Source organism: Zonotrichia leucophrys, chromosome 1A (assembly GCF_028769735.1).
Source record: "Zonotrichia leucophrys gambelii isolate GWCS_2022_RI chromosome 1A, RI_Zleu_2.0, whole genome shotgun sequence".
NCBI lineage: Eukaryota > Metazoa > Chordata > Aves > Passeriformes > Passerellidae > Zonotrichia > Zonotrichia leucophrys.
The window spans coordinates 25694782-25821206 of record NC_088170.1 but is presented as its reverse complement, the minus strand read 5'-3'; the positions used below and the strand labels follow the sequence as shown (position 1 = coordinate 25821206).

General features: G+C 39.0%; 1 protein-coding gene across 9 annotated transcripts; it reads left to right on the top strand.

Annotated features, from left to right (window-relative positions):
- Positions 1-16884: 16884 nt before the first annotated feature.
- On the top strand, positions 16885-118110 carry KCNC2 (potassium voltage-gated channel subfamily C member 2). 9 transcript variants are annotated; one of them, XM_064701957.1, is made up of 6 exons: positions 16887-17214; positions 17886-18643; positions 107705-108635; positions 111033-111200; positions 115862-115956; positions 116982-118110. In XM_064701957.1, exons 2-5 carry the CDS (start codon positions 18011-18013, stop codon positions 115921-115923), a joined length of 1794 nt encoding a protein of 597 aa, XP_064558027.1. In that variant the 5' UTR covers positions 16887-17214; positions 17886-18010; the 3' UTR covers positions 115924-115956; positions 116982-118110. The 9 variants fall into 9 exon arrangements, with proteins under 9 accessions (XP_064558028.1, XP_064558024.1, XP_064558022.1 ...); XM_064701954.1 differs by having other exon boundaries at positions 16886-17214; positions 17890-18643; positions 115037-118110; XM_064701952.1 differs by having other exon boundaries at positions 16886-17214; positions 115037-118110.
- Positions 118111-126425: the final 8315 nt, after the last annotated feature.

The following is a 126425-nucleotide window of genomic DNA, read 5'->3' as shown; positions in this document are numbered from 1 at the left end:
AAGATTTAGTACTTCCTTGTTCTAATAACTTGTGTGTTTTTATGTCTGGATTGTTTGACCATGGCCTCAAATGTAACAATTATTGGAGGTTCTATTCTAAATCCTCAAATGAGGGATCTTGGGTGGGTTCTTTTGGGGCTGCAAAAGTCTGTACATATTTTTTTTACAGAGAAAAGCAGATTTTGTCAATGCATATTCTGAGCAAGAATTCTGACTCATTATTATTTTTTTGTTCCCCATTCTTGCTGGAATTTCTCTCACTGGAAAGGTTTTGTTAATTAGTATTCTTGGAACTGGTGATTCTGAGAAGGGCAGGTAATTCTGAGAAGGGAAACTAGCTGGTTGTAGAGGGATCTGCTTGTTAATGAGTCCATTCAAATTTCTGAAAAAAATGCCAAGTCACATTTTTGTTAGTTTTTTAAAGAATCATGCTTTATTTAGACTTTTTCACTTAGAAGAATTGTACCAACAGATAAAACTGTAGCTCAATTTAATGAATGAAAGTGATTGTGAAATGAGGTACTGACATATTTCTTTATGCAATGTTTAATTTTATTGTGAAGCTTTTAGGAAAATTGTTCAACATTTTCCTATGGAATGGAAAAATTCAAGACAAATAGATGTATGCTAAGTGGGCCTGCTTGTCAGAAGAAGCTGTATAAGTCATATCTACCACAAATTTATTTTGTTGTTATCACGGAAATGAGGTGCTGTTATAAGGACATAGCTTTTATAGTCCTGTGGGGTTTTTTTTTATTTGAAGAAAGATCCCTAACAGGATAATCTAAGATAGATACTAAAGGCCAGAATTTTCCTGAAAATGAAAGCATTACTTTGGTAATTATGTGAAACCTGCTAGCTATGTAATTTCTATTAACTACAAGGTCATTTACACAGGTCCTGCTTGATCAACTTGCTCTCCTTTTATGATCAAGTGACCTGCCTAGTGGATGAGGGAAGGGCTTTGGGAGTTGTCTACCTGGACTTGAGTAAAGTCTTTGATGCCATTTCCCACACCATTCTCCTGGAGAGGCTGGATGCTCATGGCTTGGACAGCTGCACTCTTTGCTGGGTAAGAAACTGGCTGGATGGCTGGGTCCAAGAGGGTGGAGGTGAATGGAGCCACATCCAGCTGTTGAACAGTCACTGGTGGTTTTCCCTGGGCTCGGTAGTGGGGATAGTCCTGTTTAATACCTTTATTGATGATCCGTATGAGAGAATCAAGTGGCCCCTGAGTAAGTTTGCAGACTGTGTGGGAGTATTGGTCTGCTGGAGGGGAGGAAGGCTCTGCAGAGGGATCTGAGCTGGATCAATAGGCTTTGGCCAATTGTGTGGGGTCCTATGCTTGGGCAACAGGGCCAAATGCCAGGTCCTAAATTTGGGTCACAACAACTCCATGCAGCACTACAGGCTGGGGACAGAGTGGCTGGAAAGTGGCCTGCTGGAAAAGGGCCTGGGGGTGCTGGTTGGCAGCAACCAAACATGAACCATGTGTACCCAGGTGGCCAAGAAGGTCAGTGGCATCCTGGCCTGCGTCAGCAATAGTGTGGCCAGCAAAGCAGAGCAGTGACTGTCCCCTGTACTGGGTGCCAGTGAGGCCACACCTCACCAGTTCTGGGCCCCTCACTACAAGAAGGAGCTGGAGCATGTCCAGAGATGGGCAACAGTGCTGGTGAAGGGTCTAAAGAATAAGTCACATGAGGGGCAGCTGAGGGAGCTGGGGTTGTTTAGCCTGGAGAAAAGGAGGCTTAGAAGAGACCTTATTGCTCCCTACACCCACCTGAAAGGAGGCTGTAGCCAGGTGGGGTTGGCCTCTTCTACTGGGTAACCAGCAACAGCACAAGAAGAAATGGCCTCAAGCTGCAGTGAGGGGAGGCGAAGATTGGACATCAGGGAAAAAAATTCCACTGAAAGGGTGATCAAGCATTTGAACAGAGAGGATGGAGTAACCATCCCTCTAAGTGTGCAAGAAATGACTTAGCACATGGTGTTTAGTCAGAGGTTGGACTCTGAGATTTTTACTGTCTTTTCCAACCTTACTGATTCTGTGATCAGTTGTTGCCTCATCAGACGTGATCTCTATGACAAATTTTTAATCGCATTTACAAAAATGAATCTTATTCTGCCCACAGTTTCTCATTGTCTAAGCTTCAGATGGTGGCAAAGAATTCAAACCAAATTCTTCCCAAGATTTGCCCACCATGCTTACCGTGAGTAGAAAACCACAGAAACTATTCAAAATACCTGGTCTGTGGTATCTGATTTTTTATTAAGAGTTGTCTCAATGGCTTGAATAATTGTGTTCTGACTTGCTCTTACGTACTTGTGAACATTTAATGAACTGAATTATTTCTTTTAATCAATGCTTTGTAGCTTTAAAACCATCTGGGTTTATGGGTTTAAAAACTACTGGGTTTACTGCCTTTAAATGCATTTCAAATAAAGCTTTCTACATTTGCTATCTTTTTAAGAATTGCCCATGTTTTCTAAATTAGAGTGTGTTCTTACTTAAAGTGGGGTTCTCAAAGAAGATTCTTCACTGAAATTCACTGCTTAATAAACTAGTTGTCTTCATGCCACCATGATTTACACTTCTGCTAAAAAGTTATAGCAATTTGCTGTAGTTGAGAACATCAGAAGTGCATTATGGTGTGAATGTATTTTGTCGTATTAGATGTGCAGGCTCCCAGAAGACAAGCAGAAATTAGTTAAGTGATTTAACTCCTTATTCTTAAGGTCTGTAACTACTTCATTAAGTGAATATGCACTGACACTGTAAGCTGGAATGTTTAAGAGCACTTTGAAAAATCGAAGCACAGGCACACAAAGAGCAAACCTGCAGTAGCTTCACTGCTAGTGGAAATACAGCATCCTCACCAGGTTTAGCTTTGTTGCTGTGAGAAAGTTTTTTTACTGATTCACACTCAAAAACTCATTTCTCTTCCATAGGTTACTGCCAGGTGATTAAATTGTGTGCATCTTTGTGGCCAGAACAACAAAAAGATTAAAAACATGTCTAGCACTGTGTGTTTGTATGGACGTGCTGCTCACTTTTGGAGTTTGGGTTTTTGTTTTTATGTGCATTGGTTATTTGGTTTGTTGGTTGTGATTTTTTGTTTATGCATTTTTTTTTTTTATTGTGTGAGAGTGTTTTTTGTTTTTGTGGTTTTATTTTTGGTTTGGTTTTAAGAATGCTATCTCTGCATAGTAAAAAAGCCTAGAACTGATTTCTGATATGTTGAAGAAAACATTAAAGTTTCTGTGTCAGAAAAAAGGAAGGTAAAAAAAAATCACAGGCTTTTTTTCTTCTTGATATTACTCTAATAGTTTATCATTCTTCTTTATACTTAACAATTCAGAGAGCGAGTTAGTTCAGTACTTGCTTTTCATGTTGTTAACCATCTTGTCTTTGACAAGTTGAGTCAGAACTACTCAGTTGTAACCATCAGATATCTCCACTGATGCAAGAGGTCTATTTAGGCTATTTGTTTCACAGGGGACATTTCATAATATTAACCAGATTGGATGATACTTAGGAAAGAAATTTGCTAAGACATTATTTGCATGATGACCCAATGAAATATCTTTATTTTGTGACTGCTGTACTTTTGTGGTGTCCCTTTTTGACTGTGAGGAACTTGGGGCCTGAAGTTGATAAAAAATACCTTTGAGCAAAAAAACCCCCAAAACAAATAGATGCTTATCATAGGTTTCTTAATGTTTATTAGAGCATCTGTTGTGTTTATCTGGAATTTGTAGTGTCTGACTACCTCTTTCCTGGATATTTTTTTCCTCCTGTCTCATGTGTTATATATTGGGTGGAATTAATTGGGTATGTGCACAGAAACTTCAGTATCAGCATTTGCTGCCAATGTCAGAACTTAGTGTGTCCAGTCTCCCCAGAGAAGCAGCTCTGAGTTACGGAAAGTAATAGTAATTTCTTTGTGGTTTGATTTTTTGCTCCATTCTCATGAAAGATGTTTAATATTTTAACAGCTTTTGCTGGCGTGTGTATGCTTTTTCTAACTCCTGTCTTCTGACCTTTTACTGTAATTTCCGCTCCCAGTTTTTAGGAGAAAAAAGGAACCTGAGAAATTCTGAAAAATGAAGGAAAAATGGTTTTTAAGAAGGTATGCTGGGTATTTAATTAATGAGAATTTAATTTAGGTATTTAATTAATGAGAATTCTCCCTCTAGACACTCAGCATGGCTTTCAAACTGCCCTTTTGAGTCATCTCAAAGGATCTCTTTGCTGGACTCCTTCCCAGTGCACAAACACCTGCGAGGTTGTCCCCTGGGACAGCTGAGGCCAGAAGGCACAAGCCCTGGTGAGAAGGGCTGCCCTGGTGGGGGCAGAGGCAGAGCTGCCTGCCTGTCTTTGGGCTTACATCTTCTCCCTCAGCCTTGTTCACTTCTGCCTAGACCTGAGATAATAGTGTCACCTTTATCTTACCCCAATTTCCCTAAGCTTGCTCACACTCCAAAGTTCAGTGGTCAGAGCTTCTTTATACAGTTTTGCCAGAATGGGCAAGAAGTGCTTCATAACAATGTTGAAGCCATCAGCCATAACATTTCAGTGTCTCACACCTTGGCCAGGGACACTTTCCACCAGACCAGGCTGCTCAAAGCCCGATCCAGCCTGGCTTGAACACTTCAGCCTCTGCTTTTCCACATATTTCTGTTTTACGCCATGTCTTATATAAATCTCTCCATTGAGGAAGACTCCATAGCCTCTCTGGCACTCTGTTCCAGTGCAGCCAACCATAGTCAACCCTAATCATAGTGGCAGCTTGGGGTTGAGCCTGAGGACCCCAGGAAAGTGGGAGGCCCAAATTGGAAAGGTGTGAAAGGAGCAATGCTGATGCTAAGCCGTGCTGCCCTTGGCATGCCTTTTCCAGCCCGGGTATCCCTGGAGCTGTAGGCTCTGTAACTCTCTAAACCCTAGCACTAACCCTAATGGTGGCTGGGGGCTGAGGTGACATCCTCAGCACCCTGGGGGGTGAGGGGACAAACATGCTTTGGGATGAGCATGCCTTGAATGATAACTGCTTTACACTGCTGTATACTTCACACGGGGAAACCCCATTCTGCTATAGTAAAGCACAGGTTAATATCAGTGAAACCTAAAATAACAGCTTTGGAGATGTATCTTAAAGCAATATTTCTTTTTTTCTTACAACTTGTGTTGAGTAAGTGAACACTTAATCACTCCTGTGTCTAATTCTGGGATCCTATGATTTGACTTGGCATGAATTAAATCCTGCACTCACAGTGGTAAAATTATTCCCCTGAAGTAATTTCTTTTGACAATAGCATTTGCCTTGCAGATGCAGTGATTAACTGCAGGCTTCAGTTGTGAATACTGCAGTTGTTTTCATCCTCTACACATTCTTGAATTCTTCTCTGTTCTCAATGTTTCATGACCAAAGGAAATAGCAACAAAAGTTAAACCGGTGCTTTTATTTTTCCCTTAGAACAATCATTTACAAGTGCCTGATGTAGCAACACAATTTAAACCAAGATATTCTGCTTTTTATGGGCTTAATATGCTTTTGAGAGGTATCTGTTCTAGATATTATTGTTGCATAGATCAAAGTAACCACAGGAAATAGGCACTCTAAAAGTTCAGTTATTTATTTATTAAAACCAGTGCAGTTGGAAGGGAATCAGTTGTCAGTGCCAGATAATTAACTTTCCATATTCTTCATGTTTATTTTTTTATACTTTTCCCCTTGTTTGAGACTATGTGATTTCTAAGTTCTCTTTCCAGTTTTATCTTGGTATGCCTCCAAACTTTTCTTTTGGGAGCATCCTTCTTGGAAATGAGCTTCTTCAGTAACACCCATAATGCTACAATATGTTCAGAAATAATTCAAAATATGAGCTAACATCCAGGAAGAAAAGTCCCTGGGGAAAAGGATAGGAGACAGGGCAGATAAAAGCAAATAGTAGCTGCAATGGCATTCCAAGTCTTTAATATTTTTTGTTCATTCATATCTTTTGACTTTCCTCTTCCTTCTGAACACCAGTCATAAAGAAAAGCCTACCCTGTAGTATTGGTCCATGTAAATACTCTTCCTTCACATTAAGTCAGAAGAGATCTGCCTGGAAGAGATTTTACAAGGCTGTCTACTCCATTCTTCTGTATTATCTGAAAAAAACCCCCACTTGTGCTGCTTTCTCACTTGTGATGGAGACTCCACCACATTCCCAGGTAATCTGTTCTGTTGCTGGTACAAGTTGCCTGCTGATTGACCTGAATATTTCTTGTTATGGTTTAAGCTGATTACAGCTACTGCTAGCCATCCTTCCCTTATGTAACAGCTTTGAAAACTATTATTACATCCCCTTTGATCTGAAGTCTGCTAAATATGGCTGTTTAGGAAAATTGCATTAACAGGACAGATTGAAGACCATTCTCATTTTCCCCCCATAAGTGCCAATGGTTACTTTCCTTGTGTTGAATTCAATGTTCTACACGAGGTGCAGTGCTCTGATTAAGGTCCTGCCACTGAGGTACTTGCATTATGTAGCTTACTTTTATATCTATATGTCTTTCCTCCCTCTCTCTTTCCTTTCACAACCTGGTTTTATTAAGTCTTGCTGACATTGTGGCTTTAACTCACAAATTTTCTTCTCAAGAACTGCTTTCTTCTAGCATTATTTCAGTTGAAGTGAAAGGGTGAATGCTACCATGCTTTGAGATATGGGGAGATGTTCTTGCTGGAAAATCTGGTGTGTCTCAGTTTTGTGGGAGCTTTGTGCTTATGCTTCTTTTCAGGCTCCTAACAGGTTTGCATCAGCTTTACCTGACTAGAAGTATTATTTCTCCTTCCCAGTTTAGCTTCATAGCATACCTGTTAGTGAAATCCACAGCATAAACACGGAATCTTTAATGGAAAATAAAGAAGAACTGAACAGTTTTATTTTTTTTAATCCTTACTCTTTTAAGAGCAGGGCTAAGGGTAAAAGGAAGCCAAACCAAAATGTAAGGTGTTTAATAGCAGCTTTTGTCAGGTGCTGTATGTAAAAAGTCTCTTATGCATTTAATAAATGTAATATCATTATGTGTGCAGGTATTTATTAGAATAGGTTTTACCATTGCTTATTTTTGATTCGATATGGACATGGAATCTATGGAAAATACTTTGTTTCAGCTGAAAATATCTTTATTAGACTTTGAGATGTGTAGTAATTCCTGTTGCAGTCTGATGCATAGAAATGCAGGTAAGACAAGCCAAAGCCTGCTTCTCTACAACCATGTTTAAGATGTGGGATGTCTATTTCCTGCTCCTCTCCTTTCTTCTTTTACCTAAGTTAGGCTGCCTCTAACTTGGTGAAGTGAAAGGTTTTATTCATTGAACATAGTGGAGGACTGCTGTTTCCAGGTGAGATTTTTCTTCAGCCCCCTTGTCAACTTGCTACTGTATTAATGTCTGCAGTGCCTTCCTCCTCCTCCTCCCTGTGAAGTTACTACCATAAATAATACATAAAATTGTGAACTGCCTTTCACCCTGAAGGAGCAGTCCACAAGGTTGCTTTAGACACTAGTCAGGATTATGTCAAGATTACTAACATTTTAGCCTTCTTTTTGGCTCAATTGCATTTTTCTCTCACTAAAATAAAAGGAGTACTAAAAACTGCAGCTGTATTAGTTCCAAATAACATGGATTACAAACAGTTCCTTTGCATTTCTACTTCAAAGGGTCTACTTCAGTCTTTTTGATAATTTGTTAGATTGAATTGTACTCTTGGGCTGTAGAAACTATTTGATAGCAGCATGAATGTAGGTTGTGAATTCTTAACATATCTATGAGCAATTTAAAGGTGGAAAAAGATGTTTTTTAAAAAATCAACACAGAATGAGGACAACATCAGTTTAGACTGAGTTTTAATTGCTGGTTTCTAATATCTGTCTTGATAAAAAGTGTTCAGAAGCATCAAACAGGAATTGGTATGATAGGTGTTAGTTTAGGGATCAAATAAAATGTAAATGGAGGCTGGTGTCGTGTCTGTGCTTCTGGAAATGCCTTATGTCCTCTCTATAGCAGGAAGCTGATTTTCCTGTCACCAAAACAGGATGTGGACATGCTTTTCCCTCTAGAAGAGATGATGAACCAGACGACTTCTTGCCCATCTTGAATTCATTTTGCCTATGGGAAGGGCTGAGTGGCTATAGGGTGGGAGCTGGCACATGGAACTTCCCCAAGAAATTTTCAAAATTAGTATTAAAAGCCTAAGCCAAGGAGTTATTAAAACATGTAAATGAACCTGATAAGCAGTGCTCCTTTTCCCCTCCCCCAGGATTTGCATAATATTCACATTAATTATGATACTGCTAGATTTTAAATTAGAGCTTCCTTTTATGGAGGAGGAGTACAAATCTTTTAGTCACAGTAGTGGGAGAAATTTAAAGGTATATTTAAGTCAGCAGCTCTGCTCTCAGAGCATCTTTTTGCATGTTTTCTTCTACTCTGCCTCCCCTTTTGCTGCTGAATCTCTTTGAGCTGGGACATCAGCAACTGTTTCATTAATGTGCTTTCTAGTTTTAAAGAGCCTAAAAGATGTGTCACAGCCTGAGCAAGACACAATGCACACCACTACATTGGGATATAATCCTTGCCTCAGAAAATGTAAAATGTGAGTTGGAAAAAAATATGAGACCTGGAAGACATGAGGATGGGAGACAGGGATACTATGTTAATGATACAAACAGCCCACTTTTAATGTAATAGCAAGCATCTCAAATTGCATCTTGCTTAACAAGTACCTATGGCAGCAATTTATAGTGTGAAAAGATTACTGAAGAGTCAGAGCAAATCTTCAACTCTGCATAGTCTAGCAGAAACACTAAGATAGGTCCCTAGATAGGTAGGGATTAAAAATATTACAAGGATTTTCTTTGTTTAGGTAATTTGCAAACAGATTTTTAGAAGTCATTATTTTTTAGAGAGGGCCTTTGAATCTCCCATATGATATTTCCTGGCTGCATAAAGTTTTATAAAAAAACAATTATTACATGATATGAGAATACTTCTTCCATTTTGACAGTGACATTTGTAAAAAAATGTAATAGGGAAGATTTTTCTGGCTTTGTGTGTGTGCTGTTATGAACCTTGATCTTGAGAAAAAGCAGATGAGGACCTGAGTGGAACACAATGACAGCAAGGGGCTTCCCTGTGCAAGCAGCTGTCTTGCACATTTAAGTGGAGTTCGCAACTACAGCTGATTGACCTCTCTCTCTCTGCCAGTCCTCTTAAAGGCCAAATTGCAAGCTAAGTATAAGGGTGCAAGTTACAAAACTGGCACCTTGAATTCCCACCAGAAGCTGGTAGAAAGTTTGTACCCATGCTGCTGCATATGAGCTGGGATCTTGAAGTGAAAATGTCTTCTTAAAAAGGGATATTAAACTTTCAGGACATTTTAGCCTGCGTGCTTTCAAGCTGGAGGGAAATGGAGGTTTAACAGCAATCCATTCTCAAGAAATGGTGTCATGAGAGTTGTGGCAGAGTCTCAGTTAGTCCCTGGCAGGAATGTGCTGATTTAGGCAGCTGTTTTAGAGTACCTCTGTTGTCACACTCTTTAGGCTGCCTGCTTATTCCAAAGAAAAAGCAGAGCCTTCCAGAACTTTAAGGCACGTATTGTTCTCTTTCTGAATATGTAAAAGTTTATGGAAATCACCACAGCTATAGTGACCAGCAAAAGTGAAGTGGATATTTACTCTTTCTATCTGACACAGATGTTAGAGGTTGATCCCCATTTCCCTGTTTCTATGGCTGAACGGATCAGATCAGTCTAGGACCTGTGTCCTACTGCAGGAGGTGTGCAGGGTCTCAGATAAGACTGTTTATGTCCTGATGGCCCCATTCCTTCAGTCCAGGCAGATCCCTCCACATCTCCACTTACACCCAGGACAGGTAGGTGGCTGTGGCTGGTGTTTTGTTGGTTGTGTTGTACCTCCTGTCCCCAGGAGGTGTGCTCAACAGTATTTGCTGCAACAGCAGCCCCTCAGCCTGCACCTACTCCACCTTGGTATAAACCAGCTCTTTTTTTTTTTTATTTTAAGGAAGGAATACTTCTTCTAGAGCACTGCAGTTCAAAACAAATTGGGAAAAGATCTCAAGGGTATCAAATGCTGCTGAAATGTTTACAGGATCAGCATGGACATGGCATGTCCTCTGACAGCTAAGTGTAACAGTCAGTGTGACCAATGTGGTTTTACTCTGTGACTAACTATATAACCTGACTTGTTCAAAGACATAGAGAAACCTGCAGTTTTACAACCTTGTATTATTTTCCTACTACTAAGAAGGGCTACTCACTCACAGTTAGTTAGGCTGTTTCTGGCAAGACTTCCCAGCTCAGCATGACTTTGCGCAGCTGTTGAAGGCTCACTGGCACCTTGTCTCTGAGAAGGAAATGCTGATGATGCTGTCTGCAGTGGATCTGGTGATTCCTATCTGGCTCTCCCCTGTCTGGTAGGGTAATGGTTACAGTTTATGGGTCATAGCAGAAATCTGTAGCAGCACCTCTAACTTTGGCAGTCAAGACCTAAGCACAAGCAGAGGAGATGCTGTGTTTATCTCTTGAGAATGCTGTTCTGTTTCCATGGCAGTAGACAGCTCAGTCCAGATTTGGGCAATCTTGTCTGCAAAGTAGCACAAAAAAAATTGGAGAGGAAAAACTTGACTGCAGCTGAATGGAGGCAGTCAAAATTAATCAAGCTTGCATGCACTGAGATTGGGTCTGCCATGAGAGACTGCAGAAACTAAGAAGAAACCTCTTTGCTTCCCATACTGCTTAGGCATCTGATTTCAAATCTGCCTGCCTCGGTCAGTGATGCTCTGTGGGAGACTTCTGTGCCTCGAACTCTTGGAGTTGCCTTTCTAACAGCTAAACTATAGCTATTCACAGTGGGAAGACAAAAGTGTTGCAAAACAGAATTATTAAACTTTGAATCAATAATAGAAAATTATTATTACAAAGTATCCTCTGTACACTGATAATCAATTAAATCACTGCTGCTCCAGGGTTGCCTCAATGATCATCAGTGCAAACATCTTCAGAAGATGATGTATTAAAGCATATGCCTGCATTCTTGAGGCATTTGTATTATGGTCTCTTCCTAAAAATTAACAAAAAGAATGGAGATTGCTAGTCATGGGAAGGAGGAAGACGACAGATGAGGTTTCCAGCTGAACTTTGGTGAAACACAGAAACTAGGTGTAACAACGCGAGTCACCTGAAAAGCTCTGTAGTCCTTATAGTGTGTTTCCATTGCTTTTGGTAACATGTGAGGGAGGGTGTGCTGCCTTCCTCAAATAAATCACTGTCATATGTAGATTAAGTCTCAGATTTGAAGTGATTTTAGAAGATTAGTAAAAGTTAGAATGAACTGAACCATAAGACTCCTTCCAGAATATTTTATTGAATGGACCTAATCTTTTAAAAACACATACTAGCTATTCAATAACTGCTTGAATATCAATTAGGTAGTAGATAGAGTGTATGCTGGACGATAGATAATTTAATTTACCAAAATAGAAGTGCAAAGGTCTCTTTTCCATTTTTTTCCCTACAAAATACAGAATACATCCAAGTCAGTTCAATCACTTCAAAGACTTAGAAACTAAATATCACTTTAAATTTCTTTGCAAGGTTGTTTAGTGGTACATACACAGTCCTCTATAAACTGGGTGTTTCTTGATACAGTCTTTGCTAGTGAAATGAAACTGACAGATGTTTCAGAGCAAAGTGTGTTACAGATGTTCTTGTATTGTTTAGGGTTGTTGGGGTTGGTTTGGGATTTTTTGTCTCTGTTCTGATGAGACTTCTAAAAGTAGATAATAAGGCACTTCTGTTTAGACAAGTTTAGTTCTTTCTGAGCACGCTCTTCTGTAGCTGAAGAAACCTAATTGTCCTGCAATCTCGGTGATTGTTCATTATTTATATTATTTGAATGCTTAAGACTTGCAACCAGATGAGGACCTCATTATAATGACACGAAGTTTTATTATTTATGTTTTGCCCAAAAACTTCAGTTAAAATTAATGAGAGGGATAAAAAATGGAAAATCACAGAAATTTTAGAAGCAGAATTCCCCAAAATTTTCACGAGACTGACAGTAAACCGAAACTCCTCCAAGTGGGTGGAGGCTACCTTGGGTCTGCTGGCCATGCTATAAGACAAGATACACGGCTTTGGCATTTTCCCATTTTCCATCTCTCTGCACTTTCCAGATAGAAACAGAAAGCTTTATTCCTTTTGAATGAGGAAAGCTTGTACCTGAGAGCTGTTGGAGGTACTGCATTCATTTTCCCGTCTCTTGGGTCTCTGTATGCTTGATGAGGACATTCCAAGACCTGTTTCTTTCAGTCTCCTTAAGTACTAAGAGCACCTGGAAGAAGCTTAGTCCATGTATTTACACTTGAACTAAGGAGTAAATGGCTGTGGAGGAGCTCAGTACTGCTCTCACTGCCTAATGAGTCTTTACAAAGACACTGTCTTGCTGAGAGGTGCCAGACCCTTAGAAGTGGCTTCATGTGCTGGATAGTTACAAATGAGAAAAACACATCACTGACCTTTCCCTGAAATCGAAGGAAATATTCAGGATAGATAAAAAATTAATTTCAACCATTTTAGCACTGGACACTAAAAAATGTAAGTGTGGACAGAGCCCGAGGCAATATCTCCTTTTATAAGCAGAATGTAATATCCTAAAGCTCTTGAGAAAATCTGCATCCCACAAACATGAATCAGCACTGACGAAGACACTTGAATCACAGCAGAAGCAGGTGAGTAATCTTGCCTTCCACCATCTTGCATTGCTAATGCCTCTGGCATTGGAACTGGGCGGGAAAGGACACCCCAGGGTCATGAAGGAAAAAGGCAGTGACTTGAAGATTCTGGTGAGGATGACATTGGGCAAAGGCCATGTGCTATTTACCCCTGATCTAAAGGAACAGTGGAACAGTGACAGTTTCTAAGGAAGAGTTTCACCAGGTGAGAGCAGGTACCTGTGAGAACAGGCACCTTGGATCTGAACTTTATGAGCCTGGAGGAGGTGATCTATTGGAAAGGCTGCACTTGTCCATGTCTGTTCATGTAGCATCCCAGGAAAAACAATCCTGAGGTGGGGGATTTCCACCCTTGGACACCAACCTCTGCCTTTCTTTTGAAGAGAGAAACCCAAAGCCAGTTTAAATGTACACACACTTTAGAATTCCATCCCCACCACTAGGGGGGGGGATTATTAGGCAATGCAATTAGTGCTCATCTGTACTTTTTTCTACTGCGTCATCTCTTCTCAGAGAACCCCAGTCTTGTGTTCACTATTTTTAATTTCCTTGATAAGTGTAATATACAAGAACTTTTTCCAGGTTTTCATTTTTTAATGAGAGATACCACATTCCCCAGAATTTCACAGGGAGGTGAAATGTAAGAGAAAGCATATAAAGCACACCTGTCTGTATAAAGCCACTCATATGGAGGGCTCTTGTGTGCTAGTGTGGGACTAAGAGTAGGCTGACTTCATCCCAGCTTTCACATTTTGTATGTCTGTCTTGTCCAATCTTACTTTTTTTCATATTTCTCTACAATAAGACATTTTTCAATAATTATGTGTTATTGATCAAACCAAGCTTATATCTCAACTGCCTTAAAAAATGCAATCCTATACTGGAATTTAAAAACAATAATAATGATCTTTCTGCTAGTTTTGTTTTGAGCTTCATCCAATTTAACTACACCATGGCTCCTTACAGTTTTATTTCAGAGATGTTTGCTTAATCAATTAATTCAGGGCTTTTGCAGTTTCAGAGTAAGATTCTGACTGATCATCAGTGTACTTCAGTATAATGTGGCTGCCATGTTCTGCAAGATGTATAATGAATAGTACATGTAATTGTAAAGAGTAGAGATGATTATAAATAATAAGGGAAAATAACAAAATACATGAAAGAAACAAGTAGAGGCTTAATAAAATAATGACAGTGGATACTTAAAATGATTTACTTAATGATTTATATAAATTGATATAAATAGATATTTTATCTTTTCACTGTTTTCAGTTATAATTTTTGATTGTAAAATTGATTATTTTTTGTTTCCCAATTCAACATCATATGAATAATACAAAATAGTGATCTGCACTAGAAAAACTTGGTGGCTTCAACCCCTCATGTCCTCCTCAGGATGGCAGATGTTATCTGGCCAGGTTATGCTTCCCAGTGACCCACTAGTTAACAGGGACAGATCTCCTTCAGAAGGTGATTCAGAGCATGACTTTAGCTGAGGTGAACTGTGTTTGTCCTCAAATTTGCTTTTCTTTTGTGCAAATCCCTACTTCCATCTACTCTTGTTGTTAGACAGCTGGTAACCCAGTGAGTTTGCATTACAGTACTCAAGCTTGCACAAAGAATGATTGCTCCTAGTAAATAAAATGCTCATTTGCCTGGGTTTTCTCACAGTGATCATTGCATCTAATTTTATTGCTTTGCTGGTGAAAACCATAACATAGGACCTTTCCCTTTGTAAATGAATTATTAGCCAGCAGGAAAAATCAGTTGTGCACTGCTCAGTATCACTCAGTTCCTCAAATAAAGCCCCAAATTCTGAGCTACAGAAATGTTTCTACTTATATTTTAAATGAATATGTTTGAGCATGTGTGTGAATAGTTTTTGTGTTTGTTGGGTTTTTTTTTCCTTTTGCAGACATATTTCATGGTAAGGCTCACTCCACAGACACATTTCTCTCTCTTACATATGTCTCATGCTTTCACTCTTACTGGAAGCACTGAGGAGTGCAAAAATTCAGGTCAAACTCTTGTAAGGAGGAAATTAATTCATAAATGTCACTATGTCTATGTAGGATATTGTGATTCAAGAAAATTTCAGCTCTGGAAAGTCAACATCTAACATAATTTCATCCTTCATTGAGAAGTTTGCCACATGATGAAACTACAAGGAAGAATGACACACAGAGAAATTAACAGCATTATATTTAGTAACAGAAAAGTTATAGAATGTGAAATTTTTTATATGACTGAAGGACTATTATATTCTGGAAGAGACCATTCCTTTTCTTACCAACTAGAAAAATTCTTTCTGTTGCTTATTCCTACCATGCAATAAAACCCCGTGCATGCTTCATAAGTCTGAAGTGTCAACCAGTTGCTCATAAAAAAATGCCTTTTTCATGGCAATGGCATTACAGGTATGACTGTAAAGATATTGTTTATGAGATGCCATCCTTGTTAGTCTCAGGTTTCTTAGGATTTTGGGTGGGTTGTGAGGGTTTTTTTTGGGAGGTGGTTAGTGGGGCTGGGTTTGGCGTGGGGTTGTTGATTTTGGTATTGTTGGGGCTTTTGATTTGTTTTTCATTTTGTGTGGTTTTTTTCTGGAGGGCTCAGCTTCTTAACTTGGGCACAGATGTGGGACCTGAGCAGATGGTGACAGTTGAGAAGGAAGTCCTGGTATTCTGCGATGATAGAGTTTGTGTAGTGTTTTGGCAGCTACTGCCACCCTATGGTTTTCCATAATGGATGAATGCTGCAGAGCTTTAATGTGTTGCATTTCTCCAGAAACCTCTTATAGGTCAGAGAGAAGACAAAGGATATTCCTTTTGTCTTACTCACTCCTTCTCTATGTCCCCTTTACAGAAAAATCCCATCTGCAAAGAAAATCAAGTACAGCATGAGAGGCCATAGGTGGCATTAGGATGGTAGAATCTTTTCTACTGCATTTACAACTATGTAATTGAATATTAATTTTGGTTCCAAGGGTTTTCACTAACTGATTATATCTGCTTTGGCAGGATAGATTTTACTCTTTTTTTTTAGGAACTTCAAAATGTACATCTGGAGAAAGCTTCCAAAACCCATTTCTTAAAGTTACTGCTGCTTTGGGAGCCTGTGTTTACATCATGGATGCCACATATAGACAGATCTGGGTTAAAGCAATCTGGTCTAAGCAGTGTGTCCTCAGAGCATAGCTTCCAGCAGAGCCCTGCCCTCCAGACACCAGCAAGTGCCCAGCCACAGGCTCTGATGCGGAAGGAGGACGTTTCAGACACCATTATTCCACTCATTGCCCTCCTTCAGGCCAGGGAATACCCTCTGCGTGGAGGAAGACTTTTTTATTCTTTTGAGGAAGCGGAAAGAGGGATCACCTCTCATGTTGTATATCGTCTCTTTGGGACTGGAAGCTTCTTTCCCTTTTACCAACCCGGCTGAAACCAGGCAGCAGTGTAGGCTGTAGAAAATAACTCAGCTGGCTTGGAGGCAGGGATATGGGACTCTCTCATATATTGTAAGTGCACAGGCATTGGTTTCCCTCATATATTATTGGGGACTCTCAAGTTCCATCCCCTCTGCCACACCCAACCTCACACCTATGCAGAGCACGAACTCTGAAGTGCACCCACTGCTCTTTATCGTTCTTAGCCGACATGGGAACTGGATGTCCTCTCCTTAAGCCGTATCCCCAAGCCCGCTGCCGGCCGGCTCAAGAGCCGGCTCTGGGGCTCCCCGAAATCGGGGCACTCGCTCCCCTCCGCAGCCGCAGTGCCGGCAGCCCGCGGCATCCCTGCCGGCCCGCCGGGCTCTGCGGGCGCTCCGCGACACTCCTGGGGCCGGGCAGCTCTCCAAAGCCACCTGTAGCTACGGCTCTTTTCCCCGCATTTCTCCGAAAAAGAGCTCTTCTCAGCCCCGCTCCCTTCCCGCGTGCTTTACTTGAGTGAACCAAATGTCCATGTATCAGGAGCGGAGGTGGTGCCTTTTGGGAAAGATACAAAACTGGTGTTCGCTGTCGCCTCTGTGCGCCCCCCCGGCGGGCAGTGCGGGACCGGAGGGGTGTGTAGGGCCGGCTCGGCCGTCCTGCCCCCGCCCCGGGGCGGAGCTGCCGCCCCAAATGAGGTGCGATTTCACCTTTGGGCTCGTTTTCCCGGAGCGCCACTGGAATTACGGCCGTCCCGGTCCCCGCTCATGGCTCTGCGCTCCGCCGGTGGTCCCCGCTCCCAGCCCCGACGTGGAACGGCCGCATTCCCCCTGTAAAATGCGGGCAGCGGGATCTCCGCGCGGGCGGCGGGAGCCCCTGTTACGCCTGTCGGAGTTGAGCACGGAGGGAGGTGAAACAGCCACCTGAACGCGGAGAAACACCCGAACCCACAACAAGTAGTCTCGCCTGGCAGAAGCCGCTGTCGCTGCTCCGGCAAAGGTAGCGGCGGGGCGGCGGGAGGAGCGCGGGGCTGGCGGGGAGCGGGAGGCTGATCCCACCTGCCCTTCCCCGAGATGCGCGCTCGCCTTCGTGATTTGTCTGAGAAAGTAGCGAGCCGAGCTCCACACAGACAGCTTTTCCTAGAGTATGCCTGCTGCCTGCGCTGGTGGGGTGCTCTGTATTTCTTCCCAAAAAGCAACCCTTTCCTCCTTCCCACGGTGGGGGTGGGGAGGAAGAGAAAAATATCTAAGCCTTCTTTTTTCCCCCTGGTTAAGCTGTTAGGACAATAAAAGATAGATGCCCATTAAATAATTAACCGTACACTTTCTGTTCCATCAGCTCGGTTCACACAGCCCCGCGAGGGAGAAGGGGGTGGGGACGGTGGCGGATCCATAGGCGGTCGAAGCAGCAGCAGTGCCATTTCGGTAGCCTGCTTGCAGGGGAAGCGGGAGGCAGCCCGGAGCGGGCAGGCGGCACAGCCCTTCGCGGTGGAGCGAGCGGAGCTGGCCGGCGGTGGGTGTCGGGCCGGGCCGGGCCGGGAGGGCTCTTTCGGAGTGCGGGTCCGCGGGAGATCTTGGGAGGGGTCTGGGACAGGCCGTGACCGCGGGGAACGGTCCTCCTACGGTGGTGCTTGTGGGGCTTCTCCTCGATTTCTTCTGTTTGCGTTTAAGGCAGAGGCTCGTTCCCCACGGACCTGCCGGCGACCGGCTGCCCCCCGCCCAGCGACCGGCGCGCCCCCCTCCCGATCCGCGCCGCCGCCTCCCGCGCTCTCCCCAGTCATGTCCCACCCGGAGCGATGGGGAAGCTCGAGGACAACGAGAGGGTGATCCTCAACGTGGGAGGCACGCGGCACGAGACCTACCGCAGCACCCTGAAGACCCTGCCGGGGACCCGCCTGGCCCTGCTCGCCTGCGAGTCCCAGAGCGAGTCCCCGGGCGGCGAGGAGCCGCCGCCGCCCCCCAATCCGCCGCTGCCTCCGGCGGGCGGCTGCCCGGAGCCCGGCAGCGGCTGCAGCCCCCGGGGCAGCGGCGGCGCCAGCGAGTTTTTCTTCGACCGGCACCCGGGGGTCTTCGCTTATGTGCTCAACTACTACCGCACCGGCAAGCTGCACTGCCCCGCCGACGTCTGCGGGCCGCTCTTCGAGGAGGAGCTGGCCTTCTGGGGCATCGACGAGACCGACGTGGAGCCCTGCTGCTGGATGACCTACCGCCAGCACCGCGACGCCGAGGAGGCCCTCGACATCTTCGAGGCACCCGACCTGCTGACAGGCGAGCCGCCCCTCGACGGCGACGACGACGACTTGGCCGCCAAGAGATTGGGCATCGAGGACGTGGGGGCGGCCGCCGAGGGCAAGGGCGGGCGCTGGCGGCGGCTGCAGCCCCGCGTGTGGGCGCTCTTCGAGGACCCCTACTCGTCCCGCGCCGCCAGGGTAAGCGCCGCCGGCCGGAGCTCCCAGCGGGCGCTGGGGAGGCCGCGGGGCTGCTGGGGCCCCCGAGCGGGAGCCGGCATGGCGGGGATGCTGCCCCGCTCCGGGTGTGCCTGCAGAAGGGATGCTTTGGTGGGCTGCTGCAAGGGAGACATCGGCCCGCGTGGGGTGGTGATGCTTGAACCCGGTACAACTGCAGGCAGTGTCAGGCAGCACGGGGGTCCCGCTGTGCCAGCATCCCTCCCATGGAGTGTGCGGGGCTGAGGTGGGAGCTGTGCCCCGAGAAGCCTCCAAGGGAGCCCAGAGTCACCCCCTGGCCTGTGTGGGGTGTGGAGGGGGTGACTCACTCACTGGGGGAGCTGTTTGTGTGTGGGTGTGAGCAGGAGCAGCCCCAAGGCACCCTCATCCTCCCTGAGCGCTTGCGTGAACGTGCCTTTGGGGCCGGGGCAGGTGGCCTGAGGTCTCGGGTTTGGGGTCAGGTGGTGACAGTGACACCGGAGAGCGACCTCAGTCCGTTCTGAGCTTTGCTCTGTCTGCACTGGTAGGTGATCCTGGTTCAACAAAGTAAATGTGACAGGGGGTCACCCTGGCTCTTCCTCCATTGATTTCTCAGGGTGACCCTGGCTGGCTCAGTGACTGAGGAACTAGGGACAGGAGAGTAAGTGATCATACTGACTTTCTTTTACTTAGATAGGGGTTTTAGGTTTTTATGCTCACTACTTCATACTCTGATGAGTTGGATTTTAGTTCTATCTTTTCATTGCAGTTGTCAGGGGTGATGAGGGTTTGCTTTCTAACTCGGGGCTTTGGAGCAAACAAATGGTTGTAATTCCTTTGAGAGAAATATGCAGTGGTGTCTCTAATTTAACCAGAACAGCAACCACCAGCAAATCTTCCCTCCAATACAAGACAAAGGACTTGTAACAGGAAATGCTTGATTATAAAATGGCAATAAGTATTTTGTGGCGTATTTATCAGGATTTCCATGAAGTATTCAGAGCTAAACCTCATTTTGCAGAAAGTGCAGTTATGGTGGGTGTAATCTCTTAATCAGCTCCACTTATTCTGCTGGCAGTCTCATAGATGTGCACTTAAGTTTGTGGTTTAGTGACTTCTGGAATTGTACCCCATGGCATGATGCAGTTTCTGCCTGCTCACCCTGTGAGCTTATTGAGGTAAGTTAAACTGAAAGTAAACTTATTACTGTCACTTACTGAGTGCCAACGTTGTTTATATTTTTGACGGTTGCCTACCAGTTTGTTCTCCCTCAACAGCTGGCTCCAGTTGATTCTTAAAGTATGTTTTTAATAAAGAATGGGTTCTGAAGAAAAGTTACCAGAAGTGTCTATCTTCGCTCCTAAATGCATACCCACATCTCACATCTCAGCTGTCGGAATCTTAAAGAAAATGTGGCTGTCAGTTACCTGACAGACTGTAGTGTGAGCAGTGATTGCCCTGCAGGTTTTCTTTCACCTGCTGTCCTGTGGAAAGTTGCTGACAGTGTCAAAACTGCAGCTTTTGTGACAGAGAATCTTCCTGCTCAACTTTTCTGGAGAACTGAGGAGTACGGAGTAAGTGTTAAATGGAAGATACCAGGAGAAGTAGGAAGGTAGGCATGCCGTTGCGCCTTGGAGTTGTAGTTGGCTTTTCAGTCCAGTCTTTGACAGAAGCTGTAAGCACTTGCTTTCCACATTTTCCATCTGTACTAGGTCATCCTGAACCATTAGTGGCTTGGGTGAAGATATTTCAAGTTTGCAAAATGAATACTATAATTAACACTATAGTAGGAAATTGCAGCACTGCAGTATTAATCTCTTAGAAGACAAGAGTATTTACCTTTTTATAACTTAACTGGTTTTAAAGATTTTATTGTGATTTCAAACCCAGGCAGCCAGAATAAGGCAGTGTCAGAGCCCTAACAACAGCGTCTAAATCTGTAATTTCATTTTCTGAAGATCTGTACTTGATCTTTCAGGTAGGAAGACAATTTCGAGAATTTCTGGTGAGTTTTAAAGCATTAAAGTGAATTTGTATTTAAGGACTTGCATGCACTTAGTAAGCACTCTTGAACACAGTAATTTAAGGTGATGGTAACCTTAGTTTGGAATGAGACATTATGTTTTTCCACACCTGAAATGAGAGCCCTTATTTTCCCAGTATTCTGGCAAATACACTCATGTTTTATGTCAGCTGAGATGATGACTAACTCTGAAAACATTTGAGTGAAATCCTGGGCTTTCTGAAATCAAGACAAAACTCTGTGAACATCAGTCTTTGCCTCACAGTGTTAGTTACTGACTCATACACCACTGAGATTATGGTGGGGCTGCTTAGTGGTAAACTTTCCTAAGAACTGTGATAATTATTTTCTTTTAGCATTACGGATTTAGATTCACTAGTGTCTTTTTTTTTGGAATTATGATGCTGATAAAAATAGCGTATTTTCTGTTAATGAAATGGTACTTAATATTTGTGATTTTCTTTATTTGAAACTGTGATCTCTAAAAATAGAAATTTATAGAAATTCAAATATAAGTTGCCATGGTAACCTCTTTGGGGATAGTGCACGCACAAGATTATTCTAGCAAGACCATCCAGTGATGTTATATAAATAGTGGAACTAGTTTGTTGACAAGAAGGTTTAGTTTAGTCGAGATTCTAAAAAAATTCAACTTTTAGTGCGTGCAGTTTGGTAGTCAGATAGCGACATCTACTAAACATGGGGTTTGTAAATATGAAATACAATCCATGTATATATGATTGCTTTGAAACCTGCAACGCTTCCCTTTGTTTCCCAAGTTTAGGAGTTAGGTCTGAATGTTATTTCTGTCTTCATATTATCGTTTTGGATTTCACAGACCGTGAAATGAAATTAGAGTGCAGCCGTACTCCTTTCACTCCACGCGTAATGGAACGATCATTCACAAAAGGCTGTTTGACACAATGCTGTTAATGTAGATGTGGAAATCTAGTGGCATAAGGTGCTCTCACAGGAGGAGGAGTGCTGGGTGACTGAATCTTTGTGTGTTGGTTTAAACCTGTCTGAAACAGACACCTTATCTGATTAAAACCTGTGCACTGTTTTGTTGGTTAATATCTGTAAGTGATTTTGGTGTCCAGTGGCTCCTAAGTGCCAGGCACTTGTTTGCTTTAGTAAAGTGCAAAGAAGCATCTAAGTAGTTTGTAAGAAAGCACAAGAGGCAATATTAAGTGCTGAGTTCAAAAAGTGTCTGCAGGTGTCCAGCGGGGACTGGAATGCCAGTGCTCATCTCAGATACCATATTTCAAAGTAATTACCTCTAAAGCCTTTTTACTTTTGAATAATAGTTGTAAAATGATGCTGTTTAAAGATGTAATTAGTATTTGTCATTGATTTTTCCTAAGAATTATGGATTACTCCTGTACTGGGTGTAGGAATGCAAAAATGGCCTTGAAATTCACCAGGTCCATAGCTATATATCCTTAATGTTTTGGGGAGACAGTGAATCCCTTTGTGGATAAGGGGCCAGTGCGGTGGTTAACCAGTGCGGGAGTCAGCATGGCCCAGGGCACTTGAGCTGTTTGCAGCAGCTGAAGGCAGCTTACATAGCCCCTTTGATATGGTTTTTATCTCTAGGAAAGATCATCATTACTTGGTTTACAAGGAAGTACAAATCCTAATTAGCAAGTATTTGTCAAGTTTGCTGTAAGTAAATATTCACTGCAATGCAAATAAACCCACAATAGCCTTGCAGTCTAGGCATCAAGATATATCTTGAAAGTGTTCTTAAAGATACTGATGCTGCTTCATAGTGACATGGGGAGCTGTATTTGAGCAGGGGGTGGTATTTTTGGAGGGAAAAAATACCACCCCCCTCTACTGCTTTATATGATATTTAGTTGTCAGAGATTCCTTTCAGTGACCCATTGCATCTACACCAGCTTTGGACATTGGGTGAGGTGAAGAATCAGCTGAAAGGAGTGGAGTGGGAGAGGGGAAAAATATGGTTTTATAGATTCCCTCGAGGCTAAAGATACAGAAATTATGTTGGAGAACATTCTTAACAAAGATAACTTAGATCATTGTGTGGTGGCTTGCTTATGTTTTTTCCAGGTACCTAGATACCTGTTTTGATACCTGTCAAGAAAGCCTTGATTTAGGAAGCCTGTCATGTACTATGGTGAATTATTGAAGTGAGTTATATTTTTAGGGTTTTGCCTGTTCTGATGAAAGACAGGTTTTATTTTTGGTGGAAATAATACTGCTGCATCAGTCTAAAATACTGTGAATGGAGTGGTGGAGGTACATTGATCTCAGAATATATGTTTGTAGATTAATAGTGAATAGCAAAGGTTAGCTATCTTAACTGATAGGAAGCCCTTTAATACATAAATGGAAATCTTTACTTTGTCTTTTATTCAATGAGGAAAGCAGGTATATTTTAGATTTTACCATTCAATTATTAGTTAGGCAGACATCTGTCTAATAATGGCTCAAGAGAAATAGTTAAGGTTGACACCTCAAAGAGTGTATTCTTTTTGTTGGTAATGAAAACACTGGATTTATTTACATGTGAGAAAATATTCAATTACATTAAATTAGTGAGAAGCAGTCATTCTGCTTGAAGCATTTATGCTATGGGAGCTGTCTTTTTTAAAGACACATCTAGATATGTTCCTAATGACAAAAATCATACTGCATTAGTGTTACAGATTTTCATACACTCTGTAGCTTCACACATACATGGGCTGCTCAAATCACATTGTAAGTAATTTTTATTCATTTACTTCTGGCATACTGGCCTTTAAAATTTTGACTGGAAATTTTAGCTTAATACATGATGTATAATCAACTAGCTTGATCTGCCGTAAGTGTAAATGGTTTCTGATGGTACTGACATCAGAGAGGTAAAATCAGCAAGATTTCTGCCTTCCTAACTTCTGCCTCTTCCTCTACAGCTGTTCTGCCTGATGCTGCTAGTGTTTCCATGGAAACAAGCCAGCTCTTCGCTTCCTCTTCCCATTGAAAACAGCCTTCTCACTGTCACTTATTCATCTGGGAAAAGGATTTTGTCATGGCTCTGACATAAATGACACAGAGATGATCTGTCCTATCATTTCAGAAATAGATGCTATTAGATATGTGCATACAGCCGGATTGTCCTTCAGTGACTCTAAAATAATTTGATTAATGGACTCAGGTTGAATTTGCTTTGGTGTAACTGGAAGTGGAAATCTGCTAATTAGACATAGCTGAATATAGTAGCAGTGTGAGAAATATTTTAAATTGAGAAATCTGGCAGACAATGTTCTCTTTTTTTATGTAGTTATTATACATAGTAGTATTTGTCATGTTTGTTTACAGTGATAAAATTCTCAAATGCTTTACTTTGAGGATGAAAATTTATTCTCAAACTGATTAAGATGGTGGTGGGAGGAATAGCTCACAACTTGGGATGAATATTGTATAGGTTTCAGTGCTACTGTCAAATGAGGAATCAGTTATCATGCACATCATGTGATGCAGTCAGAATATGAAATAAGTGATGCAAGAAAACTGGTATCTTCAAGGTCCTTTTAAGGTGTTTGGTACTTAGTCCAAAGTAAATATACCAATCAATACCCTGTGAAGAAAACAGCATTTTTGCTTGATTTGGAGAATTTGTGTTAAGTCATAATTGAAAAAGTTCAGAACTGAGACAACTTCCATATCCTTGATTAATATCCTTCACTGTAGGGACTTTAATATACTATAAGAGAAGTATGTGTAAAATTTGCCTATCCTTCACTCCCTCAGTGATCATTGGCAGAATATTATTCTCTTCCTATGAAGGTGCCTTGCAACTGGGATAGAAGAATAAGAGAAGAGGAAAGGCTCCCTCTGTAAATTTTTAATGTTTTAGTAATCTCTTATAAAAGTGGTGTCCAGTAGTTTTAAGATGGAAGAAACAAGTTCTTCTCATGATCAAGTGCTGTTTCAGCACTGTTCATTTCTCCAGAGATGGTTCCTGCTTGTCCTGTGATTCAGATTCGTGGCTCGTCTTAGGGAAGGAAAGTTTCCTTCAGCCATGACTGGAAAGAGAGGGTTTATGCTCTTTATATTAAGCATCCAATGGAGGTAGTGTGTTCCCTTTTAATTTTAAACTTTTCTTTAGACCTCACTTCTGTCAGCATGGTTTACGTAAACTTACTGATTCAGTGTAAAAATTTGTGGGGATTTCTGCAGAGTTTCAGTGGTGGATTTTTTTTTTTAATTGTAAGTTAGTTAGGCAAATTAAATATGGATATAGTAATTTAGAATATCAAGCTAACCACTGTCAGTCTACTTAGTGTATTTCTTATAGTTATACAGTTCCTTTACATACTCTCGTTCTTTCCCAAGTGCACACTTTTCCAGTAAAAATCACTAATTACACAGGAATAAAAATTTTATTTTAAAGAAATGTTAAGCAACACTATTCAATGATTTTATGTGGAGAGGAAATAGAGGAACTATGTCCACTCTTACGTGTGCTCTTGCTTCCAAAGAGCCTTCTCCCTGATGTGAGGGCTGAAACACGAGGATATTTCACACGTCAGAAATAATTTATTCTGGCGAACAAAATATTCAGTTGGGGTAATGTGCAAGGACATAGTAGTATAAATTTAGCTTGGTGATATTTATCAACGTGATCAAAGGGATTCAAGTTGTACTGATGACCTGGTACATTTTTTCCCTGTAGTGGTATACGTGTGTATATGTTGATATAACTAAATGGTAATTTTGTCAGATGCTATAGAAATAGCTGTAGAGAATGAGCATGAATCACACGTTTTTGTTTTTTTTTTGTTTTGTTTTATTAATTTGTTTAATTAACATCTTTGTTGGTACTTTATGATGACTAAAGCAGTTTGGAAAGAAAAACTCCACTTCCATCTGTTAATCGGAAGTGTTAAAAATAGAATGCCATCTAATCACATGGAATACAATGTCTTGTGATTTGTCATTTGCTTTACAGATTTCCTGGCTGAAGTGGTGGCTTGAAGCTTAAAAATCAAATAATCTAATTATGTATTATAGTACTGTGTTGTTATTCCCCCTGCTGCTTTTAAGTTGAAAATTCTGAGGTGTTGCTGTGGTTTTGGTCTTTTTACCAGTAGGTTAATTATTACAGTAATGTGATAATTCAGTTCTTTCTTGTTACAGACAGTCTTTTGTAGTTTCTTAATGTTTCTAGGTGAAACTTAGATATTGGTTATTTAATATATTCCAGCAAAAGGCTGTAAACAGGGAAAAATCTCTTAGCCCAATGCAGAATAGTGTGGTAGAGTTCATTAATATGCATGAAGTATGACACTCGATATGATCTAAGCTTGTTTCTGAAAAAACAGAAACAAGCTTAGATCATATTGAGTGTAGTTTTAAGTAAGTATAGTTTAAAGTGTTTACATTTTCATTAGTGTATAGTATAGAGAATTACATTTTTCCACTCTGCCTAGTCTTTATAAAAGGGTAAATATCACTTGAAGGTTGTGCATTTGGCTTGGATAATTTTTAGAGTACTAAAGATACAGTAGATATATAGCAGTAAACTTCTTTTTAACTGTTTAATTCTTACCCTAAGAGAAATAATTCTTCCTTGACAATGACTTTCACCCTGCTGAAATGCTTGTTTTGATAAAAGCACAAGGCTATTCCAATATTAGGGATCTGGTAGTACCTGGGATTTTAGAGCAACAGAAATCAAATGGTGAAACTCAGTTAATGGCAGAGAAAATTGCATTGGAGAAGATGAAATGTAGTGGAGTTGAAAGAGGGGGCTGTGGAACAGTGCTGTGAAGTGCTGGGTACATGTTGTTGCCATAGTGCAGAGCACAGGCTGAGCCCCTGAGAGGTTTGCAAGGGGAATGTGTTGGTGCCTGCTGCAGCCCTGGGCGAGAGTTTCACCATCCCCAGCAGCACCCTGCTGCTGCTGCTGCTGGGCACTCTTGAGGGGTGTCACATTCCTGTTGTCCTAAGGAATTTCTCAGATTGTGGATAGTCACAGAATATATTAGGCTTTTGTATGCTGTGAACTAAAAGATTGAGGATAATCAAGTATGTAGTAGTTAATATTTTATATGAAGCCTGTGCAGTAGCAAAACTGTAATGTACAGGAAAATGTAAAAATGTTTTTGAAGTATACAAATGCCTGCATATAAATTTTCTTTAGTTCTTAGGCAATATCAAAGGAGATGTCCTCAGTAGTCTTTATTTTTGCATAGGTATTTAAGAATTCTCTGAACTTTTCAAGTGAGCAATACTCTTTATTGGCAGTTGGTAATCCTACTAATATGAATGGCAATTATGTTTAATAATTGGTTTCAGGAGTATCTTCATTTTCACAGGATTAACTGCTAAAAGCTGAAAGAGATAATTTTGATATTTTTTGGTAGTAGCACCAAAAGTGTTACACAGGTCTTTTTTGTGACAGGAATTTTTCAGTATTCTAAGTTTAATCCAAATATGGTTTGGAGAAGAATCCTATTTGTCTTCCTGGTTTCTGATTTCATTTGGAAAATAAGTTTTCTTGCATTTGCAGTTCTAGATCTGACACCTACCGTCAGATTTTCATTTGAATTTTAGGATGTAATTGTTGCACAAGCACATCTGAATTTTACCTTGAACATTCTTCCCTTGGTCTGAAAAATTATTTTAAAAAATGGTAAATAACTCAGATGGGATGGAGTTATGCCTTTCTATAGCTTTCTGAGAAGGGAAAATGGAGAAGGAGGTGCTAATCTCCTGATATTCAGTAACAGGTCGTTGGAATGATTCAAAGCTGTGTCAGAAGTTCTGGCTGGACACTAGGAACCATTTCTTTACTGAGATGGTAGTCACACACACTGGAAAGGGCTTCCTATAGAGGTGGTCAATGTCCCAAGCCTGTCAGCATTACAGAGGAATTTGGGCAGTGCCCTTAAAACCATGCTTTAACTGTGGATTCAGCTGTGAAATGGTCAAGCAGTTGGTTAAGATGTTTGTTGTAGGACCCTTCCAACTGAAAGAATCTATCCTATTTCAAAGAAGTAAGTTCTGGTTTTCCAACCTTACCTTCTTTCCCTTACAATGGAAAATCAAGTCCTTTTATCTAGTAACGATATTGTTTCATATTTCCATAGTTTAAAAACAAAAATGTATATAGTAAAAGACATATCATAAATGACATCAACTTTTTTTTAGGGTAAAAATCAAACAGGGTAGGATTTCAGTGTAGGTATTGAACATCAGCTTTGCTGTATAACTCATTATCTCTTCATTATATGGTAATACTGTATGTTAAATTGATTTAAATTCTTAAGGCATCTTAATCCTTTGCCCAGTGAATTTTATTGCTGGTTGTATTAGAGATGGTTTGAATATAGTTCAAATTTGACAATTGAGACTCTTGCCGGCAAGACAGAGTTATTTTCCTGATTGCCTAGGTGATGTACCTGTGCAGCTTGGAGAAGAAATGGCTGTTTTGTCTCCAAAACAGGCATGTGAAACTAATAGTGCAGTGACCTGTGAATGGTCAATGAAACTGGTTTGATGCATTGCAGCTACAAGATCTCCTTGGTTAGTCATTGCATTTTTAAATTTGGTGCTTTGATAGCAGAAAAAATGAAATGGGAGGAATTAAAAATGAAAATAAATATTTAATAACAGGGAAAATTGTGTCTTGGGAAAAAAAGAGCTGCTACGGACTGAAACAAAGTGTTTTCATTGTCTTGGTTTGTCAAATATAGCCAGCCAAACCTTAAAACTGGCAAAGATATTTCAGGTTGCATGTGTGTTTCTTTTGACTGTGTTGAATGATTTCTTTTGACTATGTTCACTGTTTTAAGGATGGAAGATGCAGAGTTTTTGTGAACTGCAGGTTTATCTACTTAAACTTCTTGCTTCAATTGCCATTTCTCTAATGGCAATGGTGAGATGGGAGCTTTGATCTTTCTGTCTTTTGTGAGATGGGAGCTTTGATCTTTCTGTCTTTTCAAAATTACTTTCCTAATGACTCGATTATGACATTTTTAAAACAGCTATGGTAAGTAGGTACAGTCTGCACCTTCATCCAGGAGCTGTGACAGCAGTGTGTCTCTTAGAGCTATCATTGAAGGCTCTCAGAATTGGTTCTTACTTGCTTCTTCACTCTTCAGCTGCACTGCATTGCATTCAGCATCTTGCATTGTCACCAAGCCAATGACTAGCTATTCTAGCACTTCTGAATCAGTGTCCTTTCCAATGCTTTTATATTAAAATTTACCATTTTGCTATGGCTTGAAGTGCAATGATAGCTGTAGATACCTATCAACTTTAGTAGCTGTGTTAGCAGTTTTTCTTTGAAAGTGTGATAGCTTGTCTCACTTACTGAAATGAAAACTCTGCAAAATTCCAATGACTTTGTATTCTCAACAATTGAAAGACATTTAAATGTAGTGTTTGGTAGCAGAAATGTACCCATTAGCTTCTAGAGAAGTGAAGATGTACTTTATGTTGGGTTTGTATTTCATTAGAGCAACCTCTCTTGCAATGCAGTCCTGACAGATTTGTGAGATGAAGGCATTACTCTTTGAAAAGGTATCTGCTTTCTTCAGATATCAAGAGCTAATTTTCAAAAAAGTGAAGAAATATTAAAATCCGATTTTGGACTGCTGCTGTTTGTATGCTCCTTGAAAATAAGAATCAGGAGGTGCCTGTTAGTAATTATAATGAACAAACTTTGCAAATCTTATTTTGTTTGTTTACTGGCAAAGCAATTTTAAAATAACAAGGTAATTGTTACAGTTTCCTAATCACAAAATATGAGTAATATGTTGCCTCCAGAAACCCAGGCCTTGTCTGTGGTTGGGAAAGTCTTCGAAAAAGTGGAGGCTAAAGGAAAGTGTGTAACCTAAATTTTTCATTGCAATTCTACTGTTCAGACAAGTAGTGTGACAATTGTGTGCACTGAAGAAATGTGAAAATGTGATGAAATGCAAGTGTGAGACAGGAGGGAGAATGTTTGGGATCCTAGTGCCTTCACACTTCAGGTGATCTTATCCATATATATACAGATGTGGATGCAAGTATTTTCTGTGTGTGTATAGATGTATGTACATGCACAGGCACACACATGCATTTATAAACAAACTAATACATAGGTGTTTCTCACCTGTAATTATGATAGTCAGTAAGATTTTCTTTTCTTTTTTTTTTTTTTTTATTTCCCAATATGTCCTTGAAGATTTTAATGAAGAAGGCTGCATCCTCTGTTTCATTATTAATTCAATGTTCTTGCTTTTACATGTTTAATTCAGTTCCTGGCTGTAAGTCTGAGTAGAGTTTTGTGGACTGTATGAGTATCTTACTTTTTTAGGCTATGATGAGTCAATCTTACTAGATATGCATCTGTATTACAATATTGGCATACAGTCATTAATCATGTTTGATAACAGGAGTAGTGTTCCATTTGTTATAAATATTATCTCACTGAATGTGGGGAAACCTGAAGGAGTTACATAACTTAAGACATCTTATTTTCTGTGAACTGCTCTCTCATTGGTGTCTCTCAGGGCTCAATAAAGTTATTCTTGTTTGTTAAAACATACGTTCATTATGATATTTTATAAGACATTTTAAGAAAGTCATGTCTCCCAGGGATGCAGCTTTCCCTCCTTCACCTTTAGTAGGGGGATATATTAAATAAAATCAGATTTGGCAGTCATTTACATCAGGTCATGTTGATAACAACACAGTGATTTTTCATCTTTGAAGTATTACAGCTGGTTTTATTATTGATCTGTCTTTTTTTCCACTTAGTTCTTTTTTTTGAAAGGAATAGAGGATCAGTTCAAGTTAAGTTCATACATCTCTGCTTCTTGTGAGGATTATTGACTAATGAGAAGCATAAAACTACAAAACTGACATTTAAGTAGAAGATGCAGAATGTCATAATACAGTGAAAGCTGGGAATGCTGTAGGGATTATGTGACAATGAGCTCATTTGGTCTGGCTTGGAGGGACATTTTGATTGAAGAGGGATCGGGAACTAAAGTGCTAGCAGGGAGTTTTGGAAATCCAGGTTTATGTCTTCTGTGTTTCACCCTTGACTGGAAACTGAGAAGATACAACCACTCTCTTACCTTACAAAAAAAAAAAAAAAAATTAAAAAAAAACCAATTAGTGCTCAAATAACAGTTTCTAAAAAGGAAGGATTTGAATTTTTGTTTGTGACTGTAAAATATAGTGCAATGAGAGCTAAGGTAATTTTCAAAGAAGGTTGGGGTTGTTCGCTGGTTTCTGTGCCTGAAAATGTAAGTGTACGTAATCATTTAACAGTCCCTTTTTTCCTTCTTTCTTTCTGTTTTTTTTTTTTTTTCATTCAGTGGCTCTGTGGTAAAAGCAAAGTGTGACTGTGTAGCAATTTGAATGTAATGTAATTTGCAGTAATGAGTATGGGAGGAAATCCTCAATGTATTGATAATAGTGTTTGCCGAGGAGAGTTGGAGGAGTGTACTCAGAGAAGAAGGCTTATATCTTACACCTGAGGGATACAGAAAAAACCCCAACTGTCTGACTTCCATAAGAAAACAGTGACAATTTTCAGGCAAAGTCTACATGGAAAAAAACTCTTCAGTCATGTTAGTAATAGTTGCTTTGTTGGATGTAAACACAAGGAGATTGAATTAAAAGCACAGAACAGCAGAAAAGACCTTTAAAATCATGAGTTAAGGAGGAGGTTGGCACATACTAGTCTGCCATGATTTTTCTTCCACAATTTTAGTAAGTAAAAAGTTTGCAGAATTTGATGCTGTTCACTGAATGTCTGCAAAGACCTTTGGTATTCAGCCCATGCAGTTAAATTCTAGCACAACAGAATGTAAAGTCTCAAAGTGAAAAATGTTGTTTAATCTAAAGTTGGCTCTGCTGTCAATTTGATCTGCAGTATATTAGAATGATGAATATGTTGAATGAGCTCATGTTGATTGTTGATTGTGTTCTGTAGCTGCTTTCTAGGGGATGCATTTCATCGGGCTTTAAAAAAAAAAAGAGGGTGAGATTCCAAGGGCATGGTCAGTGTTATCACTACTTACAGTAGTACCTTATTTTGTATTTCAGAAGCATTTGTATTAGTTACTGAAAGCTAGTTGCTATTCTTTGCTGCATTTTAATAGGTTAATAGTTTGTACTTAATTATATAGATCAGCATTGGCTAAGCTTACAGCACTGTTGTAATTGAGTTACTGTAAATTTTAGTATAAGAGTTTTTCAACAGAAGTTAATCCTTAATTCTGAAATAAGACCTATCTTTGTGTCCTGCTTTTCATGTATAAGAGCTGTAGCTGTAAGTTTTCTCCATAGAGATGGATGAATTTTGTCCTATATATGGTGAATGCATTTTCATGAGCAAGATGTGTAATATGTTGCTTAACAGTTTATTGTGAAACAATGCCAAACATTTTGCTTATTGATCAGAAATGTGAACCGTTATCTAATGTGAAAACCATGAAGAGGAAGAGCATTGCCATCAAAATTGAAGTGGTGTTTTGAAGATTCCTGGGGGCACTTATACTTTGATATTTTTTTTCTCTTTCCCCTCACAAGGGGAAACTGTACTGAGTTACTATATCAGGAAATACATTTTAAGGAAGCTCTACTGAGTTATTACAGGAAATTCATTAATGGTTTAACTGTGGTGTTTTCTGTGAGGAGCAACGAAGCAAAACAAAACTAACATTGAGTTACGTCTGGCCAAGATTTGAGGATGTGCTGAAAGCATGTGACAGTATTGGCTGAATGAATTCCAGGAGACGGCAGTTGGCAAGCCCTGAGTCTGCTGTGATCGTGGACAGGCAAGCAATTTCTTCATTCAGTTAATTGCTTTGGAACAAACAAAATGCAGGATAAACAAGTGGGCCCAGTGTTTTGTTCTACCTGAAATGATGGCTGCCTATACTTTTGACAGAGAATGGCTGTATTGTGGGGGTTTCTTCTGGGGCTTTTGAGGTTTGAAAACTCTTTTCTAGTGTGTTGTTAATAGCTGTGTAATACAGGGCTGGATTTCAGCATTAATGCCCAATACAGAGTAATGCCAAAACTTAAACCAACATACAACATTTTACACTTAGAAACCAGTGCACATTCCCAGTCAGTAAACCAGCTGTAAAGTATTTGTCAAGAGAAAATTTATGGTGCTATAACTTCATGTGTGTCACATGCACTTTCTATTTTGTTCATATACTGTGCTGATGTTGTGTGTTGTTCTGAATTTGGCAAAGCTGGTTCTGAACCAGGAGTTTAAGGACAGATCTGGTTTCATGTTCATTGTGTATCTTAAAAATCCCCAAACCTTCCATAACAGGAATTTAATATGAAAAAATAATTCTGTGTATTTCTAGTTGTCGTTGCAAATTTCTGGCATGAGTGACTTGTTTGACCCTGAAAAAGCTACAAGCTGGTAGCCACGATAAGAATTTGTAGTGCGTTTTAAACTGAGTTTGCCACTAGTTGTTAAGAAGGCTCTCCTTCACTCCTCTGATACTTACTAGAGTGAAAACCCTAATGGATGGATCTTCAAGGCTTAGCTAGGTAAATACTCACCTTGCTCTTTGTGAAGAGTGGAGTTCATAGTGCTGTTCTGTTGAGTCAAGGCTTTTTGTGCTTAAAAGAAGTACACTGCTTCCTGCATTAGTCTGGCAATCTCTGAGTCAGGAAAGGATTTCCCAAAATGTGCAGGGAATACTGGACAAAGTGAGCATTGTCCAATTGGTAAATTAAACATGCTAGAGGATGGAAGTGTGCCTATAAATAGGAAACCAATCTGCAAAAAATACATAAAGATCTTGAGGAGAGATAATCTTAGAGGAGAAATCTAATTGGGGAATACTGAAGAAAAGTGATGCATTTGAAATGGCAGTTAAATAAAAAGAAAGGTCAAGAGTGAGAAAAGGAAAGGCCTGTTGGAGAGTGCTGTTTTGTTTGAAGACTATAAATTAAGTATAACTCCAGAAACTAGGAACTGGGGATGCCCTGAAATGTAGGTTGTGTTGGTTATAGTTGCTTCTGGATTTGTTTTATTCTGCTGCCTAGGGAAGAAATAATACACATTACCAGTTTTGTAGGGTGAAATATTTGCATTTATCACAGTCCTTGGGAATTCTTCAGCTGATTAAAGTATTGGCAGGGGAAGAGAAAGGAGGAGGGCAGGGAGAAGCCTCAGTGTCCATTTGTACAAAGCTACAGTCTTAGGTTTTATTAAACAGTTGTTTTTTTACTTTTGAAAAGCAATATATTAAATCTTTGCATTTACCATATATCTCTCTGAAGATTTATCTGAATGGCAAAACTTCTGTGCACCTCTGTAATGGGATCCTGTACATGCATTTGCTTTTTATTTTCTGGAGAGTCCATAGCTCACAATCCTGATGCTGTGCTTAATAGCTCTCTATTAAACATGGTGCCTGTTGTGTAGTATCTGTCACCTTTTAGATAAGACATTTTGAAGTTAAATATATAACATATGTAGCATTGAGGTTTGACTATGTTAGATAATCTATCTAAGTGTGTACTTGTATGTAGCCATATTAAGAATACTGTTTAAGTGGTGAATTTCAAGAAATTGGAACATTGAGTTGTTTTTTATTTCAGTTCACAGGAAAGTAAAAAATAGGTCACGTAGGAAGAAGAGAGGCTAATAACATAAATGTTTAATATTTGAAATTCAGGAAAACCACTAAGTGGCATAGAGTTTTATTTTTAATTTCAAACTCATTAGTTTTTACAAAATGGCCTTGAATAAAATTATCTTAAAGGGACTGTCTTATACATTGTGAGCTGATATACTCAAATGAAGGCTTTTTCTACATCTCACAACCTATTTTAGGGCTCTTGTTGAAAGAACATTGATACTAAGAATGATGATTCCACTTTTTGTGGCACTAATCCATAGCAGAAGCAGTTCACTCTGAAATTCCCCTTGAAAATAAAGTAAGACTCCCAGAGGCAAGCAAAGGACTTCCAGCTCCAGATCACTAACAAGCATGACTTCTTTACACAATATCAGAATTAGAGGGGCATGCCAAGTGAACAGTGAAGCAAACTGCCTCTTCTGTGTTGCTCTAAGTATAAAAAGACATTAAAAATCATAAACACTGTATAGAAAAAAATTCTTACTGCCACATTTTAAGTTTACTAAAAAAAAAAAAAAGAACTCTCTAGGATACATTTTAATCATTTTTATTATTTGTTTTAGGAGACTTTTGTGCCCATTCAATTAAGATGAAGAGCAGTAAAAATCAAAAATGAAGCTTGGAGATTTGTAATACCCCTTTTCCTCAATTATAAGTGATGGCGATTAAAGTGTCAGGCAGTCTTGGTAATCTGCTTTGTCTGTGTTCATAATCAGACTACTTCATGAAAATTTGAATTATTTTGGAACAAACAGGAAGAAGGGGAACAACCAAATGTTTGAAAACTGGTATGTATGAGTGATGATTTTGTGACACCTTTCATCAGAGGTTCACTTTAGAATGCCTTACTGATAATTCTGTGGAAATGAAAATTCTGCCCAGATGTGCAGAGTCAGAGACAGTTCTACTTCTCCACAAAATTTAGATTTTTCTTAATTTTTTTAAAATTAATACATATGAATCATCATCATTATATTTCATGAATTTGTTACATTTTGGAACAAACTAATTTTCTTCAAGCTATTTTCTACTTTTTCTAATTCACTTATTTTTCTGCTTGGTTTTTTCAGTTTTTTCCCCTCCCTATTATTTGAGGACTCTCTAAATTTAGGTAACCTTTTGCTCCTCTGGAGGAAGATTCATCAGCAAGGCTTCTTCCTGTAAGTGTGGGTTTTATATCTGTAGAGCAGTGGTGTATCTCATAAGTTCAGATATCTGATCCTGTAATACAGAATAAATGGGCAAAGTCCATACCCCCTTCTTTTTCCATTTTATTGAGTATTGTTAAAAAAAGCCATAAATCTCTACAGATAGGCTCACTGTTAAGTATAATGAACAATATTATTTTCTTTTCAAACACAGACTTAACAATCTTAAAACTGCAGAGAGAACTGCATCTAGTTTTTAATTCTCTCTGCAGATCCTTTATGTCCCTCTTACAGAATCCTGTACACAAAGTCTGCCTGAAAAGCTCTCAGATGCTGTGGTATATAATTTCTCAGTTGCATGGCCTGGGGGTGTAATTCAGTGCATCTAATATTAGGAATCTAAGTTCCCCATTTTTGTGATAGTTTGAGGTACAGGCCTAGATGATTGAAAATAGCTGAGAGAGATGCATTCATTTGGACACAGTAAACTCTTTTGAGTGTTTTAAATATAATCCTGCTATATGTGTGACTGAAATGGGCAGTTGTGCTCTCTACTTCACTGGACTGCATTTGTTTTCCCATAGGCTCTACTAGTGTGAACTAAACAATGTGCAAAGTGAAAATTGTATTTCTGGCCTAAATGTAGAATTGTCACTGATCTAACTAAATTGTTAGCTAAAGCTGATTTGCCTAAATCCATGTAGCAAGCTTCTATGACTATGCTTCAATCAGTTACAGTGCCCAGTACTCATTCAACTTAGTTTGGCTTCCAAACCCATTTTCCCACACTTACCAGAATGTACTGCAGGCTGTCTCTGATGTAAATAAGTTACTTTGCAAATCAGCTTAGCTAAACTGGAGAAATTTCTCAGTGATTTCTGTAAAGGTCACTTGCAATATTAAAGTGTTCTCACCCTTCTAAGAAATTCTAGGAAGCCACTGTTGCCTGCCTTGAACTGCCCTGAAATACAGACATGTAACCAGAAATGGTTTTCTTGAAGTTGTATCTGAGTGAAATCAGGTTGAACTGACTCTTAGCTACTTCTGAGATACTTACTGCTTGTGTTTTGTACTTTTATTTTTCCAGTCCTTGCCATAGCCTCTTCCAGCTGTAGATTCCATGTATGTGCAGACTGATGTTGCCATATGTCTGCACATATTTGGCTTGTGTGTGTTTTGGATTGCACAGCATGAGCCCTGGTAGGGAGAGTAATGAGTTCAGAATGCAATTCACTGTCAAGTTTGTGACCTCATCTAAGTCTAGCATATTTTAGAGAGCTTGAATGTTCTTTTTTCATCAAGTCAGTAAAATCATCTTTATTCCATTCTTGCATATCTTTTTAATGTGGAGGAACTCTGACAGCTGCCAGCATGCTTTATTGCAGTTTATAACATCACATAACCACCAATTGATTTTTTTTTTCACTCTTTGCATTCGTGCTGAATTCTGTCCTTGTTTGCCATGCCCTCCAAATGCCCAATAGAGCCATTGAATTATCTTGGGATGTGCTTTGCCTGCATGGCCCCTATTGGGGCAGACCTCTTAATCTACTACTTCAATATTAGTGATTTCCATTCCCCTTGGCACACCCAACATTCTGCATTTCCAAGCCAGGGAGCAGAGGCTGGATGGCTGCATCATATGGGAGGATTTATATGAGGCTGGGATTTGTTCAGAATCAGCAAAGAAATTCCTGTAGTAAGTAGCAGGCTTGTGTTTTTGTGGTGGCTGGCAGCCAGGAGGATCACAGGGTGAGGGTCTGTTTTCCTGTGATGTGTGGGGCAGTGAGAGCAGTACTGAGAGGGCTGCCATGGACAGCTGCCAGGGTAGGCCTGTGGAAGTCCATGTCTTTGTTTTTCAGGCCTTTTTTGGTGACAGAGTAAGAGACAGACCAAAACACCAGCAACCATAAAAACTGTTTTTCTGCATGAAGGAATGGCAGTCACAGTCAAAATGGACGACAGAATCACGTTTTGATTCTAAAGGGTATGTAAATAGTCTCTGTTCAAAGGGAAAGTAAAGCAGGGGCTCAGCAGGAAGCCTGAGAAGAGGCTGCAGTAGGCTCAGCAGTGCTGAAGTGATGTTCAAGTGGAAGGCACAATGTGCTTATGCAGCATCATGGTAGCTCAGTTTAGTTTCTTTTTGTCTTATGAAGCTGGAATAATTCCCTAAGTGTAAATTCCAGTTCTGCTGTTTCAGTTTTTGGTACAAGAAACTATTGGGTAACTTTTTGATAGAATAAACTATATTTTTGCCTATTGCCCTCTTCTTCATTAACTGTCTCCTTTGCAATGCTGTGTATTCCTGTTCATTTTGAGGAAATAAATGTGGCCCTCTGTGTTGAGTGGACTAGTAGGTTATACAATTGCAGCTTTTATATAATTTTCTATGTCCTTCTCCCTGGGAAGCAGAAACACCAAGATCTTCAGATCTTTTTGTTGTTGTAGGTAATGGACATGTACTTGTGGCTCTTGTGTATACTCAAAATATATAACCTTTAAATGTAGAAATTGCAGTAAAAGACACTGTTAGCACCCTGAATTAGGGAATGCTGAAATTCTGTGTTTAGCAGTAACACCATCCTATGTGTGTATTTAAGACACAAGATTGTAGTGCTGGGGGTACTGCTCACTTAGACTATGAGGGCTGTTGCTGCCTCTACAGTTTGTTCACTGTACTCCATTGCCTGATAAAGACATATTGATAGGTAGTTACTAGTTTTTCATGTCCTTATATTTCCTCTAAAACTTTGCAATGGATTCAGTATCTGGTGTGAAAAGCAATGATCCCAATGTGGATGGGACTTGCTTTCATTTGGGAATACTGTGTGTTGTTTTGTGCTAAAAGGGTTTCCCTTTCATTAGATTATAATACTGTGTGTTGTTTTGTGCTAAAAGGGTTTCCGTTTCATTAGATTATATCTATTCTTTTTTTGTGGGAAGTGAAAATATTCTTGTAACTTTCAAAGTCATTGAGTAGATGAAAGGAGCAGATTCAGTGATTAAATGAAGAATAACAAGGTGGTGCTGTAAAGATGACCTTGGTTTTCTCATTACACATATTAAGCTGCCTTCTCAACACTGCTGTGGGCATCAGAATGATTTGTATCCATCCCAGCTGACTTTTTACTGGGGTTTACTAATGTGCACACTGGTCTGCATGGACAGTTTGCTGTGCAGTGTTCAGCAGTGTCAGAGTAGAGTACAAATGCAGACTTTCTGCCAAAGACAGAGAACTGCCCTCCAAATACTGCCAGAATAAATAAACAAACTCTCATGGAAGTACTGCTTCTGAACAGCTCCTTATTGCACCTTTGTTTTTCCAGAAGCTGGAAGCCAACACATTTTCTTAACTGCAGTTAATGACTTCACCCATTTCAGAGAAGACTGTCTCCTAGTTTTCTAGAAAAAGAGATTGCTTGTCTACATGTCATTGTAAATGCCAGAAATATGAAAAAGACCCCCTTGATTTAAATTTTAAAGCAGCAGTTCTTGCCAGTGGGACCCTAACCTGGTTGTGCAATGTGTAGCTGCTCATCATCACTTCAACATCTTTTGTTTGCTATTTATATTATAGTTTCCAGCAAATGAGATGAGTTGTGAGGACCAGGTTTGCTGCTTTACTGGATGGTGGATGCTTATGTGGTACATTAACCTCATACTGATGTATTTCTTCAATTAAGTTTGTTCCCAAGTAAAGTAAGAATTATTACATTTTTAAATGTTTATGCTTACTGTAAGATCTGACTTAGAGAAATTTCTGTTTCATGATTTTGACCTGAGGACATACAAACTTCTGAGGTTTGGCTGTTGCGGAGCTTATGTTTAAGTCTGGGTCCAAAGTAATATTTTATTTCAGGAGTCAGGCAAAGTAAACATTAATGTCAAGAGGCATGAACTATCTCATTTGCTTCAGTGGATGCTGAAGCCCTGATTTGACCAAATAAGCATCAACATAATTAAACCTTTAACTGATTAACACATTAAAAGAAAAAATAAAATCTTATTTTTCTAGTTATGTAGTCTTACAAAAATGTAAGTGCATTAACTTCAAAAGATTGTAACTTAAGGACTTAGATTAAAACTAAATACTCAGATAGAATGATATAATAAAGAATAATGCTTTCATTAATTAAATTGTGAAATTCTAGTATTATGAAGACAACACTATGGAACCTATGTGGCTTTTGTGTTGTGCTTTACAAAGTTTTGTTGTTTTTCTGTAAAATAGAATTGTCTTAGTATGCACAAAAACTGTATCTTGAATTGAACAGCTGTATAAATATTTCCTGATGACTCCCTTTCAACAGTAGCTGACAGACAAAAAAAAAAAAAACCCAAACAACAAATGGAGAGAAGAATAAAAAATACCTGTTTATATTGCCCTGAGCTGTAAAAACACCACAGTATTCCTCTCTCCTGAGATTACACAAATCTCTGTCCCTTGAGCTTTGCCAGTGCATTAGTGCCCTCCTCCTTCTGGTGAACCCCTTCTGACCTCACAAGGACTTGGTGGCTGTCATCCAGGAACAGGAGTAGTTTGGTGATGCTGCTTTTCTTCCCAGGGCATTTGTGTCATTGGGTGGGCCAGGCTTGTTGCATCTTCTGCATAAATCATTTGATCATTGCCTAAATTCCTGTTGAATATCTTTTCATCATAGCTTTTTCAGTGCCCATACCAAGGAGAGCAAAATTGGATTTAACTGGAGCTGGAAAGGTTTAGTATAGGTTTAGTTTAATTTTAGTTCAGTGCTTTAGTTTAGGCAGAACAGATTCTAATGATACTGAGCTGAAGCCATAAGTATGAAACACCAAGACTTTGCTCCTGTCTCCTTGCATCTTTCCACATTCTGTGGAGTTACCAACACACTTTAGGATTTAAAGTTCAAATTGCAGTTCTGTTGCCAGACAGTTATAGAATAAATAATTGTTTTGGATAAGAAAATCCATATTTCGTTCCCTTCCACGCTTCTTTCATGCTTTGTTCTTAATTGCAAGAGTATTTTGTCAGAGTTTAAAAAATGGTAGAAACTGTTAATAATTAGGTGATTATATATTTCTAGTCACAGAAATCTGAGAAATGTGCATATGCATGGTATATGGAATAAGAGAGTGGTCTCAAATTATAGGTTAGGGTTTTGTGTTGTCTTGATTAATTTTTTTAAAAGCATTCTTGTTGATCTGTATAGCTGCTAAAACCACAAAGTGACAAAAACAGCTCCCTATGACTCCTGTGAGAGAAATGTTGTGAGCTAAAAGAATTATGGAGTCAGAATGGAGACTGAGGTTTTTTGTGTTCATATTTAAATAACTGTGTAAAAATAGTGGTGTTGAAGAGAGCAATAGCTCACCAGGACGAGTTGGATGGGAGGTTGGAACAGTTTTGCTCTGCAGTCTCTATGGGCAGTCATGAATTCCTGCTCCTGGGCTTCTAGTCACAAAGCAAGCTTTAGGCTTTTTTTATGAGTCTGAAAGGTGACTAAGGAGGTGCAGCATCCTATTGTTTTGGCCACATCAAATTCAGAATCATCATTTATGATTTCTGTCACACAAATAAAGATTTATAAGCCTGTTCGGCAAAAGAGATGCCAGCCAATTTGTACCTCTGTGTCTAGAATCCATATGAAAGACTTGCACTAGTTTATAAATAATCCAGTGAGGGATCTAAATAAGCACAGGGAAAATAGAAACATTTATAGTCTGTGCCTGTGCCAAAAATACTTCATCTTAATTGAGAGATCTGTCGTCTTACGGAAAATGGTAGCAAGATTTTTTACCTGAAATAAGATGTGAAAATAGATTCTGAAAGACTTGAAAATAATAACAGACACCTTCTGAAATACCCTCCAAAAACTTGACATCAACCAGACGTTATCTCCCATATAATTTATATTTGTTCAATTGTTTCTTCTTCTGAATTTGTCATGCCTTCTTGTGTTGTGCCTTTTGTTGTTAGTCCTTATGCAGGAAAATGCCTTTTTTATGCTCTTAAATACTTTTCTAATCAGGGCTGTAATGTTACCAATACTTTTATAGCTGGAAGTACATTCAAATGCATGAAAGGCAGCTGAAATGCTGGGTAATTATTATTACTTGGCTATTAATAAGTTTGTCCAAACGGCAGCTTAGAGGAGATGGAATGTATTCATAAATTTTGTGTTGTTATTGTTGGATAATTAAATCTGGGGAAGGAGAAATAATGGGAAGGGGCAGCATTTAAATTTTTTTTGAATCAGCTAATAATTCTGAAATGTCATATTCAGTAGAAATCCCACTAAAAATCAGAAAAAATATAAGATAGGCTTTAATATTTTGATATTGAGAGAAAAAAAAACCACCAAAAAACTCGACCCCAAATAAAACCAGAAAAATGTCCATTACGGACTGATCTCTTTTAATGTTTAGTTTTTCTGTGTGTTCCTCAAACTGAGAAGCTCATTATTTTTGTTGTTGAAGTAACTGTCTCTAGCTAAGCGTTTGAGGCTTTATGGGGAACAAAAAAGAAAGCAGGCAGAATTTAGAGCTCTCTGGAGGACTTTTACAGTAGCAGCATTAAAAGGCAAACCACGCTTGGATGTCAAACACCCAAAGCAAAACCAACAGATTGCTCAGGTCAGAGAAGCTGGTGGTGTGGGTCCAGGCTGCCTGAAACATGTACCAGGACGTCTGCCCCATGTGCGTTTCAGACAACTTCTGTGTGGCTGTCAGGAGAAGGTTCATTAATTTCAGAATAATAGTTGTCCTGGGAAAGGAGAAGTGGAAATCTGTGCTAAGAATTTCAGTACAAGTAATAGATGTGAAAAGCATTTAAAAAAGAACCCAAAGCCTGGTGTGGTTGGTGGTCTTAATGAGTTCATTAAATCTCAAGCTCAAGTAGAGGCAAATTTTAGAAAAATATAGATGAGATTTCTTTTATAAACATGAATATATTTCATTAAAAGCCTGTGTAGATAGATGTAGTGAGACTTTATGAACATCTGTTGACTTTTCCTTAGAGTTCATTATGCAGAAATATGCCTCTTCTGCTCATTTTGAAGTTTGGACATGAAACTTAATTGATTCATAAGAAGGCGACATGGATAATAGACTGCTATTAATGTGCATAACTTACTAAGGTGAGCTTTGTTCTGCTGAATGAATAAGTGAATTTTAGAAAAAATAGCCCAGTTGCCAACAGAAAGGGAATGGAATTACTTTGTATAAATAAGATATAAACAAACTTTATCAATTCAGATTTTTCTCAGTGGAGGAGAATGACAGAAGTTTCAATATGAGAAATCACAACAGTTAATGTTGCTGTTACAGCAGCTGTTCTGAATTAATGGAGTATGACTGCACACAGGCAAGGGAAGGGCTTTTCCTCTTAAAGAAGTGAGTATTATCCTTACAGACACCCCTGGGGAAAAAACCCACTGCAAACCAAAAAAAAAAAACCAGCTTTAGAGGGCATCTCTGCTATTTGGAATGCCTACATAAATTTTATTTTCATATACTCCTGTAATTTGTGCCATGATGGATATTCTTTACACCGAGAAGTTTGCATTAGTGCTGTTGTCCAGGTGTCACTGAGCTGCTGTACAGGTGTGCAGGCTTGTCCCTGCCCTGTCAATGGCAGCTGTCCCGCAGGGGCTGGGTTACCTGGTGCCACTGGTGTGAGATTCCGCAGCCAAGTCCCACCTGGCTGGTGTGTTGGCAGCTTGCAGACCCATGTGAGTCTTTCTCTTCTTGAAAACTTTGTAGACCTACAGTGAGGGATTTTCCTTTCCCTTTCACGAGAAAACTAGGAACTCCAGCCTATGTGCTCTCTCTTTACATATGTTATGAAGTCTTTTACACAGCACTCCGTTTTGACTTGGCTTCTTTGGTGAAGCTCATCAGTCTCAGTTTTGTTTCCAAAGGTTGAATGACTGTATCACTTTAAAACTCAAAGCAGGAGAAATACTGTTTCAAGTAAATGGTGGTTTCACCAAGGTGAAAAAGTTCTGATTGAGTCAGAAATTTAGACCAGGACTGTTCTTTGCAAGAGTAGTTACTGGTTGCAGGTAAATAAGCTTTTGAGGAGAAAGGGTTTGTATAGCTTGCTGGCAGTTTCATACAAGAGTAATGCACTGCTATGTGTTCCCTGTGCAAGGAGCCTTTCACAAAAGTATGACATAAAAGCTGTGTTGCGTGAAGGAATAACTACTAAAAAAATCCTAATCCTTAGGTACTTTAATTTTTTTATTTTTATTAACAAAATTTTTCCCAGTCCTTACGTTTGCTATATTGAGTGCTGTTTCTCAGTCACTGTAGTATGAGTTAAAATATGAGTTAACTCAGTTCAGTGATCTGTTTGACGGAGTAATGAAGATGGACAGAGTCTGAGGTGAAGGCCTCCTGTACCGGAACATCAGCAGGCACATATGCCCACCATGTAGGCTCATTTTGTTACTAATACTTTAGCTTACAGCGCTGTCAAGGTTAACTGTCTTCAGCAGATGTTTTACCAGGAGTGCTACATTCCTGTGTTACTGAAAGGTTTTCGTTGGAGAGATACAACAGCATGTTTCCCTGGTACTCATAGTGTTGTAGAAAAATTCCTTTCAGAGCAATTCTGCTAAATGGAGAAAGAAATGCTAAAGTGGAAGCATGTATGTGTCTTGAATATTTAAGGTTAACAATGTCTTTGAATGATAAAAGCTGCAAATAATTCAATCCAAAGGGAAGGGGGAGGAAAGAAGAACTGAAAATATCAAGTGGCCCCTGATACCTGTATGACCAAATATGTCATACTGATATATCTGTATGGGATAGATACCCCAGATGGCTTTCTCAAATGAGCCCAGAGTTTGAGCAGCGCCAGGATTATATTGACAGGTATGCAGAAATGGGCAGTGTGATAATTCAGCTTGTGGTCTTTCTGCTTGGGAGTTTGAAACATGACCTTTATGTCCTGTTTCACTGGCTGATTTGGCTGCCTTACAAATTAATAATTGGCAAGATAAATCTGGATATTGAATACAATTGAACCAACAGTAGAGAGGGGGGTGAGCAGTGACCCACATAAGGATCTTTTTGAACTGACTCTCCAGAATATACATTGTGGGGGGATTTTTGGAGCAAATTGACCCTCATGGTTGTTTTCTGTATTAAGGAGACTTCCTCAGAGAAGAAAAAGCTGTGGTGAGGAAAGAGCACAAAGGCTAGTTGGAAATGTGTGTGGTTGAAGGGGCCAAATGCAGTATCTCTGCTCTTCCTTCTGGCCGTCCCAGGAGTAGAAAGCCAGGCCAATTTTCTAGAGTGCTAGACAGAATCTGCTTCATAGCATTTCTAGTATGATTATAAACTGGCACTCTTTTTGGAAGAATGTTCTCTTGCACCAGTGAATTGCACTGGCTGCAATCAATAGCTTTTTTTACAATAGAATTGTATTAATTTTCTTAGTAGAAATGGGTGTTTTGCTCTCTGGTTAGTTTCAGGATATATCCAAGGCAGTCATTCTTTTGATCATGAGTTTCTGGCATTTAAAGAGTACCAAGCAGTCTAATGAGCAAGTGGGGAAAGCACTAGAGAGCTCTTTCAATCCCAAGGAAACCAGGTTAATCATGGTAAATGATTTATTTGAAGAAGTCTGCCAAGGTAAAGGCACTTCTGGCTTATCTACTACTCATAGTAAATAGAACTTGAAAAAGCAGAGTTTTTATGTCCATCTATTCTATACGGAAACTACTTGTCATAAAATAATGGAAACCAGAATAAATGTTTAATTTTTCTTTTTTTGGAACAGAATAAGGTGAGAAGAACAAAAAGAGATAAAAAATGCATTTTTCTTAAATTCTCTCTGTTTATGTCTCTCTGGGGTTTTATCAATAAAGTGTGTTAGCGTGAATAACAATTTACTAAGCCATATTTTTAGTGACTTCAAGACAAGTTGGCTACTACGGATGGGAATAGAGGCTGGCAGATGACTACCCCATCTCCACAGTAACATTGGTTAAATCCGTCTTTTCTTGCTGTGTTAAATAGAGCTAGTAATCTGAATATATTTTCTCTTCAATGAAGAGTCATAACTACTATAATTATTAATGCAATGCCAGTCACTTAAACATGTGGTATTTAGTATGAGTAATAGTCTTTTAAAACAATTTTTACTCCCACGGTCATAATTTCATTACTTACTTCATGTCATGTTGTTATTAAATGGAGTATACCTAAATGGTCTTCAAAAAAGATATTGCTGGCATTTCCAAATTAGTCTAGGTCTAATTAAACTTCCACCATAACAGATCAGGTATTTGGGGTTTTCCAAATTATCTTTTTTTTTGTTTTTAATAGCAGATGAAGTGCCAAGGAAACAGAGAGTGAGAGAGAGAGAAAAGCCAGTTGCTGTGACATGCTTTATTTGGTCAACCATGCCAGAGTCCTTTTCCCATGTGGTGGAAATATTAAATGCAAAGTGCCAAGTGTGTCAGGACACAACAGAAAATTAAAACTGTTACATTTGAATGTCACTTGGGATGCCACAGAGCTTTATTAGGCAAAGTAAGTACATCTGATGTGTTGAAGCTGATGGGATTACTGGAATTGGTAAAAGTCTTGGAGAAGCCCGTTTTGTAAGTTAATGTTATTAATCACTATCTTCAAACCTAGAGCCTGTTAGGTTTTCATTAGCAGACAAATAGTGAGGTTAGGTCCAAACATAAGAGTCCTGAATGTTCTCTTTTGATATACAAGAGGCAAATGATCTGGTCCTCCCAATATCACAGTGGTAGAATGGTTTGTGTTGGAAGAGATCTTAAAGATAATCTGGTACCAATGCTCCTACCATGGACCAGGTTGCTCAGAGCTTCATCCAGCTGAAACACTTGCACGGCTGGGGCATTCACAGCTTTTCTGGGCAGCTTGTTCTGGGCCCTCACCACTCTTACAGTCCAGAATTTTTATGTGATTTCCAGCCTGAACATCTCTTCCTGTTTAAAACCATTGCACCTTGTCCTGTCACTCCTTGCTGTTGTAAATAATCTCACTCCATCTTTCATGTGGGCTCCCTTCAGGTACTGGACGGCTGCATTTAGGTCACCTGGAATTCTTTGCTTTCCAGGCTGAACAAACCCAATTCTCTCAGCCTTTCTTAATAGGAAAGGTGCTCTATCCCAAGTGCATCATCTAGAACTTGGTTTTGTTGTACTGCATGAGATTCCTCTTGGCCCATTTTAAAAATTAGTTCTAGGCCTGTGAAACACGTCAAAAGAGTACTACCTCCAGTGAAATTGCAGGAGGGATTATTTACATGTTTTATTTGCTTGTGTCCTGATCGCAGCATGAGTTTCTGATTTGTGGTAGTTGTATTTTTTTTGGTCTGGATCAGATGCAAATATTTGGAATAGGTTTGAATTTTTCAGCACTAAAATGTTTGAGAATGAAACATTTGAGAAGGGAAATCATGGATCTATTGCATCCACATTTCTGGAGTTAAGAGAAGCGTCACCTGATTGTCTTTATCTTGCATGCAACGAATAAAACTGCTGTCACATGTGACTTTTATTCCAAAGGAAGAATTAAATGATATTCTGGCTTCTTTTTGCTGATGTTCTCCAAGGCTCAGAGTTGTAGTTTTCAAAGGAGAAAACCTAGAATTTGTGCCAAATTGTATTGAATGCCAATAATGTTTCAGCTTATTAAACTGCTCTGTCATTTCTGCTTGACAGAGGTCAATAGTCATTTATCACTTGTCTTATAAATTGCTGTAAACTGGGTGTAATGGATAGTTGTTAGTTTAGTGGAGAAACTCTTTGTTTACACCATAATAGAACCTGTCTTTTTTATTTACTGAATGCATCAGAAAGCTCTTATTACTTCAATTTATTTCAGGATTTTTTGCCCTCAGTATCATTATCCTTTATTAAGTAGGAAAAAAGTCTCAGTTTTGTATGCAAGAATTCCAAGGCTAAACTTTTGATAGAAATTCATGTTCTTAGGTTTTTGCTTATGGATCAGATGTTGAAAAATATTTATTCTTTTGACTATTCCGTGCAAAATTGGCTTGGGAGAATATATTTAGTTTTGTCAATTTTAGGGGTCATGAAATGATTATTTTATATTAGTCCAAGTGCATGAGAGGCAGTTGCATAAGAGTTTGGCAAGGGGTTCTGCTGTGTATATCTGCAAACCTTTAAAATTAAGTTAGTGTGGGATGGAAACCAAAATATGGTGCTATTTATGAGACTCTGAACAATTCTAGATGTAGTATCAACTTCTTGTTAAATATCACTGTTACAACCGATGGAGGTATTTCCTAGATCTGGTTAGGATTTTGATTGCATGCTCTTACTTGTTGATAGTTACTTGCATAATTTGATGATACAATAAGTTTTTTTGCAATACTGATTATGTATTTATTTTCCTCTAACACTGGTAGGAGTCGGAGCCACATTTTTTTTTGTTTTCCTCATGTAGCACAGCCGCGTTTGCAGTTCTGGCCCAGTTAAGATCATGAAGGTGCTTTTAAGTCAGAGTTGAGCCTGTAGGTTTGCTTATTGACTTCACTGTTCAGGCTAGCAGGAGGGCTGAGTCATGGCACACGTACTACAGTAATCAATGATCCAAATGAATTCCAGTGAAATCACAGAATGCTTGAGGTTGGAAGGGACTTCTGGAGATTGTCTAGTCCAAACCCATGCCTAAAGCAGGGCAGCCTGGAACTGGTTGCTCAGTAATGTACCCTGTTTGAGGATATCAAAGGATGGGGACTCCACAACCTCTCTAGGCAACATGTGCCAGTGCCTGACCATTCTTACAGTAAAACACATTTTTCTTGCACTAAACATAGTTTCCTATATTCCAGTTTGTGCCAGCTTCTTTTGTGCTGTCTCTGGGCAGATATGAGAAGAGTCAGGCTTTTGTCATCATTCATTTTCACTGATGCATGACTGAGCTGGGACAGCCCTAAACTTGTCTTGAATCATTGCAATTACCTGCATCAAGTTTTTTGTATGGAGAGGCTGAAAGCATTAAGATGAAGATCTAGTTTTTTTCTAAGGCCATATGGGAAATCAGTATTCTTAATGTTCCATTTGGTGTGATTTACTAGTGTTGCATTTTGATGACTTTTCAGTGTTTAAAATAAATTATCACTCGTTTGAATAAAAATAAACACTGGGTATATTGGAAGAAAGGTAAATTTCTATTTCAGAGGAAGCAGCACCTTCTTATTGCACAAGCAGCTGGTTATAGTTTTCAGCTTGTGGAATATTGGGGCATTTTACTTTCAGCAAGGAAGAAATACAGCATGGAAAAGAAAAAGTCCAGATGTTTACTTCACAACATGGGGAAGAACTTTACTAATCTTGCCTGCCATACCAAAGGGTGAGAACATTTTTCTCTGTTAAAGCTTGTGTAGCCTTCATGAGTTTATAATTCCCTTCTCTGAGCAATGCATGTGCAACCTCCTGTTTTACAGCGGAAAACATTTTAATAAATCCACTTGAAGCATGAGCACAGCACACTAGCAATAAAAACTCATCTTGGATTAATAAAAAATGTTTTTGTTTATAGTTTCTGCAGTGCTGAGCCATTTCCCTATTATGTAGAAAGCTTAAACAATTTGAAGCAGAATGGACTCAGAAACTGCAACTGCCTGTTCCCAAAGCTCAGGCCTTTTGATCTCTTGTATTTGGGGTCATCTGTGATCATCAGAAAAAAATCATATTGTCTGGACAACTTTTTTTGGGTGACATTAATAACTCTACCACTACTCTCTACCCTTGTTCCTAAGGTACTACAACAGTTCTTCAAAGCTTATTTAGCAATCACATTGCTACTTCTGTCCTCAAACAATTAAGGATATGTCTGTGCTTCTCTTTTAAGTCATGGTTTTCAGGATGTCACAATGTTCTTTCTGCTCAGAAATATCATGGACAAGGTATATTAATAACAAGATTCGGTTTTAATTGATTTGTTCTGATGGAAAGCTCTTGATGACTTTGGCTTGGGTTCAAAGCTTGTGTGAACCCTGTGGGTTGCTGTGTTGCCTCACCCCAACATGCAGCCCCAGCCTTCCATACATTGTCTTTCCTCTGGGAGGCTTTGCCTTAATGGTGAAATGATAAAAGGCTGCTGTGAGGGCTTTTCTCCTCTAAGTGCTTAGGTTAAGAGAAACAGCCACAGTTTCATTCCAGCTAAATATTGAGGCCAGTTTAATGGAAAACAAACAGTTCTGTTATTAAGACATTCAAATGCATGGTTTGCTGATTTAACTAGTTCATGTTCTCTGCTAAAATAAAAATATTTGTCTGTGGAATTGTTCTGCATCTCCAACAGCATTACAAATAAAATTTGTGTACTTGCTTGTCAGATAAGTAGAAAACATGGCTTGATAATTACTTAAAGAGAAAATAGCAGAATTAGGTAGAAATATCATGGTCTGCTTGTTTTAAGCCTGCAGATTTGTATAGGGGCATGAGCCTTCATATAAATAATTTTTTGGTGCTCTAATATACACACACACACACACTCAGACTGTCCAAAAGTTAAAGCAATAGGACATTGCAGCTGTTGTACTGTAAGAAGTCTGCAGGCTCTGTGAAGGATAATTGCAGTTCTTTTGGGAAATAAAAATCCCTTCTCTTCAGAAGCTGCAGAATATATGATTAAATATCATGAAGCATTGCCTTGGATTATAACCAGTCTGATTGGTGAGCCTGAAAATCTGGTCCTTTAAACTGCCTGCTGTTTGATTATAACTTTGTGTCAGGATTTGGGATTACAGCAAATGACTCCAAAGAGCAGAGTACCAGAAGTAGATAGAAAACAGCCCGTACACTTCAACATACTCCCTTGTGGCTGGTCAGGAGTGTACATGCATGTGTGTAAATGCTGAGAGGAGAGTGAGAACTTTCTGTTTTGAGCAAGACTAGGCATTCCTTGACTATCTGCTCATCTGGGGGTAGTTGCGGATCTTTCAGGAAGAGGACAGCCATGGGTGGCAGTGCTTAAAAGGGAGAAATGCTCAGATGCCAGGAGAAACTACATATATTTGTCTTCCTTGTTTTGGTCACTGTTTTTATGCATTATGGCTTTTTTTATGGACTCCAGTGGCAAAATCAGTGTTGGTTTAGGGTAGCTTAGGCTTTGCTGAACCTAGAACTCATTCTGTCCAACAACAAAGAAAAAAATTATTTAAGGTAGAACTTGGTAAATTTATGGATGGACTTGGGTGATAAGATTGCTGGAAATTGAAGCAGCTAGTCTGAGTTCATGGGTGTCCAGCTTGATAACCCCAAAGGAGATATGACTGGTATTGACAGTGTTTATATCTATCCTTTGTGTATGAGTCATTGCCCACAGCTTACTGGAATTGTCCCTGGGCCTTCTGGTGTATTTCCTGTCTTCTCAGGAATTTTCTCTTTTTTCCCTTTTTCTTTTTTTTCTTTTTTTCTTTTTTCTTTTATTTTTTTCCTTTTTCTTTTTTTCTTTTTTGCTTTTTTTTTCCTTTTTTTTCTTTTTTCCCTTTCTTTTCTTTTTTCTTTTTTTTTCTTCTTTTTTCCATTTCCTTTTTACAGGGTTTTTCTTTTTTGCTTTGTTTTTTTTTCTTCTCTTTTCTCTTTTCTTTTTCCTTTTTTTTCTTTTTATTTTTCTTTTTTCTCTTTTTTCTTCTTCCTATTTCCAGGGATTTTCTTTTTTGTTTGTGTTTTTTTGGTTCCTTTTCCTTTTTTACTTTTTTTAAGCATACAGGAGTGTCTGCAAGTAGGTAGATAGGAAAAACTGGTGGTATGTGTTGATGCTATGAGAAGTACGAGTATGTCATTGATCCCTGAACAGTTTGTCACGTTCACATGCTCAGACATGTCAGCACTGTTAAAGGTAGGGGAGTATTGTCACCCAGGTTTGAAAGTCAAGAGTGGGTTGGTCGGTTGGTTGATTGGTTGGTGTGTTATCATCTTAATTCCATTGTAGAATGGGGTCTGGGCCACTTCCTTTATTTTTAGGTCTCTTCTAGGACAGAAGTGTGAGGTTTTTGGTTTGGAAAGGGGTTTTTTTCTTTTAAATCATATGGTAAAATGTTTGTTAGCAGCAGCATGGGGTCACATCTTAAAAAACATTAAATATCTGTTGTTTACTTGCCTGCAATACTAACACTTGCCTACTTGACCTCTGGGCTTAGGATTGATGGTGGCGGTAACATGTTCTGTTCCTGTGAATGGAGCTGGAGAAAGTGAGTCTGGCATTTCTGTCTTCTGAGTATTTGATTTTTATGATCTCATTAATATTGTTAATGCCTTTTTTTGTGAGTGGAGAATATAATGCAGAACATTGCTTTGTGCAAAACGTTATTATTGGAAAAATACAAATAGAAAAATATCTCATTCTTTTCAGTTCTAAAAAACTACAACTTTCATGTGTATGAAATACTTACAAAGGTCATTCAACATACTTTTTCCATCAGTTTGGAGTATTTGGTTTTTAAATGGCTTAATATTCAGTCCCTTTAAGCATTTGCTAATTTACTTTGTGTTGACATAGTCCACAAATATTGTACCTTTTCATTCAGGAGGTGTTTTATTCAAACATATTAACAGATTCCCATGTTTAATGAGTTATTTTAAACTTCTCTTGCCATTATGTAGGCTGCAGCTGTTAAGAATTAAGTAATGATTACTCTTTTATGTGCATCAGTGAAGGAATTGTTTACCTAAATGGTATTGATCACCTGTCTGTGAGCTGTGGGAGTGCTTATTATAGAAATTTTCTTTTGTCAAGAGAAGTAAAAAACTGCTTCCAAACCTTCTGAATGGAGCACTGGTCCAGGCTGTGTTTGGAAATAAAGCTGCTGCCTTCAGAAGCTTTGCAATATGCCACCATGCCATCTAACTATAAAAGCTGTGGTCCTGGAAGCTGTCACCTCTCGCTCTGTTTGGGGCGTGGGAGGCAGCATCACAGGAGCTCCTGGGCTGAAAGAGAGGTGTGCTGTGAGCTGATGTGAACCTGCAGGGGTTGTGAAGGCCTCCACCCCAAGAGACATTACGAATTCAAGCAACATGGCTACTGACTGCTTTAACTCACTACAGAGCAGGCACAACCAACGTGGAATCAATAGAGGATTTTTTCCACTTTCTTGAGCCTCACATTGGGCACCACTAGATGTGTTTGTTCTGGTTCAGGGCAAATTTTGGAGAGACCCCCTAAAGGGGCTCCTGTAGGAAAGCAGATTCAATTGGCCCCTCCCCAACCGATCAGAAAAATACCTCCTTGAAGAGAAGTGGAAAAAACCCTGTTTATTAAACAATGAAACCTAAAAAAATATTAATCAGTAAAACCCCTTGGTGCTCCAAAACAGATGACAAACTGAGAAAGTCCCCTCCCTGGGTTGCGGCTCAGCTCACTCAGTCTCTGATCAGTCCCTCTGGTGCTGGAAATGCCGCGGCCCAGGCCCGGCCCGGTGGGCCACAGGTGCAGCTGCCGGTGTTCTGCTGGGTGTTGAGTCCAGAGCAGGTTTGAACAGGTCCAAAGAAAAGGGAAAAAGAAAAAAAACCCCACAGTCCAGGGAACTTCTTTGTCTCAGCTAGCTGAAACTAGAGAGCTCTGTCCTGCTGTCTGTCCATCCGCAGACGACACAGTCAGGAGCAGGAATATGCAGGAGTGAGTGCAGTGTCTGAAGACAAACCGCGTGCTTCTTCTCTCCCCCCTTCACTCTCTGGAACAAGTCTTAAAGGTGCAAAACTTATTATTCAGCAGAACAGACGATTGGGGATAAAATCATCATATAGTCAACATAGGACAACATGCAGATGTCCTGAGAAGGGTCCCAAGGCTGGTCCTTCATTGGGGTCACAGGTGGGGCCAGGTCTTCTTGGGGCCTTCGTTGGGGCCAGAAGTCAGTCTGGACATTGATAGGATAACCAGTTTAGAGTACTTATCATGGACGTCGTGTATGGCTAGATAATGGATAGTAATGGGAGAAGTGCAGATTTCTCCTGTATTCCTTATATGATTGAAATTCACATCAGAATTAGGATGAAGATACTTAATTCTGTAAGTTTTTCAAACTAAAGGTGTGCTAAAATTTTCTTCTCAGCTTACATTTCCTCATGTAGTTTTTATTTTTTACTTTACAATACTTATTTTCCTCTAAATAAATGCTTCCCTTGGTTGCATTTTGCCCTTCTGTCTTACATAAATTCTGATGCTTTTAGCAGTGTTTCTGCTTGAGTTGGAAAGACAGAGGAAATTCATCAGCCTTCTTTGTCTCTTTTCCATGTGATATAATGCCTTTTGTGACAGGCATTGGCGAAGAACCAAGGTGCAGAAAACTGTGAAATACATGAAAATCCTAAAGCCATCATATAAAAAATTGAATATCTAAGTGTATGAAGCTCACACAGCATATCATCCTGCTACATATTTAACAGTTTTTCCTGAGCTGTAGGCAGCTAGCTTTGGAAAGTCCATGAATATTTAATTCTGTGAGATGCAAAGTAACTATGTAGCAAACATATAAGACTTTTTGTTGTTTGTGGTTGTTGTTTATTGCTTTTATTTGTGTGTGCTTTGTTTTCATATGGATGAATCAGCATTTATCTCCCAAAACACTTCTAAAATTATTCCCATCAAGTTAGTAGTACTCACTGCTGAGGCAGACCTCATCAACTGGAGCTTCCCTTTGTGAAGATGAGAGCTAAGATGCAGAAGCATGACTGTTTCCTTAGTCTTGGGGCAGTTTGTAACAAATAAAAACAAAGGGAGTTCTGAAACTATAATGCTGAATTTCAGTATTAAAAAACAGTTTGAACCCTTCCTGCTGCTGCAGACTGTAATCTTCTGTAACCTTCTGAACTGAGGGGAGAAGCAGAAACCTGGGATGTTGGCAAATGGTTTTTTTGACAGCAACTAGCTGGAGAGAAGTGAGCTGCCCTATATAAGCTGTTTGTCCTAGTTCTGGTGTTCAGGCTGTTGTAGTTCTGCTAGAATACAGATGGAAGAGAAACATGATTTACAGGTAGAAATAAATATTTTGTGAGATCAGAAGGCACAGAGGGAAGAAATAAGAAAGGCTTTGGCTGTGTAAGCCCTTGTCAGATGAGGAACAGTAACAACAGAGATAGTAGCTTGATAACAATTGCTATGAATTTAATTATGTAGATCATCTAGACAAGTCAGAGAAAAGAATTCTTCCTACCTGTGGTGCAGAGTGCTGCTATGATGGATCATATTGTTTGATCTGGAGGAGGAGAGCCTTAGGCTAGTAAAATTTGCTGACATGCAGATTTTCCTTCAAGTCTGTAGGTATGTTGGGGGAATACATACTCATTTTTGTCTGGGAAATTACTTTGTCACTATGCTAGAATTTATTTTGCTGCTTGTTGACAGAAATCTGATCAAATTATTGTAATGCAGTTTTAAAATACTGTTTTATGTCTTTTTTTTTTCTTCCCAAGGACTATTGATTCTGTTGCACTCTGCCCTCATTTTTTTAAAAAAAAAGTTTTCTTTCTTCCCTCTGTCTCCCTCCCTCCCCCCACCCATCAGTCTGCTTAGCTTACATCTCACTCTCATTTCTCTTTGGTAATCAGAGTTCTCTTTTCTGTGGCAAGATACCAGGGAAGGTAGCTGAACATGCCAGTACAAGTTCCCCTGATGTCAAGTCACGTGCATGGTATCTAGAATGGAATGATTGCTCAGAAAAAATAGACATTATCTGTATGTAGTGTTGTTGGAGGCAGAGAAAAGGAAACCTTTCAGCAGCTGCCAACATTTATTTAGTACAGGTGCTGAAACGAGGCAATCAGTCTGCAGCTGTAGTTCTGAGGTGGCCAGGAGATCTCCTGTAAGGGGCCACCAACTTACTAACTGTCTTTTAAAAAGAATGGAAGAGCTAGTAACTGTTATTGAATTTCAAAGTTGTCTCTTGGAGCAGAACATGTGGGTAGGACAGCCAAGAGCACCTGCACAATTCATGGCTGTTGAATGGGGCAGAAATCAGTGGAAAAGACAGTTTATACCAGCTGGAGAGTTGCCATCATTTGGTATTTTCCTTCTGTAAATCCTAAAATGTGCAGTAGTATTCTAAGTGTGTTATCCCTTAAAAGGAGTAAGCCAAAACACGCAGAAAATACGTACGATATCCATAGCTCCTCGTTTGAAACTGAGGATTTGGAACACTGGTTAGTGTATGCTTGAGAACACTTCAGGATATTTTGTGCCTGTGCCTTGTGTGTAATAAAATGTGTTTGTTTACAGAGAGAGCAGTTGGAGGTGAGAAGAGGAGGTTTTGTGACAGCCTATTGAACAGGTAGTGTATTGAACTGTGTTTGGCACAGGAAACTCCGTGAACCTGCTGCCTTTCTTCCACTTTGTACAGTCTAAAGACGGCTGCACAAATGGGCCTGCACCTGCCTCCCTTGAAGGGACCTTTGCTTTGCAGATCTATCAGGAAAGATGAGAATTGCAATTAGAAATACACAAAGTGACTGCATTTTCCCATTTGCACTCTTGATTTTTCTTTGTTTTTTTCCCTTCTGTGTGTGTGCCTACCTTTCATGCAAGGGTGGTCATGAGGATTAAATGTTCTGTCATGGTATTGCAAGCTGGGCAGGAACTCCTTGAGTTCTCCTGCAGTTTTTCAAGTCCTGATTGCTTTTCTTTTTGCACATAAGCTTGAAACTTTGCAGCTCTTCAAAGCCTTTAGGCTTTTTCCTCAGCATATGTTTATACCAGCAGAGTACCACTGAGTATTACTTCATTACATTCATGCCCCCTAATCAACACTGTCTCTGAAGGTAAGACAGATGGAATTTGTTTGCTGATGAATTACGCAAAATTATAGTTTATCAAGTTCCTGCATTTTAACGGACAAATGAGCCAATGTCTTTCATGGGTGAGCTGGGTACCACACAGTGTGTAGATGGACTACAATTGTTTCAATTTGCCAACTGTGCTTTCAAGTACACCTGTTGTGCATTGTGGCTTTCAGCTGGAAAATCTAGAATCAGATGAGGTTTGGAATGAAAACAAACAAAAAAAACCAAACCCCCAAACCAAAACAGAATGGCCATCAGTTTAGGTCCAAAAACTTTTTTCTCAGCTGAAAGAAAGCACTTTTTCGTGGAACTTGCTAACAGAAACAACTGTTTGTTGAGAAATAGAAGTATAATTAGAAAGCAGAGTTTCATATTGCATGCTAATGGGTGATGAAAGAAGAAAATGAGAGAAATATGTGAAGTGTATTGGCACCACTTTAAATTTTGCAGTCTGTATTGAGTCAGAACCCATTATGGCTTGAAGTGGCAGTTTGTGGAAATTCCATTTTTTTAGTGTTCTGAGAGACAGAATATGAAGCTCTGATGCCTTTTTTATTTAAAGGGAATGAACTGGAAAAGATAGGATGACAGGTGTGTTATTTGGCTGTTGCCTAACTTTATTTACTTTGCATACAGACAGGACATGGGCATCTTTTTGTAGCTGGACAAAGTTTGATGCGAGATTCTTTTAAAAATCATCATCAGTTTTGGTTTTGAAGGACACTGCACCAACCCAGTTTCAAAGTAGTAACCCTAAAGGCAGGAGGAATTGTATTACAGAGTCTCCAGTAGTGTAGTAAAAGGCAGAATTACGATGGCAGAATGAATCTTAAATTACTGTGAGTTTTCTTGTAAACATGAAGAGTTAACAGCCGTGTAAACTTAATGAAAAGAACCAGTACGTAAAGAGAAACAGGAAAAGTAGGTATTAGCAAATTAATGTTTAGTTAGTTTTATAGATCCTCTTCTTCATGGTGCAGGAGAGTCAGAAACTGAAAAGATGAGCTAAGGTAAGCTTTTATATACACTAGTGTCAGTTCATTGACCTTGGTGTGATTGCAAAGCTGTAGCAAATGCTGAAATGTGGCTCTTAGGAGGGAGCCTGAATGAAAAACCATTTCCTGCACTGCTGAGGGCAAAGGCAGGTGCCCTTTCCTGCAGGCATTAAAGACAATGTTAACAGTTACCTGTGTATTACCACCAGGACAGAGGTTATTATGACTGAAGAATAATAGTTGCAAGGAAGAATAATTTATCTGTTTGTCATCCACATGTTATAAAATGCTTTAGGAAGGTATTTAGAGCTAAGATGAAAAGCTTTGCTTTGAAATGAATGAAATGAAGATACTTAGAGGTTTTTTTTTTTTCCTATGGGACTGATAAGCCATAGGAGAGGACAAGTAGTCCCAAAATAGTCAAGGATATCTTCTTCCTGGTTCTCCAGTCACTAGTTTTTGGTGATTACTATTTCCTGTTGCTATTTTTATGCCAGAGAGAGTGATTTTAGGTGTTGATTTTTGGGGATTTGAAATATTTTCCCCCCTTCAGAAGGGGAGTATTTTACTGCTGATACTGCAGGATGCATAAATGATGAGCACTGATGACAGCTGCTCACTCACATTTGTCATCATTATGTAAACTGCCATCTGCCAGAAATGGGCACTGTCCGAATAAAAAGCAGAGGAGCTCAGCTGAATATCAACCACTAGGCTGGGCTGAGCTTCAGCAGAGCTTGATCATAAAGATCATCTGGTCATAGATGCAGCTTCTCCTTCCTGTGGCTGGCTTTCAGACAGAGTTGGTGCACCTTTTTTGGGCATTTTGCATGCCTTGCTTCTGGTGCTGTGCTCCCAAATGAACATTCAGCAGCGAAGAACAAAGCTGATGATCTAAATTGTTTCCAACATTGCCACTGACCATGGTGGCCTTTATACCATGTTCACTGTGTACGTCAATGCTATATTTGGGAGAAACGTTGGATGACCTGGTTATTGCTTTTTGCAACAATAAAGCTCTGAAATCCTGCAAATAAATAATGAAAGCATTCTGTGGCCAGAAGAGAAGGAAAAGTAATGACTGATCTGAAACAGGACAATAGAACTGTTTTTTACTTTGCAAAATGGTGTAGCTTGGAAACAAGATAGATCCATTTTTGTCCAGTTAGTAAGAGATTACACATGAGAAAATTCCAGTCAAATACATTTTTAAAAATCCCAATGACAGTTACAAATTTTTGTAGGATCAGCACAAGTTCACAGCTGTGATGCCCATCTACAAGGAGGGCTGGAAGGATGATCTGAGGAATGACAAGCCTGTCAGCTTGACCTCAGTGCCAGGGAAGATCATGGAGAAGATTGTCTTGAGTGCCATCATACAGCATGTGCGGGGCAAACAGGGTCAGGCCCAGCCAGCATGGGTGAATGAAAGGTAAGGTCCTGCTTAGCCAACCCTATTTCCTTCCATGACAAAGTGACCCACTGAATGGATGAGGAAAAGGTTGTGGATGTTGTCAACTTGGACTTTAGTAAAGCCTTTGACAGGATTTCCCACAGCATCCTTCTGGAGAAAGGGATTGCTCGTGGCTTGGACAGGTGCTCTGTTTACTGGATAAAAAACTGGCTGGATGGCCAAGCTCAGGGAGTGGTGGTGAATGGAGATACATCCAGCTGGTAACCCATCACTAGTGGAGCTGTCCAGGGCTCAGTGTTGGGGTCAGATCTGATTAATATTTTTACTGATAGTCTGGGTGAGGGGATGGATCAAGTGCACCCTGAGTTACTTTGCAGATGATACCAGGTTGGGTGGGAGTGTTGATCTGCTGCAGTGTAGGGTCTGCAGATAGGGCAAGGCCAGTTGCATGAGGCTTGAGCAGGGGAAGTAGCAAGTCTTGCTCTTGGGTCACAACAACTGCATGCAGCAAACAGGCCTGGGCAAAGTGGCTGGAAACCTTTTCCAGTGGAAAAGGACTTGGGGGTGTTGGTGAACAGTAGCTGAACATGAACCAGTGTGTGCCCAGGTAACCAAGAAGCCCAGTGGTATTGGGGCTTGTGTTAGAAATGGTGTGGCCAGCAGGGCCATGGCAGTGATTTTTCCTTTGTGCTTGGCACTGTTGAAGCCACACCTTGAGTCTGTGTCCAGTTTTGGGGATGCTTTTGTAAGAAAGACACTGAGGTGTTGGAGTGAGTCCAGAGAAGGGCAGCAGAACTGGGGAAGAGTCTGGAACACAAGTCTGATGAGGAGCAAGGGAGAAAGCTGGGGCTGTTTAACCTGGAGAAAAGGATATTCAGGAGAGATCTTACTGCTCTCTGCAACTACCTGAGAGGACGTTGTAGCCAGGTAGGAGGTGGTTTCTCCTCTAGGCAACCAAGGATGGAATGAGAGGAAATGGCCTCAAGTTATTCCAGGGGAACCTTAGATTGGATGTTAGGAAAAATTTCTTCACCAGAAGGGTTGTTAAGCATTGGAAACAGCTGCCTGAGGAAGTGGTTGAGTCACCATCCCTGGAGGCATGTAAAACAGGTGTAGATGTGGCATTTAGGGACACGGTTTAGTGGTGAACTCCAGTGTTAGGCTAATGATTACATTCAGTGATCTAAGAGATCTTTTCCAGCCTAAATGATTCTATGATTCTAACCTCTGTGCTGTTTAAGTGCTCTTTTGCAAGTTTATCTCCTTATTTTTAACTTGTAGCTACGTTAGCAGTAATCTAAACCCAGCAGGGTAATATTCCACATTGGCCATTATACAGTAATACTGCAGTGATCAACAGCTGAGACATTTTCTTCAGCAAGAGGATTTTGTTTTGTTCACGAGCATTAGGTTGCTGTAATGTTGAAAATTTTCAGTCAAAATTACTGATTGACTGTGAGTCTTGATTAAAAAATATTGAAACTTTGATTTTTCTCACATCCTGTGGATGAGAGTCATCAGAGAGTAATGATGTCTGCCTCAACAATGTTGCAGCACAGTGCTTAAAACAGGGCAGGAGATGAACAAGGGCTGAATTTTGTGTACTTGAGAGGTTTACTGCTCTGTGTTGACAGTGGCACAATATGGTAAATCCTTCTCTTCATAACAGGCCATTTAAAATGTGATTAGTGCATTTAGTCAAAACCTAAATATAAATAGAAAATAACCATGCATATAAAAATGTTTGTTGTGTGTAGATTTTTCCCAGGAGCAACAAATTAGCCAGTAAGAGGTTTTGTGCAGTTTTTGTGATGTTTATTAGTTACTGTGCCACATTGTACTTTAGGAAAAAAACACCTCTATTCAATTTGATGAAGTGGTAGAAGAACTTGTATTTGAACAGTTTGTGACTACATGTCCCAGATGATTGGTGCAGGGAACAGTAAATTTAATTTTTAGTTTAACTTTGCTTCATCAAATGCTTAATGCGTTAGAAATAAAATAGATACTTTAGAAATAAAAATGGTTTTTGTTGCAGTTTACACGTGGTCTCCCTTATCTGAGGAGCAGATTTTATACTAAGGACTTTGGAAATGACAGGGACACCAGTTCAGGGTGCGTGGAGTTGGCCCTCTGGAGCAGAGCTATGGACCACACAGTCAGGTAGCACCAGTATCAACATCCAGTATGTCCAGTCTGTAGACTATAAACAGTTCTGTACACACACCCGCAAACAGCTGCAGATTTTCCCCTAAGCCTAGACTCCTCCTTAACCTCCTCTCTGTTTCCAGCAGTGACACGAAATCTTCCTTGCTCACGCTTGCATTATTTATGTTTTGCTGCCAAGCCTTTCTCCTGGTTCTTCTTAATCCACCTTGAAAAATCTAGTTTTTTCCCCTCCTCTTTTGGCTTTGCTAGGAGGCAGAAAGCTACAAGTCAGCTATGTTTTCTTTTTCTGTATATAATGCAAATCTCTTTTACTGCTTTCCAAACTCATTTAGTCAGCTTCAGGCATCAAGACTCACCTGTATTCTTCTGCTGGTGACTTGACTTTAATACTAAGTGTATCCACACCATCTTACTGGGTGTGATACATTTTTCAGTAGTCTGCGGCAGTCCATACTGTAATGTCTAAGCTTTGAAGTCTCTTTTGTCGTGTTAGCTTGGGGCTTAAGTTCATGCTCAGCCTCAAATTCTGTATTGTCTTTTTTTTTATTTGGTTTGTTTCAAGGGATGTAGCCCTCTAATTGTGACGTGTGAAAAGAGCCAAACTTCTGGTGGTTTTCCCTGGTTGGTACTGGTTGAAGGAGGACCTTCAACCAAAACATAGGCTTGGTGATTCAGACTTAAATCTTCCTAAAGTGAGCAGAGTATTTCAAAGCCTTTTTCACTTGCTATTTGCAAGGGATTTAGGATCAAAAGATGCATGAAACATCTGATATAGACATGTGAACCATTCTGCTAATGTAGTTAGCTGTCCTTGGGTGCCAGATACAGAAGTACCTTAATTCCAGGTGATTTTGCAACATTTATATTAGGAAAAATTTATATTTGCAGTACTTTTAGAGCATTGAAAATAAACCTGTTCTCCTCCAACAGTTACAGTGGAACAGCTTCTTCTTTTGTGTTGAGTTTAGTTGTTTTCTTCTTATTCTTTTCTCTTTTAATTTTCACCTGAGAAATGATTAATAGGATTTGTTAAATCTTTCTGTAACATGAAACATTTGTTCTGATTCTAAGAAACTTTTAATTGTGCATTTGCTGTTGAGATAAAATAAGCAAGGGGAAAAATGGAAAACTGCTTTGCGGAAATGAACCTTATTACAGCTTTGAGGAAATGACACTGTAATTAAAGCTGAGACAGATATTCAAATCCCTTCTCTTCAGCTGTGCATAGCATGTTGAAAATAATGCTGTGATAATTTATCGTGTTGATGCTCTTTAATGGACAGTTTGTGGAGACAATTTGTACTTAATTCTGAGAGAGAAAATAGAGTATTTCTGTATATATTTAGACTTGAGTGGATGTTTGCAGAAAGTAAATTGGAAGCTGGCTTTAACTTCCTGTTTTGTCCCAAACTCTATGTATATTCTTTCCATGAATGTTCCTGTAGAGTGGAATTCTGTCTTCTCTCAAGAGCCATAAAATCTGAGTTTGGGTTATAACATCAGTATATATGATATTTTCTAATGATGAATGATTACTTTGCCAGAGCAAAAGTGGAAAGGGAGCAAACAAAGAAAAAACCCACCCAAAACAGATACAGTAGACTAGTTCTTGTGTTGCACACCTTACTGTACCATGATGAAACTTTCCATTTGGGATTTTGGGGGAAAAATAATTTAAAAAAAAGGATATGAGTAGTTACTAGCGTACTTGCTCTCATTTGCTCCTATCTCAGCCATGTTTACTATTAGCTGAAAAAGCCATGAGATCAGACTTTTTTTTACTTGGAAAGGAGAGTTGCGCTTTTCTGTCTTTCTTTTCCAATTCAGTTCCAGTAAGTGAATTAGATGTCAGTTCTCATTTTCACAGCCTTTCCATCCCTTTTTTAAAACCAGCAATATAATGCTGGTAATAATTTTTCCATTTAAGGAAAAAAAAAATTAGAATAGACAGACAAAATATTGCAGAATTTATAACTTACTCAGACATGTTAGATAATTAGCTGTTCCCCTTGTTCTGGTTTACAATGCCTCATTTTCTCTTTTCAGTATTTTCTTATTGCAGCCTTTTTTAATGCCTTCTTTTCATTTACCAACAAACACTATAGTTTTTCAGAGCACAAAGAATCATTTCAGGTTCTTTGAACACAATGAGAACCAAAACAACTCATAGTTGTAGCCTGCAGTTAGATTGTCTGTTATTTTTTCATTGCAATTCCAGTTTTTTTTTTAGTTGCTTATATCTTTGTCAAAAACACTCCATACTGATAAGTACTAAACTAATTTGCACTGCAGAGAATGCAAATTTTATCAAGCACATTAATTTCCCTGGCAAAGGAGGGCTGTGCTTTAAAAGCTTTGTGCTTACATGAGGAACCCAGGTTATATACATGAAATATAACATATTTCATATATACACACAAAAATATACAGTAGTTGCAAAGATGGAAATATAAATATTTGAGGAATCTAGACTTTTTTAAAAAGAAGTGTGAGTTTTGTGATAGTAAGTGAGAGGTTTCTGTTTTTAGACAGCAAGAGTAACAAATATTTTCAGTTTTCTTTGCTGGTGTAGGGTCAGGGTTTCCAGCTATGAAAAACATATAAGGCCTTCAAAGTGTCTTTTAAAAACTGCTTAAGTAGATAAGTGGTGTCTCATATTAAGTTTGAGAACCTTTGATAGCAGGTGTGCAGGCTAAACTAAAATCCTTTCAGGTGAGGGGAAGGGTGACTTTCTGGCCTGTGCTCTGAATTCATATAGAAAGTTTAACTACTAGCTTCTGACTGTGAAAATTCATGGTATATTGTCAGATGTAGAGGTAAAGTAGAGAAGCAACGTTATTTTCTTTCTATTGCAAGCTTATATTTAAAAAAAAAGTTATTTTTCTTAGCAACAGGAAAAATGAAAAAACAACTATCATTAAATACTACATGGCTTAAGATCTTGACTGTGAAGAACACTTACCTAAAAAAAAAAAACTACTCCTGCTTCAGCTTTAGTTATCTTTTGTGAGAATATTTTCACAGGTGCCTTTTGGGGAGAGCCTCCCCAGTACAGGTGCTGAGCTGGAGGGGAAGACCTGACCAGCCACTCTTAACAAGATCAGATTAGTAAAAGGGTAAGCTCCTGTCATCTTGATCTGTAAGATGAAATTTTTAAAGTTGTTCTAATAAAGTCTGTGTGTAGCACAGATAACTTATTTTCAGTTGTCAGTTTTGAAGTCATACTGAGATATGTAAGATTGTTCAGAAATAATTATCAATAGTGCCAGGCACCAGAAAGGTCTGTGATGCTTCAAAGGGATGCACAAGCCCTGGAGGGATGCTCAGAGTTACTGCTGTGTGTGATTGCAGAAGAAAGTCATGAGGCTTGCACACTTCAAAAGTCAGGGCATGCAAAGTTCAAGCAGCCCAAGCAAATTCTCCTCCTCCCTTCTGCTTGCTCATTATAGTGCATATAATTGCTCAATCAGTTTCATTTCTTTGGAGCATCTCCTTTAGCAATTAAGAGATTTGATGGTCTAAGTATGAATGGAGTTCTTAAATTATATTTTTTGGTATTGAGATTTTTGGCTAAGTAGAAATGCAGACTTTTTGTTTCGTTACTGCTGCTTTGCCTTTACAATAAATTTTTTTACTGTGATCTGGTCTATTAAAGATCTCTCCTGTGTATCAAAGGAAGAGGCTGTTCTCAAATGTCTATATGGTGCATAATTTACTGGGATTTTTTGGTCTAGGGGTAGCATTTTTATATGCTCCTATATCTGAAAGAAAAATTACACACGAACAGTACCCTGTTTGCCAATATTTAATCTCCTTATGGAAAAGATTTTATTTCCATACAGAAAAGAAACATATTTCTTTGAAAAACATGAGACTGATTTATAGGGCTGGAATCTTAACTTCATGTGTCCAGAAAAATGACCCTAACAAGATGCAGACAGATAAAGGCTTAAGCCTGGCGTAGTTTAAGCCCCCTCTCGAGTGTATAAAGGAAGGTGAAAATATGCTGATCTGTGTTAAAGCTTTATAGTGTAAATAACAGTAAAAACAACAGCAAAAATGATAATAACGATGATGATACAACTGCTACTACTATTGCTTTTTTGTTTTCAGTGAGAACACCCAGCTTTCTTTATTAGACAGACCAGTCTTTGCCTTTGGTTTCAGTGGTGTCAGGCCACATGTAGAAGTGTTCTGGATCTGGTCTTGTCTCTAGCAAAATAAAATCAATCCATTCTTAAATGTGACCTCAACAAAAACCCATGACTGCACTGCACTGTCTTCATCCCTGTAGAATCAAGTAGTTTCAATGTAATGACTTCAAATAAGTGCTTTTTGACATTTCCATTTCTTGAAGAGCACTTTCCATAAAGATAAAGGCAATAAATGGATTACAAAGATTACTGTGAAGGATTTTCATGGTGAGGCAAAATAGTCTATATAAATTTTTATTGACTGATTATACTTTAGACATAAGTGGTAGATGAAGTTTGATAGATTTGACATGTACTAATGACTCTAGATCTAGCTGTTGCTGACTTACTAGTTAGTAAAGATATACAGTAATGTCAAATCTGCAAATACAAGCTATATTAAAGTATTTATGTTCATAAAATATTCTATTCCCCTGCACACTGAGACAATTTACTTCCAATCACTGAATTGTGAGGTTTTGATGAGGCTGCTGCACTTAAGGCTCATATTTAAAAATCAAATAGTTGTGTTGGTTTTTACTCCCGTCTCCGTAAACAGAGAAATGCTAAAACTGTGGTGAACTGGGATGTTAACAGTGAAAGAGAAGCAAGGCAGAACATTTTGAAAAAGCTGGTATTTATATTCATAAAAAATTATTTTAGAAGGAAAAGGAAATTGCTTATAACAAAAACAGAGAAATAAGAATCAGGAATGATCTTTATTTGCAGTGCTAGCAGAAGATTTAAGAAGTTACTTGATATTTTTGCATGTTTTTGTTTCCATGTCTGTAAAATGGCATGAATAAGGTGTATGAGTAAGCTTAGCTAACTCAAGGCTGCAGAGATTTAGAGACCAGTGGATGTGTCAGATGAAAACGACTGCAATATCTTTCAGCCTGAGAATTTACCTTATTTAAATTGAATTGATTACCATGCTATTTACTTTTTTATCTAGAGCATAAAGCTATTGAGTGGCTCAATTTTGTAAGTCATAACTTTTATAAGTCATAAAAAATAGGGGAAAAAACTAGAAATTAATGTAATTTTCATATCACATAAGAGAGACCAATTGGAAAGTCTATATTGAGTTCATTCCAACACTGAAATAATGTGGAATTCCTATCAGAAATGTGTAACAGCAATAATTTTCAGCCATTATCTAAAAATATAAAGTATTTTAGATTTTCAAAGAAAGTATAACTTAGAAATGCTGATAGCTTGAACTCAAAAAGCTCTTTTGGAAACCCTTGAATTAACTAACTTTCACAGATTTTTAATGGATGATCTATCCTTCCTGGCTATCCTACCTATTTGATTTTAGAAATGCTTTCAGGGTTCTCCAGACATCATTTGTTTGGGTTGATAGGGAGCTGAAGTTCTTTGGAAGTACTTTGGTTAAGATGATTGAAAAAAAGTGTTTGGCTTTGAAATTTGGATCTGGTTTAATTTCACATTAGAGCAGATGGTGAAAAGTAAATATCCTTCAATACAATTGTCTTCAATTAGTCTTATTTTTCTGCTGAAAGAAACGTTATATTTTATAAAATAACTATCCCATTAGGACTGAACGTACCATTGGTTTTTATTTATTCTGGATTAGAACATTTATTGTCCCATGGTAAAATATTTAAGAGCCAGTCTGTGCAAATGAAACAAACAGCTAAAAATAAGTGAATAATGAATTAATCAGATGCATGTTACTTACTAAAGTGTCGCTAAGGATTTATTGCCTTAGTAAAAGGAAAATTAAATACCGTGTGTATTTTTCTGGTGGAAAATCATTCATCAGGAGATGCTGTCTTTGCAATGAGTAACCTCTCTGGGAACAAATACCAACGAAAAAAAATCTGAAACCAAATTAGTTCTTCATCCAGGAAAAAATACTGAAAGTACCAGGATCAACCTCCTTTTAATTAAATGATACACTTTTACCAAGGTAGACAAGTACTTTATGTTTGAAAATTTTATCCCTAGCATATTATTGTAGTTACTAATTTTGCTGTGCCAAGAAATATGGATTCATAAAACAAGTGAAAGGAGGAGGTTATTTGAGATCCAGAAAGGAATACTCTTTTAGTGTTTTCAAGTTTGCAAGAAGAACTCAAGGGACTTGTTTGCAGGGTGTTATATAAGAGAGAGGAATGAGCAACCTTTCAAAGCGCACGCCTTCCTAACACAAAATCAGTGTAGATTTCAAAACCAAGTAGTAACCAAATTCATTCCACCTTTTCCTCCTATACTCAGCACTGGTGAGGCTGCATCTTGAGTCCTGTGCTCAGTTTTGGGCCCCTCTGCACAAGAAAGTCATTGAGGTGCTGGAGCAGGTCCAGAGAAGGGCAGCAGAGCTGGTGAAGGGTCTGGAGCACAAGTCTGATGAGGAGTGGCTCAGAGAGCTGGAGCTGTTTAGCCTGGAGAAAAGGAGGATCAGGGGAGACCTTATAGCTCTCTGCAGCTACTCGAAAGGAGGTTGTAGCCAAGTGGGAGCTGGTCTCTTTTGCAGCCAAGCAATGATGGAACAAGAGGAAATGGCCCCAAGTTGTGCCAAAGGAGGTTGAGATGGATGTTAGGAAAAATTTTTTCAATGAATGGATTGTCAAGCTCTGGGACAGGTGGCCCAGTGAGGTGATTGTCACCGTCCCTGGAGGCTTTTAAAAGAGGTGTGGATGTGGCACTTGAGGATGTGGTTTATTTGTCGACTTGGGCTGTACTGGGTTAATGGTTTCACTCAATGATCTTAGAGGTCTTTTCTGACCTAACTGGTTCTAAGATTCTATATTGTACCTTTATGCCAAAAAGGATACCTTCCTCATTCCTGGCTGCAACTTTGAATGAGTTTTAGGTTATGCAGTCCACATCTCTTACAATGTATAGAATAAGAATGATTGGAATGAATCAGTCCAGTGAATCGACCCAGCCTCATGGTGGTAATCAAAGTGAATGTGCCAATCTTTTTTTTTTTTAATTTATTTTTTAATTTGAGGAAAGAAGCTGTGATTTTGATTGTTGACACGCTAATCTCAGTCCTTCACAAGGCATCCCTACACATCTGTAGTTTTGTATTTTTCCACATTGTCAACTCTTAAAGAAAAAATTGATCAAGTGTGTCTGAGGATTTTCCCTAGCTACTGTCTTAACTGCTTTACTTGCTAGTTCTTACACTTTTTGCATGGCAACTTCAAAAGCGATTCCACAGTCCTGCCCAGATAAAAGTGGTTGTTTCATGGATGCAAAAAGCTGTCTTATCAGAGCTAAGTTGCTCACTGCAACTAAATCAGAATCAAGTATAAGAATTACATTGTAGGTAATAGGCTAAAGATGGTGTTATGAAGCTCTTTGACTTAATAAATTACAATATTTAATTGTCTCTGTTCCTTCCACTCTTAGAACTGTGGACATTTGTTTCATTTATGTAAAAATTAGTTGAAATAAATTATTTACTTTATTCTTACTTAAATCTAACCATGCAGAAGACAGAAATGTCTTAAAAGTTGAGATAAGAAAAAAATAAATCCCGCAAACTTTGGCTTTAAAAATTTTTATTTCTGTCCTGTTTATTAGTGAGTTTGGAAAAGAACTGAGCAAGTGAGCTTCAAGTTGGCTTTTCAAAATGGGAAAGCTATTGTTCCTGAAAAAAAAAATATTATTTGCACATAAGCATCTTTGTCTTCACATAAAGGTCTGACTAGAGCAGTTTTTATTAGCTAGTCATATGTGGTTTCTTATATGAATTTTCTTTTGAAAGCAATGACTTACATTGAAAATCATGCAAATTAGAATGCTTTCTAGAGACCCTGTCCATAAAAATGGTAGTTATGAAGTGTAGGTTAAACCATACTGATCTTATACTGTGTTACATGAAACTTTAGAAGGCTGTCCAGGCAGAAAGATTTGAAACACCATATGCATCATCTAGTGTGAATATGCATGGAAAATTAACTGAATGATAATCTAATCTCATGGGCAATTGCCTGTAGTTATGTTTTTTGATGTATCTCTAGAGAAACGCAGAAGAAATTCATCAGGGGAAGATTTTCAGTTTTCTCATAAAGTTCTTTTTCTCCCCATTATTTAAATGCAAAAATTAGGAAGCAGATATCTGGGTGACAGCTATTGGAAATAGAAAACGAGAACTTTTTATGAATGGGAGTAGGATTATTCTTGGCAATTTATGTCAGGCTTGTAAAACATCTTTCGCCTACTCTTTCAGAATTACAGTAGCAGATTCACACTGAGCTTGAAAGACATCTGGGCTTTCAATAATCTTTCTTCCTTTTTATTCCTAATGGATTGAACAGCATTTGCTGCTGTTTTAGGGTTGTTACCTATGCTGGAGAGCCAGTGATTTCACCATGTTTCTGTTAACCTCATGGGGAAAAAGGATGTGTCTGGTTTTATTGAAGTTCCAGCAGCTTGGCTTCTGAAGGGAGTTACCAAGTCTCCTGGATTCTCCAGAGTGAAGATTAGGAAACAAATGGAATTGTTTATAGTATCTATGAAATCTATGAAACCTTTCAGAAAAAAAAAATAGTACTGACTTTTGTCCTTTAGACCTTCTGATAGTTCATGTTCTACCCTCATTACAACTTGCAGGAGCTATTCCTGAAGCTCAACACTCATTTATTTGGCAGAGGCAGGTATATTCATTGGAATTTCACATGCATAAACCTCTTGTAAATCTCTGTGGGGTAGTGGTGATGATGATGATGTCATGATGATGCACATAGACACAGGTTAAAAATAGAACTAAGTGGAAATTGCTCTTGTAGATATTTAATTCCTAATTTCTCATATTACACGGCTTGTGGCTGGAGTCCATGCACAACTTTTTCCTGCAGTGGTGTAAGTTGTCCAGTGATGTGCATGTGGGTCACTGACATGTGTTACTCTTCATACTGGTGGTAGAAATGGTCAATGAGCAAACCATGCTCTTTGCCTGGTGTAATCAATCTAAGCATTGTTTGTCTGTATTCCATTAGTGTCTGCACTCTCACCACAGTCCATGGAAAGAGTTTCCAAAGGATAAGAATCTCCTTCCTGAAATGCTGCCCCTCTCCAAAGACTGTGAAAGAGTAATTCTGCTCTTGGTTCCTCATCCAACACTCCCCATCCAGCATTTCACTTTCCTGAAGGCATCCCTAGTTCAGAGTGATGTTTGACAAAAGTATTTGTGTTTCTCCTAATGTACTGATTTTTTTTTCCTCATATTATATGCAACCAAATTTATATTCAAACAGCCAAGGGTATATATTAGCCCTACCTGGATTTATACTATGAAAAATGCAACCCTTAGTATCTACTTTCTTCCTCCTGATTTGAACTTGGCTGTTGTGGTACTTCAGGTTCTTTGACCCGAATCCATCCTGTTCCTTAGTACAATCCTACCTGCAAACCTATCCAGGCTAGAAGGTCAGTCACTTGGGTATGGGCATGACTCCTTGGCTGGAAGTATTTGACATGTTTTACACTTGAGGTTTAGACTGTTCTTTCAAAACGAAGCCTATTTGCAGCAGTTGGGCTTTCCCCCCTGGCTTCTCAGGAGCCTTTTGCATGTTAGTGATTCCAGCTGCTGGTAACCCTCTCTGCAGTCACTCCCCTTCTTTGTTTCACACTGGCTTTCTTTCTTGAGGAAACCTTATGGAGGAGGAAAAAGGGAGAACCATTTTGTGTCTGGAAATGACAGTTTCAGGAAAAGTTGAAGCAAATTCCTGGACCCATTTTCAGAAAAATTCCCAGCTCCACCTTCAGCCACATGGTGTGAAGGAACCTTATATGCAGATGGGAAAGACTCCTTGAAAACACTGTTAAGCCTATGAACCAAACTGGATGATTTTTTTCTTTTGAAAAAAGTTTTAGTTAGGATTGTCTTTTATGAAGCTTTCCTGAGGGCTGATATTTAGTTGAACTGTTGTCTACTGCAAAAGGGGACAACTGAGTGCTCTCTTGAAGTCCCTTAAGCAAATATTAATTGTCTACACTACATAAGGACAGTAAGTGCTGGAGGAAAGATGCTGCCTGCAACCTTGTGGTAAATAATCAAAGATTGACTGGAACGCAAGGAAGGTAACCCTTGGCTAAAGTTAGACTCAAAGTGAGATGTTGCCTGTGAAAATCTGAGCTTAAAGCAAAAACACATGATGGTTGGGGATTTCTGCTAGTTAGAAAATCTTTCTAATAAGAAAACAAGGACAGGCAGGGTAGTGCTACTTTTAGCAGAAATTCTGCTCCAAGGCTCAGGCTTGGACTATACATGGAAGCTGTGACTTTCTGTCTCTTCTGTAAATTTTATTTAATGAGCTGTAAATGTTATGTGCGAATAACCATCTTAATATTTCTGAGGCTGTCTGACACACCAAATACTTAGCTCACCCTCAGATTAGCCTATAGACTATGCGTATTCCATGACAGATTTCACATCTAAATATCTAAACATTGAAACTGAATTGAAAAGATCTGTAAAAGATGTATGAGTGTAGACTTCATAATTTTCATTTCAGCTGCTTTTATTCCTAAGAAAACACTTAAAAAACAAATTTCTAGGAATTATTTCAATGAGTATTTATTAGCATATGTGTCCATCTCTCTGCAGGCTGATACAGTCTCAAGGATTTTGAAAAATTAGCCGTGTTTTGGAGTGCAGTGCTAGTGCAAAACCAAGTATCAGTCAGACACCCTAAAGAGATGTAGGATTTAATGCAGCAAAAATATATACAATCAGTGTGGAGAAATGGTTCAATGATAATTTTTTCATAGCCCATGAAAATGTCTGTTTTGACTCTGCTGATATTTTTGGTAAGAATCATTAGGAACATGAGTTTGTAGGGGTCCAACTATTTCACTGTCCAGGGAGAAAAACACTAAGAAAATACACATAATCTGAGTAATCTTAGTTGAGCTTAGTGACTCTGTAGGAAAAATACTACAGGTGTTAAGAAATCATTTCCTCTCCTTGCCAAAGTGTTGTGGAAAAAAATGGGAGTGTGAGCCCTTCCCTGTTTAACAAGTGTTTTCTGTTTCTTTTTGAAACAGCCATGTGGTGTATCCAATCAGAAAGTTAATTGAATTGCTGAACTTCCATGTGTACTTTCCCTCTTCTTAATGGCCTAAGAAAACTATAACTGACCTCCAGTCATTTGTTTGCAGACTAAAATAAATCAGTGTGGGAACCATTCCATGGTTACCTACTGATTTTGAGCATTTCATTTTGAATCGTAATGCACAATGTCTGCCTACATTGGTCACGCTAAACTAATAAACGTAAAACTTTCAGTAAATTAACTCTTAAGACTAGTGATTTATTAAAATGTCTATTCTTTTTTTCTTTCAACTCACATCAAGCAGAGAAGCTTCCAGATGAAAGCTGGTTAGCTCAGTGGCTTGTGAGAAGTTCAAGGCCAGCACTGAAGTGTACGGCATGAGTCCCATGGCAAATGAGAACTCACAGTATTCACAAAAAAAATTAAAGAACAGAAGTTGTAATCTTGGTGTACAAATTGCACAAGAGCATCTCTTAGCAACACAGCTCATATAAATAAGGAAGCTAATGTTTATATCAGCACCCAAAGTGCCTGTCATTCAGATGTTGTGGCTGCATAGGGTAGTTCTGAGGCAGGATGAAAAGGCAAAATAGTTCCTGGCTTCATTACTCAGCGGGAGGAGTGTTATGGAATCTCCTTCCTTATTCAGCTCATCTGGTCCTGTCTGGAACACAATAAGGCCCAAAAGGTCAATCTACTAAGAAATGGAGGGAAATGCTAATGGATCCAATTACTTTATCATCCATAATCCTCAATTCCTTCTAGCTGGTACATTGCCTGGTGGTTGCTGGTATTTGTATTGCATTTTCCTTTGAGGAGACAGGGAAGAACTTCTGCAGCTGCTGAAGTTAAACCACCCTGGACTTAGATTGTGTTTTGCCCTTTGTGGTGTTTCTATGGGTGTAAAATTTCTCCTGGAACTGCTTTAGATTGTTCCTTCATGTCAGCTTCTCCTTGCACTTGTCTTTGTGTACCTTTCACATAGAGAGAACAGACATCTCCAGCAAAGCCTCCCACTTCTCCCAGTTTTTCTCTGTAGAGCTCAACTTAGATGTTCTGGGACACTTCTGCAATGGCAGAAAAAAGTCTTTGAGATACTGCGTCTTCCATGAATGCTTATTTCTCTCCACTGGCTATAATGACAACCTAGATCTAGATATCTACAGATCAGGCATCTAAAATTAATCATTAATGCCTGCCGTATGCTGTGTGTGCTAATTGTCCTCTCTTTGGATTACACATACAGTTAGTTATAAGAATAAAGGAGAGAATAATCCTTCCAGATTTACTCTTCTACTATCATTTCAGTGATGAGGTCTAAGGATGAAAAGGAAGAAACTGGTTGGCAGGCACAAATGCTGTGTTAGAGCACTGTCAAAGCCTTGCTTTATCTGACTGCAGAGAAAGCCTACTTTTAATAAACTGGGAGGAAGGCAAGTTTCCATAGTGCCAACCTTCATGTGAACACGTTCTAGGAATATGTTTTCAGAATGGGCATGGAGAACCCACATTCTTGTTTTTGAATATGTTAGCTCATTGAAAGTGCAAGGAATGTTGTCTTTATCAATGAGTTAGTGGTTGTGTGTATATAAATTCTATGTAATGCATATATTTATTTTATAAAACATATTTATTTATGACTCACAAATTATATATGTAATTTTGGTGTATAAGAATTAACTACTGTGTAGCTGTTTTAATTTCACATAATCCATGCAATCTCCTTCCATTCTGCTTGAGTAATAGATATGGTGTACATTTTAAGCATAAAGCTACAGGGCTTAACAGATTAATTGCTGTAATGTAAAATGACTCCAGTGTCCCTGCAGATCACAGTCTGTGAAAATTGCAACTAATTAAGGCTTGTTGGCTATCCAACTTGATGCAAGTAGAAATAACTATACACAAAGCTCTATTTTTATAATGAATTAACTAAATAACATTTTCTCTAAGCTTTTTCAGAAATTTGTAACATGCTCCCATCAAATGGATATATTAAACTAAAATTTTGAAGCAATTAAGCCGTTACTGTTTTCTTGGATTTGAATTATGCTAAAAACTCTTGGGGCAGAAACTTGTCACTTCAGAGTTTGTGAAATTCTGCTGTCATTGCAGTGAAAGCTCAGTACTACCACAAATGTTTTAATAGCAGAAGGTAGGAATCCTTGAATTTCATCGGTTTAGGATGTGTATTAAGTAATTTATTGAGGTTTTTACTTTGCTTTTTCTGAATAAGGCAAATTTTACAAGGACTTTCTTAAAAATTGGCCATTTCATATTTTTATTTTCACAAGTACTTTACAAAAATGATATATTAATTTGCATCTTCCTATGTAGTAGAAGTCATAAAATTGTGAGATTTGTGCATTGTGAGATTTGTGCATTTGCATTTGAGATTTCTCTGAAGAAATGTCTCTTTGTACAGGCTTGTTTTCTTCCTTATGTAAAATATTTCATATTTATCAGGGAAATAAAAAGCCCTTTAAAGTGCAAGGACAGCATAAATTAAAAAACAGAGAAACTGAATGTAAAGCCTAAAAACCATTTATGTAATGATCTGGGTGTGCACATCTTAACTTTTGAATGAGTCCTGGTAGTTACAGAGATAAGAATTTAGCAGTAGTTGAATTGCAGGTTCTGAACCCTTCTGTGCTGAATTGGTGGCAGTTCATGAAAATATTTAGAGAAACTGTTAACTGCAGTATTTGAGTATTTACAAATCCTTAATGTCTGCTTAGTAGCAGTCAGATAAAAAGATTATTAGATATGTGTCCCAAGCTTCTTAAAAAGGGCTTAAGAAGAGTAGGTTATGACTTATTAAGCATAACTAATGCTGCACACATTACCTCTCTCTTCATCATATATTCAAATTTGCATGGTGTGGTGACATTTCAGTCATGAATAAAGCAAACCTGTGCCTGATTGCATCCTGACTGTGGTACATTTATAGTGCTAACCCTCGGCATAATCTCTGTGATGTTTGCATGTTTAGGAGAGCTGCATGCATCTATTTTGTTTTCCAGCTTTCAGCTAACATTTTCAGGTTATTTGGGCATATGGAAAGGAGGCAAAACATACCCCAGCCTGGTTGTTGTGAGGCTGCAGAGCATCAGGAACCTGGCAGAAATAAATTGCTGCTGCTTTCAGCATCTCACACATTGTTAAGGGGCTTGGGGTAGGTTTTCTCACTATCTTCAGCTCACCCTCTGCAGTCCAAGAAGCAAGGTGACTTTTGGGGACTCTCTCCTGACACCTATCCCAGTCATTATCTGCAGCTGAGTGACTTTTCCTAGCTGCTGATTCAGGCAGGTGATTAAAAAGCATTAGCTCAGAACATATAGTTTGTTCTAGAGGTTTATCTAGAGTAATTTGTACAATGCATAGTCATCCCTGTCTCATTTATCTAGTATGGGTGGAAAATAATTCAGATTATGAAATTTGCAAGGAAATCTTGTGGCCACAACATTTTGAAAATAAAATACATTATTATTGTTTATGCTTTTGTTGTTCTTTATGCAAATTAGCTGATGAAAAATGAATGCAGTATATTTTTTTCTGTAGGCAAACTGAAATCCTTTACCCTTCATAACTCTAGCTTATCAGTAAACCTGAATGACTGTTTATATATTTGATTTCTTTTCTGTGGTGTAGCATGGAGAATAGCAATGATAGTTACTGCTTTAATGAATATGTCACTACCTAATCACACTGCATCATATATGTTGAAGTAAAGTTAGAAGTACTTTGGATGTGGGTGCTCATGCAAAGATTCCCATTTCTACCTTTCAATACATTTCACATCCGGGGAGCAATCTCCTGCACTGCCTCTCTGAGTAATGCCATCATGGTGTCCTCTTCTCTTTGCTGTCCTTCTTCTGCCTTTAGATTTTCTGGTAAATCACATCTCCCTTGCTGAACAAGCCTTTAAATTCTGATCTAGGAATCAGGAAACTCTGCAGCTCCCCCATGGATGAGCTATGCTCAGTGCTGCAGCACATACCCTGTGTGCTCACTGCATGCACTTGGATTGTAATTCCTTGTCTGATTACCTGGCTCACTTCACAGAGGAGCACTGGGCTCCTTCCCTTGGACTCAGACACACGTGAATCTCACCTCATCAAATTTTCTCTTTCCTATTGACCACAAACTCCTTTGCTGACAATTTTGGTGCTGTCAAGGAAACCACAGCAATAGTTTGCTTGTGTCTGTACAATGTAGGCAGATCATCAATGAGAATACCAAGTGCAGTCTGTTTAAAAATGATGTGTGGTATTAAGAATTGAACATGTCTGTTTATTATATTGACTAGATCAATATGTGATCAATATTATGTCATTTTATGAGTATAATTTCTGTCCTCATTTCCACAAAAGTAACAAAAAAATGAGTGAAAACAAAGCTGTTCAATGATTTGTCATCTATTCCATTTAATGCTACCAATAGATGTGTATCTTACAGGCCATCTTTTGAATGTGTTAAGATTGACTTTGTCATCTTGCAGGCTGTTCTGTTTCACCATAATGATGTATCATCTCATTGCTTTCACGCAGTAAGTGGTCATATTTCATAATGCTTTTGTTAATTTTTCTCAAACTTTGCCAGGCCAAAGTTAAAGCTCATTGATCTTCAAAAGTCAGCTGGAAATGTGATGAGGACTGTGTTTTTCAAAATTTCAGTAAGTCTAGAAATTAGATGCAGGATTGTGCTTTTAAGGGCTTTGGTGGCTGGTAGGAAGATGTGGTGGTGGCTCTCAGGAAGATGTCATGGGAACACTTAGGACCCTTTTCAGAAGAAATGCCTTTGCCTTTGGAGGAATTCTGACAATTTCAAGTGTTAATGCTACTGGGCATTTGAAAACACAATATTCTCTCATTTGTCAGATGACTGAATGAGGTGCCTTTATTTCATAAGCACCTTGCTCCTGTGCATTGGATAAAATTCATACTGCAGATAGTGTTGCTAAATCTTTGTCAAAGTTCTGACTAACTACCCACTTCCAGAAGGAATTATTACAGGGAAAGCCAGGTGTTACCACTCCTCATGTTGTCTATTTTTCAATTCCTTGTCCAGTAGATTCTGGTTCCTTTAAACTTTTCAGGGAAGTTGCAATGGAGGATGAGGAAAACAAAGAAGTAAAAGAAGATAGTAAGGAGACAGTAGTCTTATGAGAAGATATTAACTTTTAAACTATTATGCATGGATATATTACTCATACATCTGATTGGTTTGAAATAATATAATAGCTATAATAATAGATATTATATATATTTTATATATATATATATATATTAGATATAATATATAGAAGCAAAGCAATCACATTGCAAAAGCTGGAAAATATTGAGACAAAAAGTCACATGAGATAGCAACTACAGGAGAGAAAGGAAATTCCTCCATCAATTTCTGAATTAGCAATGTGTTTTTCAAATAAAAATACTGGTATTTTTGGTAGAATCGTAACATCTTATTGTATTACATGTGCCAATGTAAGTTAGAAACAAAGTAGTTTAAACACCTCCTTCTGATTTTTCAGCTGCTGAGGAAGATCCCATATTTCTCTTAAAGGACTATTTAAATGATTTTAAAATTATAAGGGGAAGAAACTATAGCTATTTTCTACCAAGGTTTGGCGATTGTGCTGAAGAAATCAGGCAGTGACACATGGAAAGAAAGCCCTGTATACAAATAAATCATTCTTGACATATCCCTTAGGCAGTTGGCTTTCTTATGCTCTGCAGTGCACTGGGATGTACTATTATTATTTCCCATGTGATTATATGTGTGCATATGCTGTCACTTTCTATTGCTGGAATAAGCTGTTTGAGCTGGATTTTTTAAATATTCCCTCTTTATTCATCAATGAAAAGTCAGTTTGATGCAAATGAAGGCTTTACTGAATTTCATTAGCAAGGGAAAAGGTCTTTCTCTCCTCTGTCCCATCTCCAGTTGTACTGCTAAGGCAAGTCAACAATCTTTAAGGTGTTGCCTTAGATGCTGGAAGCAGTGTGAAGTAAAATTAAAAAGATGCAGCTTTAGCTATCCATCTCCCATTTGAAGGCCTCCAGTTTGAGTGTGTTGAGTGTTAACAGCTAGCACTGAAACCCAAAGGAGCTGTGTGAGTTTTCATTATCTCCCCATGTTTAGACCTAAGGAAAAATACCTTTCATGAAGCAGTGGGAAAGATAATTGTCTTTTGTAAATCGCTGCATGATGCCCTGTGCAGTTTTCAGGGTGATTTTGTTTGTGGCTTTCTGTCCTTCCAGCTCTTCTGCTTAGAGCCTGGTAAGATAACAATGTTTTCACTGCATTAAATCAGGACTAAGACCTCTGTGACTCCTGGTCACAATCATCTCTTTATCCTGGAGGGAAGAAGAGTCTGGTTACGTTTGTTTGTTTATGAATGCTGTTTTGTCATATTCCTTTTGATGATTATAATTTCTCACTGGCTTTAAGTGCTTGTTGTAGAGGGCAGCCCTGTTTAGCATCCTTGTCAATACATGGAATATAACATGCTCAGTATTTTGCAAAATTAGTATGGATCATTTTGTGCCAGATTAATTATTCTGGTAAGTATTGCTGAAGGTTTTATTGCTGAAAATGGATCATTTTTTGTTGATCACTGGGTGTTTCAGGATGTGTGTTGCTGTGGAAAGGCGCAGGCTGGCTACAGTGAGACAGGAGCAGCTTCTTAATGCAGCAACTCTTGTTTGCACTTAGGTTGCTCTTATTTTCCACCTCTAATCACAAAGTTGTGGGGGAAGAGAGGAGATTTCATCACCCAAATTCAGGCATTTCAATAACCAGCCCCAGCCAAGGGTTTATCAGACAAAGCCATATGTGATACTGGCCTGTGGCACTGCTGCTTTGTCATGGACCCATCATTTTCCCTCCGCCTTTGCTCCCTTTGCAGTTTTGCCACAAAGCTTTGTGCAGCTGTGCTATGAATTGGTTTTGGAAATGAATGACTTAAGAAGTGCATGAGCTGGGAAAATTTAAGTCAGAAAAGCAGTGTTTCTGATGAAAACACTGGCAAATTCAAAGGATCATCTGAGGAACCTTATGTTGTATGTGAAGAGAATCAGTGATTCCTTTATAATTCTCTTTTCTGTACAGAGGGAAGTGGCTGAAAGTTAAATGGTGTCCACACGTTTTATAAAACAGCAGAGGAGCTGTAAGTATGAAAGCCCTGCTTTGTGGCTGTCATTATGGATTTTTTTTTTAACAAGCCCTCCTTTGCTGAAAAACCATGTAGGATCATGTATCTTGTGCAAACCAAGTTGCTACCAATGACCTGAGCACAAATGGGATGTTTTTCTTGCATTTATTCATTTTACCTTCAGTGGTTCAGTGGTATCTGCTCTCTCTATGCTTTTTGAGAGGAAATACTGTAACCTAAAGCTATTTTGTGTTTCTACTTTAGCAACTCCTCATGTTGGAGACTTCTGAGGTTTTTCTCGTCCCCTGGCTGTTGTGATGGCTTTTACTGTTTGCAATTAATAGTCACTGTGCTTTGCTGCAGCTGCTTCAGAGCCTGCTTACTGAGCCGGTGCTTTGGGCAGAGGAGAGGTGAGAAGATGCAGCCTGAGGGGTTTGCCTTCAAAATGCACCTAGCACTTGGCTGGTGACTTCAATCAAGTTTATTTCAAAGTGTCTCCGACTAGCTGCGCGGGCCGTGTGAGTTATCGTGCCGTCAGATGTGCATGCTGGATCCGGCTCAGACCTCAGAAGGTTATTTCAGCCTTCTATTATTAAAGTGTTTAAAAATAAACTGTGGCTTTCAGCCGCTGTCCAAGGTGAGGGGATGGTCAATGCGCCCTTCCTTGCTGGAAGCACAGCTGAGAGCGAGGAGATTCAGCTCTTCCCAAATAGTCAGGAGGAGGTGAAGAAGACTGCAGCTCCCTGTCTCTTCCCCATATTCAATATCAGACTTCTTTGCATATTAGGATATCTCTTGCTAGGAAGGGAGACTGCTTTTGACTCTATGGGTCACAGAGAGGTACATAGGAACTACTTGATACATGAAATTATGGGTCCATCCGGGTTAATATTTTTTGATAACTCAGATCAGCCAGCAGCATTTCTTCCTTCTGTGCTTTCTCCTTTTTTAACTGTGGGATCGGTCTTAATACAGTAGAGGCATAGAGAGAAAATTGTTTCATATAGAAAGGGATACTGTTTTAGGATTGCAAATATTGTATTGGAACATACAGAAGAAGCTTATTTGGAAGTGAGAAATATGCCTTTATGCATGCCTATACACAGATGGTAATTTGAAACAATTTAGTTTGAGATTGTATACATACTGTCACTTCAAATGCATGTTCTATATTTTTACACAGAGAGGGTATGAGGAAAGTATGGTATATGGTATATGGAAAGTATAACTTTCTAATCCTTGTGGTTGTGTGTATGTCAAATAAATAATGCAGAAGAAAGTATTCAAGGCCAAGGCCTTCTAAACAGAAAGGTGATTTTATGGCTAGCCCCAAGCACGTGTCCTAAGAGATCATTGCAGAAATGAGTGTTTTCTATAACTCATTATTTCATGGTTTATTTCATAATGAGTATCATAGTGAGTCAACTGGAGTATGAAATTATGTAAAGCAACCATTTCAATACCAAAAAGAAAATGCAATCAAAGCAAGTATTTGAATATCTTCCTTTGTTTCTTGTTTAATGACAAATGGAACTATAGTTAAATGATATATCCACAATAGAGTCCAGTGAAATTGAAATTGTGCAAAAACCATCTGTTGTCTTTTGAAACTCTTTCTTAATGGTATCTTATATGTAACCTTCCTAGTCAATGGCAAAAAACATTTCCCTGCATCCTTTTAATTTTTTCTTTCACTTCTTTTGCCCATCTAACATCTTCAGTTTCAGCCCCTTAGTCAATTGGATGTCCTCAGAGTGGCAACATCCAGACTTGCGTGGTCACTTGTGTAAGGCATTCCAGTTGGTGTCATGCCCATGTTCCTGCGCTGTGAAGGACCTACTGTAAAGTGTAAACCTTACTGCTAAGCCATCTTACTCACCCATGGTAATGTACTCTGAGGGCCAGATGCTGACACATCATGGGCAATCATGTAGGTGTTCTGTGGGCTGAAGTGTGCCTCACCTCCTGTGTGCTTGTCTCATGGGACGTGCTTTCCACTACTCAAGCTGCTGACTGCTCATAGCATGAACTTTCAAAATGACAGTCCTGGACTTGTACTGGTAGTTACACCATCTGACTCCGTGACAGTGCCCCTTTTGCTGCGTTTTTCCTTCTTACTGGCTTCTCTGACCTTTTTACTCTTCACAGCTCCTTGACTATCAACAATCCCAATGTTGCATTGAGAAGATGTGCAAGGAAAATATAGTTCTGGAGAGGACTGTATAAAAAACAAGATTTTGTTGAATGTTAGGAAAAATTTATTGTTTCCATCTCTTCTACTCTCCCCTGCCTCCATATTTTAAGAGGCAGATGCCTGAAGGTGAGGAGAAATTACCTGTGAAGCAACAAATAAATTTGCCCTTTTAACTTGCAAAGGTAGAAAATACTGAGAAGGTTCAGGGAGGGCTTTGTCACTATTGTCTTCTGAGCTTTGAACAGTGAAATATAGAGACTTCTCAGCCCTCTAACTGACGGGTGGCAGATGAAACAAGGGAGGAATTCTGTTTTACATTATATGATAACATGCTTGATGGAATTCTTCCTTTCCATTGGCTTCCTGCTGGTTTTGGTGGTGAGTCAGAAATGCCACCTTCAACCCCACAAACCCTGGGAAAGGTAATAATAAGTAAGCCAATGAAGCATGCTGCAAATATCATAGCTCTTCATGTGTAATGTGAGCTGAACATTCTGATCTTTGTTCATTCAGCATGCTTGAAGAGCCTCTTTGATGTATAGCATCTCAAAGGCAAGCACAATTTGATTGTTTTTTGATCTGCAAAAGGAAGACACCTGGTTTTATGTCTAATTAATTACTATTAAATATTTGTGAGCAGGGGGACACAGTCCATACAAGGGAGATAAAGTTAAGTCTTGTTGGAGAGAGAAAAAAAAAATCATGGAATTATAAATGTATGGGAACTTTACAGTTAAAATGAAAATGCCACTGAAGAAATTTTCATTATCAGGAAGCAAATTTAAAAGTCAAACCAAACAATGTTGTGCCACCATTTACTTCCCTAAATTGAAGTTGCTTCTAGGTCTCTACAGTGTATTGATAATTAATCGCTGTTTGGCATGTGAATAGCAAAAAATGAAAGCTGTAGCAGTTCAACTCACATGTAAACGTATCTGTTAGGACTCAGGCATTAACATTATGTGATGTCTAGGGATGAAGGACAAGGAGAGTAAGGCAACTAAATGCTTTAAGAATTCTGAGAACTCCCAAGGCGTTAGTTCATGAGTCAGACATCCTTTCCCCTTGGGAGGCGTACTGGTGGAATCAAATGAGAACAGAATGCTTGCTTTCTTTTGCACTATTGCTTCTGAAGCAATAGGGAAAGGAGTTAATCAGGTACTGAATTTTTGCTTTGATTTTCCTGTTAAACCAAGGAGGATTAGATTTTTGTTTTGCTTGCATTCATAATTCCGTAGGAAGATGCAGTCTTTATATGTGTAGGCTAAGGAAGTAAAAATAAAAAGGAAAGTATCACAGATACTTTTTAATTATATGAAAACCATATTTATTTGTTAGAGAATGAAGAAATAATGCCTTCAAAGGCTGTCAAAATTTTTTTAGTTTTACTTAAATTTCATTAATTTAAATGCTTCTAATTCCTAATTGCTAATAATTTCTAAGCTTTGAAGATTTAAAGAGCGCATTTTTGCTTCTTTTGAACTTTCATTATTACTAATTTTTTTTCATATGTTCCAGAGCAAAAAAGAGAGCATAGAGGCTAAAGGTGCATCTGCCAGGCAAAAAATCAAAGTTTTCTCTTCGTAGGCTGAAAACCTAGGAATAGAAATAGATGCATTTATCAGCAATTCTAAAGATTCGCAATGTGAAAACTTAAGTTTTCAATGCAGAGGGACATTATTTCAGTTAATGCTTGCACTCAGTGCTTATAAATCTGCTTATGTTAGTTTATAACTGTTGCTATTTCTTACACAGGAAAAGTTCACCAAGCAACAAAATAATCATCCACCTGTTGTGGGTATATTGAAGTGGTTACTCTTTTCTATTCATCTGTTTATTTTTGCTGTAGTTGCATGTATATAAAATCCTGAAACAAGAAATACTAACTATACTACAGTAAAATATTTCTAATTTAGGAAAATGATAACACATCTAGGAAACAGCACATTGGTTGTGAATATTATTGACTCATTTTTTAGATATTTTGAACGAGGCCGTTAATATTGGCCTCTGTGTATCCTGGCTGTGTATATATGTGTATATATGTATGTTGTGAAACAAGTTCATAAAACCATTCAAGAGGGCATTTTTTATAGAGCTAGAGTATTGTGGTATATGGTTTTATTCTAAAATAGTTTTTCTATGATACCGTAATAGCTTATTTTTAGATACAATAATTGTAATAGCAGCTATGTAGCATTGCAAATCTTCAAAACATTGATACAATGGAGAAAACATGAAGAATCTTTTTGAAAAATAAAGTGGTTTTTTTTTTGTTTTTTCTCATCAAAGAAGTTGTTTGGTCTGTAATCACTTTTCTCATCTTTGAATTCAGTGGCATTCTACCTTGGGAACATGAGGGAGAATTAGGCTTTGTTAGTAGTTCTGTAGTCAGAGTGGGAAGTAGCCAGGTTTGGGTAAACCAGAAAATATGTTGGGAGTTTTAGTGAGTTAGAGACATTCTTCTGAAAACTGATATAAGTGACTAGTGAGAGTACTACACCTGGCTGCATGGGATGGGAGGGAAACTCGGTCCAACCTCCTGTTTGTAAACTCATTTCACTTTATTGAGTGTCAGTTTCTTAATTTTTAAAACAAAGATGCAAAGGAGGTGTGCTGTGATGGTTTTCGAATGTTTGTGGAAAAAGTTTGCTGTACTGCTCTTGCTCTCAGCAGCTCTCAGTGCCTCTGAAGAGCCCATGCTCAGCCCTGAAGTCTTCTGAAAGGTTTCTTTCACGTGTGTGTGTTAAGACACCTTTGAATTTCCAATGATTTCCAATCTCTGAAAATCCAGTCTTGTTGGTGGTCTCTGGGGAGCCCTTCAGAACTCATGTTCTTTTAGTCATGATGTCTAGCTTGAGCAGTAGCCAGGAAATCTCTGGCTTAATGAGTTTGCCCCTGTTAAATAGAATTTTGCTAGTGTAACAGGAAATGTCACTGGTCCCTGGGGTTATAAGCAGTCCTTAAATCATACTGTACCAAAGATACTTTTCTCTTAAACTTTCCTGTGTGCTGTTTCTCTAGAGCAAAATATTTCTCAATTTGTATTTAAAATAAGAATGTTTGTTCATTACAGTGCATTGTTGCCCTAAGATAGAAGCTCATTTGTAGACTTATTAATAACTGATTGTTTCTCTACCCTGGGTTGTATAACTGAAGGAATTTTTAAACAGAAAGAATTGGCCAGTCATTCAACCAAATAGACTGTATCTCAAGATCAAATTAAGGTGTCACACTTTGTTTCCTGATGAAATTGTAATGTCATTCTCTTGCTAAAAATTTCTTCTGATCTGGCTTTAGCACTACATTGGGAAAAAGTATTTGAAAACCTGCTCTTATATTACAGTTTCTTTTAATTCCTAAGTTAGCAGAAATTTCTTGGGACATAATTTTATAGCTACTGTATAACTATAGTCTGAGATACAACAAGCAGAAATTATTCTGTTGTGTTTCAGGATCTGAGGCAAACATTTAGATTTGAAATTAAAAAAAGTAATTAATGGACTTTCAGAGATATCTGAAGAATTGATGCTGTCTGGTCATAATGAAATTATTTCAGAGGTAAAATAATCTCACTGATTTTTTTTGAATGAAAGTCTGTAAACATTTGGAATCTTCTCTCCATTATAAAATCTCGTATTCAGTGTTTCCGATTCTCCTCATGTTATGTAAACTTTACGTCTGTACTCTCCCTCTCCTCAAAGCTAGGCTGACTGAAGCCTAAGAGCTCTAAGTACAGTTGCTGTCACTATCAGTCTTTTGTCTTAAGAAATCTGCTCTCTGAAGTATCCTCAGGTTGTTTCAATGGTATTTGTATCCCACATGCATTAGAAGATGCATTTTCTCAAATGTTGGTGTGCACACAGTTGTTCAGACTGACTTACCTCCATAATCCACAGTCAAATGTCCACTCCTGTGCCTTGGGTTCTGTTCTGAAGGAGACCTCATTGTGGGCCAGATGAATGCTAACTCAGAATTGCCCCACTCTCTCTGTTGACTATCAGGAGAGGCTAGAAGGTAGGAATTCTGTGCAGACTTATTGTAAATGTCAGAGAATATCTACTTTCTGGAGCCCCAGTGAGCTTAAAGAGAACATAGACCTTAAAATTGCCCAAGTGGAGCAGCTCTAAATAAAGAGACCCTCTATGTTTCCTAGAAAATTATGAAGACACAATAAGGAGTCAGCTGGTAATTTTGTGCACCTCCAAGCTCAGAGGACCGATAGGAAGATTCTTTTATATCATAGCTTTGGTAATTTTCAAGACTGTAAGTCACATGGTCACATGTGACTATTACCTCTGAATTTGGCCTTATTAACCTAGGAACCTGAAAAAGGTAGAGGTTTTTAGCTTGGAAGGAATTGCACAGAGGTGCCAATTGAGAAAAATAGGCAAGTGCTAGATTTTCAATGCAAGCCTATTTTCCACTAACTTTGATGAGATTTATTATTTCAACAATAGCAGGAACTTACAAGATGTTAGAAAACATCCTTTAAAAACACCCCTGTGAGATAACTTCCAGCCTGGTTAAGGATTTTTTAACATTTGCCACTCAAAGATGGTTTGTGCATGGACATTTTAGATACAGTAATTGTAATAGCAGCTATGTAGCACTTCATATTTTGAAAGAATTTCAAAGCACATTTTCATAGTATTATATGTGGTTTCAACTGCCCTATTCCAGCACTTAAGAAACATACATCAAAGAGTTTTAAATCCCACCAATCCTACAAGCTCTGGTTCCCCCTTTCTACATAATTAAGTTAATCTTTCAAGGCAAGTTGACACATGTAGTCAATTGGTTACAGGGATTTTTAAGATCATATTTTGTATTCTTCTAACAGACTAGTAACTATGGTGAAATCTAACTTGGGAAATTTTCAGCTTGCACTGACAGTTCTTCATTATTAAATTCAAAGGGCATATATGCTGATTGATTTCTGATTAAATCCGTGTCTTCTGGAATGCTGCATGTAGTTTATCTAGACAGTTTCTTTTACAGTCAAATATTAAGAGGGAATAATTCACTGTGTTATGTGCAATTATTTGAAATAATAGTGTTTTGAACAGTAATATTTCCAGAATTCCAGACATTGGCAATGTAAGCTGCAATATAATGTTCATTATGGTTCATATTGTTATAATTTTCCTCCTATTTAGTTGCTTTCATGCATTATTAGTTGCTGTGAAATTTATAGGCAGCTAGAGAAGCAAACAGCTACCTAGTGTGAAGTATGAAACCTGCATTTAGTGACTGCTGGCATCTTGACTGATGTGCTATTATGCTGAAAACAGGGTATATAAACAGTTTTCTGATGAAGGAAGAATCTTTAATTGGGAGTTTGACCAAGGTCAACTAGATATTAAGGAGAAGGTCATGGGCAGAAAATTGTTTTACCAATAAATGGCCTGATAATCTGCAGAATGAAATCAGGTACTTTCCATGACTGATAGCCAAAAGGAAGAATGTAGTAGGGGCTACAAAGATAAAAGATTTAATATCATCACAGTGAGCTGATGGTGGGTCAGATGCTGCTGCTGACACACCACTTTCAATCTGGACTTCTGAAATTGCTAACCAACCTCGGTTTCTGTTGCCTTTGTTTTTCATTATTGCATAGTTATTTCTGCTCAGTGGTTTCTGGAGCATGTGTAGCTATCCATTTTTATCTCTGCTTGTTCCTGTATCCCTGTAGGAGCAGCATCCAAGGGAGGTGAGCCAGGAGGTGAGAGGGACTGGGAGGTCCCGCTAGGGTCTAGGACCTTATGCCTGGGGCTGTTTGCTGCCCTTTGGCTTGCTGAACCACCATAACCAGCCTTCCCAGCTGGCACCAGGGGCACAGCTATGATGAAGGACTGAAGATATGGGACTGTTACATTCAGTGGAATTAGTCCAGGCTTGCAGTAGCTCAAGTGGCCTGTTGCTGACAATGGCACAGCTGTTGTTGCTATGAGAAACCAACTACATTCTGGCAAGAGAGAAAGATTGCAGATTGAATGTTTATGGCATATTTATTTACCTTTTCGTTAGGAAAGCAAACAAATTAATTGCCTATTGCATGATCAATCAAGTTAAAGACAAGATGATTTTTTAACGTTCCTGGTGAAAATATGGTCTCTCTTTAGATGTGCTCTAAAACCATCCTGAATTGAGCATCTAGAATGCTGAGGAACTTACAGAGCAGCCTGTAGCAATGGCATATTTTCAGTTATGTGCATTTGCCAGGAAGAGATCCTGTCCTCTAAGGAGCAGCTCTTTCTCTCTGCCCTTTGTTACAAGAGCAGTTCTCAAAACTGTTACACCAACAGAAGGAAACACTTCTTTCATTCAGTGGTTTCCAGTTATTGTAATTGTGATCAACTCTTTCCTCATGAATTTTCAGTGTTAATTCACCACCTGCAGACATGCCTGTGCAATACTACAAGTGTCTGATCTCATCTACACACAGTTAGTAGTCTGAGTCTAAACTACACATCTAAACCTGGTCTTTCTGTGGGAGGTGGTTGATGTTTATGGAAAGCTTGGTTTTGGTTGTGGCACAAGTGACTGCCCAAACATGTGTGAAGGGCTAATTATGTTAAATAGGTACTAGTGATCAGAGCATGTGTTCTGTCCATGTCTCATTTTTCCTTAACCATGCTGCCTTCTTGAGGAATCAGGATACTTCTCCCAGGGCTAAAACTGTAAATAATCATCTAACTGAAGGTCAGCTCTAGGAAAAGTTACAGTTATTTGTGGTGCACTTTTATGCTTATTTAAAGGTACCCTCAAGCTCCCACTTGTTGATATGTTTCCTCAGGTAGACTGGCTCCTATTTTAATGTTTCATTCCAATATCTAGTGTTGCTTTAGGAGATGCTGGTGGGTTCTTTCTTCTTCTTTGCTTCTTCCTTGAGTCCACCAGGATGAGAAAATAAACTTTTGAAGACTGGGATTTATTTCATCTTTCTGTGATTGCAAGAAAATATCTGTCACAGTTGTCAAAACATGAAATGTGTTATTGCCTTTTCTTGTTTCTTACATTTTCTTTGTTTCTTAGAATTTTCTCCTTAGTAAGAATATAGGCTGAAAATCTAAAATATGTTAGAACTGCACAGGATATTCAAACACACACAAGAACACTTACACATGCAGAACAGGAAGACCTCCAGAAAATTTAAACCTTTGCCTCACTGTGTTTTTTATGTGATTTTGACCAAATTACATGTATCTAAGAAACAGAAAACTCTGAAGAAGCGCTCCTTCAATACTGCATGGAGGCAGCAAGCCTCTGAAGTAACTCGCCCTATTTGCGCGTAAATTACTAAAAAATAAATAAGAGGACATTGAATTGAAAAAAGTTTTATTTTTCTGTATCAAGTATGCGAGCCTTCCTTCCTTTCACTCCTAACTTGGGAATTCCTCCTGTCTCTTCCGTGAGCTAGTTAGCCCACATATGATAGCAGCTCTCAAGTCTAGCCTGAGGTTCAGAGTAAATTCATGCTGAAGATCAAAATGAGGCTTCTAATCAGCCTTTAATTCAAAACATTTCTGCTGGCATTTTATCAACTTCTGTTGCATCTAAGATAAGAATATCACCAGAGGTTGAATAAGGCTGTGTTTATTTTTTCATTTGTACTGAGCTACATTATGTGGCATAATTATTAGCACTATTCTTAGAAATTAGTACTCACTTTATGAAAATAATGTTTGGAAATAGCATCAACTGTTTGTCTCCTACAAGTCATTCCAGCTAGTAATCTTTAAAAAGGCAGTGTCATAATCTTAAAAGTAAAAGTGCACGTAAAAATGCCTTGGGGAGAGATGGCTAAGTTTTATTTTACTGTTTTCTGTTGCACTCATGCCTGGGTTACAGTGACAACTGAGTACTTTAAATTTGGCTGGTTTGGTATGTAAAGATTCCAAAGGTTTGATGCATATGTATCATCCAGATTTAGTTCAATGAAAACTTCTACCATGGCATTAGCTTAGTGGAGATATTTAACGGGACCTGGGAGAATTGGAGCTTTCTCAAATGCCCTGTCACATAGATCAGGATCTTGCTGTGTGTCTGCATATCTTACAGGATTGTACTGAATATATTTGTTGGGTACTTCGAAATTACATGAGTTTTTCCAGATTTATTTGGAGTAAAAGAAAGATCCTAAAGTCCCTGTTCAGAGCAATGGATGTCAGGTTTTGTTTTATGGCTCCTCTATAACTTTATTGCCCCTTGGAGCTGCAGACCAGTACAGCAGCAGTCTGTGCACACTGAGTGAGCTTATGCATACGTGGGCACATGGAGTCAGTGTCACATTACCAAAATCTATCTGATTATTGCTACCTTAGCAAGATTCTTAAGCATGTGCCTCATTGCAAACTCTGAATTGCAGTCACTGTCACAGGTGGTCTGACATTGCCAGCCTAGGTTACTTTTTTGGCTTACTCTCTCATTTTCCCATTTTTATGAGATTTGGTTTGTTTCTGTTCTCCATTCAAACAGCATGGAACATCATTGTGTTGTACTGAGTTTTTTTGTTATTGCACCAGTGCAGCTGCATTTGTAATCAGATCTTGCATGGTGATGGTCAGGCACTGAGGGAAGTGATAAGCTGATTCACAAGCCTGAATCAGCTTATATTTTTGGAAAAGTGTCATTGATACTGGGAGCATTACAGGAAAGCCTGGATTTGAAGGAAGTGAGGGAAAGGTGTCCTTGCCTGTGCATGCTGTTGCTGCACTATAAGGTGGATGCATGTATACCACAGAGTCTCACCTGATGATCTCCTGCCTCCCTGGTGAGCCTTGTAAATGCACATTCAGCTGGTAACAGTTCTTTTGCTCTGGCATGTGACTTACATTATTGCCTTCTATGTTCTTTCATAGGCCCACGTTTTCATTTTTGTGGTTTCTTTTTCAGCCAAGAAACCACAAAAGTGTTTTAATATTTGGTTCTATCTACACAGAATTTGACTCATTTTGCTTGGAAGTTTTCCACCTACCTTATATTCTTTCCTTGGAAAGTTCAAGAACCCTGTGGTCAAATCAGTTATAGCAAAGTCACACCAAGTGGCCTCTTCTGCCTCTTGCAAGGTGCATATTTTGGTAACAGCAGCAGAAAACAAATATAATCCTGTCTTCAGACATTACTATTATCAGATTAAGTAAAATAAAATAAAAAATACTTTAACTCCACCAGTATGGGTAGTGACTTTATGTTTTCCTGTTCTGGTTGTCCACTGTGGTCATGGATTTGTGACAGTGGATATGGCAATATACCAGTGGTTGGTTCATCTAGAGTGGTCTCAGGTCTATCTACAAGTGCACAAAAGCCTTCCTAGGCTTCGTCCTCAGTTTCTAACATCTGAGTATTTGGGTTGTTAGCCAGTGGTACATGGAAAGGAATTTAAAAATAGACATTTGAATACTTTTCCTGGTCATATCTTGCATAATTTTTCATGTATTTGAAATAAACTGTTAATATGAAGTTTTGAAACATAGATTTTCAGATGTCATATCTGAAGCATTATATGACTTGATAGCATTTTGTAGCCAAAATTTTGAATGAGATCCCTACATGTCACATGGGAAATAAGGCTTCCTTTATTTTAAAATGTAGATCTATACTCAGTGATCAAAACTCCATCTTAGCTGTCCTGACATATATTTCAGTTGGGGTCATAACCCTGTTTTTCCAAAAGTAATCTCATAGCCTCTTCCATATTGGTAGTCTGCTAAGAGAGGCAATATTTCTTGCTTCCCAAGCTCTTGCTATCTATAATTTTATAGCTTTTAGAATATTTTCCCAGGCTATGTTGTTTATGTCTTCCCCAGGATGCCTATTAATATTGAGATTCAGCTGAAATTTTATGGCTGAAATCTAAAAGAAAAAACCCAAACAAAAAACAACCTCCCCCCCCCCCCATGAATAACAATCTGCTCTTTGCACCACAATTATCAGTGCCTGAAGGATTAGCTGTTTCCTACTCATTTACCTTACGAATAAACTACAGTGAATTTAGGAACAAGAAAGGCCCCACAATGAGGAGACTTGTGTAATGGCCACGTTCAGCAAACTCTTTTAATCTTGGTAGTGATGTAACCTCATGTAACATAGAGAATTTTCTGAATCCTAGAAAGTGTTTACAGATTGGACCAAAAGAGAAAGCTGTGTATGTTAATGTGGGTAACTGTGAGAGCTGTTTCCACTGCAGGAGGTGCTCAGTATTTCATAGTGTTGAGCCTAAATAGCTACATATATTTGGTTCCATTTGAGTTCCAGATAGCTGGGTTGTTTTTTTTTTCATTTTAATAAATAGAAATAGTATTGGTGCCAGCTGTGCAAAATGGAAAATAAAAACCCCAAACCCATACAAAAAGCTCACCCTTGCTTTGTCTGATTTCTTCTGGAGCAAAGCTCTGGTATTGAGTTGAGTGCCTGGCCAGGCCATTTGTCTGGAGGCCAGATTTTGTTCTGGACTGGCAGTACAGTGTTTTGGGAGCTCCCCCCTGCTATCACTGCAGCTGCACCTGGCAAGGGAAGCAACCCACAATCTAAAAAGCTCATCAGAACAATAATGTCTGCTTCTCTCTTGACAGGTTAATTAATTGCTTGCTATTATATTTTGTGTGTGGTTTTGGATGGTTTTGATACTTCTCTTTCACATGTGCTTCCCAGCAGGATTTGAAAAGGCTGGTGCATTGTCTGCCTGTCTGTCACTTCATATGGTGCTTGATGCCGAAAGAAGAGATGGAGAGGAAAAGAATGAGAGAGAATATGTTGGGGTGTTACAGCTAGAAAATTTTACTCACTGGGAACTGGGATAAAATAATGGTTATGGCTGACTGCAAAACAAATTTTTTTAAAATAAATTTTGGGGTTTGAGGTTTGTTTAGCCTTTTGGAAGGCTGGGAAGGGAGGACTGCTCATCTGGGTGGAACTTCTCACTTTGGAAGGCTGCAGTTTGGGCACACATTGGCTCCTGAGAGACTCTAACATGGGCTTTCATCACCCCCATGAGCATCTGGACCCTTGGATACTGGATTTTTTTTTTGGTGGCGCACCTCTTTTGTGGGGGGTGAGACAGGGGAGAGAAGAAATTAAATTCTCTCCTGAGGAGACTGGAATCCCCAATGAAAATGTCATGAAAAGTTCTTGTCTTAATAATAGCAGTTTTTCACCTCTTGGATAACATAATTCTAGAAATTGAAGTAGCAATGTGCAGATGATGTGCTACAACTAAGGGAGTTGACCAGACATTATGATTTTTCAAGCTGGAGCATTTCCAGATATTGTATAACATTTCTTTATGTCCTCCCACCCAGAAATATATTGAGACTTAGGGGAGGAAGAAGTTTGGCAGTTTTCAGTGTTCTTGGAAGATGCACTGCCATAGAAAGTTTTGAAATATTTAAGTGCCTTATTGATGCATTAAGTCTGTATCAATATCCACATTCAGCATAAAGAAAGATATTACTAGAAGAATGTTATTCATGTCTGTAGGTTTGGAGGGCATCTATTGTATTGCCTGAGACAGAAGCTTTGTCTCCACATAAGAACTTGGCAGTGAAAGATCCTGCATGCCATGCAGAGTGCTGTCCTTCCAAACGTTCACAGTAAGCTGGAAAATGTACTGGAATTGCTCATGGCTTTCACCAGGCACTGCTTTTGTGTCCACTCTGTGTGTGGTCCTGATGCAGAAACAGAGTTCAACTTCGCATGAATGAAGGTAAAGGACCAAGAGAAAAAAAAAAATCAACTGCAGCACAGTGACTTATCCAAACACCCTCACTTATAACTGGATGCCATTCACAGTTTAGGGAGTTTTCATTTCTAGACTAAATGAATGCAGTGACAGAGAAGTGAGAGGCCTGAAGGTCTTGGAAGCAACCAGACTGCATAGATGTGGGAGACAGGTTATTTTTATCTGAACTTTGATGGTTTTCATCTCTGTTCTATATGAGGAAGCTGGAAATAGTCCTTTTTTTTGGTACTGGTACAATCTATAATAGTGTTGTGGCCTGAGAGCTGCCTGCTCTTTCTCCAGTGAGGTGGAATTGAGCTCAGAATCAGGAGGAACTATGGGCACATGGGTTCAAAATGCAAGCCTGCACAGTAAAAGTGGTATCAGGAGTACTTGAGCTAGGGAGGATGAAGAATATTATATAGTATAGGTGATTCTTTATGTACTAATTTAGAAAGTAACTTCTCTTTTCATTTCTCTGGAGAAGAATAGGTTCACAGATGGGAGTCACTGCAGCTGGTGAAATCAGATCAATATTTATTGCAGTGCTAAAAATTCCCTTAGTCACAAGATTCTTCCATTTGTTGGGTGGAGATGCTACTCTCAGCCTTGGTACCTTGGTAACCTGGCACCACCCCTGTCTCTCCCCAGGGGCCAAATTCATAATTGAACTGAGAGACGTGTCCCAGAGCAGCCTGATGTAAAACTGCAGGTCAAACACAGTGATGTATAAGTAACCTGTACTGCAAATATAATTGTAAACATAGAATACTTGGTAAATCTTGCACACAAAATCTTGAATGATTTTGTTCTGAGCTATTCATCTGTTGAGGGTGGGGGGAAATATCTGACTGACTGGGCTAACATTTATATTGCAGCATCTTCTTTAGTAAAGGAAGAATCATTTTATTCCTAAAAATGAATGCTGTCTCCTATGTGCTGCAAACTGGAAAGAATCATTTCATGCATTTAAGTTTTCTTCTGTTTCCCACAGTCTTCGTGGTTTGTTATATGCAGTCTATTAATGTGTCTCTGCTCTTGCTTGGCAAAGTAATCCTGAACACTGCAAGTGATAAGCTTTAAACTATTTTAATGATCATCTGTCCAAGTAGTTTCAGTCCAAAAACAACTCCCCCCCTTCAGAAGAAACCCACAGCTGATGTTTTAATGCAGTTTTGGTACAGTTATGAAGGGACATCTTAAGGAACAAAGAAACTTCATGGTCAATAAATGGATTTAGGAGGCTAGTAAGTACAATGGCATCCTGCTAATTTTTTGGTTTGCCTTATAAACACCACCAATGACCACCTTCTGCTGCTATGTCACATGCATATTTCATCAGGGACAGCACTTCTAATTCCATGTACAAGTAACCTGCTCTTTTTTTAAAGAGAAGTATGCAGGCAGATGTAACTAGTCTTGAAAGGAAAGTGCCAGCAGTAAATATGCCATGTAAAACTTAAACTGGAAATAGAAGCTGCAAAGGATGCCTCAGTGCAGCATTGCGTGCCGCTCCTTCTGCAGATTACAGTCACAAAAGGTCTCTAGTGAGCATAATCTGCCTGGTAGTGGCAGCAGTGGCACTTCATTCTCCCATGGTCCCCTTTGTGCATAATCATCAGCAACATCCTCCAGACATGTCAAAGATCTCCTTTAGTGCCTGATCTCCTCACTCTGGTTTCATCACAGAAATGCTCTCTGGAGAACTCCCTTAATGTAATGTTTCCACTGAATGCTGCAAATGTTGCCTTTCATTGCTGTGAGAATCTTTGGAAAGACACCAGCCGAAATGATAAATAAAATATATAAATAAATAAATAAAAATACCAGCCCATTGTGAAGATAACCAGAGCAGAGTTCTTTGCCTTTAGCTTGCCCAAAGCCCTAGTTGCACAGAAAAACATCTCCCCCAGCAAATTCAATGGCGTGTTCACTCTGACACATACATGATAATTGGAGTACTACTTACTGGTGGCTGCTTTACTGTAGGTGAATTTTGGACATCCAGAACATCCAATTTTTTTATTAGATTTAATTTATATTTCTTCCCACACTCCTTTGTGTGGAGAATGTAATTAAAAGATGCTGGAATGGGTCCGCTGTGTTTATTTCAGTATTGATTTTTTCCTAAGTAAGCTAATAATGTAAATTAAAAAATAAGAGGCAATTTGGAATCACAAGGAAATGGATAAAGATATTTATTTTCTGCATAGCTGTTATGCCTCTGAAAGAGATGAGTAGTCATAAGCAGTAGACAAACAGTAGCTTTCCCTGGCATTTTGGGAAGGCTTCTTCTGAAGCCTCCTGGATTGGGATGAGTTCTCTTGTCCATATCAGCACCTGGTTGTGAAGAAGTACATATACCATAGTGGCTTGACAGGTCTGACACAGGAATTCAGTCCTGGGTTTTCCTGAAGTCACAAAGCAAGTCCTCTATGGTTCCCCTCTGCTGTTAGCAAGCTTCTGCTCATCAACAGCAAGCTCTTGAATAAAGGAATCTTCAGCAGGATGATGCACAGCGTTGCTGGTATTTGTCCTTGTGCTGATTAGTCCAGCCCTGAGAGTAAGTATTAGTGTCAGTCCCTTGGGCAAACTGGTGATGAAGCTCTAAGAGAATGTTTAAGCTAAATAATAGGAATACATTTGAAATGGTGCTGTTCACAGAGTCGGGGCTAATACTTGCAATGGCAGTAGCTTAGAACATAATCTGTGTGTTAAATAGATGTGTAAATTGGATTTGGAAATATTTGTGGGGGCAAGGGGCTGGGGGAACCTCTTGGGTCTCTGATTCCAATCCTCTCTTATCACAGGCCCAGTGTCATATAATCCCTCTCATAAACTTGTGTAATCTCTTTGCTATGCTTCTCTCAGGTTCTAGAGGAGAGCCTTGAACTATCGTTCATCTCAGTTCAAGTGTCTGCTTTGAACAGAGGATGAAATCTGAATGTCACAGTTGTCTGACTGTCCTAAAAGCTGTTGCACTGGTGGCTTTTCTCTTTCTTACATTTGCTTTCTCTGCTCAATTGAGCTGTCACTTCTGCATTCCTGGAGACAAGTTTAAATGGAATTTTAATGTATTAAAAAGTGGAAGTAAGCTACATATAGTTATTTACCTATCTTTCAAAAAACTTTCAACAAGATTCTGGGTAACTGGTTGACCCATGCAATTTTTTTGCACCGTGGAGCCAAAAGATAGGTCTGAAAAAACATGTGAACTAGTGTTGTCTGGGGTGATATGCTTGGTTCCTCAGGGTTCAGGTAAGCCTAGCTGACTACAGTTGCAATGAATAATTCACAGTCTCTAAATTTAGCTTTGATCTATGTGATTGTGTTGTGAACTTGAAACATACTCACATACATCAGGCTCAGGAGTTTCAGCAATCTTACCCTTCCCTCTCTCATAAAAACACCCTTCTGACCTGAAATTCTTCTTCAAGTACTTCTTGTGGTACTCTTTCAGCTGTACCAGAGTGTGAAGGTGCATTGATTTAGGTATCTCAAGTATTTCTTTTTAAAAAAATATTGAGACTTTTCTGAGGGTCATGTGAGACCATGGAGGAGCTGCAAGGACACTGTCCTCTCTGGCCTAGGAAAAGAGTAAAGATGAGATACTGTTTCTATTTTATACATTGTTCAGTGATTTAACTATAGAAAGATGTAAATATTTCTCTGAAGAGGAGGTGTTCTAATTTTATTAGAAGGTAGATTTTTAAAATTAGGGTCAGTATATGCTCCCCGCCATTTTCCTGGAATCTCAGTGATGCAGGGGAGGAAGCTTTGATCTCAAAGTCAAACCAGGTTTGAAAGAAAAAATATCTTTCATTAGACCAGCAATTCAGTTGGAAAAATCAGATGACTTTCCAGGCACATGTGCCCTTCAGATACAAATATAAAAGTCTCAGAAACTGCACAGGGAGTGCAGGCTGGCATAAAAATCCTGATGAGGTTGCAAGATGAGGAGAAAAGATACATGACAGTGGGTGGCTGGACCAGGGGACCATGGAGTGGTATCAGCACTGGAGCAGAAGGAAGATCTCTTACTTTTGGAGAGTGGTTGTGATTTATATCAAAGGACAAGGGCTTGAAGGTCCAGAAATGTGGAGCGAGGTGGAAAGATAAAGAGGTTGAGACTAACAAGCTGAGCAAACAGCCTGGGACAAACAGCTGGGTAGCAGGTGAGGTGAAGCTGAATCTGGGGCCTGGAAGAGCAGAGACACATCAGCTCTGGAAAGAGAGCTGCATATGGCAATAAACAATTATTATTATTAGAGATATAGGTCATGGATATACAAATAAGGTAAGAACAGGTTGCTCAGAAGAAGAGAGGAAGGAAGTCTGAGATCCAGCAGTGAACCTGAGGAACAGAGCTGGGGCTGAGGAGGAAGGGAAGGACAGGAGGAGAAAGTACCAGGGTAGGGACACATTGGAGTTGGAAATGCAGAAAGGGTCCAACTCTTGACATCTGAGGGTGGAGGAAAAGTATCTGTACTTCCTAGAGGATTTTCAAGGTAGAATCAGAGACTGCTGAGCCTTGGGACTGTGTGCTCTGCTATGAGTCAATTAAAGTACTCCTGCTGTTGGCTACCCTGCTGGTGCAAGTGGCAGAGAGGTTTCCTCTGTGGAATTGCAACTGTGGCAGTTCCTGTAGGAAACCACAGGCTGAAGTTTCTATGTTCATGATTTGCTTTTATTAAGCCTAGATTGCTCCACAAAGCCTGCTCCACTGGAAGCTCATCATTAGGACTGTCTTACCAAGCAACTAAGGGTTAGGCAATGCCACAGTCTGGGCATCCGATTCCTTATGGTTTTGCTTTCCCATAACTAAATTGCAATCATGAAGCAAAGGTACTAGTTAGTATCAAATCTATTTTTTTACTATGGTGCAGGTATGAAAAACTAACCCAGTGCTACTTGATTAGGGTATGGAAGGAAAAGCTTCCAGTCAAATGAGACTTGTTAATCAGCAGTTTGAGGACTTTGCATACACTTTTGAGTAGCTAGAAAATTGTTCCAGCCCTTCAATTTTTTAGAAGTAGTTTAGTAATTTTCATTCCAGCACTGGCAGTAGGAGTCTTATTATGTTGTACAGGAAAGACACAGGCCTGGAAAACTAGTGAGTAGTTCCAGAATGTTTTGATTAGCTTCAGGATAACAAAAAGAGGTTACATGAGTTAGTGAAAAGGCTTCTCTAGTGAAATCTGGGATGGGCTCTATGACAAATCTTAATGGACGTCAAGCCTCAAAATCTCTTCTGAATTCACCCAAGTGTAATTTTAAATTAGGCCATCAGACTTGTTTTCAGGGAGAGGAAACATAGACATAAATGAGCCTGAGAGCTTAAGTGAGATGGAAATGATACAGATGAAAATGTTTCTGTAATTTTAATGGATGTGAGATTTATGTACTAGGCAAACTACATTATAATAGAATTTTCATTAATTTATATTAAGAATGTCTCTCTTTTCTCCATTTGTCTGCATGGGTGTAAAAGTCTATTAATAATAAATAGTATTATACTGAAGATTTTTTTTTTCCAGTTTTGACCCATTGAGGCAAATGGGAACTTCTCATGATAAATCAAGTGCAGAAAGAAAGATAGTGCCTGTGTAGTATTTCAGGTTGCCAGGTCCCAGAGCCTAATCTTTCCTGCAATGATGTGAACAGCGGGTAGCCTAGAGAAGGGCAACAAAGCAAACAGAGAGGCTAATTTGACACATTATGTAAATTTGAGATTGGCTGAAATGCACGCTACAAAAGCTGCATTCTTCTTCCCTTCAGACAGTTTTAGCTCATTTTGGAATATGCTCTTTTAGTAATAAGAAAGCTCTGAATGTCTTATACCAGGCCAGAATACAAGCTGTGAATTCCTCTTTTTCTCACCTTTGCTTTGACTCAGGGAAGAACATCCATTGCATTTTTGCAGCTGCTATAAATATTTTGCCTGTTTGATTTATAGCAATGTTTAATGAATGAGTGGCAGTGGTTTGCTTATCAAGCCACATAGCCATGCAGACCTTTTCAGTAAGACAAGGGCAAAGTGAGCCTTGCTGTGCCTTTTTATAAAATGATTGCTAGAATATAAATGCCAAGTCTAGTTAAAATAATGCACACAGCTAGCTGTTAAACCAAAAACATTGCTGCAACAGTCACAGCTCAGAAAAATCACAAGTGAAGCAAGCTTCATAAATTCAAGTGAAAGGAAACGGAAGCTTCTGGAGGCAGTGTAATTGCTGTTCAAGGACTTCTGCTGAGTCTCCAAGAGGCAGTAGCATGCAGTGGAATGTATGCTGTGTGTTGGTGTGACGTGTTTTACTGAGCTGCTCCATGGGACAACCAAGTCAGATGATTTTGATTTGCCTAGTGGGAAACAACAGTGGTCATTTAGGAAATTAGTAATCTTCTTGGATGGTGGGCAGTGAGGGATGGAGTATGAGGGAATGCCCTGGGCAGCAGATCAGTCCTGTCCCCAGGAATCCCACTGCATGAGGTGTGGTCCTGCTACAAAATTCATGATCAAGTCATCTTTCCAGTTACTTGGCAGGGGAAAAAGTTTTCCATGCTGAGCAGGAGAGCAGAGAGCATATGCCTAAATCAGGGTAGCTTTGTAAATCAGTTTTGAATTCCTTAGAAAGATATATATCAATCAAATGCAATTAAACTGCAGAATGATTTGTAACTCTGGTTTTCATTATGATCTGCTTTAAAATGTAGATGTGACTAGGATTTGTTGAGTCAGAAATGTATCTGGGTCAAACTGGTGTTAGACTGCTGATTTACCTAACAGCTTGCTTAGAGTGACTTACTTTTGTGCCTGGATTTCTAAATATGAAAAGATGCATTAATAACCTTTTTATTTGTGCTCCAGCTGGTAATAAAAAACAACAGGTTTTAAAACTATAACAAATGAGAAAAGAATGAGTGAGCAAACAAGAGAACATTTATGTTCTCACTACTACATACAGACAGTAGCCACTCTCAGCTGTAAATAATGCTGCACTATAAATCTAACATTGGACATTAGCTATAGGCTGTTCTTAGACAGTATATCAATAAAAGTATTACCATATTGTTTTTTTTCATTCACTTATGACTATGTGTAGAACTGTAACAGCAGCAGTTTAATTGCTAAGTTGAATGCCAAATGTTGTTAGCAGGAGAGGATATAAATGAGGTAGAACTGTACTGGGGATTTGAAAAGAGTAGACCTATTTTTTGTAGGATGAAAACAAAAATATTGGCAGGAACTGTTCTAACTGTGGCTTGATGGTGGTTGAGATATTATGGTGGCCAGAGTTTCCCAATTAGGATGCTAACGTTGGGCTGTTAAATCTTTATGTAGGCATTAACAAAAACCCACTTTAATGCTGACATTCCACATTATTTCCCAGAAGGAGGACGCTTCACAGATTTTTAGAGACATAAAATTGGCCTTAGTGCCTGATACTTTATGTACCATGTTTTTGTTTGTCCATTGATGGTTTTTTTAAAATGCTGTGTCTGTACTAATTCCTTAATCTTTGGAGAGAAATAATGTGAGAGAATATGATTTATGAGTGGTGAAGTAAATTTATAGTGTGTTTGCCTTGAGCTTATAGTTTAAATGCCAGTAGTTTGCTTAGTAGGTTTTGGTGGTATTGTTTTCTTACTAAGTATGTCCTAGTACTTCTTACTAAGTATATCCAGATACAGTGCACTGAAAATGCATCATGCCATAAAGACTTGTGACTTTGCCTTCTTTTTAGTTTTTCTTGAAATGATAATTTTTTATAGGCAACTGACAGCTGAAGAAGAATAGCAGCTTTGAGAAAAAGAGTTGTGAAGAGGCTTATGGTATGTTTGGTGAGGTATTTGGGTTTATGTAAAATGCCCAATAATGTTCAAGTTGTGCCACACAGAACATTAAACTACATAGAGAGGGGAAGTTCATCACAGGAGCTCATTCTGAAGTCACATTAGGATTTTAACAGTCTCCTGATAGCCAGATGGAATTAAACAGAGGGAAAAAAATCTATCATGTTGAAATCAGAAATGAGGACAATCTGTCAAATCTAAACAAAAAGAACTCTCTTTAGAGCTGGAAGTGGTATCTGATTCTGTGATTTCATTGCCAAGGTTAGTTGCTACTTTGAGTGAAGCATGCCATGTACTTTACAAATGCAGCTTCTTTTTCTGCATAAGTAACATTCACAGTTGAGTCATATTCTCATTGAATGCCCAAATTTATTGCATTTTTATGGGATTTTTTTGAGACTTTGGTTTTATATGACTAAGCAGCTATAAAGCTAGATTAAAAAATAAGCATTGCAAGTTAGATAGGACTGATTAGAAACAGTATGTGATTTTGGCTCTATTCCCTGTTTGACTGGGTCTCATTCAGTCTCCCTGCAGAGCAAGGGGGATTTCAGAAACTGACAGTTTGAATTCCTGAAAGAATAAAAAAGGCTTCTGGAAAATATGACCATAAAAATTTATGGAAGATCTATAGGAAAAAATACTTTTCTTTTCTGAAACTTGACAGAGACAAAAAAAAAAATATTAATATAAGCTTATTATGTTTATGATGGGAGTACATAATTTTGGTATAACAACTGTTAACTATTTCAGCCTAAGCAATAGCTCTATGAGTCTAAAAATACATGTGAAGAAAATCTGTAAAATAAAATTTTGTAATGCATAAATATGATGAACTTCTTGCAGTCAGTGAGAGTGGGTGCATGTAATGCATAGATCAGCTTACTTTTTGTGGTCAGAGCGTTGGTATGAGGAAGAAACTGAATCAGTTATTTTTTTTCAAATAATTTGTTTTATATTCTGAAATATGAAAAGATGAGGCTTAAACTAACAAATGTGAACAGACATCACTGGGAATAATTTTTAAATCTCCAAAGTTTGGACTTTTTTTTTTATTTATCAAAATGAGTATGGTACTACAAAAAAATACTGCTTTCCATTTAAGTTTTCTGTTGTCCAACAGAAGTTACCCAGTTTTGAGGGTTCTGGTTAGCATGAATGATCTGGGAAAGCAAAGAACCCATGAGTGGAAACTCCTCTACTCTTGTTTTGGTCAGAAAAAATAAGTTGTTCAATAATCTCTTACCTTTTTTAATGAAAGTCGGATTTTGGTTATAATAGTGAGCAAGCCACCAGAGTTAGTTTCTTTAGAAAAAAATCATCACAGCCTCTTTTCTTGGATGCTTTATAGTTATATTTTTAGTCTGTGAGTGTGGTGGGGAGGAATATTGATTTTTAAAAATAATTTTAAGTTCTAGCAACACACATGTATTAAATCTCATAATGTGCCTGTGAAGAAATTTATTTAAAGCAACGTTTTGATCTTAGTTCTTTAAAGGCAATTCTGTACCTGCATTAAAGAATATTAAGTGTTGTATTTTCGAGGGCTTATTAAATATTCAGTCATTTTCTTTTTCCATTGTCAAGTATGTCAAGGGCAAACCTTCTGTGTCCTGGAATGTAACTCAAATGAAATGATTCTTAAAAGCTGCTACTAAGTGCTCATGATACAAAATATACATTACACGGTGAGGGGAGTTGAAAGAGGAGGTGTTGAGAATCCAACCCCAGAACAAGTTGCATCCAGACAAGATACATGTATTTTTTGGGATTTATTTTTTTGGAAAAACACTGAAATATGGTGAGAGATTTTATTCAAAACTTAAATATGAAGCAAGAAGTTAAGATGACTGTGGCAATTAACACTTTGCTGTGCATTAAACCTCTTCACTGACTATGACCTGTCCATTTTGGAACACTAAATAACTGTATAGAAATAATTGTCCATTTAAGGGCATGGGATAGACAGAAGAAACTTACTTTAAATATGGATTAGGGTCAGTCTGATTTTATGAATACGTATAATACACCTAAGTGCGAGAGTCAGTTTCCAGCTGCACTGTTGCTTTGTTTGGGCTCTGTCTAAGCTGTTGAGCCTTAGAATGGCTCAGCAAGGCCCTGGCTCCATCCCAGGACAATGACCAGTCCCATGTCTGGGTTTGCTTGAAAAGGAAGCATATGTTTGTGGGTCAGGTGTGAGCCACAGCTTCCTCAGACCTTGTGCCTTTTCCTACTGGGAAATCCAGACATGGCCTATGAGTGAGCTAATACTGTTGTCAGGCCATTTGCAGCCACAATTTTTAGTGACCTTAATTTTTCTAGGCACTTAAGGAGCTATGTGCAAGGTAAAGCATGACTTTGGACTCATAAAAGTTCTGCTAATCCAGAGGCTGCTCAATTTGGTGTTCTAGAATTGGTTGTCAATTTTGAAATTGCTTTAAACTCTGAGCTACTTAGTCCCCCATGAAACACTGAGTTCAAAGTAAGAATCATAAAGTTTTCTTTATAATTTCTAACAAGTTAACTGCAGGCACTTCACACTCTAGATTTATGTGCTTCATTGAAAATTGAGGTGTATATGATTAATCCACTTACTGTGAATGTTAGTAGAACTTAGCAACAGAGCTTGGCTGGTGATCCTGTCAACTAGACAAGCTGGGAGATGGAATCTCTACTGTCTGAACGTGTGATGCTGACACACAAGAACAAAATTGGGTGCACACTGCCTTCAAACTGTGAGCAGAGGGAATCAGCAACCTCCTGAGAGCTTTAACTGCTCAATGAGGAATGCTGTACATGCTGTGTGTTACATACTGAACATTTTTGTAACTTTTAACTGCTCTCATATGGAAAAAATGGACTGAACTTTTTATTAATTCAATTTGTGTTAATTTGAATTTCGAACAGTGGCCGCAGAGTGTGCCAACAACCATTCTGTCGCTTAGAAAGACGGTTCCTTCAGGAGGAAAAGAGAAAACTTAAATGAGGAAAGTTAATTTTATCACATCCATCGAAGCAAACAAGAAGCAATTACTTAAAAAAAACCAACAACCCCTTTTTAAGAAATGAGGAAAAGATCATGATTACGTGGATATTATTTGAAAATTTTTCTTCAGCTTTTTCTTGAAGACTGTCAAAAAATGTGTTAGGGCTGCAATGTTTGGTTTAGAAAAGGGGGTGAATAAGATGTTTTGCTCTGTACCAAGGCTGAACTTGTCTTGCAACTAGTCAAAACCAAAATTTTCAGAACTTCTCATGGTGAAAGGCTGCTAATGATTCAAACAGAAAATTGTCTCTTGCTGTAACCTTTCTGAAATAATGATCAAGCTAACTCCTTTTAGATTTTTGTGCTTCATAAAAGTAAAAAGGAGAAAAACCAGAAAGCTGTGTGTGTTACCCTGGCTATTGTGGACTGAGGAACTGTTGCAGGACTGAGGAATAGAACTTGGCTGGGCACATCCACCAGGGAATCTGTGACTTCAAATCTGTACTGGCTTTTTCTGTAATGTGGTGCTTGCTCACATGACAAAAATGGATGTATTTTTAGAGGCTAATTACTTTAGAGAAGCTGGAATTAGGATGAAGGAGAAGGAAAGCATAAAATGGGGATAGCACATGACTTCATTTAGTTTCTATCATTGCAGCTGTGTATGAAAAACTTTTCAACACATTGCCTGATAGGTAACATAATACTAACAAAGCATCTTTGTTAATGCAAGATTAATCCCTAATCATTTGTTGTTTGACTCATAAAATGTTCCTGCTTGCATTGTTCCTTGCATTTGCTTCTTGCATGTTCTCTGAATCCTCTGATTATTGCAGTAACAGTGTAGGTCTCGTGTATGAGGCTTCATCTTGCTAGATGCTATGCAAGCTCCCTCCTCATCCAAGGAGCTGGCAGTTTGAAACCAAATGCAATGAGAGATAAAAGGAACGTGTGTCTTTGCTCAAAATCAGTGATGGCATGCATATGCACGGAAAAATGTGTACAACTTATTGTTTTACATTTCTATGAATGCTTATTGCAGGCTTACCAAGAAATCTGTCACCAGATTGATAGTGTTTTCTTGTCTTTGTTCTAACCTCTGGAACATGACTATCTTTAAAATAGATTTTGGGCATGACTGAATGTCTTTTTCCTTTAGGGGTAACAAAAAACTGAATGTAGGTGCACAGCTAAAAATTTCAATCTGCCTTGCCAAGTGCAATGTCAGTGCAGTGTCAATGTTAAGCAAAACAGTAATAAATAGCTTGTCAGGCAGTTCTACCTGTAGTTACTTTTGTGGTATTTGGCATTTTTAGAAGGTTTCTGAATCTGAATGGACTCTGAAATACAGTCCAGAAAACAGTGGTAATTATTTACATACTGTTGGCTTCACTGCATTGTTGAATGCACAGTTAATCCTTGTTATATCTGAGTTGTTGGTAAATTTTACTTCGGTTAGGTTGAATGTAGTTTTCTTTTATTTTCAGACAAAAAAATTTTCACAGTTGTCTGAAATCACCAGTGTTGCTGTTGAAGAGGTTGCCCAATATTTTATCTGTCAAAAGTTCCTTCCCAAATTACAAACTATAGTGCTGACTTAGCTTCAGTGACTCAGCCTCCAAAGATTTGTTTGCTTTTTCCATGCTTGACTGTGTAGAAGGATTCTGGAGGCTGCTCTAGGAGACACCCAAGGGTCATTCTTAGCCCACCAGTGGCTTAGAGTCTGATACACATTCTCTCTCTCTCTCTTGTGGAGAAGTTTTGCAAAGATCTGCTGAGATTAATTCACTTAGGTTTTATAAATCTAGTTGTATTTGCTGACTCTCACAAGTTGTCCCACACAAGACTGAGGCTTTTTTGTGTATGTTGGTGTCAGGTGCTGTGAGCTATGAGCATGCAGCAAATTTGTAGTTAAGGCAAGGGCAGAAAAGCCTGTTCGGTAAAAATCAGACAGTGTAAGATTGTTTGCTTAGCTTGTGGCTAGAAGTCCAGACTGGATGATAAGTGTTCAGTTCAGTCTCTGAGTCAGTACTTTTTGAAAGGTAACAGATTTAGAGTGTTTGAAATTGTAGGGCATGGTGTAATAACTTTTGTTTCCTTGACTGGGGAAAGGAAGCCATAAATAACCTGCAAATATCTGATATAGGTAGTTATATGGGTTTTTTCATAGATCCATCTCAAGAATCTGAATGTAATAAATTTGCCCAACCTGCACTGCAAATTTAAACTTGTTTCCAGAATAAAAGGAATTCTCTTTACAGGTTGTGGTGACAATATTTTATTGTCTAACAAGTGTTCTGTGTTAGAAAAATACCAGCATTCAGTATTGTGCAAGCCTAAATGAGTTCCTCTGGCACATAACACTAAATATGAATGCTAATACTAAATTCAGTCATTGATATCCGAAGTGCACAAAATCAGTTTTGCCACAATGTGGTATCTTGGATTAAAGTGGCAGAACAGAGGCATTCTGGCTTATGGCTGTTATTTTGTCTGCCTTGCAACTAGATTTTTCCAATTACATTCAAGATTTCAGTGTGGTAACTAGATACTAGATATTTTTAACCTGTTTTGGCAACTTTTTGACTCCTTGGGCCCTAAGACTTTCAAAAGTCTTCATGTCTCCAGCAGGCTTTTTCCCCCAGAATAATTTTGGCTATAAAATGTTTATTAAGATGCAAATTCAAAATAAAAACTTTTGTTATTTATATACTTCACCACTGCTGCTGAATGCTAGCTGAACTGGTTGTAATGTCATTGAAAAGAAGTTGACTATTGTAGCAAAGGAGCAGCTGACCTCAAAACACCTTTTCATTTGGTGTATATTCCTCAGTGTAAGAAAATCTATCTCCTGCTCTAGCTGTTTGGCTCAGTGTTAATTTTTGAGATCCTGTCCTGGATGTTCTGTTATTCAGCTGTAATGGCTGAATTGAAGATCAGGCAATCTGTGCTTTTTAAGTCCTAAATAATCTTTTGTGATGGCTGTTTCCAGATTATTTACCTCTATTTTATCAATTCACGTGCCTCTACTAGAACTGAATTTGTATTTCCCTTTTTGTTTGGATTGCCCTGAATTTGTAACCTGTTTAGCAGGATTGTGGATCCTAAGAATGTGACAAAGCTGTGCCACCACAGTGTGTGAGGTTCTGGAAGGGTTACTTTTAGTGCTGCCCAAGAGAATCAGTGATGGATGACTACAAACATAGTAGGCTATGCAACCAACTCTACCTGTAACACAGAAGGCATTTTCTATCACTAAATATCCTGCATTTGTAAATCATTGAAAATCTAAAGGAAACCCAGACTTTGGATCTGCTCCTAGATCCCTGTGAGGTGCTCTTCAAGACAGGTGTGAGTTCTGAACCATAATCTCAAGACTGTTAGGGTCAGCCCACATGTTTCACTGTGTGAGAGCTGGACATGTGTAAATACTGCTGTGGTAGGTGTGTATGGGGACTGCTTGAAAGGAACCTTGACAACTGAATCAAGTTCCGACAATTTAGTAGAGATTAAAGAAATTGTTGCCATTTTTCCTAATGAGTTGCATTTTGTCACGATTGACAAAATCCATTGCCAAGGCTTGTCCTGCTCCTGGACTCCTGACCTGCATGTGAGAGCTGTCTGCTGCTCTTCTCTGGCCTAGATGGAAATTTTTATGTGTATGAATTTGTCTGCCATTTGGGGAAGAATGAGTAAAAGTTTTACTATAAACACAGACATCATTTGTATTAATGTGAAGACCTGTGTGGTTCTGATGTCTCTTTTTATCTCTTTGTGTTTCAGTTCATCGCTTTTGCCTCTTTATTCTTCATCTTAGTTTCAATCACAACCTTCTGCCTGGAAACACATGAGGCTTTCAACACTATTATAAACAAAACTGAGCAGGTCATCAACGGGACAGAAGCTGTGTTACAGTATGAGATTGAGACAGATCCTGCGCTGACATACGTGGAAGGAGTCTGCGTGGTATGGTTTACATTTGAATTTTTAGTACGTGTTATTTTTTCTCCCAACAAACTTGAATTCGTCAAAAACCTCTTGAATATCATTGACTTTGTGGCCATCCTGCCCTTTTACCTAGAAGTGGGCTTGAGTGGGCTCTCCTCCAAAGCTGCTAAGGACGTGCTTGGTTTCCTCAGGGTGGTAAGGTTCGTCAGGATCCTCCGGATTTTCAAGCTCACCCGGCACTTTGTGGGCCTCAGGGTGCTGGGCCACACTCTGCGAGCCAGCACCAATGAATTTCTGCTGCTGATAATATTCCTGGCACTTGGTGTATTGATATTTGCCACTATGATCTACTACGCAGAGCGGGTGGGAGCCCAGCCTAATGACCCGTCAGCGAGTGAACACACACAGTTCAAAAACATCCCCATCGGCTTCTGGTGGGCTGTAGTCACCATGACCACCCTGGGATATGGGGATATGTATCCACGGACTTGGTCAGGCATGCTGGTGGGAGCCCTGTGTGCCCTGGCGGGAGTGCTCACCATAGCCATGCCCGTGCCTGTGATAGTTAACAATTTTGGGATGTACTACTCCCTGGCCATGGCAAAGCAGAAACTGCCAAGGAAGCGAAAGAAGCACATCCCTCCTGCTCCTCAAGCCAGCTCACCCACCTTCTGCAAGACAGACTTGAACATGGCCTGCAATAGCACGCAGGGTGACATCTGCCTGGGCAAGGACAACCAGCTGATGGAACACAACAGATCATCAGGTAGGACCCCACTGGAAATGCATGTCCTCTGAAAACACTTTATAGACCAGTATGTTTGGTAGGGGTCAGAAAGCAGCCAGTCTTTCTGCCAGGAGAAGATGTAGCTCCCACCCTTCTCCCCTCCAACATTTGCGTGTGTCAGTCTCATAGAGGACAAAAATAGGTATAGTGATGTTCCCAAACCTCTATGTAGCTGGTCTATACAGTTTTGCTTGCTCTGTTGAGAATGCTTTCCTGCTGATGATATCAACCTTTTCTTTTGCCTGTTGTTTGTTGCGTTGTATGGATGTTTCTTGTTTTTCTGCATGACTGTGACTATTTGAGCAGCCACCGTGTCCCACCCTGTTGGACTCCATGGTGTTTTGCCTCAGTGTCTGTCTCTTGTGTCAGCTTTGCCTGTGCCACATCGTGGCCTGTTAAGCAAGATCCTACAAAGAAGCAGTCATTTAAAAGGAGCAGGTGCTTTACATCCAAAGCCCAGCACTCAAAGGAAATAGGAAGAAATTTTCTTTCTAGTTTTCTTTCCATTTGGCATTCTGCTTCCCTGGCTAAAAGAATCTCCTTCATCTGTGTTAGATGAAACATTGCATGATATTTACTATTCATTAAATTATACTAGCATAGCTGATGTAAATCTCGTCAAGAAAAAAAGAAAATGACAGCCCTTAGCACCATCATCGCTATTACAGTTGATCTTTGTGATTTCTATTACCTTATTTGTTAGAGTTTCAAATGATGAATAAGGAGTATTTTTTGCTTTACTCAGTGAAATTGCCTATCAAATGACAGCCTCAGTCCCTCCCAAGCCACTGCTCCATGTTCCAAATCTGTTGCAATTAAAAAGTAGATTTTAGCTCTCAGTATAATTAAATAGTTTAGCAGCAAGAATAGTTTTTTGTTTCTTGAGTGTATTTATTCTTAAGCCAAATACAATCTGTGTAAAAGCTCACATACCAGTCATGAGATTCCAGCTGTAAAGCTGCTAAAGCATAATAAGAGCAAAACCACTCATGACTGGTGTAATTCAGTAATTGAAATATAGATTTTTAAAAAGAAGAGTCTGGAAAATCCATCTCTGAGCAATATCCTTCTTTGGTCTGTTGCTCTGTTACTGAAGAGCATTTCTGTTCAAAGGAGCTCGGTTTCATTCTCCGAGTTTACTGTTCACAAATTAACACAGTTTTTTGAACATCCTAAATGTATTTTAAGGGATGGAAACACTTGAAAAGACTCAGACTGACAGTAAAATATGGTTAGTTTTTCAGTGCTTTGACTGACAACCTTTGAGGTAGCATCTTTAAATTGTGAATGATAACAGCTTTTTCATGCCATCAGGTCCTACCGAAGGTATTCTGAATGGAGACAGCTCAGTGAGATCACTGTGTCTCTCATTAAGAGACACTTTTTTTTTTGTGTTTACAGCTTTATTTACAAGGGGTTATAATCCTTGAAGTTAGAGAGAAAGCAGACATGGAAGAAGGAGCCATTTTAAAGTGTTATCTTCCTTTTCAGTAGTGCCACCACTCACATCATGCACTGTAGCTTTATTTCTAGTAGAGAATGTTATTAGAGTCACTATGAATTATGTACAAAACTTCAAGGCTGAATTCTGCCCTTTGCATTCCCAGTTCAGAAAAAAACCATGTGCAGGTTTACATGCAAAGGTAAAGCTGAAGTTATGTGCTGTACTGAGAAGAAATTTTTTTTTCCTGAAGTGGCCTGAATTTGAAATGGTAGATAATTTTAAAAGAGAGTCCTTTGGGAGTGACAAATCAGGAGAGGTATAAGTTTTGCCATTTGACAAAATAAAGTACAGAGACCAAGACAGCATTTAATGTTGGGTACTTATGATGACAAGCAGTGCAAGTGTAATAAATATGGAAGTGAAAGCTAAGTGTGTTAATAAACAGTGTATAGTGCCAAATACTGAAAATGGCACCTCCTTCTGGGTGAGGGCTTGTCTTTAAAACATTAAACTATATATTTTAAACAAAAATGCCTAACATGACTGACCTCTTGTTTAGCAAAAATGATGGCCAAAATAGTAAATAACTGTTTGAAATATCCAAGGCTGACTGTATTCTGACAAGTTACAGCCCAGAGTAGATGAATAACTGAGCCTTGGTTTGATTATTTCTTCATGTTAGTTTAATCTAATTTTATTCAAATTTTAGAAGAAGAACAGGAAAGTCAAAAGATCATTTATTCTTGAACAAAACGTATATCTTTGCCATTTTGTACTGATTAATGATGAATTGCAATCTTGTTTTCTTCTAATGATTTACTTTATATCTACTTTTTGAGTGATGGGAATATCTGGCATTCAGCGTAAGCTCTTTGTGATGTCTCATTTCCTCATTCATTATTGTCTGTAAATGGGCATGGTGCTTTAACCAGTGTTATCAGGTGAAGACAGTGCAGGAAGTGAGCAGCCACTCTCACCTGGTGAAAGGCTCCCTCCCATCAGACGTTCTAGTACAAGAGACAAAAACAGAAGAGGGGGAACATGTTTCCTACTGACAACAGGTGATTACACGTGTGCTACTGATGGAGGGATCAGGAAAGGTATGGACTTCTTTCATTAGATCATAAAGGTTACTCAGCAATGTGCTTGTGAAAAACAATCTTAGAGTAAATGATGTGCACAATGCTCTAAGAGGAAAGACTGTACTCACAATGTACCTTTTTTTCTTTACTCCTAGTCATTCTTTTCCTTTTAGAAACACTCATCCCCTTTAGTCTTCAAAAAATGTGCTTGATGTTGGACACTCATTTCACTTGTGTCTTCATTTGCCCGTAATCTCTGGTGGAAAAGCCTGCAATTCAGACCTTGTTCATTCAACCACTCATCACTCAATATAACTTGTCATTCTAAAAGACAAATTAATCATATTATAACTGTAGTCTGCTCTTTATAAAATTTGCAGCTGAATAAACTTTTAAGGTTGACATGTTAGAAATAAGCAACATTTCTAAACACAAAAAAGCATATCCTGAGATGCTAGTTAGATTTCTTTCAAACAAAATTTTGAGCTGATAATGCCAAAAACTATTTTTCCCTTGGCAATACTAACCACTGATACTAAAATATTGCTGTCTACTCCATCCATAATTCAGCTATGAAGTAAAACAATGCTTAACCTTTCATGGTATTAAAAATGCCTTTCTAGTTATTTAGCCTCTTCAAATCTGATTACTTCCTGCTCAGTAGGATGGGAGTGCCCAGGTGGAGTTTGCAAAACTGTTTGGTGCTTGTATCTCCGATGTGACTGATTATTTCTACCCCAGCAGGCCACATCTGGCTGTGGCTGCAAACCTAACATCAGCACAGAGCCCTAAGATCAGCATGCCAGTGGTAATCTTCCCATTTCTTTAGACAGGAACTGCTTTTGTTTCTTGGCAAATTATATTCCTCTGGCCTTGGATCATTCAGACAGATTTTGCATTCCTGAGTGCTGAAGTGTAGTTGTTCACCTCAGAGCTCATCTGAAGTAGCCGTGTGGCACTGGACAGACATTTTTGCCCGAGATTTTTCTGGCTTTTTTTTATTTTTCCCAGACTTGCTTGGTGTATAGCAAACATAACTGTCCCAGCCAGCCATATATCTAAGGGAGTTCTCTTGGGTTGTTCTGGCCAATGCTCTTTTTACACTTCAGAGCATAAGCTCAATAGTTTAAACCTGTGAAGGCAGATGTGCAACCAGTTCCACGTGTATGGCATTTGCAGAGTATGACTCTATGCTCGGGCATTTTATGTGCTCCTGTATATAATGTTTAGCTTAAATGAAAAATCATTGCAAGCATGTTTTTGCACGAATTTACTACATTTTTCACTGAGAGTATATTTCACTGTCTTCTCAACAACTAGGATTATTTAAAATCTCTCTAATGCTAAAGTCTTTGTGGAGGTCAAGAACAGCTGGATAAGGTAGAGTACCATGGCATCTTGCATGATCAGCTTTTTGACTTCACTCAGCAAGTTATGGTGGTAACCATGACTAGAGCAGATCAGAAATAATAAAAGAAGTTACCCATCAGCTACTAAAGACATATTTATATAACAGTAAAACCTATTTTGTCCTGGAACATTTTAATTTGTAAATCTAGATTTAAAATAATTTTTTTTTTGTAATTTTTTTAGGTTTTGTAATTTTTACTAGAAAAACTGGGGCTTGAGTTCAGAATGGGTAATTTTTTGATGAGAAATATGCTCTTTGCCTGGCTCTGATGATAATCTTAATTGAGGCTGAAATGTTTTAGTCATTGGCTTTGGAGTGTATTTTATACAGAGTGGAGAAGCTAGCCCATAAGCAGAAAATATCTTCAAATAATATACAATTAGGTTTGAATGCTTGAATGTCATTCACACATCAAGTCTACTACTTTCACATTTTATTTTTACCCTTTCCTTCTTTCCTTCTTTTGGTACATTCTTCTTGTTTGGTTTGTTCCTTTGATTCTTGGTTGTTCAATTATAATTTATTCTGAGCTTTTTGCATCTCCATCTCCAAGATGATACTGATTCAGACCTGATCCATTAATACACCTGAAAAGTACTGATTTTGGATCAAGCATCTCTCACTATTCATCTTGTATATCTGGTTTTCATTTTTTAGGAGTTTCTACTTTCTTTACAATCATTACCATCTTCTTCTCTCAGTTCTTTCCTTTTATCATTAGAAGAGTAGCAAGAAAATAATCTTAAAAACTACTTTCCTATCTTTATGCAAAAAAGCTACCTGATTATTTTGATTTTTTTAATAAGCTTTATGTTTACAGGGAGTTTAAATATATACACTAGCATTGTGCTTCTCTTTAATTCCGTTTTCAAACAAAATTCTTTCTAGTCTGTTTAAATACTGATAAAAACTCAGAAACTGGAGGCTGTTTCAGAAATGTATCTGAATTCTGTGTAGTATCACAGTCTAGCCTGCCCTTGCCATCTGGAGGGAACATTGCACAATGTTTAGTAGATATGAGGTTATACATTTGCTTTAAGTATAGTTTTGCAGTGTGCAGATTTCAGGGTAAGAAATACGTTAATTGTTGTAAGGGGAGAGCTTAAGATATGATTTTTCCTAAAGATACCATTAACTGTCTGTTACCTAGAGACCTGGAATTTGAGCCAGTAACTGTTTCAATCAGAAAGAAAAAAAAAATTGCTGACATTCCATGTGGTATTTAGCTTTACTGTCATTGGTATTTTAAGGTTTCTGGGGAAAAAAAGTCTCATTATTTCCCTATAAGAAATTTTGACCTGAATATTTTAACCTGGCAAATGCTTAAATGCATACTTGTCTTCAAGGAAATAAGTAGTACTGCTGAAATCAGTGAGACTTCTCATGCTTGCACTGAAGCATGTACCCATGTACTTCAGGAGCAAGGTCCTGCCTGGCTCAACCTTTGTTGTATTTCCTTGCTGATATCTTCAGGCTGACGAGCAGATCTGTTTCCTAACAAATGGAGTTATTCAGCAGCTGCTGAAAATACTTGAATATGAAGATAGTGATGCAGTGAAAGCAATGCTTTTTTTTTGTTTACAGCATTACCTCTATGAAGTGAAAACAATCCACACTAGCAAAAAGTAGGTAGCTAGAGCTCACAGTGTATGTGAACAGAAATATCTGCAAGTGCAATGTTCCCTTCAAATTGTGAAGCATTATGTGGTTGCCTCATTTAATGATTAATAGTTTACTACTTCCTTATATGAATTAATACTGTTGATTTTGTTCAAATCATCTGGAAAAGAAGCACAAATTCAATGTTTTAAGTTTGCCATTCAGGAGGCATTTACAAATACATCAAGCTCTGCTGTCTTATTAGACTTCAAAATTAGAAGCAAAGCCTAAGAGTTAATATTTTTGAAGATAAAGCTTCTTATATTATCATTCAATCCTCTGCAGAACTGATTTACACATACTGTATAAAATTTATCTGGTTTCTGGTTTATTTATTTTAAAGAAAAAATTGTACTATATTAGGAATTGAATGTAGCAGACATTATGTAATTTTGACAGTTCCTGCAGTCTCTCTTAATGGGCTTTTGATTAAGCTTAGCCAGATAGCTCAATCACCCTGGTGGGATCCCTTATCTTGCTCTCTGTGACACCCTGCTGAAACCCACAGTGTGATACTAAGTGCAAGATGGGATGTGGAAGAGCAGGTCAGACCTCTTGTGTGATGGTCTGTTTAATTTTTTTGGGAAAAAGTGGATGCATTAATTTGTAAATAACTTTATTTATTAGTATTCTTTGGTAGTAATGTGTCTCAGCACTGAGTTCTTTTGCAGGCAGATTCCCTCTGAGTCCCTGATAGCTCCTTGGATTACATTACATTGTACTGTTTGTCTTTGTCTATTTTTTGGCTGAATTCAACTGATGTCTGTGCATTTTCTCATACAAGGCTATGAAAAATCCCGAAGCCTAAACAACATAGCTGGCTTGACAGGCAATGCTCTGCGACTGTCTCCAGTAACATCACCCTACAGCTCACCTTGTCCTCTAAGGCGCTCTCGGTCTCCCATCCCTTCCATCTTGTAAACCAGATGGCGTCAATCGGCTACATAGCATTAAATCAAATACTGTTTACCACATCTTGGAAATAAATGTAGCATTAAGCATAGGCTCCACAAATATGGTCTAATTCCTGCATGATACAACTGTCAGTAGTAAGAAAAACCACTTGGGTACCTGAAGATTTTTGTCTTGGCTTTTAAAGATTACTTCAGGTAGCATTTCTCCTTTTATCTACTATATTGTCCTACTTTCCTGTGGCAATAAAAGGACAGTTAGTGGATGCTCTTGTCCATATATTCAATAAATAAGCATATTTTCAGGGAGATTTACTTAAAATAATGTGCTTCCAAGTAATTATCAGTCACTCCATTGAACCTCCATTTCTTGTGACTCTAATCCATTCTGAAGATGTCTGCTCTGAAGGGTCTGCTCATTTGCATGGGCCATCCTGTGTCCATCACCTGACAAGCAGTGTTGCGGATCGTGGAGACCACAGAGGGCTCTGGATGTGTGTTCTCACATTGTTACCATCCTGCTGAAATGAAAGCACTGATAAACTGGTCTGCATGTGGGATTGTTTTTCTGTGTTTAACCTTTTCTTTTATTTTTTAACTATCTACTTGTTTATAAACGACTTTATTTTGTGATTAACTTATTTCGGTACTGGATTGCTGTATCAGAGTTCTGAATGTCTCCGGTTGTTTGCACACAGATAACTGCAAAGAGGTTGTCATTACTGGTTACACGCAAGCAGAAGCCAGATCTCTTTCTTAATGGCTTGGGGAAGGCACAAAACATGCAAGAAAGGTAAACGCCATCCAGACTTGCAATTTTAAGCTAGCAAGTGCTGCTTGGTACTGTAGTATTTTCTCTACTCCAGGGTTCTTCAACATTTTCAGAAGCTGAGTACCAAGTAAACTTGAAATAATTTTTTGGGGGCTTTTTTTTACCATTGTAAGAGGGTAGTAGTTCTCAAGTCGGGTTTTTGACCAGCCTTATACCTCTGGCTAGTGGGCCTCAGAAATTTCTTCAGTCAATGTTTTTTGAGGTGCTTTGTCCTGTGTGTTGTTTGTCTGTCTGTTTTGCAACCTGTCTCCTTGTATTCTCCATCTGTCTCCATAAAGCACAGAGATTCTGTTAAAATGCCCCCCTCTTTTAAGTTGAACTAAGAACACTTTTTTCTCCTTTTCTCTTTTTTTCATATGCACTATACATCCATGTGTAAATAGAAATATACATATTTTTCAAGTGCAGTTAGTATCATCTAGACTAACTCGTGTGCACTCCTAAGGTTTTTTGAGCAGCTTTTCAGCACTGACCGGTTGCCTATTGCATCAATCTTCCTCCCAGCAACCAGCATTCATTACAATTTTGAAACTGTATCTCCTCTAGTGGCTTTTTCATTCAATACTAACCTCTGTTTATGCAACAGGACAAATGCAATGGCAAATTTGAGGTTCTGGGCTGGTGAGGAAAAATTACCCTTAAACTGTAGAGTTTTAGAAGACCATAATGACTGAAATCTTCTTAAGTGATCCTTGAAGTTGTTGAATAATACCTGACTGTCATGTTTTACTTTTTTGTTAGGAAAAGAAATTAAATTTATTGTTGACCATGTAACATGTTCTTCTGTATATAGCCAAGCCCAATAGCATGACCTGCATGTCAGAATTCTTGTACAATAATGTAGTTATCAAAGTATACATTTCTGATATTTAGAGATGTACATTGATTTACTTTTGGTAAAATATTGTCAATAGAGAGATAATTGCAAACAGCTTTTAGCAAATGAATTAATATAATATCTGGTGCTGCTGTTATATTAACTACAGTGTTGTACAGAATTTATCATGGATTTTTGACTGCTGAAAAAGGGACAATGGAATTTAGCCATACCAAGGACTGTACTGGAAAGAGACTGCTGCTGCTGAATGGGCCCTGATAAACGACTCACACCTTGAGGAGGTCACTGAGACTTTGCGTGCGAAGCAGAGCTTGTTAAAGAAGATGAAAGACCGCTCATAATTACTGCTGCCAGAGGAAGGGGTGACTAGTCACTGTTGATGAGTCAGTGTAAATAAAACGTGTGTGCATGGAAAATCAGTTTTTATCTATATCAAGGAAAGCTGAATTCATGTCATCATTGCTAAGGTTCCATGCAAAGGCCCCCACCCCTGTGTTTATTATTCCTGGTTCCTGCAGTAAGCTGTGCTGTGGATCATACAAAGACACACGCTTAATAATGATAGTGATGTAAACTACATCTGTCTTGACTTCTGTCATACTAATGGCATATATTGCAAAAGTCACAAATTTGAACAGAATAGGTTTGCATAAGTCCTTGCTTTCTCAGTTTGCCATAACCTAAATTGTTATGAATTGTAGTGTACATGCCAAGTCCTAAGTTTACTTTTCACTTTGATAACAAAAATGTGACTGCAGACAAACATCACTGACTTTGTTCACAGCACACAGTCTTCTTTCATTGTTACCTCAAACTATAAGTATTATCAGAAATAAAATTCTGGCAGCAAGAATATTTTGTGTTTTTTTTTTTTTAATTCAAAGTGTTGCAAACCCAACATCAATAAGTATAAAAATGTATTAAAATTATATTCTACAAATGTATATTTTGCATAAAATATATATATTCTTTGATAAGTTATTTTCTGTGATTTTTGTGGTAAATGGATCTAGTCTATTCTATGTTTATGAGACATTGTAGTGCTACGATGTGGTAATTATGTTCTCTCCATCCTATTCAGTGGGAAATTCTCCAGAATCTGTTTTGTCACCCTGGTGTCCCAATTGTAGGGACCTGTCCCAGTTGTGAAACTCTGTATCGTGGAACTTCTGTGAACATGTCAAGGTGCATGCACAATCCTGGTGGAAACCAGTGGAAATGTAATACCTGATTTGGAGAATAAAAGGCAAAAGACCTGGGGAGGAACTTGGAACATATCTTCTGAACTGGCTCATGAGCTTTCTTTAGCTGTATCGGTCCCCTACCTGCTAGTGGCCACCCCAGTTCTCCATCCAGCCTCCTGGAATGCCTGAGGAGCTTATTCAAATGCTAGCATAAGGTGGCTTCTGCAACAATTGAAAATTTATCAGCTTGTTAATGACCCTGTGCCTCATGTGAAAGTTTCTGTCAGGCTGGGTATTTTAAGTCTTGATGGGAGTTTTGTTGCATCCTGGTGTGAAGTCAAACCTAAAAAAAGGAGGTGATAAATGGTTGCTTAAAGCTTCTAATATATTGTATTTGTGGCAACCAGAAATCCCCAAATACACAAGCAGATTGTCTGAGAGCAGCGAGGTAGCTAGTACAGTTTTACAAATGATCTGAGAGGCTGTAGCACAGTGTTTTGGCATATGTGCTGTAATGTAAGAGAAGTTCCAGAAAACAGGATCAGAAAACAGGTGTTCAATTTTAGAAAATGTGCTGTGATATGTCAGGAGAGCTCACTGTGCTGTTTGCCCATGAATTAAGAGTTGCCTGTGCTGTGATTGTGAGCAGTATCCAAGGGAAGAGGAGGTGTAGTGGTCAGGCAGCACAAGGCTCACAGCCAGCCCCAGTCACCCAGGGTGATGTCTGCCCCAAGGCCTAGAGAGAGGTGTCTGGCTTCCCTCAGTGCTACACAGGGACAGGGATGATCCCCACATGGGATGCAGACAATGGAGTGCATTTTGTTGGTCAAGACTGTAGAAAACACTGATGGCCACATGGTGTCTGACATCTACTGTCTGGATGGTAAGGAGCCTGGATGGATCTCCACCAACACTGGACTTTGAGTCCAGAATATCCTGGACTCGATATTATTTTTCTGCTAGAGAACCAAGCCCATGTTTAAATGCTTTCTTTTAAAACACATCTGGAGGACAAGCTGATGGTGAGTCTGGTAACTGTTCATGTGTTTTGAAACTACAACCCAACTCTGACTATTCTAAGAGGAAAAAGGTGCCTTCACCACCAGCCCCCTCCTGTTCCTCACCTGTGTCTGGGCACAGGAAGGGGTGAAAGGGCATTTTTATGAGACGTGGGACACCGAGGTTTAACTTTCTCAGGCTGAGGATGTCTTTGAACCTAAACCTCACTCTTCAGGGTACTGCAGTGTCTCAGATACAATGTTAAGATTGGGCTGCACATTCTCATTCACTTCTGGTTTTGGCCATCTTTTAAAGGAAAGCAGATGAATGATGACAAGCAAAATTGCACCAGGAGAGAGTTTTGGTGCTAGCAGGAAGATTCTGTGTGGGTATTCTGGGGATCAAATACCCACCAAAGGGTGCTTGTGGCCATCTCTAGGCTTGACTTAGGAGTCTGAAAACTTACTAAATCCTTGTTTAAGTACTACTTAAGGGTTAGAAGTCAAAACTAGAAAACAGCTGTGAATTTACAAGCAACTAATCTGCTAAAACAATTTAGGAGAAGCTGTTACTCATTTGCCTTTTAAAATTGTGAAGTCAAGATAGCAAAAATGAGCATCCTTTTGCAAGATGAGCTAATACAACAGCAGGGTTTGTGCAGAGATCAAAAGCTATGATATATTTTCGAGATGAGCAGGTTACGGGATGTTTGGACTTTGAAGGCAGTTATCGTTCAGCACTCAAAAAATGTTCCAGCAAATTTTGAGACATTGCATTATGAGTTTTTATAGGTGTGTACTGCAAACTGGTGCCAGAATTGCTAAGAAGCACGCAGCTAATAATAATTATTAATATAATCCTGTATAATAAGGGGGCTTTCTCATGTGTGAAAAAATTGATATTCATAAAAGTTCTCTTACAAAAGGTCTGGATTGAATTAAAGCTTCTAAAAGAGAGGGAAATTTAAGGAATCTCTCTTCAGATGGGTAACTGAAAACTACAGGGAAGAGGGATCAATTTAATGTGAGCAAACTTGCCAGCAATAGTTATGTGAAATATGAATTTTAAAAGTCTTGAATGAATGAACTATATGAAAGAGAGCATTTTATAATCTAAAAAAAACATGCAGAAGTCAGATAAAGGAAATTGGAATGGAAAACTGCTATTAGAAAAAGAAAATTAATTTAATAATATGCTGTATTACAAGCAATGGCTTGAACAATTCCATAATAGAGCCTTAGAATACTGAGTGAGAAGAAATTACAGAAAAGCAGAAAGGTTTCTACCAGGTCAAATTTATCAGAATTATTAAAATTTTTATAATACATTATCTTTCTCTTGGAAATAAACTTTATTTATTTAATTTTCCAAGAGAAAATTTATTTTAACAGTGGTGGGGTTTAAAAGCCAAGAGTTGGCTTGAGGGCAAATACTGAACTGTTAGTGCTGGGTGTTGGGTTCCTAGCTGGTGTGCCATTATGAGCATTTCTCTCCTACTTCAGTGAATATCCCTGGGACATGTTGGAATTGCAGAGGTGCCTGATTTCTAGCCCCAGAGACAGGGATCTTTCGCATGCTGTCCCCATGGGAAGGCTGGGGTGCTCTCCAGCCAGGCTCCTGGCTCTGCAGCTCAGCCTGCAGAAGCATCCCGAGTTTGGTCTAGGTGCAGCTTCTCATTGCCTTCTGGCAAAATAGGCACCATTCCCTCACCCTCTGCAACCTCCTCCCCAAAACCCAACCTTCTGTCACTTGCATTTTTTTATTACCAGCACGTTGATGAACAGCTGACAGATTTCAGATTCATGCTTTCACAGCTTCACATTCGCAGATGGCAATATTCTAGCATATTTTTAAAAAATGAAGTTGGAGGTGGACACTTTTTGAAAATTTGGCACAAAAATGTTATGCATTTCATTTAACATCTCCTGTATTATTTGCAGGTGGAAGACTGGAGATCAGTTTAAACCCAGGGCACAACTAGACTATTCTGAAACTTTTAGGATGTGTTCCTTTTATGTTCTGCATCTGGTTAGAGCATTGCTACATTTTCCTATCACATGAAGCTCTCAGTTTTCTCCCCAAATGGGATTTTGAGATAAGATACCAGAGCAAATCAGAGAATACTATTTTAAATTGGAATTGGAACTGAGTTCCCAGGGAAGGGGTGGGATCACCACCATCCCTGGAGGTATTTTAAAGATGTAGATGTAGATGTGGCACTGGTGGATATGGTGAGCAAGGCAGTGCTGATTTAGCAGTTGGACTTGATGATCTTATAGGTCTTTTTCAAATGTAGTAATTCTGATTCTTATAGGATTGTAAACGTGAATTGTACTATGCAGAAAGAGATAGTCCCTGGGAAATACTGAAGCTGTAAAAGATGACTGTAGCTTAACAGCTCTAAGTTTTAGAGAATGATATGGGCACCTTTTTTAAACATGGAAAGCAGAAAATTTTGCGTTGGCCTCCTCTGAGCAGTATTAGACTTGCATAAGACTATGAACTACTAAAGAGGAAAGTGGAAGTTGTTCTCCTTGACCTTAAGACTGCTTATTTGCAAAAGTAGCAAGATCAGACTTCTTGAAGAAGCCTGGCCTTTTTAATGAAACAATGCAAAACTCCATCAATCTGAAGAATACTAAACTGTAGCCACATTATCCTATTAAGCTGATGCTAAATATAGAAAGGATTTGCAGTTTCTTACAGGGATTTCCTTGCTTGTGACTAAATGCAGCACCATGGTTTTATGAAAATCTTATTTTCTTCATGCCTTTGAATGTTTTTGGTGCAATGAAGTTTGGCAGTCTGATTGTCTTCAGATGATGCCATTGTTTAGATGCAATTTTTACATTTTTCTAGCATAAAAAATAGGGTTTTTTTCTGAACTGGAACACTGGAAAGCGGGGTAGAGGGAGCACTGAACAACATGGTTTTCTTAAATTCTTATGAAATCTGCCACGTGAAGCTGTGACCACATAGAAATAAAAATACACAGCTTTCCCTGTTATATCAGTGTCATGACATTGACTGTAACTCTTACATTTCTGAAACTCCTCTTAGTTTTGTTTGGAAATCACAGCAATAAAATTTATTTAGTTACTGCTGTTTATAACCTCTACTTAAACTTTGAGAACTGTGCTTTATACCTCTGAATAATGGAGCAATTAGAGACCTCAAGAGCATGAGGACTGTGCTCAGAGAAGAACACATGCACAAATTTAATAGCTCCATCTGTAATTACTGAAGTGTTTCCTCAATACAGGACATTATCTGAACAAGATCCCAGTGTCAAATAACCTCTCTAACAGGAATTGCAAAACTGTCCTTGGCTTACTTAAGCAGGACTAGGTCTTAGGAAGCAACTGGCTTATGGCATGGGGCTTTTCCAGGACATTTATCACCAACATCATAGACTCATGCAATAGATTGGAAAAGATCTTAAGATAATTGAATCCAACTGATTACACAAGAAGTCCAAGTCCAGCACTAGACCAGCTTTAAGTGCCGCATCTACACATCTGAAACTGCAGAACCTTTGGCAGCGTCTCTGCTCTGTGCAAACTCCAGGCAAGCTGCTTGGGCTTTTTTCTCCAGAGATAAAGAGGATGGATGGTTCATGTCTAGAAACTGATGTTACCTTTGTCTTAGATGCCTCTTTCATTAAGGGTCAAATTGAAAAATTGATCTTTGTGAGTGTCTGTTGACAGAAAAATATCCAGATCTGTCTGTCTCCTCATTCAGGGACTGTAACATGAAGTAACATAGCCCTGCTGCAGTGCCTCTCACAGTGTTTTGCTTGCTCTTGCAGGTATGCAGGGCCAAGACATGGACATTTGCCCTCCACTGCCTCAGAAACAGTTTTATTTTCAGCACTTGGGCTCTTCTGAGAAAGGAGTGTGCCACCAGAGCCTGCCTGGGAGGCAGCTCCTGCTCAGGTGTCCATGGGATGAACATGTTCCCACACCGACTTCTGAGTTTGCATCCCATTTTTTGGTGTTGCAGGAAATCTCTGATGAAACCATCCTGTCATGTGAGCTCCAGGTGTACTTCAAGAGCTCTTAGTGGAAGAGCATTTGGCTATGTTAGAAGCTTTAAGCAGAGTTCATATTACCAGTTTGCTTTTATTTTTTTTCATTCTGCAGGCTACTGAACCCACTATGTAGATTATTCCCTTGTTTTCTTTGCATGTGCCTTTATTGCTGTCTGTCTTCTGCAGTTTCCTAGCTTCAATGCTGCCCCATCCTGTATTCAGGACTTACTCCCCGGCTCCTTTGCCTGTCTCCTCATTACAGTGCAGCTGTAGCCTGCATGAGAGCTGCTGGGAAGAGAAAAGGTAAGTGAACTTGGACCCAAATCACAAGGACAGAGGAGCACAAGACTGAGACTTCTTTTTAAGCCACCTAAAACTTGTTGGAGATGTTGTCTTTTGCAGTTAGGTCCAGCCCAGCTTGGAATGAATTTGCAGTTCTCTGCAACATCTTTTGTATAGCTGCCACAGTTGGGAACATTAAATTCTGGAACCACAAAATGCTGTCTAAAAAGCAGCACAGCTGTCAATGAAAAGCAGTTTGCAACTGGAATATGTCCAGTGCCTGAGCCACTGCAGAGGGACATGCCAAAAAACCAGAAAGAGATGATTGCTTAGAAACCAAATTCAGAAATTAGGTTTTCCAACCACATATTCACTGAACTATTAATTTACTAATCAATATGATAGTACTGAGGAGAATGATTGGAGTGCTGAACATATATCATAAGCTATCAAAAATAATGACAAATACTGACATGATTCTGCCCTTTTTTAAGACTTACTGTAATAGTGAATTTCCTTCAGATCCACAGATAAATATAACAAAAATGGGTGCATTAGCTAAATTAATGTCCGGAATTAAACACTCCCCAAAGGTAGCTACAAGAAGTTACTTAAACAAAAGTTTTTATATTCTAGTCCTAGACAGAAGCTCTGAAATAAGTTTTATCCATAATCCTCAGTACCCTTTAACTAGAGAATAATTTCTAGACTTCTGTTGTCCTTATTACTAGGAAGCCTGTTTCACTTGTCTGTGTTTAAATCTTTAGGCAGTAACAGGTAATTTTTTTATTTAATAATTCCTGCATTGTCTGTGTCTTTTTAAAAATACTGAACAAACTATGTTATATGCTTATCCAAGTTTTCAAATGAGATGTTTTGTAACAGCTGGCAGGGCAGGAAGGCATATGCTTAGCAACAGATATGCTCCAGGTCATGGTCTGTAGTTCACAGTAGATCCCTGGGGAAATTTGTGGGCATGGCTTTGTCTCATTGGGGCGGTTACTGCCATGTCTAAGCTAAAGGAAGGGGTTGGATTCCCTGTAGAAGTTTCAGCACACAGAGCAGAGAGGTGCAAGCATCTGTCTATGGCCAGCACTGGAATTTAATTCACTGCTTTCCTACAAAGCCCAGCCCAGCCCACTGGGCAGTGTGGCTGTCCTCTGCAGAGCACGGCTCTGGTGTAAGAGCTGCACTGCCAGCAGCACTGCCAACACCCTTTTGGGTTCTAGATCTGATTTCAGCCCTGCAGCCAGCTGCCTTGGTTGGGACCCAGCAGTGGTGTAAGTGTAGAGTATGCAAACCTTGATACTAAGCTGTGAAATTCCTGACAAAAGTTTTAGGGAGTCAGATGGAACATGCTGCCTGTGCTGCAGCATGTGTCTGTGTCCCCTTCTCCTGAGGATTTCACAAGGATGTGTTCTCCCTTTATGGTGGGCTTCACTCACTGGGGTGCTGGCAGGGAAGCAGAGCTGTGCAGTGAGTGCCACACATGTCACAGCCCCCTCCTCAATCCTTTTTGCCTCCATGGCTTTGCAGAGTGGTCACATCATGACAGAAATATTTGTATCATGCACATCTTGGTGTTTAACAATATCATGTGCTTGGTATAAGCCGCAAGTGGTACCACGTGGCACAAGGCAGTGGGAGGCAGGGGATCTGCTCCAGTCTCTCAGTGGGAGCTCAGCAGTAGGTGATTTTATTTTCAGAGATAGAAGAGTTCGTGTTTTTGCCCACTGTGTAGGTGGATGGATTTGGATTATGCAGGTCCCAGTGGGAGGAGGACAGAAATGGACTGGATGGTCCCTGTGTCTGTGCACTGGGCTGTCTGCACCAAGACCCCAGGGATCTGTTGGATGGAGACTGTGCTGTGAGGGCTTGAAACAGTCTACCCCAAATCAGTCTCAGTGGCCAAATTCTGCTGGTCCTCCTATGCTGGGGCTCAGGGAGTGAGTGGGCCGGAGGGATGAGCTGTGCTGCACAGGGAGGCAGACACTGCAGAGGGGCAGGTCAGTGGGGAGAGCTGTGCCAGGGCCTGGGCACAAGTATGGCACACGTTGGTGGGGTGCAGCATCACCACTGCATGTCCTCTCCTGCTCACAGCCAGAGACATTGGCCCCTTTGCCACAACGTTCCACCTCGCTCCTCCCCAGTCCCCTTGTTCTCTCTTTTAGGGCTTGGCTTGGCTCCTACACACTAAGGGAATGCACAGAGCATCCTCCAGGATGCATGCATGGAAAAGCATTTGCTCCCTGGGTGCTCTAGTTATGAGATCCTCCTTTCCTAGGCCCCACTACAGCCACCAGCTTCTCTCCTTCCTGAGCCATCTTGTCCCCCATGCATCCCCAGCAGCTGGAAACTGAGAGACAACTCTGCATTTCTGGTCCTAATGCAGTTTTCTTCCTGATGCTCTATGTACCTCATTGTCACAATGAAGGTGGTGCCAATATGTTTGTCACCACAACTAGCCCAACGTGGTGTGGCCAAGGTTTGTCTGATAGCTCTGTGGGCTTGATGTGGACTCTAGAGGCCTAGTTGTCAGAGATACAGTTGTCATTATGCATAGAGGCCTAGTTGTCAGAGATACAGTTGTCATTATGCATTTTGCTTAAGGGATTGTGTTAATTTTCTTCATAGCAGCTCATGTGGGATATTTTTTGGATCTTCAAAAAAACAGTGTTGATAATACACCCACGTTTTAGCCCTTGCTGAACAGTGCTGACACAGGATTCAAGGCCATTTCTGCTTCCCAGCTACCTTGCCAGTGACCAGGATGAGTGTGCACAAAAAGCTGTGGGGGGACACAGCTGGAACAGCTGATCCCAGCTGACCAAAGGAATGTCCAAGACTACCATATGACATGATGCTCAGCTGTAAAAGCTTGTGAGGGAGGGAACTCCCCAGGGCTGCTGTTGCTTGGAGTCTGTCAGCATTGATCAGCTGGTGATGAGCAATATTTTGGGGGATTTTTCCATGACATTTTTTCTTGGCTTTGTTTTTCTATTTTGTTAGTTTTAATTTTACTTATTAAACTCTGTTTATCTCATGAGTTTTTCCAATTTACACATACTCCCAGAACCTGCTTATGGTTGCATTTAAG

Coding starts and splice junctions, on each gene's coding strand:
- KCNC2 (XM_064701954.1), top strand. CDS start 18,011: ATGGGGAAGCTCGAGGACAACGAGAGGGTGATCCTCAACGTGGGAGGC. Junction 18,644..107,704: donor ACTCGTCCCGCGCCGCCAGG/GTAAGCGCCGCC, acceptor TTTGTGTTTCAG/TTCATCGCTTTTGCCTCTTT. Junction 108,636..111,032: donor GGAACACAACAGATCATCAG/GTAGGACCCCAC, acceptor TGCTTTAACCAG/TGTTATCAGGTGAAGACAGT.